Below are 144,179 nucleotides of genomic sequence, written 5' to 3' on the forward strand. Positions count from 1 at the left end.
GACTCTTCCAGACCGCAGAAATTGCAGGCGGCCTGGGAGTCCATGAACCGGCTTAAAAATTTGTTGCACGGCACTGCTCCGTGCACCACCCTCCAGGCCAAGTCCCCGATGAATAGTGGGAGGACCCCTGCGTAGAGTGCCCTCCATCGGGGACCCCCGCCTCCTCCGGACGGCAAGATGGTACGCCATGGCGTGTCCGGACGGCCGGCGAGGATGGCAAAGTTGAGAGTATGCAGGAGCAGCCCGTACAGGAAACCCCTCCGCGCGGAACTGAAAGGCACGGAGGGGATTTCCCCGAGGCGGCTCAAGTTGTGAGGCTCTTGAGGCACTATGCTTTTGCCATGAAGATAACCATAGCCAGCCTCAACATCAACGGCGGCAGAGGGGCACGCCGTAGATTTGACAACTTTTCGCTCCTGCGGGAGGGGAAATATGCGGTGTGCTTCCTGAAAGAAACCCACACCGTTCCGGGAGACGAAGCCACGTGGCTCCTGGAATGGCAAGGAGAGGTCCGCATGAGGCACCTCACCGCCATTTCTAGTGGGGTCGAGGAGCCCGTGCCAGGCCGCTTGCTGCATGTAACGGTTCGCCTGGGGGACGTGCCGCTCCATCTCGTGAACGTGTACGCCCCTCAGCCCGGCCCGCAGCAAACGTGCTTCTTTGAAGAGGTGTCCGCTCTTCTTGGCTCCGTCGACGTCGGCGACTGCATTGTCCTCGGGGGGGATTTTAACTGCACCCTCGAGGCGAGGGACCGCTCCGGTGCCCCACAGTGCATGACGGCGATGGAGAAGTTGAGGGACCTGGTCGGGTCCTTCGACTTGGTGGACGTCTGGCGAAATCTCCACCCCGACTCCAGCGCCTTTACTTGGGTGAGGCCTGGAGTAGGATGGTCTAGAGTCGACCGCCTTTACGTGTCTCGGGCGTACGTTTCCTGCGTCCCGGCGGCCTCCATGCGGCCGGTGCCGTGTTCGGACCAGCACCTGGTGTAGGTGGAGCTCGCTTCGCTCCGCGCGAGGACGGGGTCCGCGTACTGGCACTTTAACAACCGGCTGCTGGAGGACGTGCGGTTCCAGGACTCGTTCCGTCGATTCTGGTCCGACTGGAGAAGGAAGCAGGGGGGCTTCCCCTCCTTGAGGCTATGGTGGGACGTGGGCAAGGCTCACGTCCGCGTCTTCTGTCAAGAGTACGCGAGGGGGTCGACCAAGAGGCGGGCGGCCAGAGTCGGGCGCCTAGAAAAAGAGGTGCTCGACCTGGAAGCCCGTCTCGGTCAAGTCGTCCAGGACCCAGCCCTGCGGACGGTGTACAAAGCGAAGAAGGCCGCGCTGAAGGACCTGCAGCTCGTCGGGTCCCGAGGCGCAGTCGTGAGGTCGCGGATCCGGTTCCTGCGGGATCTGGACCGCGGCTCCCCCTTCTTCTACTCGCTGGAAAAAAGGCAGAGTGTCCGTAAGCAGCTCTTGACGCTGCTGGCCGACGACGGCTCTCTTGTCTCGGATCCGGAGGGCGTCAACAACAGGGCCCGTGAATATTACGGGGCTCTGTTCTCTCCGGATCCGTCCAGCGAGGAAGCGCGTAGAGTTTTGTGGGAGGACCTGCCGAAGGTCAGCCCGGAGGGCGCCGAAAATCTGGAAGCTCCGCTAAGCCTGGCGGAGCTGACCGGTGCCCTCGACCGGCTCTCGAGGGGAAAATCCCCGGGGCTGGACGGGCTGACCGTGGAGTTCCACAGGGCGTTCTGGGACGTCCTGGGGAGCGACTATGCGCGGGTCCTGGGGGAAAGTCTGGCGACCGGGGAGATGCCCCTCTCTTGGCGCAGGGCAGTCATCGTCCTGCTGCCTAAGAAGGGCGATCTCCGCCTCCTTAAGAACTGGCGCCCGGTCTCCCTCCTCAGCATGGACTACAAAATCTTCTCCAGGGCGATGTCTGCTCGCCTTGGTGCCGTGCTGGACCACATGATCCACCCCGACCAGTCCTACACGGTCCCGGGCCGGACAATCCACGATAACATCCATCTGGTCCGGGACCTCATCCATTGTTCCCAGGAGGCTGGTCTGTCGGTCGCCTTCCTATCCCTCGACCAAGAGAAGGCGTTCGACAGGGTGGATCACGACTATCTGCTCGGAACTCTGCGCGCTTTCGGGTTCGGGACGCATTTCGTCGCCCGGATCCGACTTTTGTACGCCGCCGCGGTGTGTCTGATTAAGGTTAACGGGTCCTTGACGGCGCCCCTTCGCTTTAGGAGAGGGATGCGCCAGGGATGCCCCACGTCCGGCCAGTTATACGCCGTTTGCGTGGAGCCTTTCCTGCGCCTCTTGCGGACGAGGTTGACGGGACTGGCTCTGCAAGGGCCGGGCGTGGAGGTCGTCCTCTCGGCTTACGCCGATGACGTGCTCCTCGCAGTAGAGGATCCCGCTGACCTGCGGAGGATGCGTGAGTGCCAGGAGATTTACTCGGCCGTGTCCTCCGCCAGGATCAACTGGGAGAAATGTTCCGGACTCCTGGTGGGTCAGTGGCGGGTGGACTCCCTGCCGGAGGAGCTCAGGCCTTTTGCCTGGAGCACGACCCATCTCCTCTATCTGGGAGTCTACCTTAGCCCCGACGAGGGAGCCTGGCCGGCGAACTGGCAGGAGCTGGAGGCCAAGGTCGCCGCTCGCCTAGGGCGCTGGACAGGACTGCTCCGAGTGCTGTCCTACAGGGGTGGAGCGCTAGTCATAAACCAGCTGGTGGCCGCAATGTTGTGGTACCGGCTGGTCACTTTGACCCCTCCCCCTGCGTTTGTCGCCAAGATACAGAAGAAGCTGGTGGACTCTACCTTAACCTATTGTGGGGGAGGGAGCGGAGTCTTTTGTTGAACTCCGCTCCCTCCGCAGCCCAGCGAGGAGTCCCTCGAGCTCGCGCAGCTCAAGGTGTTGCGCCTTTGTCAAGGGCCCGCCCGCGGCCAAGGTTTTAGCGGCGGCGCGGACGGACCCCTTGATCAGCTCTGGCTCGGACCATTTTTCCAGGGCCAGTCGGGCTTGGTTGCAGCGACCCCGGCTCTGGGCCAAAAAGTCCCGGAGTTTCTTTGCAGGAATGAGGATGGTCTCGGCGGCGGCCGCGAGCAGATCCACCGCCTCGCTGGCGGTGGTCTCTAGATTTTCTCCCGCGTCCCCCGAGTCCCCGTCCTCCTCCGGGAGGTGGCCGCCAGCAGCCGGCCCATCGACCGCACAAGGTACGGCAAATGAACCGGCCGCTCCAACCGGCCCTGGCTCTGCCCCGATCCCATCCCCAGGATCGTCGGCAGAGGAGTCCCCACTGGGCTCTTTTAAAAATGGTGCTGGGTCGGGAAATGACAGCGGAAGGGGTTCCCCCTCCGCCCCAGGAACCGGGGAACAAGGAGAGACCCGGCCATAGGAAATCCCCAGGCTCCCCAAGTGCTCCAGCTCCAAAGTAAGGGGCGAGGGTGGGTATTCCTCCCCCTCCCCGCTGCCATCCCCCGGCCCAGCATGTACAGTATCATTAAAATCATTGATTTCATTTTCTGCCGGGTCGAGCGACTCCCGGGGGAAGTTGGATAATAGCTGGGCGGGCTCAGGTTCGGCCTTTTCGGACCCGCCCGCCTCAGTCCCCGGGACGCCCGGCCCGGCGGCAATGCATTCCTCCGCGGTCCCCACGCCCCCCACGACAGGCAGACCTTCCACGCCATCCCCGGGAGGCAGAGGCTGGGCAGCCTCGACTGTCTCACCCTCCCCGGGGACAGACTCCTCCCGCCTATGGCGCTGCTTGGGGGCGCTGGTGGGGGACGCGGGACACGCGGCGGGCACCGACTCCTCCGCGGAGGGATGTTGTTCCCCCTCCGCCTCATCGGAGCGGCGCCTCCTTTTGTTGCTGGGGGTGCGCTGAGGCAGGGAGACCTCCATGTCTGCCAAGGCCTCCCGCTCCGCCCCCCCCTTTTCCTTTTCTTGCCCTCGCCCGAGCCCCTCTGCGGTATTGCTCAAGGGCTCGGGCACGGGCTCAGGGCACCCCGTGCTCGCCGGTGACTGGGTTGGGCTGAGCGCGGTGGTCAATCTTTCCGGCGCACTGAGGGGACCCGCCTCTAGATGTTTCACCTTGTTCCGCGCCTTCTTTCCGGTTGGACGCTCTCCCTCCCCCCCGCCGGAGGCCGTGAAAACAAAGGCCCCCGACGATGCCCGCGCACCTACGGCTCCCGGCACGCGGACGCAACTAGGGGGAGGGGTGGCGGCGGCGCCAGCCTTGGCCGCCTTCGGTGGTTTGGCGGCCTTGGAGGCGGGGCAGTTCTTACGAACATGCCCCACCTCCCTACAGGCATGGCACCGCACGCCGTCCGACGTCCAGAAGACGCGGTAGGCAGTCCCCTCGTGCACCACATTAAATGATCCCTCCGTCGTGTCCTCCCGCGCCAGCCGGACAAAGAGCTGGCGGCGGAAGGACAACACATGGCGCAGGCTGTTCTCCCTGAGGCCGAGCGGTATGGGGTTGATCCTCGACCTTACCTCCCCCAGTTGATGTAGGTGAGGGAGGAGGAGCTCAGCGGGAACAAAGGGCGGGACGTTTGATACGATGACCCTCTGCGCAGTGGCCTCGAGAGGGTCCACCGGCAAGAACGTCCCGCCCACCGTGAGCCCCTTTTCGAGGGCCAGGGACACCGCCCGCTCTGACCCCAGGAAGAACACGGCCTTCCCAGACATCTTGGAGGCTGCGACAATGGCCGAGGGGCCGACTACCCCAGCCATCGCCCGCACGCACTCCTCGATGCTCATTGTGGGGTGAGTGTAGCTCTTGACCCCGTGTTTCTTTGTTATAAGTCTGAATGGTGGCAGGGCAGCGGGTGGCGTAGGAGGTGCCGTGGAAGCGGTTGCCACCTGCGCATATGTCTTCGCTGGCCCTGCCACCGGCGTGGATGGGGTCGCCATCACGGGGTCCCTTTAAGGGCTACACCCACCCCAAAGTCACAGGCCTTAATGGTCTTAATTAGGCCTCGTTTGATTAGACTGAGCAGAGGAGCTCTTAACGAGACACACCTCTCCCCTAGTTGCCAATTGGGGAGGGGCCTTGCTCCCTCTGCTCAGTTGTCTCAATTGTTTTATTTTTTTTTTTAATTAATTTGGGAGGAAGGGGTCTCAGAGAGAGAGGGGAGAAACAGAGTAACAGAGAAAGAGAGAGGGGGGTGGGAAGGGGGGGGGACTGCGAGGGCAGGTCTCCCCTCGCAGCTGTGGGTGGGTGCAATCCCCAGATGGTAAAACACAAAATAGTCTTTGGGATGGTCTTCGGGTGAGGGGAGAAGATATCTTCACCTGGGGCAGCTAGAGCCACCAGGCACACACTCCTAATGATGTTAAATAAGTGGTAAATAAAATCTTCAGCCTGGTAGCTCCAGCTATCCCAGGCTAGGCAATTGGGGGGGGGGGTTCAATTGTGTGTGGGGCCTAGTTGTAAGCAAGGCCCCCACACACACTTCCACACACACATACCTCCCGCGATGTTCCGGCCCTCAGTGGTCTTCTTTCCTCCCCCCACCAATATAACAAAGTCTTTTTGGGAAATGCACCCACACCCACCTGTAGAACGGTAGAGTCTTCCTCCTTCCACACTGGATGTTGTTTTGGTCTTTCCCCCTCTCTCCAACTCCTTGTAGAAATGGTAAAGTGAGTAAAAGTTTTCTGCTTCTTCCTCCGCTCCCTCTGGGTGAAAGTTGGTGGTGAAGCCCCTTCCTTCCTTCTCTTCCTGGGCTGTTCTCAGGGCTCTCCAGGCAAGAGCAAAAGTTGATAGCTGCTCCTCTCTCAGCAGCTCAGCTCCAACTGAGCAGGACACGCCTCCACTGCTCCACAATTGGCCCTTGTGCATGAAACTCTTGAGTTTACCTGAAAAAAAACAAACATTAAACCGTGCTACCTGCCTGGGTGACACAGCAGACATTTTCAAGGCCCCTTTTTTTTTTTTCCTTTTTTTGTGTTTTCTTTTTTCTTTTTTGGGGTTTTTTTTTTGGGCGCTAAGATCAAATTTTTCCAAGTGCCCCCTACAAAAGGGGAGGGGGACACTAAAAGCACCGGCAATTAAAACAAATTAAGCTTTAAAACGTAAAATCAAATTAAAATTTGGTTGCCGGGCATGATGATGCACTCCAGTCCCTCCGGTGCCCACCTCTCGCGGAAGGCCGCGAGCGTACCGGTGGACACTGCGTGCTCCATCTCCAAGGACACCCTGGACCGGATGTAAGAGCGGAAGAGAGGCAGGCAGTCAGGTTGAACGCCCTTGTGCATGAATCACAGAAGGATAGTTTGCAGGTGAAGCAAGTGATCAGGAAGGCGAATGGAATGTTGGCCTTCATTGCGAGAGGGATGGAGTACAAAAGCAGGGAGGTCCTTCTGCAACTGTGTAGGGTATTGGTGAGGCCCCACCTGGAGTACTGCGTGCAGTTTTGGTCACCTTACTTAAGGAAGGATATACTAGCTTTGGAGGGGGTACAGAGACGATTCACTAGGCTGATTCCGGAGATGAAGGGATTACCTTATGATGATAGATTGAGTCGACTGGGTCTTTACTCATTGGAGTTCAGAAGGATGAGGGGTGATCTTATAGAAACATTTAAAATAATGAAAGGAATAGACAAGATAGAGGCAGAGAGGTTGTTTCCACTGGTCGGGGAGACTAGGACTAGGGGGCACAACCTCAAAATACGGGGGAGCCAATTTAAAACCAAGTTGAGAAGGAGTTTCTTCTCCCAGAGAGTTGTGAATCTGTGGAATTCTATGCCCAAGGAAGCAGTTGAGGCTAGCTCATTGAACGTATTCAAGTCACAGATCGATAGATTTTTAACCAATAAGAGAATTAAGGGTTACGGAGAGCGGGCGGGTAAATGGAGCAGGCTCGAGGGGTTAGATGGCCTACTCCTGTTCCTAATTCTTATGTTCTTATATATCGGTAAAAGCTTTTACTATCTTTTTATGTTTTGTGCAAGTTTACTTTCGTGATCTATCTTTCCTTTCTTTATTGCTTTCTTAGTCATTCTTTGCTGTCATTTAAAATGTTCCCAATCTTCTAGTTTCCCACTAACCTTGGCCATCTTATACGCATTGCTTTTTAATTTGATACTCTCATTTATTTCCTTGGTTATCCACGGCTGGTTATCCCTTCTCTTACCGCACTTCTTTTTCACTGGAATATATTTTTGTTGAGCACTATAAAAGAGCTCCTTAAACGTCCTCCACTGTTCCTCAATTGTGCCACCATTTAGTCTATGTTCCTAGTCTACTTTATCCAACTCTGCCCTCATCCCACTGTAGCCCCCTTTGTTTAAGCATAGTGCGCTCATTTGAGACACTACTTCCTCACCCTCAATCTGTATTACAAATTCAACCATACTGTGATCACTTATTCCGAGAGGATCTTTTACTGGGAGATCGTTTATTATTCCTGTCTCATTACACAGGACCAGATCTAAGATAGCTTGCTCCCTTGTAGGTTCTGTAACATACTGTTCTAAGAAACAATCCCGTATGCATTCTATGAATTCCTCCTCCAGGCTACCCCGTGCGATTTGATTTGACCAATCGATATGTAGGTTAAAATCCGCCATGATTACTGCCGTTCCTTTTTCACATGCCTCAATTATTCCCTTGATTATTGTCCGCCCCACCGTGAAGTTATTATTTGGGGGCCTAAAAACTACGCCCACCAGTGACTTTTTCCCCTTACTATCTCTAATTTCCACCCACAATGATTCAACATTTTGTTCATTAGAGCCAATATCGTCTCTCACAACTGCCCTGATATCATCCTTTATTAACAGAGCTACCCCACCTCCTTTCCCTTCTTGTCTATCTTTCCGAATTGTCAGATACTCCTGTATATTTAATTCCCAGTCTTGGCCACCCTGCAACCATGTTTCTGTAATGGCCACCAAATCATACCCATTTGTAATGATTTGTGCCGTCAACTCATTTACTTTATTTCGAATGCTGCGTGCGTTTAGGTAAAGTGTTTTAATACTAGTTTTTAAACCATGATTTCTAGTTTTGACCCCTCCTGCAGCCCCTTTATATTCATACATATTGTTTCTTCCTATCACCTTGTGGTTTAATTATGATTATTTTAGGTTAGTTTTTTTTTACGTCATTGGGGCATAACCTGATGTCTGCGGCAGTTTTTCAGATTTATGCAATTTTGGCCAACTTACATTTTTTCTCGGGCGGTGTATGTGACCACTCCCAAAAAACCTGGGCACTTAAAAAAGTCAGCACAGAAAGGCGCCATTGTTCTTTTGCGAAGTTTTGGAGAGAGTCAAGAAGACTTTAAATATGCATCATGAAGCTTAACTTTTTCAAACTTAAAACAGAGAAGATGGAAATCTAATACAATTCTTTAATTTTGGATTTTTTTCAAAGTGCCATGCCACCACCGAGTGTCTCCTCACCAGGCTCAAGGGTCGGAAGGTCAGCCGGCCGAATCACTCCCTTGCCCGGACGCAGGCTTGGGGTTCGGCTTCAAAAGAAGCCCGGGGGCGGGGGAGGGGGCGGTGGTGGAAGCCAAACTGAAGGCATGAGAAGCCTTACAATAAGCAGCAGCTTCAAAAGAAGCCCAGTGGGGGTGTTTTCCGAGCCCCTGTCCGGGCAAGGGAGCAATTCTGTCGGCCGACTCTTGAGCCCGGTGAGGAGATATTCGGTCGATGGTGGGGTGGTACTTTGAAAAAAATCGAAATTTAAAGAATTGGATTCGACTTCATTGTTCCAAATGTCCTCATTGAATGCCTAACTTCTCTTTATAAGCAAGCCTATTGCACATGCGCAGACCAGGGTGTGGTCAATACTAGAGCGTCGACTGTGGGGAGAGAGAAACAGAAGAGAAGCTTTAACTCCTTGGCCTGCTGTTTTGAGCTTCTTGCAAAGACACAATTTAATTATGGGGGCAATATTGACAATGCCATACCTTGTGCAAACCTTGTACATGATGGTGGTGTGGAGGAGACGATTGATTCAACGTCATCGCATGGGGACCCTCAGAGCACGTAGGATGATGGGCGGGAGGCCTTACCCATGTCGGGAATATCGAAACAGGCGTTCATACCTGCACCTGAGTGATGCAGACTGCGTGAGAAGGCTGCGTTTCTGCAAAGAAGTTGTAACCGAGATCTGTGAGTTAGTAAAAGCAGACCTGCAACCTAGAAGCATCAGGAGGATTGCTTTGTCAGTTGACGTGAAGGTTGCTGCTGCACTTTCATTCTATGCATCTGGATCAATCCAGGCCACAACTGGGGATGTGTGAACCATTTCTCAACATGTAACACATGTCTGCTGCACTATATGCCCAGAGGAATGATTACATAAAGTACCCAATGATCGCCCAAGCAATGTGTAAAAGGGCTGTGGGCTTCTCCAAATGTACAGGACTACATTGATTGTACCCACATTGCCTTGTGAGCAACTTTGGAGGATTCTGAGATGTACAGAAACAGAAAGGGCTTCCACTCTGTTAATGTGCAGCTCTTGTGTGACGACATGCATCGCATCATATCAGTTAATGCGAGATACCCTGGGAGCACCCATGATGCATTCATCCTATGAGAGAGAACTATATCTGCCATGTTTCAGCAGCAGCCAGAAGGGAGACAAAGTGTATGGCCTCGCCACCTGGCTCATGATACCCCTATGCATAACCCGGACAGAAGCTGAACAGGAATACAACATGTCGCACATTGCGATGCGCAGCATAATAGAGAGGACCATTGGCATCTTGAAACAACGTTTCCGATGCCTGGATCATTCTGGAGACTACTTGCAATACTCCCCTGAGATTGTCGGTCACTTCACTGTTGTGTGCTGCATGCTGCATAACTTAGCCATCATGAGGCAGCAGCAGCTGGTAGTAGAAGACCCACCTGAGTTGAGAGTGGCTGATGATGAGAAGGAAGATGCAGATGATGAGGAGAAGGAGGATGAGGAAGCCATGAAACTATCTGAACCCAGAGCACGACGGTGGAGGAGGGTGGGCGGTTGTGCCCCTTTAACGATTGCTCGAGATTTGCACCAGCAGCTCATCCGTGAACGCTTTGCTGCCTGAAGGCTCAGCGGCAACTATTCCACATGGACCATATTTACTGTTTGGACCTGTTCCGTGATGTTGTGTTAATGTAACAAATAATGGAAATGATTCTTCTTTAGTTCAAAAAGTTGTGTTAATAATGGAAAATAATAATAATGGTTAATAATTTAAAATATATTTTATTCAAAAGTTTAACACTTGTTTGTACTTAACTTTAATAAAAATGTTCTTGTATTAAACTTTAAAGTTTTCAGTTAAGATCACTTAAAAACTTTAAGAGCACTTACAAACTTTAAAACTTGTAAATTTACATAACTTACAAAAAACTTTTAATTTGAGAACAGCTACGACAGTAACAACAATAATAACAACAATAACAACAGCATCAAAGAAAGGGTGCACACATTTCTCCTCCACCTTATTCTACGACCGCCTGCTGCGTTTGGTCTTGTTGATACCATCCGTGACCGCAGACAGTGGCGCAGCGTTTCTCGGGTTGGTACCAAGCATATTCTCTCCAATATCTTGGTTAATGTGCACTTCTTGATGGGGGAGGCAGACGGTAATGTGGAATGCCCAGCTTGGGCCTCTTCAGAGGCTGGTCTGGGGATTGGAATGGGAGTGGCAATTGATTCTGTCAATGGCCACGGGGTCTGGGCATGTTCCCTTATTGCAGCAGCTAACTCCGACATTCTCTCCCTCATGTGCCCTGACAGTGTCTCAACTACCTGTCAGATTTCCTCCCTCATGTTCACCAACATTGTATCAACTACCTGCAACATTCCCTCCCTCATGTGCCTGGACAGTGTTCCCATTTCAGGTGAGAGTGTTGTTACTTCTCCCGACAGTCCTGATATCTCATCACTCACCCCACTGATGATGTCCAGGTGTGATCGTGTAAGATCAATGCTCTCCGCACTCATTGCCATCATCTGAACCACATCTGTTAGATGCTGCACCTCAGGAGAGCACTGTAGAGCTCTCCTTCCCCTCCTCACCCTGGGGTGTGGCTCGCTGCATCCCACTGTAACCCGCAACCTCAGATTGTGTGAAACCATGGAATGTCCTAACACTCGTACCACTAAGGAAAGGGCCTGGCACCTCAATGGGTGGCACCTGCACCTCCTCCAGAGTGAGTACAAGAGTGGAGGCTTCATCCATCCCCTCCCCCTCACCCCCCAGGCTCTTGGTCTGAAGGTGGGATTGCAAGATGTCCTCTTCAGGCTCGTCTGCGTCTGAATCTTCTTCTGCATTGGCTTCAGTCTCGTCAGGGTTAGCCTCAAGTTCTGAAAAATATAACAGAACAGACAAATGGTTAGCAGCAGAGGAGGGGGCAGGGTGGTTTGAGTAGGCTCACACAGCGCAGGCAGCAGGCTGATTTGAAGGACCACGATGATAGCACATTGCATCAACCGAAGCGTAGGTGACGGAGACATCCCCATGAACCAAAGCATGGCTAGCCCATGCAGTATTTAACATTTAGCAAAACCAGACTGTGGAATTTGCAGGACTTACCCTCTCCCTCGAGTGTGGGCCCAGCTTGTGCAGTGGTGGTTGCTTTTCTCCAGGCAGGATCCATCAAAGCAGCGATCCTCTCTGCCAAGGGTGTCAGTGGGTGCAGATTTGCCGGGCCTCCTCCTGTTCAAGTTCTTTTCCTTTTGTTGTGTGCCACTTTCCTCTGCAAAGATGAAAATACAACTTTTTAGAGAGGGTGTCTTTCTGCTGGGTGGGACACATACAGATGATCACATTTACTGTTATGCCTTGAATAAAGAATCTGACCAGATACTGTAAGCTTGAAATAATGTGTGACTGTAGTCCTTTATTAAAGGTCTCCAGAGTGCCTCTCCAGCCTGTGAGGCCTCCCTATATATAGGTGCTCCCAAGGGATTGTGGGATCCCTTGGGACTCCTGGGGATGAGCCCTCTGGTGGTTAAACATGGTATTTACAGGTTTACATATATAACAACACTCTCCCCCCCCCCTCTCTCCCCCCCCCACCCCCCCAAAGTCAATAGTGTAACTATTTACAATGTGAGTCAATCTGGGGCCTTCCTTTCTCTGGTTGATTGTCTCAGTTCAAATGCTGGTTTTGATGAGTCGCTTGTTCGGCCCTCGCTGGGCTGTTGTGCAGCTGGCCTTGCATGGCTGCTGGGTGTGGTGAGTCCTGCTGGGCTGCTGCGGGTGATGGGTTCTGCTTCGTGGTCAATCGCTGGGTCGGTTGCCACTTGTGTAAGTGTGGGAGGGTTGAAAAAGGTAGGGTCTATTGTGCATTGTTCTGGATAGTCCGTGAATCTGAGTTTGGTTTGGTCCAAGTGTTTCCTGTAGGCAAGTCCATTTGAAAGTTGAACCTGAAACACCCTACTCCCCTCTTTGGCCACGACAGTACCGGGAAGCCACTTGGGACCTTGTCCATAGTTTAACACAAATACAGGATCATTAATCACGATTTCGCGTGACATATTTGCACGATCATGATATGTATTTTGTTGAAGTCGCCTGCTCTATACCTGTTCGTGTAGATCAGGATGGACTAATGAGAGCCTTGTCTTAAGTGCCATTATCATGAACAGTTCAGCAGGGGGAACCCCAGTGAGCGAGTGGGGTCTTATGCGGTAACTAAACAGGACTCAGGATAGGCAAGTCTGCAGTGAGCCTTCAGTTACCCACTTCAAGCTCTGCTTGATTGTTTGCACAGCTCACTCTGCCTGACCATTGGACACTGGTTTAAACAGGGCAGAAGTGACATGTTTGATCCCATTGCGGGTTATGAACTCTTTCAACTCGGCACTGGTGAAGCACGGCCCATTGTCACTCACAAGGACATCAGGCAGACCGTGCGTGGCAAACATGGCCTGGAGGCTTTCAACAGTGGCAGCGGACGTGCTTGCCGACATTATCTCACATTCAATCCATTTGGAGTATGCATCTACAACCACAAGGAACATTTTTCCCAAGAATGGGCCTGCATAGTCGACATGGATCCTGGACCATGGTTTGGAGGGCCAGAACCATAAACTTAGTGGCACCTCCCTGGGTGCATTGCTTAACTGTGAACATGTGTTACATTTGTGCAGGCAGAACTCTAAGTCTGCATCGATACTGGGCCACCACACGTGGGATCTGGCTATCGCTTTCATAGAAACATAGAAAATAGATGCAGGAGTAGGCCATTTGGCCCTTCGAGCCTGCACCGCCATTCAATGAGTTCATGGCTGAACATGCAACTTCAGTACCCCATTCCTGCTTTCTCGCCATACCCCTTAATCCCCCTAGTAGTAAGGACTACATCTAACTCCTTTTTGAATATATTTAATGAATTGGCCTCAACAACTTTCTGTGGTAGAGAATTCCACAGGTTCACCACTCTCTGGGTGAAGAAGTTTCTCCTCATCTCGGTCCTAAATGGCTCACCCCTTATCCTTAGACTGTGACCACTGGTTCTGGACTTCCCCAACATTGGGAACATTCTTCCTGCATCTAACCTGTCTAAATCCATCAGAATTTTAAACGTTTCTATGAGATCCCCTCTCATTCTTCTGAACTCCAGTGAACACAACCCAGTTGATCCAGTCTTTCTTGATATGTCAGTCCCGCCATCCCGGGAATCAGTCTGGTGAATCTTCGCTGCACTCCCTCAATAGCAAGAATGTCCTTCCTCAAGTTAGGAGGCCAAAACTGTACACAATACTCCAGGTGTGGCCTCACCAAGGCCCGTACAACTGTAGTAACACCTCCCTGCCCCCGTACTCAAATCCCCTCGCTATGAAGGCCAACATGCCATTTGCTTTCTTAACCGCCTGCTGTACCTGCATGCCAACCTTCATTATTACAATGCCTGGGTGGGTACTGTGAAGGTCACTAATGAAAGTGTCCCTGCCCTTTTTTGGTACCACTACCCGATTACCCCATAGGATTCAGTCTACCTGAATGGACATTTCATCTCTGCACCGCTGATACGGCTTTACTTCTTCCTGCATCTCTAATGGGACACTAGACCAACTCCCATGGAGCACATAGTTTTTTACTAAGGACAGTAAGGGGTCCTGGCTCATCAGGTTCTAATCTGTCAGTCGGTAACAGGTGATTGCTCACTCTCGAATGCTTCCATTACCATAACTAAATCTGTGGGCTGTGCCCATCTCCACCCCTGTGGTGGGCAATGGCAGCCTACTGAGAGCATCGGCATAGTTTTCAGTGCCTGGTCTGTGGCGGATGGCGTAGTTGTATGCGGACAACGTAAGCGCCCATCTCTGGATGGGGGCTGATACATTCGTATTTATCCCCTTACTTTCAGAAAAAAGAATATAAGAGGCTTATGGTCGGTTTCCAATTCAAATTTGAGCTCAAACATGTTATGTAATGATGTGTGTATCGTCCCAGTACCTTAAATGTAATGTAAGCACTATGCCACACCACAGAGGGCGCTGTGGTGGGAAACCCTGGTAGTACCTGCAACAGGTGTTATATAAGGCTGACCACCACGCCTGAGAGGCACTCTGGAACTGAACAATAAAGGACGAAGGTCACAGCAGTTAGGCTTACACCAGACCGTGTGGAGTCAGTGATTTGTGTGCTACATACACCACATTGGCAACGAGGAAGCGGACGAACTCCACGCAACCATGGCTACTCTGGGCTCGCTGAAGGATTTTACCGTGGGCAATGATTGGGAGGCCTTTACGGAAAGGTTCGAGTACTACTTCACAGCAATGAGAGATAAGCGTAAGGCGATATTGCTCTCCAGTTGTGGAGATGAGATTTACTGTCTCGTCAGGGATTTGCTGGCACCCGGGAGCGCCAGAGACAAGTCATACGAGGAGCTGACTGAACTCATTCGTGACCAGTTGAAACCGAAGGAGAGCATCCTCACGGCCAGATACAAATTTTACCATCACTGCAGACCTGAGGGCCAGGATGTCACCAAATATGCTGCGGACCTCAGGAGACTCGTGGCGCTGTGTGATTTTGGCGCACACCTTGACGAGGCTTTGCGGGACGTTTTCGTTATGGGGATTGGCCACGAGGGCCTCCTTCACAAGCTGCTAGCCATGGAACCCACAGTCACTCTGACAAAGGCCATCACCATCAGCCGGGCATATATGACCTCGACTTGCAGCACCAAGCAAATAATCCACACGGTCTCGAACCCGGCAGGCACTGTCCACAGGATAGCACCCACCACGGACAAAACTGCAGAATGTGGCTCTGCCCGGGGCAGAGAGCACGGACCTCGGCATCCTGGAACTCAGAGTCCGCTGAGGGGGCCAATCAAGCAGCACCATGCTGGCATTGTGGAGGAAGCCATGGGGCTCACCGGTGCAGGTTTGCGGAATACACGTGCAATACCTGCCACCTGAAAGGCCACCTTCAGCGTATGTGTAAAAGAAATCAGACTCACCATGTGGCTGAGGAGATGGGGGGGTGATCCACTGTTCAGCGAGGAGCAGGTAGAAGATGATGAGGTGTTGGGACTGTATACGTGTACTGACGATTCGCCCCCAGTTATAAGGGAAGTAAAAATCAACGGAGTCCCTGTGAGCATGGAAGTGGACACGGGCTCGGGTCCGTCGTTGATGAGTCGGAGAACTTTTGATAAACTGTGGATTAACCCAGCTGCACGACCCAAGCTGGTCCCGGTCACGGTGAAGCTGCGTACCTACACCAGGGAACTGATACCTGTTCTTGGCAGAGCGATGGTGCAGGTATCCCAAGGGGACGAGACGCACGCTTTACCTCTGTGGGTCGTTGCAGGCGATGGCCGACACTCCTCGGCCGGAGGTGGATGGGGACGGTCCGTAAGAGATGGGAAGACTTCATCACCCCACAGGCTGCTGCTCCCCGGGGTGCTGCCATGCCCCGTGTACCCAGAGAGCAGCGCCGACCGAGCTGGAGCTGCAGCCTCAATCCCCCCACAGGCAAGTCCCAGGCCTGGACCTCACACCGAGATCCTGCAGCCCCAGCCCCCACAGGCAAGTCCCAGCCCCGGACCTCACACACAGATCCCGCAGCCTCAGCCCCCACAGGCAAGCAGCCCTGCACAGAGGGGCCTAGTGGGGGGGTAGTGAGCCGGCGGGGTGCGAGGGATCCAGGATGACCGGCGGTTCGGAAGAGCCCCGCCGAGGAGCTGTTAGCGTCGGGCGGCGGCAGCAGCTGGAGGTCGGCAGCTACGGAGGCCGCAGGGGACGCGGCAAGTCAGGTGGCAGCGGAGGAGAGCGGAGGCTGCGACGGCGGAGGGCAACCGGAGCGGCGGAGAAGAAGATGGCGACGGCATCGTGTCGGAGCAGCAGAGCATCAAAGATGGCGGCGCCCAAGGAGAAGCCTCGTGGAATCCTCCTGCATCAAAGATGGCGCCTTAAAAAGGAAATGCACCCGGGAGTCTTAAAAGGGCCTTACCAAGAGGTGGTCCCCACAAAGGACTTCTGTAAGGCAGAGCGAGTCTAAAATGAGCTATGTTAATGTGAGATAGTGAATTTATAATAAGAATTACTTTTTTAATGCTGAATGGCCACTGTATTTGTGTAAAATAATGGATGAAGTACAATTAATGATAACGGCTAACAAGGAAATCAAGGATCCGTTACCAGTCAATAACCAGTTAATGTACCAGATAATATGTACCATACTAACGCACTGTCTATGCCCACCTGCCTTCCGTTGGACAAGTGTGATGTTATGTAATGATGTGTGTATCATTGTCCTGCGTCCTGGTGGGCGGGGGGAAGGTGATGTTATGTAATGATGTGTGTATCGTCCCAGTACCTTAAATCTAATGTAAGCACTATGCCACACCACAGAGGCCGCCGTGATGGGAAACCCTGGTAGTACCTGCAACAGGTGCTATATAAGGCTGACCACCACACCTGAGAGGCACTCTGGAGCTGAACAATAAAGGACGAAGGTCACAGCAGTTAGGCTTACACCAGACCGTGTGGAGTCAGTGATTTGTGTGCTACATACACCACAAAACAGATATTGATGCATTTTCTTTACCTCATAAACACACGCTAACGCTTCTTTTTCTATCATGTTGTAAGCCCTCTCAGCCTTAGATAGACTTCTGGATGCATAAACAACCAGTTGCAATTTCTCAGATTCATTAGCTTGTTGCAATACACACCCAACATCATATGATGACGCATCACATGCTAATACCAAACGCTTACATGGATCATACAACACAAGCAATTTGTTTAAGCATAACAGTTTCCTAGCTTTCTCAAAGGCATTTTTTTGGCTTTTACCCCATACCCATTCATCTATTTTACGCAGTAAAGAGTGCAGTGGTTCTAACAGTGTGCTACGACCCAGTAAGAAGTTACGAAAATAGTTCAGGAGTCCTAGAAACGACTGCAGCTCCGTCACGTTCTGTGGTCTCGGTGCATTCGTGATTGCCTCCGTCTTCGAATCGGTGGGCCTGATGCTGTCCGCCGCGATTCTTCTCCCCAGGAACTCCACTTCATGCACCAGGAAAATGCACTTTGAACGTTTTAACCTGAGCTGCCCACAAGATTAAGGCAACTAAGAACCTCCTCCAGGTTCTGCAGATGCTCGACGGTGTCTCAACCTGTAAACAAGATGTCGTCCTGGAAGACCACAGTGCACGGGACCGACTTCAGCAAGCTTTCCACATTCCTCTGGAATATCGCCACGGCTGATCGAATCCCAAATGGACATCTGTTGTGAATGAAGAGACCTTTGTGCGTGTTGATGCAGGTGAGGCCCTTCGATGATTCCTCCAGCTCCTGCGTCATGTAGGCCAAGGTTAAGTCCAGCTTCGTGAACTAGCCTTGAGACCTTGCTGCACCACAATTTATCAAAGTCTTTTTGCTCATTATGGACTGGCTCGCGCCCATGTCTAGCTCCATTGACACCGGGAATCCATTTAATTCAACCTTCAGCATAATCGGGGAACACTTTGTGATAAATGTGTGCACTCCATATACCTCTGCCTCCTCAGTCTGAGGCTCTGCTTCATCGTGATCCACCTTGGATCTGTCCTCCTCTGCAACATGGTGGTTTGCAGGATTAGCAGGGTTTGCAGCTTGCCTGCACATACATTGGCGGTGTCCCATTGTTCCACAACCCTTGCAAACATATCCTTTGAAGCAGCATGAATGGAACTGATGATCACCTCCACAGCGCCAACAAGGTGTTAATGGCCTTGCATTCACCACCCTTGATGTTGGACTCAGACATTTGCAGACGTGCAGCTGCAGGCATGTGAGTCCTGCCCTGTACGTTACGATTTGAAAACAACATTATTTTGGTCACAGTACTTGCAGCAGCATTCATGTGCTGAGAGATTTGTTTGGTATTGTCACTGGTAGTGATGAACGTCTGGGCTATCGCTATGGCTTTACTCAAGGTTGGGGTCTTTACAATCAAAAGTTTGCAAAGTATTACTTCATGGCCAATGCCAAGTAAAAAGAAGTCCCTGAACATGTGCTCCAAGTGTCCTGCAAGGCGACGTAGCTCGTCACTTCCTGGCCTTCAGACCTCTTGTACTTGTAGAACCGATACCTCACCATCAGAACGCTTTCCTTTGGGTTTAGATGCTCCCGGACCAGTGTGCACAAATCATCGTACAACTTCTCTGTGGCTTTCGCTGGAGCGAGCAGATTTTTCATGAGGCCATACGTTGGTGCCCCGCAAACGGTGAGGAGGATCACCCATTGTTTGGCAGCGTTCGCTTCTCCTTCCAGCTCGTTGGTCACAAAGTATTGGTTGAATTGCTCCACGAAGATTTCCCAATCATCTCCCTCCAAAAATTTCTCCAGGATGTCCACGGTTCTCTGCATTGTTGTGGTGGGGTTCGTTATCTGTATCTCGCCGCCAGTTGTTATGTCTTGAATAAAGAATCGACCAGATACTGTAAGCTTGAAGTAATGTATGACCGTAGACCTTTATTACAGGTCTCCAGAGTGCCTCTCCAGCCTGTGAGGCCTCTTTATGTACAGGTGCTCCCAAGAGATTGTGGGATCCCTTGGGACTCTAGGGGTTGAGCCCTCTGGTGGTTAAACACGGTTCTCTGCATTGTTGTGGTGGGGTTCGTTATCTGTATCTCGTCGCCTGTTGTTATGTCTTGAATAAAGAATCGACCAGATACTGTAAGCTTGAAGTAATGTATGACCGTAGACCTTTATTACAGGTCTCCAGAGTGCCTCTCCAGCCTGTGAGGCCTCTTTATGTACAGGTGCTCCCAAGAGATTGTGGGATCCCTTGGGACTCTAGGGGATGAGCCCTCTGGTGGTTAAACATGGTATTTACAGGTTTACATATATAACATTTACAATTGCAATTCCAATGAATAAATGAAAATATTACTTGCACTAACTACTTGCCCATAGTCCTGCCGTTTCTTTTTGCACTGGCCTCCAGACCTCCGGGTGGTCATCATTGCACAGTAATTTTCTGAAAGTTGGTTCCAGTGTTGCTTCATTTCTTTTGGTGAAACTTTTATGTGACCACTGCTGGTGTCCAGCTCATGCCATCTTCCCTCAATTACAGTAACTAGTGCCTCCACTTCATCCTGTGAGAAATTCTTGGTCCTTGAACCGAGTTGCATATTATATTGCAGATCCGATTTTTCCACTGAGAATTAAAGTTTTCACACACAACTGGCTCTTTTAAAATAGCTGAACGCAGACCAGGAGGTGTACTGGTCATGTGCGCCCATAGCAGTCCCGTAAAGAACTTAATTTTTTTCATGCATGCGCAGAACTAGTGGAGGGGGCGGAGGGGGGCATAATTTTTTCGGCACAGACATTAGGTTCCACCCCACGAAGCTAAAGGACAGGCTGCGCAGCGGCAATTAAAAAAATTAGAACGGGGAAACTTGGTCGTTATTTTTTTGGCGTAGTCGGGGCCAAAAAAAAAGGAAGGAACTCTTGCAATACGCCAAAAAACGGCATTGCAGAAAATTGAGCCCTCTCTCTTTACAGTGAGTGTAGAACAAATTAGGCTCTGAGTGCCCATTTTTTTTTGGACGCTACGCGCCTCCTAACTCGAAAATGGGGTCCGAGATGGCCGTGTACCTTTCCGACGGGAAGTGCATGGATGCCATCTTTGTAAAGGGGATTGTGGGCACACGCCTAATGACCACCAGCAGTCTGCAGAGGAGGCAGATTATGACATCAGTCAGTGTGCAATGCTGATTTGATGCCAGCACTGCCATTTTCAAACTCCACATCCCAACCTACACCCTGTCTTAACCTTGCACAGATCCCCACCAACGCTATTTAAAGCGTTCATGAACTACTTACAGGTTAGTTGTTGAATTATTCCTTCTGATTGTTGGTGCAATTGCATGTGTTTTTGGAGCTTTCCTGTACTTGTTTAGTTTGAAGAGTCTACAGGGACTAGTCTTTTTGTTGATTTAAATATCTGTGCTGAAACAAATTGCTTCCAGATATGGCTGGCTTGGTCGGGCTTTCTCTGAGAATTGAGCATGGTTTGGAGAATGAAGAGAGGCCACACAGGAAAGCTGCTAGAAGTGGGAGGGGGGAGGGGCAGCGGGTCACCGCCCTGATATCACATGAGCGGAATTTTAATAATGGCGGTCATTACACGAAAAACCAGCGGCCATTGCACTCCGCAGCTTGGCCACCGATTTCCGGCGGTAACAGGCCTTAAGGAACGGGGCAATTTTGGCCCCAATATTTCTTACCTCAACTTCAGTGAGGACCAGTGCTGGAGACATCTTCGCTCATTAAAGAGGTTGTGACTGAAATCTGCCAACTGCTGCAGTCTAAGGATAAGGGGTAAGCCATTTAGGACCGAGATGAGGAGAAACTTCTTCACTCAAAGAGTTATTAAGCTGTGCAATTCTCTACTGCAGAGAGTTGTTGATGCCAGTTCATTAGATATATTCAAGAGGGAGTTAGATATGGCCCCTACGGCTGAAGGGATCAAGGGGTATGGAGAGAAAGCAGGAAAGAGGTACTGAGGTGAATGATCAGCCATGATCTCATTGAATAGTGGTGCAGGCTTGAAGAGCCGAATGGCCTATTCCTGCACCTAAAGCAAGGTGAGGACAGCATTGCCTGTGGCGTTGAGCTCCTTCCAGGCTGCTGCTGGAGATATAAGCAATATGTCACAGTTTGCAGTGCACTGCTGCATAAGGGAGATCAGTGAGGCTCTCTATATACAGAGAGACAGCTTCATCTCATTCCCTCTTTCCAGAGACAAGCAGTCGAAGTGAGCACGAGAGTTTGCACACATTTGAGTCTTCCCCATGGTGCAGGACGCCATTGACTACACGCATGGAAACAAAGAAAATAGGTGCAGGAGTAGGCCATTCGGCCCTTCAAGCCTGCACCACTATTCAATGAGATCATGGCTGATCATTCCTTCAGTACCCCTTTCCTGCTTTCTCTCCATACCCCTTCATCCCTTTAGCCGTAGAGGCCATATCTAACTCCCTCTTGAATATATCCAATTAACTGATATCAACAACTCTGCAGTAGAGAATTGCACAGATTAATAACTTGCTGAGTGAAAAAAGTTTATCCTCATCTCAGTCCTAAATCGCTTACCCCTTATCCTTAGACTGTGAGCCCTGGTTCTAGACTCCCCCAACATTGGGAACATTCTTCCTGCATCTAATGTCCAGTCCCGTCAGAATTTTATATGTTTTTATGAGATCCCCTCCCATTCTTCTAAACTCCAGTAAATACAGGCCCAGTCGATCCAGTCCCTCGTCATATATCAGTCCTGCCATCCTGGGAATCAGTCTGGTGAACCTTCGCTGCACTCCCTCAATAGCAAGAACATCCTTCCTCAGATTAGGAGACCAAAACTGAACACAATATTCCAGGTGATGCCTCACCAAGACCCTGTACAACTGCAGTAATACCTCCGTGATCCTCTACTCAAATCTCCTAACTATGAAGGCCAACATGCCATTTGCCCTCTTCACCGCCTGCTGTACCTGCATGCCAACCTTCAATGACTGATGTACCATGACACCCAGGTCTCACTGCACCTCCCCTTTTCCTAATTTTCAGCCATTCAGATAATATTCTGCCTTCCTGTTTTTGCCACCAAAGTGGATAACCTCACATTTATCCACATTATACTTCATCTGCCATGCATTTGCCCACTCACCTAACCTGTCCAAGTCACCCTGCACCTCTTAGCATCCTCCTCACAGCTCACACCGCCACCCAGCTTTGTGTCATCTGCAAACTTGGAGATATTGCTCTCAATAACTTCATCTAAATCATTGACGTATATTGTAAATAGCTGGGGTCCCAGCACTGAACCCTGTGGCACCCCACTAGTCACTATCTGCCATTCTGAAAAGGACCCGTTTATCCCGACTCTCTGTCTCCTGTCTGTCAACCAGTTCTCTATCCACGTCAATATATTACCCCCAATACCATGTGCTTTAATTTTGCACATCAATCTCTTGTGTGGGACCATGTCAAAAGCCTTTTGAAAGTCCAAATACACCACATCCACTGGTTCTCCCTTGTCCACTCTCCTAGTGATATCCTCAAAAAATTCTAGAAGATTTGTCAAGCATGATTTCCCTTTCATAAATCCATGCTGACTTGGACCAATCCGATCACTGCTTTCCAAATGCGCTGCTATTTCATCTTTAATAATTGATTCCAACATTTTCCCCACTACTGATGTCAGACTAACCGGTCTATAATTAGCCGTTTTCTCGCTCCCTCCTTTTTTTTATAAAAAGTGGTGTTACATTAGCTACCCTTCAGTCCATAGGAACTGAGAGAGACTCGATAGACTCTTGGAAAATGATCACCAATGCATCCACTTTTCTAGGACCACTTCCTTAAGTACTCTGGGATGCAGACTATCAGGCCCTGGGGATTTATCCACCTTCAACCCCATCAATTTCCCTAACACAATTTCCTGACTAATAAGGATTTCCTTCAGTACCTCCTTCTCGCTAGACCCTCGGAAGGTTATTTTTGTCTTCCTTTAGATAGGCGTGTCTGCGGCCGCAACCGAGACTCCAGGATGGTATGTTGCCTCCCTGGTGCAAGGGTCAAGGATGTCTCTGGGCGGGTGCAGGACATTCTGAAAAGGGAGGGTGAACAGCCAGTTGTCGTGGTGCACATTGGTACCAACGATATAGGTAAAAAAAGGGATGAGGTCCTATGAGACAAATTTAAGGAGCTAGGAGCTAAATTAAAAAGTAGGACTTCAAAAGTAATAATCTCGGGATTGCTACCAGTGCCACGTGCTAGTCAGAGTAGGAATCGCAGGTTAGCTCAGAAGAAAACGTGGCTTGAGCAGTGGTGCAGCAGGGAGGGATTCAAATTCCTGGGGCATTGGAACCGGTTCTGGGGGAGGTGGGACCAGTACAAACCGGACGGTCTGCACCTAGGCAGGACCGGAACCAATGTCCAAGGGGGAGTGTTTGCTAGTGCTGTTGGGGGGGGGAGTTAAACCAATATGGCAGGGGGATGGGAACCAATGCAGGGAGACAGAGGGAAACAAAATGGAGACAGAAGCAAAAGACAGAAAGGAGATGAGTAAAAGTGGAGGGCAGAGAAACCCAAGGCAAAAAACAAAAAGGGCCACAGTACAGCAAAATTCTAAACAGTCTAAGTATAATAAAAAGGCAAGCCTGAAAGCTCGATGCGACAATGCGAGGAGTATTCGGAACCCAGGAGAGGGCTCTGAGATAGTTAGAGTGGGTGAGAGCTCAGATGAACAGGACTCCAAGAAAGAATGCAAAAGGCAGGAGGCAACAGAGCAGCGTAACACTGGGGTAAGTGTAAACCACAAGGTGATAGGAAGGGACAATATGTATGAATATAAAGGGGCTGCAGGAGGGGTCAAAACTAAAAATCATGGTTTAAAAACTAGTATTAAAACACTCTACCTAAACGCATGCAGCATTCGAAATAAAGTAAATGAGTTGACAGCACAAATCATTACAAATGGGTATGATTTGGTGGCCATTACAGAAACGTGGTTGCAGGATGGCCAAGACTGGGAATTAGCTCTGTTAATAAAGGAAGATATCAGGGCAGTTGTGAGAGATGATATTGGCTCTAATGAACAAAATGTTGAATCATTGTGGGTGGAGATTAGAGATAGTAAGGGGAAAAAGTCATTGGTGGGCCCCCAAATAATAACTTTATAGTGGGGCGGACAATAATCAAGGGAATAAGGAGGCATGTGAAAAAGGAATGGCAGTAATCATGGGGGATTTTAACCTACATATCGATTGGTCAAATCAAATCGCACGGGGTAACCTTGAGGAGGAATTCATAGAATGCATATGGGATTGTTCCTTCGAACAGTATGTTGCAGAACCTACAAGGGAGCAAGCTATCTTAGATCTGGTCCTGTGTAATGCGACAGGAATAATAAACGATCTCCTAGTAAAATATCCTCTCGTAATGAGTGATCACAGTATGGTTGAATTTGTAATATAGATTGAGGGTGAGGAAGTAGTGTCTCAAATGAGCGTACTATGCTTAAACAAAGGGCAGAGTTGGCTAAAGTCGACTGGGAACACAGACTAAACGGTGGCACAATTGAGGAACAGTGGAAGACTTTTAAGGAGCTCTTTCATAATGCTCAACAAAAATATATTCCAGTGAAAAAGAAGGGCGGTAAGAGAAGGGATAACCAGCCGTGGATTACCAAGGAAATAAAGGAGAGTATCAAATTAAAAACCAATGCGTATAAGGTGGCCAAGGTTAGTGGGAAACTAGAAGATTGGGAAAATTTTAAACGACAGCAAAGAATGACTAAGAAAGCAATAAAGAAAGGAAAGATTGATTACGAAAGTAAACTTGCGCAAAACATAAAAACAGATAATAAAAGTTTTTACCGATATATAAAACGGAAAAGAGTGACTAAAGTAAATGTTGGTCCCTTAGAAGATGAGAAGGGGGATTTAATAATGGAAAATGTGGAAATGGCTGAGACCTTAAACAATTATTTTGCTTCGGTCTTCACAGTGGAAGACACAAAAACCATGCCAAAAATAGCTGGTCACGGGTATGTGGGAAGGGAGGACCTTGAGATAATCACTATCACTAGGGGGGTAGTGCTGGACAGGCTAATGGGACTCAAGATAGACAAGTCCCCTGGTCCTGATGAAATGCAACCCAGGGTATTAAAAGGGACGGGAAGTTATAGCAGATGCATTGGTTATAATCTACCAAAATTCTCTGGACTCTGGGGAGGTACCATCGTATTGGAAAGCAGCTAATGTAACGCCTCTGTTTAAAAAAGGGAGCAGACAAAAGGCAGGTAACTATAGGCTGGTTAGTTTAACATCTGTAGTGGGGAAAATGCTTGAAGCTATCATTAAAGAAGAAATAGCGGGACATCTAGATAGGAATAGTGCAATCAAGCAGACGCAACATGGATTCATGAAGGGGAAATCATGTTTAACTAATTTACTGGAATTCTTTGACGATATAACGAGCATGGTTAATAGAGGTGTACCGTAGGATGTGGTGTATTTAGATTTCCAAAAGGCATTCGATAAGATGCCACATAAAAGGTTATTGCAGAAGATAAAGGTACGCGGAGTCAGAGGAAATGTATTAGCATGGATCGAGAATTGACTGGCTAACAGAAAGCAGAGAGTCGGGATGAATGGGTCCTTTTCGGGTTGGAGATCGGTGGTTAGTGGTGTGCCACAGGGATCGGTGCTGGGAACACAACTGTTTACAATATACATAGATGACCTGAAAGAGGGGACAGAGTGTAGTGTAACAAAATTTGCAGATGACACAAAGATTAGTGGGAAAGCGGGTTGTGTAGAGGACACAGAGAGGCTGCAAAGAGATTTAGATAGGTTAAGCGAATGGGCTAAGGTTTGGCAGATGGAATACAATGTCGTAAAATGTGAGGTCATCCACCTTGGAAAAAAACAGTAAAAGGGAATATTATTTGAATGGGGAGAAATTACAACATGCTGCGGTGCAGAGGGACCTGGGGGTCCTTGTGCATGAACCCCAAAAAGTTAGTTTGCAGGTGCAGCAGGTAATCAGGAAGGCGAATGGAATGTTGGCCTTCATTGCGAGAGGGGTGGAGTACAAAAGCAGGGAGGTCCTGCTGCAACTGTACAGGGTGTTGGTGAGGCCGCACATGGAGTACTGTGTGCAGTTTTGGTCACCTTACTTAAGGAAGGATATACTAGCTTTGGAGGAGGTACAGAGATGATTCACTCGGCTGATTCCGGAGATGAGGGGGTTACCTTATGATGATAAATTGAGTAGACTGGGTCTTTACTCGTTGGAGTTCAGAAGGATGAGGGGTGATCTTATAGAAACATTTAAAATAATGTAAGCGATAGACAAGATAGAGGCAGAGAGGTTGTTTCCACTGGTCGGGGAGACTAGAACTAGGGGGCACAGCCTCAAAATACGGGGGAGCCAATTTAAGACCGAGTTGAGAAGGAATTTCTTCTCCCAAAGTGTTGTAATCTGTGGAATTCTCTGCCCAAGGAAGCAGTTGAGGATAGCTCATTGAATGTATTCAAATCACAGATAGATAGATTTTTAACCAATAAGGGAATTAAGGGTTACGGGAGCGGGCAGGTAAGTGGAGCTGAGTCCACGGCCAGATCAGCCATGATCTTGTTGAATGGCGGAGCAGGCTCGAGGGGCTAGATGGCCTACTCCTGTTCCTAATTCTTATGTTCTTATGTTCTTAAGACAGAACCAAAGTATTTGTTCAATTGGTCTGCCATTTCTTTGTTCCCCATTATAAATTCACCTGATTCTGACAGCAAAGGGACCTACGTTTGCCTTCACTTATCTTTTTCTCTTCACATATCTGTAGAAGCTTTTGCAGTCACTTTTTATGTTCCCAACAAGCTTCCTCTCCTGCTCTACTTTTCCCCTCCTAATTAAACCCTTTGTCCTCCTCTGCTGTAATCTAAATTCCTCCCATTCCTCAGGTTTGCTACTTTTTCTGGCCAATTTATATGCCTCTTCCTTGGATTTAACACCATCCCTAATTTCCCTTCTTAGCCACGGTTGAGCCACCTTCCCCGTTTTATTTTTACTCCAGACAGGGATGTACAATTGTTGAAGTTCATCCATGTGATCTTTTAATGTTTGCCATTGCCTATCCACCGTCAACCCTTTAAGTTTCATTTGCCAGTCTAGTCTAGCCAATTCACGTCTCATACTATCGAAATTACCTTTCCTTAAGTTCAGGACCCTCGTCTCTGAATTAACTATGTCGATCTCCATCTTAGTAAAGAATTCTACCATATTAAGGTCACTCTTCCCCAAGGGGCCTCGCACAACAAGATTGCTAATTAGTCCTTTCTCGTTACTCTCACCCAGTCTAGGATGGCCAGCCCTCTAGTTGGTTCTTCGACTTATTGGTCTAGAAAACCTTCCCTAATACACTCCAGGAAATTCTCCTCCACCGTACTGCTACCAGTTTGGTTAGCCCAATCTATATGTAGATTAAAGTCGCCCATGATAACTGCTGTACCTTTATTGCACGCATCCCTAATTTCTTGTTTGATGCTGTCCCCAACCTCACTACTACTGTTTGGTGGTCTGTACACAACTCCCACTAGCGTTTTCTGCCCTTTGGTGTTCCGCAGCTCTACCCACACAGATTCCACATCATCCAAGCTAATGTCCTATTGTGTTAATTTCCTCTTTAATCAGCAACATTACTCCACCTCCTTTTCCTTTCTGTCTATCCTTCCTAAATGTTGAATACCCCTGGATGTTGAGTTCCAAGTCTTGGTCACCCTGGAGCCATGTCTCCGTAATCCCAATTATATCATATTTGTTAATAGCTACCTGTGCAGTTAATTCGTCCACCTTATTATGAATATTCCTCGCATTGAGGCACAGAGCCTTTTTAACACACTTTGTCCCTTTTGACTTTTGCTGTAATGTGGCCCTTTTTGATTTTTGCCTTGGGTTTCTCTGCCCTCCACTTTTACTTTTCTTCTTTCTATATTTTGCTTCTGCCCCTATTTTACTTCACTCTGTTTCCCTGTATAGGTTCCCATCCCCCTGCCTTAATTGGTTTAACCCCTCTCCAAGTGCACTAGCAAACACTCCCCCTAGGACATTGGTTTCGGTCCTGCCCAGGTGCAGACTGTCCAGTTTGTACTGGTCCCACCTCCTCCAGAATCAGTTCCAATGTCCCAGGAATTTGAATCCCTCCCTCCAGCACCACTTCTCAAGCTACATATTCATCTTAGCTATTCTGCAAATCCTACTCTGACTAGCACGTGGCACTGGTAGCAATCCTGAGATTACTACCTTTGAGGTCCTGCTTTTTAATTTAACTCCTAGCTCCCTAAATTCAGTTATAGGACCTCATCCCGTTTTTTTACCTATATCGTTGGTACCTATATGCACCACGAGAACTGGCTGTTCATCCTCCCCCTCCAAAATGTCCGAGACATCCTTGACCCTTGCAACATACCATCCTGGAGTCTCGATTGTGGCCGCAGAAACGCCTATCTATTCCCCTTACAATCGAATCCCCTATCAATATAGCTCTCCCACTCTTTTTCCTGCCCTCCTGTGCAGCAGAGCCATCCACAGTGCCATAAACTTGGCTGCTGCTGCCCTCCCCTGATGAGTCATCCCCCCAACAGCACCCAAGGTGGTGTATCTGTTTTGGAGGGGGATGACCATAGGGGACCCCTGCACTACCTTCGTTCCACTGCTCTGCCTGATGGTCACCCATTCCTTAACTGCCTGAGTAACCTTTACCTGCGGTGTGACCAATTCACTAAACATGCTATTTACGACATCCTCAGCATCGCGGATGCTCCAGAGTGAATCCATGCGCAGCTCCAGTGCCGCAATGCGCTCTGTCAGGAGCTGCAGCAGGATGCACTTCCTGCTCATGTAGTCATCAGGGACACTGGAAGAATCCCTGGCTTCCCACATAGCACAGGAGGAGCATGACACAGGTCTGGGCTCCTCTGCCATGACTTAACCCTTAGATTAACTTAATTTGGCAACAATGTCAAAGGTTACCGACTGATAAGGAAATAAAAAAAGAAAAAAGATTAAATACTCACCAATCCACCAGCCAATCACTTACCCGCTTGGCTGTAACGTCACCCTTCAATTTCTTTCTATTTCTTTGTTTTACCTTCGGCCCCTGCACCTGCACCAGCTAGCTTCCAACATTTTGCCGCTGCTCCCAGTCGCTGCCACCGCTCTGTGTACTCCCACACTGCTCCTCTCGTGATGCTAGCCTCCGACATTCGGCCGCTGCTCCCAGTCACTGCCGCTGCCCTGTGTACTCCCGCGCCGCTCCTCTCCGACGTTCTGCCACTGTTCCCAGTCGCTGTCTTGTGTGCGCCTCATGTGAACTTGCCCATTTTCACGAGCCGAAAGGGATTCCACTCCCTCAATGTGCTGCTGGTGTGCGGCCACAGGCAGTGCATTATGCAGGTGAATGCCCGTTATCCTGGCAGCAGTCACGATTCCTTCATTCGGTGGAAGTTCTCTGTGCCCTCTGTATTTGACTCACCACGGCAAGTCAAAGGCTAGCTATTGGGCGACATGTGTTATCCACTCATGACATAGCTCATGGCTTAAGCCACAGCAGGCCCACAATGAGAGCCATGCTGCCACAAGGAACATTAGTGAGCACACCATCAGCATCCTTAAGCAACACTTCCGCTGCCTGGACTGCTCTGAAGGAGCACTGCAGAACTCAGCTGAGCGAATTTCAAGAATTGTGGTAGTATGCTGCATGCTGCACAACCTGGCTAGTATGAGGGAACAGCCCTTACCAGCATCTATCAGGGGAGAAGCAGGAGCATGAGGAAGAGGAGGAGAGGAAGTGGGGGAGGAGGAAGTGGAGGAGGAGGAAGTGGAGGAGGAGGAAGTGGAGGAGGAGGATATGCAACAGGAAGTGGAGAAACATGAAGAGGAAGGGAGTTTATAATATTGGCAACCCCTTACTGCCTGGGCTCTACATGTTCAAATAATTCATGAGTGATACCAAACAACAGCTCGCATTAATTTAGTGCCTTTAATGTAGTAAAACACTGCAAGGCACTTCACAGGAGCGTTATCAAACTAAATTTGACACCTGTCATGTATTCAACCAGCATTGTAACCCATGTATAATCTGACCTATGTTGTACACTGTGAAAACAATGACCACTAGGTGGGAGACACTCCTAACCTGGGCCTTCAGGTACAAAAAGGGAAGCTCCACCCACCTTCATCACTTTGAGTGCTAAGGAATAAAGGATAGGTCACAGACTGACCTTCTCTCAAGCATGGGCCTCGTGTGCATTTATACTGTATAGTAAGGATCTATCAATGGCAACGAGAAACTGGGATTTAAACCACGTGAGCATGGCCATGAGCAGAACAGATGAGAGGTACTGTGTTAAGGAATGGTTGGGATAGAGATTCAACATTGTTAAAGCAGCACACAGTTCTCCAGGCAGACAGGGGCAATCGGGCATGCCCCAACCTGTAGTCGAACCCAGAGGGGGAGTTCGACAGAGACAATGGCAAGTTGAACGGCGATTCATGCCATTGCAAGGGACAATGCGGCCAGTAATGGGGCCATCAACACCTGTTCATGGCGCACTCAAGGACAATAACAGGGGCAGTCAGGGACGATCGACTGGCAAGGGACCTTTTGTTTCAAACAGCAGCTCATGTTGGAGGCGTGGAGGCACACACTCAGCCAGAGATTGCAGAGATGAGCAAAATACCTGCAGAAATTACAGAAATGAACGCTGGGGGAAATCGCTGGAAGCTGAAGTTCAGCGAGTTCATGTAGAGCACGTATACAGTTCATACACCAGGACGCCACCGATAATGATGAAAGTGCTCCTCAATGGCATCCCAGTATCAATGGAGCTAGACACGGGGGCCAGCCAGTCCCTGATGGGTATCAAACAGTTCGAAAAGTTGTGGGCGTCCAAGGCCAGGAGGCCAAAATTATTGCCGATTGACGCACAGCTACGGACTTACACAAAGCAGATCATTCCGGTGCTAGGCAGCGCCACGGTAGTCATGACCCACAAAGATTCGGAGAACAGGTTGCCACTCTGGATTGTCCCAGGGGATGGTCCCGCACTACTGGGGAGGGGTTGGCTTGCTGTCATGAACTGGAAATGGGGCGATGTCAATGCAATCTCCTCTGTGGAGCAAGTATCATGCTCACAGATCCTGGACAAATTTGACTCATTATTTCAACCCGGCATTGGTACTTTCATGGGGGCCAAGGTAGTGATTCACATAAACACGGACGCCAGGCCAGTACACCACAAGGCCAGAGCAGTGCCGTACATGATGCGGGAAAAGATAGAAGGCGAATTGGACCGCCTGCTGAGGGAAGGCATCATCTCGCCAGTTGAATTCAGTGACTGGGCGAGCCCGATTTTGCCAGTGCTCAAGGCGGATGGGTTGGTCAGGATATGTGGTGATTACAAGGCCACCATCAATCGGGTGTCACTCCAAGGCCAGTACCCGCTACCGAGAGTGGAGGACCTCTTTGCGACGCTATCCGGTGGCAAACTTTTTTCAAAATTGGACCTGACCACAACTTACATGACCCAGGAGCTGGCAAGTGAGTCAAAGAAGCTGACCACCATCACGACACACAAGGAGTTGTTTGAGTACAACAGATGTCCGTTCGGGATTCGCTCGGCCGCCGCGATCTTCCAACGAAATATGGAAAGCCTCCTCAAGTCGATTCCAGGGACGGTGGTTTTTCAGGACGACATCCTCATCACGGGTTACGATACTGAAGAACACCTCCACAACCTGGAGGAGGTGCTACACAGACTGGACCGGGTAGGGCTGCGACTGAAAAAGGCGAAGTGCGTCTTCCTAGCTCCAGAGGTAGAATTCCTGGGGATGAGGGTAGCAGCAGATGGGATCAGCCCTACTGCGTCCAAGATGGAAGCGATCCAGAGAGCACCCAGACCCCGTAACACGATGGAGCTGTGTTCGTTCCTGGGGCTCCTGAACTATTTTGGTAACTTTCTTCCCAAATTGAGCACGCTGCTAGAGCCGCTACACGTGCTCCTACGCAAAGGTCGCGAATGGGTCTGGGGGGACTGCCAGGAAAAGGCTTTTAATAAAGCACGCAATTTGTTATGTTCTAACACTCTGTTAACACTGTACGACCCATGTAAGAAACTTGTGTTAACATGCGATGCGTCGTCCTATGGTGTCGGGTGTGTGTTGCAGCATGTCAATGTCAAGGGTCAGTTACAGCCGGTAGCTTATGCCTCCAGGAGTCTGTCCCAGGCAGAAAGGGGTTACGGGATGGTAGAAAAGGAGGCGCTCGGATGTGTATATGCGGTAAAGAAAATGCACCAGTACCTGTTTGGCAGGAAATTTGAGCTGGAGACAGATCACAAACCCCTAACGTCGCTTTTGGCCGACAATAAGGCCATAAATGCAAACGCATCGGCCCGCATACAGAAGTGGGCACTCACGTTAGCCACCTATGACTATACAATTTGGCACAGACCGGGCACCGAAAACTGCGCCGATGCACTCAGCAGGCTCCCACTAGCCACCACTGAAGGGGCTACCGAGCATGCTGCTGAGATGGCCATGACTGTTGAAGCTTTCGGAAACGAAGGCTCACCCGTGACAGCCCGTCAGATTAAAGTCTGGACAAATAGAGACGTGCTATTGTCTCTAGTCAAGAAATATGTCCTGAATGGGGACTGGGCAGCTACATACAGGGCATACCCTGAGAAATTTAAACCATTTCACAGGCGCAGCGATTCAGGCCGATTGCCTACTGTGGGGAAACCGCGTAGTCATGCCCCAGATGGGCAGAGCGGTAATCATCAGAGAACTCCACAATGAGCACCCGGGCATTGTCACCATGAAGGCAATTGCCAGGTCACACGTTTGGTGGCCAGGGATAGACGCAGATCTGGAACTTTGTGTTCGCAGGTGCAACAGCTGGGCAATGCGCCCAGGGAAGCCCCCCTTAGCCCCTGGCCCTGGCCCGCCAAGCCTTGGTCACGCATCCATGTGGACTACACAGGTCCTTTCATGGGAAAATGTTTTTGGTTGTAGTCGACACCTACTCCAAATGGATCGAGTGTGACATTTTAAATTCAAGCACATCCTCTGCCACTGTAGAAAGTCTACGGGCAATGTTCGCCGCCCACGGTCTACCGGACGTCTTGGTCAGCGACAATGGCCCGTGCTTCACAAGCACTGAATTCCAGGACTTCATGGCAGGCAATGGAATTAACCATGTCAGAACGGCACCGTTCAAGCCGGCCTCAAACGGCCAGGCAGAACGAGTAGTGCAGTGCAGATAATCAAACAGGGGATTGCTCAGAATCCAAGGGGGTTCCCTACAAAGACGCTTTTTACGCCTCCTGTTGGCCTATAGATCCCGACCACACTCGCTCACAGGGGTTCCACCCGCAGAGCTGCTAATCAAAAGGACGCTCAAAACCTGGCTATCCCTTATACACCCCACCATGAAAGAAATTGTCGAGAGCAGGCACCAGCCACAATATGACAACCATGACAGGAATGCGAGGGCGCGATGTATTGATGTAAATGATCCTGCTTTTGTCCTCAACTACGCTGCAGGGCCCAAATGGCTCGCAGGCACTGTGATTGCCAAAGAGGGAAATAGGATTCTGGTAGTTAAACTTATCAATGGACAAATCTACCGCAAACACGTGGATCAAACAAAAAGGAGGTTCAGCAACCCCATAGAAAAAGCAGAGGAAGGACACGATGTAGAGTTCACTCCACCACAGGTGACCGAACACCGGAACCAAAGGGAGGAGAGCCCAATCACTGTGGGCAGTCTGGATAGGCCTGAGGCACCGCAAACAGCAGACACTCAGGCCAGCGCCCAACAACCGGAGCCCGAACTCAGGTGCTCTACAAGAGAGCGTAAACCACCAGAGAGACTCAACCTGTGATCCCAATAAGACTTTGGGGGGGAGGTGATGTAATGTATTCAACCAGCATTGTAACCCATGTATAATCTGACCTAAGTTGTACACTGTGAGAACAATGACCACTAGGTGGGAGAAACTCCTAGCCTGGGCCTTCAGGTATAAAAGGGGAAGCTCCACCCACCTTCATCACTTTTAGTGCTAAGGAATAAAGGACAGGTCACAGACTGACTTCTCTCAAGAATGGGCCTCGTGTGCATTTATACTGTATAGTAAGGATCTATCAACACCGAACTACATAAGGAAATATTAGGACAGATGACCAAAAGCTTTATCCAAGAGGTAAGTTTTAAGGAGTGTCTTAAAAGAGGAGAGAATGGTATAGAGGCGGAGAGGTTTGGGGAGGGAATTCTGCAGCTTAGGGCCCAGGCAGCTGAAAGCATGACCATCAATGGTGGAGCGATTAAAATCGGGGATGTTCAAAAGACCAGAACTGGAGGAGCGCTGAGATCTCGGAGGGTTGTAGCACTCGAGGAGATTACAGAGATAGGGAGGGGTGAGGCCATGGAGGGATTTGTAGGCAAGGATGAGAATTTTCAGACCGGGAGCCAGTGTAGGTCAGCGAGCACAGGGGTGATGGGTGAACGGAACTTGGTGCGAGTTGGGATATAGACACCAGTAACCTCAACCACACCTCCCCATCCACCAAATGTCCCACGCTCCTACATCTCACATCATTTCTTTCTGACAAAACAAAGATAATTACCACCAGAAAATGCACATTCTAATCCAAATTTATAAATTTAAACCCCAGTAGCTGCAGCGTGGCTGATGCAAGGCTGCTGACTTTCAATTGAGAAGACTGCAGATGGGTGACCTCGAGCAGCTCTGGGCCTAGAAGGCCCGGCTTCAGACTGTATCACCTCGGCCTGGGCAGCAGTCTGGGCTGGCTGGCTGCCAGGCAACAGCAAGGGCACTGGCAGAGGTGGGAGCAGGAATGCTGTCATCCTTAGAGAGGACAGTAGGTTGGAGCCACTGCCACTCCCCCGGTGCGCGCTTCAGTAATCCTATCTATCTATTGGAGAACAGATTGATCGAGTGCTGTGATGTTCTGGAATCCCTTTTGAAAAGTGGTATCCAGAGCCATGATGGTAGCAGTCTGAGCTTCCACTGCAGTACACAGACCTTTGATTGAAGCCCTGTGTGCTGCAATAGAAGCTGCGACTCCGGCCATCAGATGCTGCATCATGATGGGCTCCACAGGTGTGCTGATGGAGGTGAGCACCTGTTCTATGTTGGAAAGGATGGGTACAAGGTCTGCGCAAAGCCCTGTGCCCCCTTAGTGCTGGACTCCTCCATGCTCCTTGACATTGAGCGCAGGCTTTCCAGTGCACCAAGCATTACATTGTGCTTTCACATCAGCCTTCCTTTGCAGGTTGGCCCATCAAAGTCCTCATCTGACTCCTCTGCAGCAGAACTAGTGTACCTCCTCGCCCTCCAGTGAGCTGGCATCTGCACTACCCTTGACCCCTGCCCTGGCTCCTGTGCACGCGTGTCCGGGGTCTCACCATGTGCACATCCTTCCTCTATCATAGCCTCTAAAATAGGCACAGTGTCAGCCACTGAGTTGCTGGCTGCGAGTGTAAGATCGAGCGACGGTGTCTCTTCATCTTCACTGTCTTTGTCCTCTTCCTCCACTGACTGGGAAGGCTCCAGTTCTTGGGTCTCTGAAATGAAAAGCAACAAGGGTTGGGGTGTGGTGAGGTGAGAGGAGAAAGTAAGAAGTGCGTAGTTACACCATCTGTAGCTTGTGAGTCAGAAGAGATTGTGGGACGAGGGAGAAGTGTGATGAGAGGAGGAGTAGGTATGCAGATACAACCAGCATTGAGCCCTCCATTCCCGCCAGTTGCCACTGCCTCAGTGATGCCCCTTTCCATGCTGGCCAGCACCTTCTCCTCCATGGGGGTTAAAATGTGCAGGCGCAATTGTCCTCCCCCAGTTCTTTCCTGCTGCTTCCTGTTATGTTCCACCTTCTCCTGCAAGAAAGAGGGAAGTGTGTCAGTGAGTGGCCTGCAATATGTTTGGGTGATGTGGCTGTCATGGTTTAATAACTGCCAGTATGTGTGAGCTGTGACTTGTGGGTGCGAGGCTTGCAACAGTGCTAAGCATTTGAGGGTGAAGGAATGCAAAATTCACAAGAAACCCCCCCTGTGTTTGGGCTCATTCGAAAAGAAAATTTTATTTGGGACTATCTACCGAAAAGTTTGGAACTCTAAAGTGCTTATGGAAGAAACTACGAACTTTAATAGAATTTTGGATTTTAAAAGACAAACTCAAGGCTGTGGGCGGACCTATGGAACTAGCCAGAGACAGTCTAATTAAGTAAAGCTACCTGGGTGTGAGAACTGAGTTCACCTGTCTGGAAGAATGAGTATTCGAAAATCCTTCCCCCATAAGAGACATTAACATCACAAAATCACCCAGAAGTAGCTACCCATCAACATGGGTGTGTACAACCATTTCAGCATATACATCACAAAGAGGCCCAATCCAGCCTGTATGTGAAAGACTAAGCACAAAAGGACATTGCAATTACAAAACTAATATTTCTATCAGGAAACAGTTTTCGAACATCAACCCACCCAAGACATATCAACTTTTAACGAGCCCGACAAAATATTACAAAGAAGAACCAAGCCCGCCAAAATTATACAAAGGATTTTGAACAGATTTGGCAGCAAGATTAGAACACTGAAATCGTATAACTGACCCCTGTTTTCAACAGAGGTTAGGTGGTTGCTAGGTAGCTACAAGGCTGCTACCACCTCAGATTGACTGTCACTTTGACTGACAGGCTAGCACCACACTGCGCTGTGTCATCAAGACAAGGAGAGAAACCAACGCGACAGTTGTAAACTAACTTCTCCAGCCACGAAGTCCTGAAGTCCTGGAGGAAGGAAGAACATCACCATTGCAGCAGCGACTGACCACAGTCAACGTGGTATCAAGGGAAAACAACTGCGATCTACCATTAACTATCAAAAGAGTTGGTAAGCATAGTCCATGCATGCCCTGCTGTCTAACCTAGCTAGAATTAGGTATTGGAAGGTGGGAGGTATAATTTACTGTGATCCCCTTTGAATGTGTAATGCATGCTTCTTTATTAGAGTGATTATAAGTTTGACCTTGTACCTTTCCTTGTATTGTTCTTTATTAGAGTGATTGTAAGTTTGGCCTTGTATTTTCTTATTAGAGTAATAAGCCTGTATTACCCTGACTGTAATAAACACAAAGTTCTTTGCATCAAACCAGTGTTCTTTGCACTTTTGTCAGGCAATGGCGCTGCTGCAATGGTGATGTTCTTCCTTCCTTCAGGACTTCAGGACTTCGAGGCTGGAGAAGTTAGTTTACAACTGTCGCGTTGGTTTCTCTCCTTGTCTTGATGACACATGCGTAGTGTGGTGCTAGCCTGTCAGCCCCCCAAATAAATCCAGAGTACAGAACCCAAGGGAGTGGGAGCAATTCGAACCACTCAAGTTGGTCAGAAAGGAACCTGACCCCCTCATAGAGACCACACAAACACCCCCCTTACAAAATGGTGACCGCGGCGGGACTCTGGTACAAGGGGTGTGATGTGGAGAGTGCTGGTTTGGGGCAACGAATTAAAATGGAAGAGAGGATTTCCTCCTATGTGTATAAGAAAGTGAATGTCACAAAAAAATGGGTGCTTAGTCTATTGCGCGCTGAGCGTCCAGCTGACGCTGTAGCCCAGTGGACAGCAAGCAAAGTTCACAAAGAAGCAGTAGAGAAGGCAATCTGGTTGGTCTGTCTACAGCGACAGGTCCAACTCCTAGATAGGATGAATGAAACATTACAGGCAGAGTTATGGGAATGCGCAGAGAACTATCAGGAAAGGGTTATGTCAGAAGAAAGATTATCAGGAGAACTCTGTAAGCTAAAACAGGAAAGGACTCAAATAATGGAAAGGTTTAAAAACAGTCGGGACTATTTTCAATGTCAGGTTACCGAGGCCAAAAGTAATGAAAAGTCACTGAGGGAGGAAAGCACTCACCTCACCCTACAAGTAAAAGAGCTCCTGGAAAGATTAAAAGATGTGTAAGCAGCGTATAAAGTAGCTAGCACTAATGGGTTTGAATTGGGAGACCACGGTCCCTGCCAGCAACAAATGAAAAGTTTAAACCTTGCTCTGTCCAAAGCAAAAGGCATGGTATGCCTAATAAGCCCAGGTATGCCCCAAGTAAACCTAGAAGAGAAGGAAGAAACTACCTGGCCACTACCTGTGGCACCAGTGACTACACTGGTGCAGCATCAGGAGGGGCAAATCAGTTGCAGGGCGGACAGGGATAGTTAAGCACCGAGTTTCAGCTTGGCTTGGCTGCAGGGAGGAGAGGGATGCGAACCAGAACAGGGAGAGCCAGAACCAGGGCCAATGTGCCCGGTCCGGCAACAGAAGTTTGGCCTCCCATACCTTAACGGGGTCCAGGACCCCTGGAAAGTCAGTTTGTGGTCCTCCACAATACCCACCAGCTTAGGGCTATGATAAGCCACCTGGGAAAGCTAACTCCAAAGGGAGACCACTCGGTTCACTTTGTGGAAGTGAAACAGGCAGGGGATATTAATGGGTGCGATGATGCAGAAATGGCAAAGCTGCTTCTCCTATCTCTAGACAGAAAACTGTACTAGTCCCTTTCTACTGAGAGCAAAAGAGGACGGAAAATACTTGCTGCCGTCCAGAAAGACATTTTAGAAGCTATGAGCTGCAATGACGGGAGTCCCTTCTCTAGAGTAGAGAAAATGGTGCAGCTCACAGGAGAAACCCCACAGGCTTTCGCAGACCGACTGTGGCCGGTGTACAAAAGCGCCTGTAGTGGGGACATAGACAGAGATCACTTGATCCTAGCTTACAGAAACGGCAGAGGGACAGAAGAGCACCCACAAAAGGGAAGGGTTCAAGAAATCCGACCTAGCCAAGATAAGAGGGAATGGCGCCATGAGGGGTTCAACCTCTCTGATATAAAACGTATCTGCTTCGGGTGCGGCAAGAGTGGGCACTGGAGAAGGGATTGTAAAAATCCTTGGAAGAATAGCACAGGAAAGAATTCTCCAGCCCCTGCCCAAAGGATCGAGACAGATAAGCCAGTCCCCCCACACTTGTTTGAGACCTTTTTAACTGCACTCCGAGCCATATTACATGGCCCTGGGAAGGTAGCCACCGCCACCAGTACTGAAGTCCCCTCTGCCCCCTCCCAACCAAAACGGTGACTAGGACAGGCACAACCTGTCCACCTGTGTGCCCTCGAGTATGATGCGTGGGGGAGACCGACCATACAGATGGAAGTGGAAAAGGTGAAAGGGACTTACCTGCTGGATACTGTTGCCTCAAGCACCCTTGTCTATGCAGCTAACCTCGCCACCTCACCTCTGTCTAACGGGGTCCCCAATAGCTTGGTGGATTTCACAGGCACTGAACAGACTGGCTCATTCTCCGTTCCGCTCTCCATTCATTTAGGTACACGCCACACTAAGGAGCAGGAAGGAAGAGGGATCCTGGGGGCTGACTTCATCCTAGGCCACGGGATCCTAGTGGATTTAAGAAACCACTGTCTTTGGGGGTCAGTCTGTACGGGACAGGTGATGGTTATCCCGGGAAAACAGGGAAAAGGGACGGTGTGCACCATGAAACCAAAGGAGGGTTACGACTTTGAATCACTGGTCAGTAACACCCCTGTAGAATATCAAGAATATGGGTGAAAAACCTTGCAGCCTTTGCCACTCACAAACATGACTGTGGGAGAATAAATGGAGTCGAGGTTAGCATTGATGGGGACACCATGACCCGACCACAGAAACAGTACAACTTCCCCAGGGAGGCGGAGGCAGACATGGACCTACGGGTAAAGGGTCTCTGAGAGCCAAGACTCGCAGCCAACATGATTTATCCAGGGACAGCCCACTGGTGTTCCATAGAAGGGATATGGGAAATTAACATAGGCTTTTGGGCTGGGTTACACCTCACCGGCTGAGAGATCTATGTGAACGGTACAAGCACGGTCGCTGCAGGCGAACGACTCACAGGCTGCGGAGTTTATGACCCTGAGGCAGGCATTGCTCTGGCGATTAAACCCCCCAGCACTATGAGTGCCCAGCACGCTGAACTGTCTGCAGTGGTGTATGTAGTCACACACCCCGAAGAATTCCTTACCCCATACACGATTGGCTCGGACAGTATGTTCACATGCAATTCATGTACGGAGTACCTGGCTATTTGGTCCCGCCGCGGATGCACACGGGGAACCCCTGGCAATTAAGCCCCTACTGGAAAAGATCGTGAAAGCCGTAGGGGAGGAAGGGAATATCTACATACATAAGGTGAAGGCACATTCCACCACAGTTTGGAACTCTAAAGTGCTTATGGAAGAAACTACGAACTTTAATAGAATTTTGGACTTTAAAAGACAAACTCAAGGCTGTGGGCGGACCTACGGAATTAGCCAGAGACAATCTAATTAAGTGAAGCTGACAGGGTGTGAGACCTGAGTTAACCTGTCTGGAAGTATGAGTATTCGAAAATCCTTCCCCCACAAGAGACATTAACATCACAAAATCATCCAGAGGTAGCTACCCATCAACAATGGTCTGGACAACCATTTCAGCATATACATCACAAAGAGGCCCAATCCAGCCTGTTTGCGAAAGACTAAGCACAAAAGGACATTGCAATTACCAAACTAACATTTCCATCAGGAAACAGTTTTCGAACATCAACCCACCCAAGACATATCAACTTTTAACGAGCCCGACAAAATATTACAAAGAAGAGCCAAGCTCGCCAAAATTATACAAAGGATTTTGAACAGATTTGGCGGCAAGATTAGAACACTGAAATCGTATAACTGGCCCCTGTTTTCAACAGAGATTAGGTGGTTGCTAGGTAGCTACAAGGCTGCTACCACCTCAGATGACACTTTGACTGACAGGCTAGCACCACACTACGCTGTGTCATCAAGACAAGGAGAGAAACCAACGCGACAGTTGTAAACTAACTTCTTCAGCCTCGAAGTCCTGAAGTCCTGAAGGAAGGAAGAACATCACCATCGCAGCAGCAACCGACCACAGTCAACGTGGTATTAAGGGAAAACTACTGCGATCTACCGTTAACTATCAAAAGGATTGGTAAGCATAGTCCCTGTATGCCCTGCTGTCTAACCTAGCTAGAATTAGGTATTGGGAGGTGGGAGGTATAATTTACTATGACCCCCTTTGAATGTGTAATGCATGCTTCTTTATTAGAGTGATTATAAGTTTGACCTTGTACCTTTCCTTGTATTGTTCTTTATTAGAGTGATTGTAAGTTTGGCCTTGTATTTTCTTACTAGAGTAATAAGCTTGTATTACCCTGACTGTAATAAACACAAAGTTCTTTGCATCAAACTAGTGTCCTTTGCACTTTTGTCACACCTCCCAAATAAATCCAGAGTACAGAACCCAAGGGAGTGGGAGCGATTCGAACCGCTCAAGTTGGTCAGAAGGGAACCTGACCCCCTCATAGATACCACACAACCACACCCCTTACAGGGTGAGGTAAAGCATATGAATTTTAGAGTTGAATACTGATTGTTGGTAAGTGGGTGATGGGGGTGTAAAGAATTAAGCAGTGGCTGCTGCTATTGGTGCAGTTGGTAAGATATACCATTTGAAGATAAACTCACCCACCTTGACAACTCATGTCAGATCGTTATAAACTTCTTCCTGCACTGCATCTGTGTTCTTGGAGCAATACCCCTGGCATTGACCTCTGTTGTTATTTGTTCCCACTGCCTCCTGAGCATATGTTGAGAGGGCTTCCTGCCCCCTGAGGATAGAGAATATCTATCCTTCTTTCCACATCTTACACCAAGACCTGCAGTGTATTGTCTGAAAACCTTGGTGCTCGCTCTCTCACATTTTCAGCCATTGCTCAAGGAATCAAAGTCCAGATTGACTTTTGAAAAGATTCTCACCACTTCTTGCAGCCACAATGCACCTCCCCTTTAAGAGGTACAGGCTACCTTTAAGTAGCTAAGGCCACCCGTGATATCGGAGCCGCTGCTGGTGTGTGCAGCCAATGACCAGCATGAATAGTGCTGGCTGCATGCAGCAATCATTCAAAAAAGTAGGCAGTGCAAATTTAACATGGTGCTTGCAACGCAAAGAACGGTTGCTGGTTAATCGGCTACAGTGATCTCCATGCCCATTTTTGGGGGTTAGCCTATTTCTCCCCCAACCTCTCTCAAAAAGGTTAAATGATAACCATCTTTGGGGCTGCTGTAATATCCTGATGGATAAACAGACTGTTTATTGTATTAATGAGCCATAGAGAACAGGAAAATATGAAGTCTGATTGGGGCTTGTTGTGAGTTAACTGTTCTCAGATTGTGTTGTGGTTGCTGCAATTAGACATAGTCTGAATTAGGGAGTGGAAGCAGTAATGGTCCACCCTCCTAATTGCTATCTCATGAAACCCGCTACAAAATGTGTGTGAGAGAGAAGTGAGAGATTGGCAATGAAGGCCTCCATAGCTAAACAGTCTGCCTTCATTCACTTTCCAAACTTACAAAGGAAGGGGTGATCTTGATGGGGAGGCAAGTAATAAGAAGCCTGTTATTTTTAAAAGCCAGCAGAGAATGACTAAAAAATGATTAAGAGAGGGAAGATAGTTTATGAAAATAAACGAGCACGAAATATAAACACAGATAGTAAGAGTTTCTACAGATACATAACAAGGAAAAGAGTGGCTAAAGTAAATGTTGGTCTCCCAGAGGTTGAGACTGGGGAATTAATAATGGGGAACAGGGAAATGACAGAGATGTTAAACAAATATTTTGTATCGGTCTTCACAGTAGAAAACATTAAAAATATCCCAGTAATGGATACTCAAGGGGCTATAGGTAGGGAAGAACTTAATACAATCACTATCACTATGAAATATTATTAGGTAAAATAATGGGACTAAAGGCAGATATGTCTTCTGGACCTGATGCCTTACATCATAGGGTCTTAAAAGAAGTGGCTGCAGAGATAGTGGATGCATTGGTTGTAATCTACCAAAATTCTCTGGATTCTGGGGAGGTCCCAGCAGATTGGAAAACAGCAAATGTAACACCCCTATTTAAAAAAGGAGGAAGACAAAAAACAGGAAACTATAGACCAGTTAGTCTAATATCTGTCGTTGGGAAAATGCTGGAGTCCATTATTAAGGAAGCAGTAGTGGGACATTTGGAAAAGCATAATTTAATCAAGCAGAGTCAGCATGGTTTTATGAAAGGGAAATTATGGTTGACAAATTTGTTGCAGTTCTTTGAGGATGTAACGAGCAGGATGGATAAGGGGGAACCAGTGAATGAGGTGTATTTGGCTTTGCAGAAGACATTCGATAAAGTGCCACAAAAGAGGTTACCGCACAAGATAAAAGCTCACGGGTTTGGGGGTAATATATTAGCATGGATAAAGGATTAGCTAACTAACAGAAAACTGAGAGTCGGGATAAATGGATCATTTTCCAGTTGGCAAACAGTTGGTGCTGTGTCCTCAACTATTCACAATCTATATTAATGACTTGGATGAAGGGACTGAATGTAATGTAGCCAAGTTTGCTGATGATATAAAGATGGGTGGGAAAGCAAATTGTGAGGAGGACACAAAAAAATCTGCAAAGAGATATAGACAGGTTAAGTGAGTGAGCCAAAATTTGGCAGATGGAGTGTAATGTGGGAAAATGTGAGGTTATCCACTTTGGCAGAAATAATAGAAAAGCAAATTATAATTTAAATGGAGAAAAATTGCAAAGTGCTGCAGTACAGAGAGACCTGGGGGTCCTTGTGCATGAAACACAAAAAGCTAGTATGCAGGTACAGCAAGTAATGGTGATGCCACACCTGGAATACTGCGTATAGTTTTGGTCTCCGTATTTAATGAAGGATATACTTGCATTGGAGGCTGTTCAGAGAAGGTTCACTAAGTTGATTCCGGAGATGAGAGGGTTGACTTATGAAGAAAGGTTGAGCAGGTTGGGCTTATACTCGTTGGAGTTCAGAAGAATGAGAGGTGATCTTATTGAAACTTAAAAAATAATGATGGGGCTCGACAAGGTGGATGCAGAGAGGATATTTCCACTCATAGGGGAAACTAAAACTAGGGGACATAGGGCTGGAACCTCTACTTTTGTGGTTATCGCCCAAAATGGGCATTATTTCCAGTGTGGGCGGTAAATAAAGAGTTTCTGATCGACGGCCTCTCGCCCATTCTCAAACCACCTAGTCTCCAGTTTTGAAAATGGGAGTTACCGCGAGTGAGATAAAATGGGCGGTAGTGTTAAATTTTTTTGACCTTCTGCCGTAAAGTGTGGCTGTGGAGATTGTCACTGGAGGGAGCAGTGAGGTGAGAGAGGAGCGCATTGGAGGCCGCAAAAGAGCCAGGAGGTTCTCGGACGAGGAAAATGCCTCCCTCCTGCAGGTGGTCGAGTTACGCTGGGGTGATTTGACACCGGGAGGGCGTGGGAAGCCCACCCCAAAGGCTTCCCAGAGGATATGGACTGAGATAGCAGAGGTGGTCTCGTTGGCGACCAACGAGGTGCATGAGGGCAACCAATGCCGCAAACGATGGAACGGCCTTCTGGGATCCACAAGAGTAAGTATTACATTGATTTACATGTATTTACATGTATTTATATGTATTTATATGTATTTATATAATTTGATTTGTAACAGTCATGAGTGATTATCAGCAGATGTGAGGTCTTGCACTTTAACCGGGAATGTTTTACTCAAAGCCTGTGGTCACGATATAGGTCTTTAGGTAAAGAATAATAATAATCATAATAATCATGATTACATCTGTCAGCTCTGTGTTGTGACAGTAGCTAGCAATGATATCACGCAATGATCTCATGCCATGTCGTCCTGTCACCTTTTACAGAAGAAGCTAGCGACGATGAGGTCCGTGTAGAGGCGAACGGGTGGGGGACCGCCAGTCCCCAGCGACATCACTGAGATGGAGGAGCGAAAGCTTGCGCTCCTGGGTAAGCACCCCCGGACAGCCACGGATGCATCTGCAGACCCTGAAGTGATGCCAAGTGAGTAAAGCTTACATCATTGCGTCATGTGAAGTCGATAAATGCCACACCCATTCATATGGGCAGCATGGAGGTTCCAACTTGCAAGGGAATATCAGCAGCAGGCCGGGGCCATAAAAGGAGCGGTGAGTGGCGGCCATAGGCAGCGTGGAGGCATGCCACTACAAGGTACAGCGCGAGCTGGTGCAGGAGGGCGATGGCTGTGAAGAGTGACATCATCAAGATCCAGGTCAGTGATTGGAGCGTGGGCAGATACAGCAGGAGCAGCGAGAGACTGTGGAGGGATGTGATCGGGGCCCATGGAGATGCGAGTTCGGGGCCAGGGGCCCAGGGGCAGCACGGACCAGCCCACCCTGCAATACATGTGCGCATTAGGTCCGTGCAGCAGAGCTGGTCTCCAGTTGTCTTGGGTAATCCTTGCCACTGGACCAAGACCTAGCTCTGTCAAGCCCATGTGGTGGCTGGTCTGCAACGGCCACCCCATGTTAAAAAAATGCATGCACAGGCACCTTCTTGCTTCAGGATGTAGTTCGGATCCTTCTTATTTCAAGGGACCGCCTATGATGATGATGATCCAAACAATCATAGTCTGCATCCCAGAGTACTTAAGGAAGTGGCCTGAGAAATAATGGATGTATTGGTGATCATTTTCCAACAGTCTATCAACTCTGGATCAGTTCCTATGGACTGGAGGGTAGCTAATGTAACAGCACTTTTAAGAAAGGAGGGAGAGAGAAAATGGAGAATTATAGACCAGTTAGCCTGACATCAGTAGTGGGGAAAATGTTGGAATCAATTATTAAAGATGAAATACCAGCACATTTGGAAAGCAGTGACAGGATCGGTCCAAGTCAGCATGGACGTATGAAAGGGAAATCATGCTTGACAAATCTTCTAGAATTTTTTGAGGATGTAACTGGTAGAGTGGACAAGGGAGAACCAGTGGATGTGGTATATTTGGACTTTCAAAAGGCTTTTGACAAGGTCCCACATGAGAGATTGGTGTGCAAAATTAAAGCACATGGTATTGGGGGTACTGTACTGAGGTGGATAGAGAACTCATTGGTAGACAGGTAGCAGAGAGTCGAGATAAACGGGTCCTTTTCAGAATGGCAGGCAGTGACTAGTGGGGTACCGCAGGGCTCAGTGCTGGGATTCCAGCTATTTACAATATACATTAATGATTTAAATGAAGGAATTGAGTGTAATATCTCCAAGTTTGCAGATAACACTAAGCTGAGTGGCAGTGTGAGCTGTGAGGAGGACGCTAAGAGGCTGCAGGGTGACTTGGACAGGTTAGGTGAGTGGGCAAATGCATGGCAGATGCAGTATAATGTGAATAAAAGTGAGGTTATCCACTTTGGTGGCAAAAGCACGAAGGCAGAATATTATCTGAATGGCAGCAGATTAGGAAAAGGGGAGGTGCAACGAGACCTGGGTGTCATGGTACATCAGTCATTGAAGGTTGGCATGCAGGTACAGAAGGCGGTGAAGAAGGCAAATGGTATGTTGGCCTTCAAAGCTAGAGGATTTGAGTATAGGAGCAGGGAGGTCTTACTGCAGTTGTACAGGGCCTTAGTGAGGCCTCACCTGGAATATTGTCTTCAGTTTTGGTCTCCTAATCTGAGGAAGGACGTTCCTGCTATTGAGGGAGTGCAGCGAAGGTTCACCAGACTGATTCCTGGGATGGCAGGACTGACATATGCACAGAGACTGGATCGACTGGGCCTGTATTCACTGGAGGATAGAAGGATGAGAGGGGATCTCATAGATACATATAAAATTCTGACGGGACTGGACAGGTTAAATGCAGCAAGAATGTTCCTGATGTTGGGGAAGTCCAGAACCAGGGGACATAGTCTAAGGATAAGGGGTAAGCCATTTAGGACTGAGATGAGGAGAAACTTCTTCACAGAGAGTTGTTAACCTGTGGAATTCCTTACCGCAGAGCGTTGTTGATGCCAGTTCATTGGTTATATTCAAGAGGGAGTTAGATATGGCCCTTACGGCTAAAGGGATGAAGGGGTATGGAGAGAAAGCAGGAAAGGGGTACTGAGGTGAATGATCAGTCATGATCTTATTGAATGGTGGTGCAGGCTCAAAGGGCCGAATGGCCTACTCCTGCACCTATTTTCTATGTTTCTATTTTTCTGTATGATAGATGATTTCTAAAAGTGTCATAGAAATAATGCTGGCCTAATGAAAATCATTGCAATGCACAATGTGTTGATGGTCATGAAATGTGATGTCTCTGATGATTTTGATAGCGGTGGTGCTTTTGTCGTGCATATGCTGTGTGTAGCGTTGGACTCACCTTGTTAACCTAGCAGCCCCTTCTCCTATAATAACCTCAATTGTGTTTTGCAGCTCAGCCAGCAGCGCGGCCCCAGGCAAGACCACAGAGGCCAGAAGCTGGGGGCGCGGGGCAGGAGTCGGCGGACAATCCTACTTTTTCTGGTGCTGAGGAGCTCCGATTTTGTTCTCAACGGATGAGAGCGCGGACTTCAAAGAACCTGCATCGCCACGCTCCAGAAGCCATTCTACCCCAAGGTTATCGCGTGGTCCTCTGGTCATTCCTGCCTCCACTCTGGAGGTACCGGCCCCAAGCACTTCTCTACAGGGCACCCCATTTGTCCCCAGGACAATGCTGGCCCCACGAACAGACCTCGTGGACGCGGCAGGTCTGTTCCACGAGCGCGACATGACAGCAGAGAGATGGTGCAGTTGTCCAGGAGGACTGTAGACATTGGTGATCAGCTCATCGAAGCATTGGGGGGCATATCCCGACAGCTGGCCAGCATGACCGAGTACATTCCACGCATGACGGAGTCCCTGGATGTGATAGCATGGAACACTGCTGCCACAGGCCCCCAGTGGTCCCCGATCACGGCACTCCACCCCAAGGACCAAGATCCTGCTTCTGCATCAGAGAATGTTGTCCCCTCGGCACCCCCCGCTCCTGTACCCATGCAACGACTGCATCTGCCTTCATCCCCCCTCCCAATGAGACACCGCCTAAGGAGCTCCTCGGCCAGGCACCATGGAGCGAGGATGGGAAGGGGTAGAGTGGGGAGAAGGAGGAGAGGGGGGAAGGAAAATGAGGTGCATGTGTGCAGGTGATGGCTGTGTTTTATCTCTATCTGGGTGTATGCAATTTGTTGCAATGTGTGGGGGCTGGAGACCACGCACCTGCTTTGTCTTTGTATTCTGTGTTGCTGGACATGTTGAACATGTGATTTATGTCAATGGTGGAAAAAGTGGGGTATGGGCGAAGTTTGGGTGTTATTGGGTGTTATGATTTCAGACCAATGTTGGTATTAACTTTTGGTATTGAACATAACCTTGTTGGGCATTGTCTCAGATAGTTGGACTGTTACACACTGATGATTCCTTACCATGAAAGGGTTAAATACAACTTAACATCAATCAACGTAAACTTTAACTGGCACCAAGTTGATGAGCGCCATTGATGTCCGAGCTCACACACATAGCAGTGTGTCAGCGTTGTCACTCACATCAGTGCTCTTTCAGGCAAATCTTTCAGATATCAGCTCCTCACGTAAGAGTGAGATTTAACAAATGCCAGCCACACTGCTGGCGTTCGTTCCGGTTAGTTCCACTTTTTGTGGGCCGTTTTTTGAGCGAGCGATATTGTTGCCGATATGTGTACAAGGTGGTGAAATTGACAATGGGCGATCTCCATGACTGCTAGTTTGGGTAAATATGCTCTTTATGACAAAAAACAGTGGGCGGGCGTTAATATTGAAGCTTGGCATTAATTCCATGCGAAAAGTAATGCTGGGCGATGTTATGGGCATTGATTTCGCCCATTCTGCTGATTGCCCCCAAAAAAAGTGGGCAGGCAGTAATATTTTTTCCCGGCGTTAAGCACATGGGGAAAGTAACGCTCAGCGATAAGTCTCCTAAAAATGCCCGTCAATTTCCATTTTGTGCCAAAATGGGCGATATATGGGCGTTATATGTTACTTCAGCAGTAAAATAGGTGTTAAGTGGGCGTTAAGCATGCAAAAAAAGTGGAGGTTCTAGCCATAGTCTTAGAATAAGGGCCGCCCATTTAAAACTGAGATGAGGAGGAATTTCTTCTCTCAGAGGGTTGTACATCTATGGAATTCTCTTCCCCACAGAACTGTGGAGGCTGGGTCATTGAATATATTTAAGGCGGAGATAGACAGATTTTTGAGCGATAAGGGAGTAAAGAGTTATGGGGAGCGGGCAGGGAAGTGTGTCCATGATCAGATCAGCCATGATCTTATTGAATGGCGGAGCAGGCTCGAGGGGTCAAATGGCCTACTCCTACTCCTATTTCTTATGTTCTTATACACCATACCCAATTCTCCTATCCATTCGCTTATTTACTCTTGAACACCTAGATACATGAGTAAGAAAGAGATTTCCAAAAAGATGACATGCATTGACAGAGATACAGAAGTAGTGGAAAGTGGGTAAGAGCTACAATCCAATCATAGGTAAATGAATGAGGCAGCTTGGTGGTGAATCTTTTTATCTTCACCCACACATCTGTTAGTTTATCTTTTTCTGCATGGACTGAAATGTTTGAAAGTGCTGGAATCTATCACAGTAGAATATATTTACTGATTACATTAGAAGTAAAGTAAAGCACTTTTAAAAATAATGCAGATTCCTCAGATTCAGAGATGTCATTTTGGCAGATTTTTAACAACATTCTGATTTTGTTTCAAGAAATTTATAATTGATGTTGCAGGAAGAAAAATAGCTTTTCAATTCATAATTCAATTCTTAACTGATTGATTTCAAAAGAAATGCAGAGTGAAGAGGTTGAAGAACAGCTGAAGAACTACCAGCTGGTAAAGCCTCAGGTTTGGATGTATTTTCAATAGATTCTAATCAATGTTTCAGAGGAATATTAACAACATTCATCTGTGAACTGAACGAGTTTTGGGCCCCAAGTGCTACTAAAGAATAAGGTCCAAGTTTTGCATTGCGATCTCAATTGTAACATTTTGGCTACAACGTAAAAAAAATCCTTTCCAATATAACACATGAGGAACTTGTGGGAAAGGACCATCTGTCAGTGTGGAGATATACAGTTGTTAACTTAACAGAAACCAGTTGATTATACGAGTTTCCAGATAATGATGTAAGGTTTTCCTCACTCCATGGGCGAGAAATTCGGTTGCGCCTCTGTTGTGGCAGTACTTTTAGCGTCTTGAAAAAGTTTGCACCTGCCACTCAAAAATTCGTCAGAATCAGTTGAAGAGCTGACAGGTGTGCTAAATCAGCCGTTGCACACCAGGGCTGGGGGGTCGCTAACGAAAATGCCGGCACTAAATTTAACCGAGTCATTGTGCAAGCGCCGAGCTCCGATTCAGATCCCGGGAATAGCCGAGTTTTAAAGGTACGGCAAAATAATGCACCCATTAAAGTTTTCGAAATCACTTTTTCTCAAGCTGAACGCTTATTTCTGTCTGCTGCTGTAAACTCGGAGGCTGACGCACCATGCTGTGTGTAATTGTTGCACTGACTGTGACCTCCGAGGAAAGCGCTTCCTCATCCCTTTAAGTAGCCACTAGTTACCAACTCTGCAAACCTGTACTGACTGTTTTTCCAGATGTTGTTCTTGGTGGCCGCATCTAATTTACTGACTAGGGCGCAAGCGTGAGCGTTGTACCAGGACTGACGTCAAGATCGCACCGATTGTCAGCAGCCAGGTGCTACTGGTTTGCGCCCCCAGTGAGCCTCTGATGAATTTTTGGTCGGGCACTAAAAGCTGCGCTCCCAGTTGGTAACCGCTTACACTCCCATAAACGCCCCCTCTGGCTGCTAACTGAAGCGTTTGACAACCAAAAATCCAGCCCTCTATATCCTTGCTTTATAGATTGTTTGAATGAGTGGGCAGCGATGCCTACCACAGTATTTGCAGAGGGACCACCACGGAACAAAAATGAGGCCATTGCCTGAGAAAGGAAGAGTGAATCAAAAAGAATTGACTTCCGTTGCTCATGTCCCTCTCCCATTAGTTAAATACAGAGAAGCTTAAAGAAGGCTTAGAATGCATGTTGTTAATTTGGAGACACATGGGTTCAGCACATAGGGGACTTAACTTGAGGGAAGTAAATAATAGAAAACCTTTTGCCATTGGCCCAGCGGGAAAGTCAGCACCATTTAGTACAAAGTTATACAGGACCTTCATGACAGCAGGTAAGAACATTGGAAAAACATAAATGAAAGGTTAGTATTAAACTAGGTCTTAGATTAACAGAGGAACAACTCTGCTATGAATCAATTTGCATAGGAAAGATCAAATAAAATGAAATTCCAGGAATTAGTTGCAAAATTAATTAAATATAACATTTTGGCCGTATTTACTCAGAGACATGTTGGGAGCGGGGGTCAGCACATTTGTCTGTGGCTTTTTAGTGCAGCCATTATCATTATCATTTGACTTCTGGCCTTTCCGTCCAGTCTGCAGCAGCAGGTGTGATGAGGACCCTCATGACGTGATCTCAACTCCAGTGTTTAAAGGGCCAATCCAAATATAGAACTTGGAGGAGCTTGGAGTTGGAATCAACATAAGAATGGAATCAGGATGCTTAAAGGTTGCAGCATTTTCACGATGCCTGCCTTGATGGTCTGCTGGGAACAGTGAGGAGTCGGAGAGAGATACTATTCCCAAGCAACAGGCATAAGTAACCGACTGCTGAGATCAAGTAGGCATGGCTGGAGGTGGCCGAGGAAGTCAGCAGCAGCAGCATTGTGCCAAGCTCATGCATTCAGTGCAGGAAGCTCTTTCATGACCTAACCAGGTAATGAAAAGGCGAGTACATTTGCACATTCACCAACATCCCATTGTGCGCATCACCTCAACCCCTCACTCTGCCTTGTCAAATCTACTCCATCACATAACTCTTCACACCCACTTACCTTGCATATCCACCCATCCTTCCCTTTCTATGCACTTCCTCACCTCCCCATCTATCCATCCACCACTACCACTCACCCTCATCCTTATGCAATTTCATGCCTGTACTTGATAGTCACCCTCAGCAAATGCACTCCATCCATCAGGTGAACACATACTGTTATTTCTGCCTTTGCAGGAGAGAGTACAGAACATGAGGGAGAGAGAGAAAGCCAGAGGTGGCCCTCCACACATTTCCCAGCTCACAAGTACAGAGGCAAAGATGTTGGAGATCATTGAGTGACCATTGCATGTGCAAATGACATGGATCCATTGGTGCAACCTAAGTGAACCTTGTAAGCAGCTGGTGGTGCATTGCCCTCATCACTTTCCTCTTCCTCGTCTTCCTCCTCCTCCTCTACCCTCCCTCCTCCTCCGCATCATCCAAGGTGTATCTGAACTGTTTGCTTTGTTCTTCCTGCAGGTTCAAACCTTGCTGTGTGCAATGTTGTGCAGAGCGCAGCACACCATGACTATTCTGGCTTGTGCCGACTGAAGGATGCCTCCTGATCTGTCTAGGCACTTGAAGCGCATCTTCAGCATGCTAATGGCTTATTTGATCACACATCTGGTGGCGATATGGCATTCATTGTAATGCTGTTGTGCTTCATTGGTCGTTGTCATCAGCCAAGTTTGAAGTGGGTATCCCTTGTCTCCTAAGCCACTGCTTATATCTGCTTTCAGGTCTGAAGACATCAGGGAGTTTGGGCTGTCGCAGGACGAAAGCATCATGGCAGCTCCCCAGGAATCTTGCACACACCTGCAGAAATATCTTTTTGTGGTTGCACTCTAGATGCACATTGATGGAGTGCAGCCCTTGTGATCGCTGAATACTCTTGGGTGATCTAAGAGTGCCCGGATTGCCATGTATGCATTCGATGAAACCCTGCACCTGTGGGACGCCAGCCAGAAAAGCAAATCCAAGCGCCCACTCATTCTGACTGGCATCATCGCAGGCGAAGTTGACATAATTGCTGGCCCTGGCAAAGAAGCAATCAGTCACCTGCATTATGCATTTGTGGATGGCCTGGGAGATCCTGGATCTGTTTCCAGCACAGCCCTGGAAGGATCGGGATGCAAAACAGTTGAGGATGGTGGTCATTTTGGCAGCCACTGGTAATGCATGGCAACCGAATCAAGCAGGGAGCAGGTCTTCTTCTCGGAGATTGCAGATGTCTGCCACCACCTGACGCGACCTGAGCCTCCTGAGACTCTTCTACTTAGACATATCAGTCTCTGCCTGTATACCCTGTATCGGGGGTAGTGCCTTCTGCAGCTGCACCCCTCTCTGCTGCTCCGCACTCTGCTGCTCCCCACTCTGCTGTTCCCCCCTCTCTGCTGCTCCCCACTCTGCTGTTCCCCCCTCTCTGCTGCTCCCCACTCTGCTGCTCCGCACTCTCTGCTGCTCCCCACTCTGTTGTTCCCCCCTCTCTGCTGCTCCGCACTCTCTGCTGCTCCCCACTCTGCTGTTCCCCCCTCTCTGCTGCTCCCCACTCTGCTGTTCTCCCCTCTCTGCTGCTCCCCACTCTGCTGCTCCGCACTCTCTGCTGCTCCCCACTCTGTTGTTCCCCCCTCTCTGCTGCTCTGCACTCTGCTGCTCCCCTCTCTCCGCTGCTCCCCACTCTGCTGCTCCCCACTCTCTGCTGCTCCACTCTCTGCTGCTCCCCACTCTCTGCTGCTCCCCACACTCTGCTGTTCCCCCCTCTGCTGCTCCCCTCTCTCCGCTGCTCCCCACTCTGCTGCTCCCCACTCTCTGCTGCTCCACTCTCTGCTGCTCCCCACTCTCTGCTGCTCCCCACACTCTGCTGTTCCCCCCTCTGCTGCTCCCCTCTCTGCTGCTCCCCACTCTCTGCTGCTCCCCACTCTCTGCTGCTCCCCTCTCTGCTGCTCCCCTCTCTCCGCTGATCCCCACTCTGCTGCTCCCCACTCTCTGCTGCTCCCCTCTCTCCGCTGCTCCCCTCTCTGCTGCTCCCCACTCTGCTGCTCCCCTCTCTGCTGCTCCCCTCTCTGCTGTTCCCCCCTCTGCTGCTCCCCTCTCTGCTGCTCCCCACTCTCTGCTGCTCCCCACTCTGCTGCTCCCCTCTCTGCAGCTCTCCTCTCCGCTGCTCCCCACTCTCCGCTGCTCCCCACTCTCCGCTGCTCCCCACTCTCCGCTGCTCCACTCTCCGCTGTTCCCCACTCTCCGCTGCTCCCCTCTCTGCTGCTCCCCTCTCTGCTGCTCCCCACTCTCCGCTGCTCCCCTCTCTGCTGCTCCCCACTCTCTACTGCTCCCCACTCTGCTACTCCCCACTCTACTGCTCCCCACTCTCTGCTACTCCCCACTCTGCTGCACCCACTCTCTGCTGCTCCCCACTCTGCTACTCCCCACTCTCTATTGCTCCCTTCTCTCTGCTGCTCCCCACTCTCTGCTACTCCCCACTCTCTGCTACTCCCCTCTCTGCTACCCCCCACTCTCTATTGCTCCCTTCTCTCTGCTGCTCCTCACTCTGCTGCTCCCCTCTCTCTGCTACTCCTCGCTCTGCTGCTCCCCACTCTGCTGCTCCCCACTCTCTGCTGCTCCCCACTCTGCTACTCCCCACTCTCTATTGCTCCCTTCTCTCAACTACTCCTCACTCTGCTGCTCCCCTCTCTCTGCTGCTCCCCACTCTGCTGCTGTCCAGCTACAGATCTTTGAGCAGCAGTGTGCTACTGGTGCTGCTCATATTGATCCTCGTCAGAGATCCAATCTAAGGCAGCCATAGGCAGCCATAGTGCCACTCATCCTGATGAGATTGAGAAAACCTCCAAAGTGTGGAAAGTGATCTCTCAGCAAAAGTATTGTGAACAAACCCTTTCCCACTAGCAGGTAAGAAAGCAGCTGTGAAAACGGAGTATTTATTGCAGTGTTTTCATGAGTTTGAATCAGCCCCCTGAATTGTCGCTGTGCTCTCACCTTGCTTTCACTGGCAACTTTCAGGAAGCCCGGGAAACCCATGGATGCGTCGTTAAGATTGAAAGTTAGTTGAAATATCACTAACTGAACGATGAACATATGTGAATAGCTTATCCGCCTCTCCCAAGCGGTTTGCGCGCAAGCAGCCTAATGCATTCAAGTTAAATTGGAAGTCAGCGGGTTGGAGCTGGCTTCCAAACACGCTGACATTTTGCCAGTTTTAACCCCCTACCTGCACCCAAACACACGCACTGCTTCAGGTTAAAATTCCCCTCTATATATCAAACTTTCTTCGAACTGTAAGACACTAATATTAAAAGAATTAATGATTTTTCAAATTTGAAATTGTCATTAAATTCACTACATTAAGGTAATCAGTGTTCATTATTCAAAGCAAAATTGAAACACAATAGTGCATGCATATTAGAACACAAATGACTAATCATTACCCTTCCAGCTAAAGTATTCTACTGAGACCAAAGTTCTGACAAAAATATCTGGTAAACTAATTAACATTTAGCCTTTAAGGTATATGCTGCTATTCAGCTAAAACATTTAATAAAGCAACACTATATTGGCATACATCACGGTTTCAAATAATTACCATTCTGAAATTAGTAATTATTCAATTTATTTAAAGGCAGCACTGCAATTTAAAAAAGGAATTATTCTTACCTGATTATTTGTAAGCATTTTAATGATGGTATAAGCATGTTTAAAATGGAAAATTATTGCAGTACAGTAGCTTCACCTCTAACATCTAGTATACTTCCATTGCCTAGCTTTGCCACAAGACTGGTGCAGCTTTTGAGAGTGCCGAACCCTCTCGATGAGAGTGCAGATTGGAGAATCGGGCACAAAGATCAATCCGCTCTATTTGCAGCAATCACAATCTTCCTGTAAATGTTTTGAAGGCTTCGTGGAGAGAGCCAGAGTTTGTTATTCAGTGAAAATCCATCCAAAATTGTGGTAAAGAGGACCGTGTGCCTCTTAGTCTGCAAATTTTTAACACATCTGTTTGAAATTCCTCTATCCACTATTTTAATGGAGACATTATCATATTTATTTAAAATTCAAGAGAAATACATTTTAAACAAAAGCATTCATTGTTGTTGTTATGTATGTAAATATGTAATACTTGCCACCAGAGGGCGCGACTGTTTGGAGTCCGAATGGTCACCTGCACACACGTGCAGAGCCAGTATAAAAGGTTGGCTGCCATGTTGTTTGGGCACTCTGGAGTTGTAATAAAGAAGACTAAGGTCACTCTAAGTTTAGCTCACAGTACTCAGCCTCGTGGAGTTCTTCTATACACAACAATTGGCGACGAGTAACAGAATACAAACCTTCACGCAACCATGGCTGCCATTGGAATATTGGAGAGATTCGTAGAGGGTGATGATTGGGAAGCCTTCGTCAAGCGTCTCGACCAGTACTTCGTGGCCAATGAGCTGGAAGGAGACACTAACGGAGCCAAGCGCCAGGTGGTTCTCCGCACCGTCTGTGGGCCTAAAATATATGGCCTCATCAAGAACCTGCTCGCACCGACAAAACCAATGGAGAAGGAATATACAGAGTGGTGCATGCTGGTTTTGGACCACCTCAAGCTGAAGGAGAGTATCCTCATGGCCAGATATCATTTTTACACACACCATCACTCCGGGGGCCAGGATGTGGCGGATTATGTCGCCGACCTGAGACACCTCGCGGGACATTGCAATTTTGGAGCTGCGTTGGAGGAATTGCTGCGGGACTTTTTCGTGCTGGGCATCAGCCACAAGTTCATTCTTTGAAAGTTGCTGGCTGCCGAAACCCTAGACCCGAGCAATCCATCACGATCACCCAGGCATGCATGGCCATGGATGATAACACCATTCAGATATCTTCTCAACATCGAAGCTCACCGGCAGGTACTGTACATAAAATGACGTCGATAGCAGGCCTATGGCAGGGCCTATACGTCTGCGGCTGCAAGACCTGGGATGACTCAGAGTCCACCATCAGGGGTGAATGTGAATTCATCAGCACCGTGTTGGCGCTGCGGGGGTAATCATCGGGCCCATCAATGTCAATTCAAGCACTACGTGTGCAAAGACTGCGCAACGATGGGGCACCTCCAGCGAATGTGCAAACGTGCTGCGACATACCACGTGGCGGAGGATGATCGATCCGGCACGGATCATGCAGCACAGGCAACGCAACCCGAGGAAGAAGTGTATGGGGTACATACCTTCACCACCAAGAGCCCTCCTATAATGCTGAAAGTCAAATTAAATGGAGTTCCAGTATCCATGGAGTTGGACACGGGTGCGAATCAGTCAATAATGGCTTTCGAGAAACTGTGGGGCAATAAAGTACAAACGCCCAAACTGTGCCCGATTAATGCAAAGCTGCGTACCTATACCAAAGAGCTCATACCAGTCATTGGAAGTGCGGCAGTGAAGATATCATATGATGGTATGATGGAGCTGTGCATGACCTATCATTGTGGATTGTTTCAGACAATGGCTCAACGCTGTTCAGCAGAAGCTGGCTAGGAAAGATTAGATGGAATTGGAACGACATCAAAGCACTATCTTCAATGGATGACGCCTCGTATGCTCAAGTGCTGAGCAAGTTTCCCTCGCTATTCAAACCAGGCATTGACAACTTCACAAGCGCCAAGATACAGATCCATCTAGGCCCCGATGCACAGCCCGTCCATCACAAGGCTCGGGTGGTTCTGTACATGAACAAGGAGAAAGTCGAGATTGAACTGGACAGACTCCAACGCGAAGGAATCATATTGCCAGTCAAGTTCAACGAGTGGGCCAGTCCAATTGTTCCGCTGTTGAAAAGCGATGGCACAGTCAGAATCTGCGGAGACTACAAGGTAACGATTAACCGAGTCTCACTACAGGACCAGTACCCGCTGCCCAAGGCGGATGACCTGTTTGCAATGTTAGCGGGGGGAGGGAAAGTCATTCACCAAGTTGGACCTAGCCTCCGCCTACATGACACAGTAGCTGACTGAATCTTCAAAAAGACTGACGTGCATCAACACACACAAAGAGCTGTTTATATACCACAGGTGCCCTTTTCGGATTCGCTCGGCTGCAGCCATTTTCCAGAGAAACTGGAGAGTTTTCTGAAATCTGTTCCGCACACCGTTGTGTTTCAAGATGACATCCTGATCACTGGTCGTGACACCATCGAACATCCACACAAGCTGGAAGAGATTCTAAGTCACCTAGACAGAGTGAGACTCAGGCTGAAAAGCTCCAAGTTTGTTTTCCTGGCACCAGAAGTTGAATTTTTGGAGAGAAAGATTGCAGCAGACGGCATCAGGCCCATGGACTCAAAGACAGAGGCCATCAAGAATGCACCCAGACCATAGAATATGACGGAGCTGCGTTCGTTCCTGGGACTCCTCAGCTATTTTGGTAACTTTCTACCCAGGTTGAGCACATTGTTAGAGCCTTTGCACATGTTGCTACGTAAGGTGACGACTGGGTTAGGGGCAAATCTTAAGACACAGCCTTTGAGAAGGCCAGGAACTTGCTATATTCAAATAAGTTACTTGTACACTATGACCCATGTAAACGTTTTGTGCTAGCTTGTGACGCCTCATCGTACGGGGTCGGCTGTGTGTTACAGCAAGCCAATGTATCTGGCAACCTCCAACCGGTTGCATACGCATCTAGAAGTCTGTCTAAGGCTGAGAGAGCCTATAGTATGGTCGAGAAAGAGGCATTAGCATGTGCATATGGCATTAAGAAAATGCACCAATACCTATTTGGATTTCGGTTTGAGCTTGAAACTGACCACAAGCCACTCATTTTGCTGTTTTCAGAGAGCAAAGGCATAAATACCAAAGCTTCATCCCGCATCCAAAGATGGGCACTAACATTATCCGCTTATGACTATGTTAACCACCACAGACCAGGCACTGAAAACTATGCCGATGCTCTCAGCGGCTACCATTACCCACCACTGGGGTTGAAATGGTGCAGCCCGCAGACTTGCTACTGGTCATGGACGCTTTTGAGAACGAGGGGGTCACACATCACAGCTCGCCAGATCAGGACCTGGACCAGCCAGGATCCTGTGCTATCATTAATAAAGAATTGCATCCTAAATGGGAACTGGTCGGCCGTTCCCAGGGAAATGCAAGATAAAATTAAATCGTTTCACCGACGCAAAGATGAAATGTCCATCCAGTCGGATTGTCTCTTATCGGGTAATCGAGTGGTTTTGCCAAAAAAAGGCAGGGAAACGTTTATACGCGACCTACACAGTACCCACCCAGGCATTGTCATGATGAAGGCAATTGCCAGGTTGCCTATTTGGTGGCCCGACATTGATTCGGACTTGGAGTCATGCGTGCATCAGTGCAACACTTGCTCGCAACTGAGCAACGCACCAAGGGAGGCTCCACTGAGTCTGTGATCATGGCCCTCCAACTGTGGTCCAGGATCCACATAGATTTTGCCGGCCCCTTTCTAGGAAAGATGTTTTTAGTAGCTGTGGATGCTTACTCCAAATGGATTGAATGCGTAATCATGTCATCCAGCACGTCCACAGCTACCATTGAAAGCCTCCGGGCCATGTTCACCACCCATGGCTTGCCCGACGTTCTTGTCAGCGACAATGGACCGTGTTTCACCAGCTCAGAATTCAATGAGTTTCTGACCTGCAATGGCATCAAACATGTCAGGTCTGCTCCGTTTAAGCCCGCGTCTAACAGATAAGTGGAGCGGGCAGTCCAAACAATCAAGCAGAGCATGAAACTCGTGGCTCTCTGCAAACCCGCTTGTCTGGCATTCTGCTCAGTTACCAGACGCGACCCCACTCGCTCACCAGGGTTCCCCTGGCAGAATTGTTAATGAAGAGAGCCCTCAAAACCAGGCTCTCCCTATTTCACCCGGATCTTAACGATCACGTGGAAACCCGGCAACACCGGCAGAACATGTACCACGATCGCGCGGCTGTTTCACGTGACATTGATGTTATCGACCCTGTGTTTGTCCTGAATTACGGTCATGGTCCCAAGTGGGTTGCTGGCACTGTGTTGGCCAAGCAAGGGAATAGGGTGTTTATAATCAAACTGTTAAATGGCCAAAGATGCAGAAAGCATTTAGATCAGACCAAATTGCAATTTACTGACAACCAGGAACGATTTGAAGAGGAATCACCATCGACGATCCACCAACACACACCCAACCAGCAATCGACCTCACTGTCAATCATGAGGATGAAACCACCGTTCCTGACAGTTCGGTCAGACCAGCCGTGGTGCAGTGCAGCAATGGTCCGGCCAACTTACACACGCCTGGGTTTGAACTTAGACGATCAACCAGGGAACAAAGGGCTCCGGATCGCCTCAACTTGTAAATAACTTGTACCGAAGACTTTGGGGGTGGCGGAGGGGAGTATGTAACTATGTAATACTTGCCACCAGAGGGAGTCCTAATGGTCACCTGCACACACGCGCAAGGCCAGTATAAAAGATTGGCTGCCATGTTGTTTAGGCACTCTAGAGTTGTAATAAAGAAGACTGAGGTCACACTAAGTTTAGCTCACAGTACTCAGCCTCATGGAGTTCTTCTATACACAGCAGTTGTTATGGTAATATTTGCACAGCATCATTTCAAGACTTATGATTTTTGAGTTGCATGTTTTATTTCCTTGTTCTCTTTTACTTCAGTTTCATTAAGTTGAACTATTGTCATACATCTCAGATGATAGCAGATATACATTGGAAGGTGATTGGAATTGTACAACTGAACAATACTGTTAACATCTTGGGTATATTTGGCAGCAAAAGTAACCTTCTTGTTAGTAATTTGCGATTGAAAACTGTATATTTTAATTCAAAAATCAAATGCTCAGTTTCTAAATAAATTCATACAATGTTGCCTGGTGGCACAGCAGATTGAGGTACTGAAAGGCTCATTTACGGAATGGTAGAGCACAGCTTCGTGCTTGTAGCTGACCACACGGTGCGATCTCAATCTAGATACAGCCAGGAGGAGGATGTGCAGAACAGAGACGGAAACATATACCAATGTTGCACACTTCTCAATAGCCAGTCATGTATTTGACAGTTATCTGGATGAAAGGAGGGAACAGTTTTCCTTTGCTTTGTGTAAGATTATCATGGATTAGTTGTTTTTTAGAATACTTGCTTTACTATTTTGTAACCATTAATATCTTATAATAATCAGTAATAGATCTATAATCGTGTGTAAGGATTAAATATAAAAGTTTGTAATCACCAACTGTATGCAATGGTAACCTGAATTATATATGACAAGTCACTCGTTTGCTTATAATTAAAAGCCTGTGAGTGAGCTGCAAGCAGACAGCCTGGGGTGAGAAAGAGGATTGCTATCGTCGAATAGTGAGGCTGTCGGTGAAAGTTGGATATTAGCCAACAGTAAGGATGAGACATACAGCTAGCCTGGCAATCAAGATTAGCGACAGTTATCATTGTGCTGGAATGTTACAACATCCGCAGTGAATTATAAAAACAAAGCCCAGCAGCTGAGGCTGTATTTTAACCTGTGGAGACATATTCCTTTTGTATTTCCATAACTACCCCAGATATGAGTCTTGATTGTCAAAAACAGATGATGTAAGAGTGCCAACAGAATGATAAGCACAGCTTTGTGCTTGTGGCTGACCACATGGTGCGATCGCAATCTTGACACAGCCAGGAGGAGGATGTGCAAAACAGAGACAGAAACCTATACCAATGTTGTCCACCTTCCAATTGCCAGTTGTGCATTTGACAGTTATCTGGATGAAAGGAGGGAGAAGTTTTCCTCTGCTTTGTACCTAAAGGATGCTCACTTCCATGACGCAAAGCTGAGGAAAAAGGGAGGCGGACCTGTTGTAAAAAGTTCCAATTGCAGAAGATGGTGTCACAGATCAACCGAAAACAGTCACAAACTGGAGGAGGTCCGCCAAGTAGGCTGCAATTAACAGCCGTGGAGCAGAGGATAGCGTCAATGATTAAATGTCACAGGAGAAGACCAATAATCAAAGCAGAAGCTGGGCCCAGTTTTCCATTAGAGGGTAAGCCCTGCAAATTGCATAGTCTGAGTTGGCTAAATCTTATGTCATGCGTGTGCTTCCTACGCTTCTCCTTCCTCAGTGCTGCTAACCAAGCATCTATCTTTTGTTTCACAGAGGTTGAGCATCAGGAGGAGACAGAAGTTGCACCTGAAGTTGAAGGAGAGAATGTTCAAGAAAACGGCATGCCAGATATTCTAACACAGGACAATGATGGGCAGCAAGAAGTCATAGACGACGAGGTGGTTACTCTGGATTTGGAGGTGCTGAACCCCTCGAGGATTCCAAGCCCCTTCATGAGCGAATCAATCTAGATGTGACATCAGAGGCTGCAGGTACAAGTGTGTTGCAGCAAGCCACACCTGCGAGCTGTCGTAGGAGGGCAAACTCCAGACCTGATCCAGAAACACTGGACTCTGAGAACATAGGACATCTTGTGGGGATGAGCAGGGAGAACATCCAACAATCCCAATTGCTCCTGAAAGCCTTTGATGGAATGAGGGCAGAGTTGGGGGGACTGTCATTCCAGGTTGAAAGACTTTCGGGACGGTTGAACAAGGAAGTATCGGCAATAGGGGGGCTCACCCAGGCTGTCCTTAATACGAGGAGCGCTTTCCACTCTGCATCAAATTCAAGGGTTGATCCTCAGGATGAGGTTGACTACGAAGAGGTACCCAGGCATTCCACTATGACACATTTTGGCTCTGTCCCTGTTGTAGCCCAGCATCACGAAATGTCACACCGAAAAAGACACAGATTACACCTGGGGGTACGGGGGGCAAGGAAGCAGAAGTCTGCAACTACGGGCGTGCGCAGGGGTAGTGGCATCTACTGGGGCAGGATTGGCGCACAACGCTAAGGAAGAAGATAGATGACTTGTTTGTTTTTTGGTTGCATTCATTGATTGTTCTTTGTCAATTTTGCCATGGCTTTGAATAACGTTTTTAAAGTTATGAAGGTTTAAAGATAAGTAAAGTCCTACTAATTACATCTGTGCTGTACAAATGTTCAATAAACATTTTAATTTTGCTCTTCTAACCTGACTCCTGCACTTCATATTTTAATGCTGCACTAATAAATATTACAGGATAACCAAACTGAAAATGTAAAATGGCCTCACCCCTTGCAACCTATTGGTTTTAATGATACAGGGGCAGGTTCCAGTACTAAGGATCCTGTCTTGTTCTGCGTCACGGATACATGCAACGAAGGACCATGGGGCATGTAACACCCAGTCTGGATCCATGAACAACTTAGTATTATTGTCCACCTAAGCATTCCAACACTCCTAAACTTCATTAAAACATATAAGATTTCTGGTAGGAATATTTAATAGATATAATGTAATGTCCAACTGAGCACGCCAACATTCCTTTGAAACATAAAAGATTTGTGGTGGTAACATTTCATATAAATTATATATTTTCCATTTAAGCACTCCAACACTCCATAAAAACATAAAAGATTTGTGGAGGGATTATTATTTTTTTTCAATGTAATGTTCCACCTTTAATAAAGATCACTGCTGCTTGCCTTCAAGCCTGGAGTATCTTGCACTGTTTTTCGGCCTGGGTTAGCAGCGGGCCATGTGGGTGGAGGACCTTCAGGTCGGGGCTAGCAGCGGCTGCATTCGAGGTCCAGGAGAGTGGGGAGAAAACTGTTCTGTATCCCAGGGGAAGAAGAGGATTGGTATGCTGATTCTTCATTTTTGGAACTTTAGAATGTTTTCACTTAACTATTTGGAGTATTTTGGGCCATGAGGACATCGATGGAAAAAGGAAAGCTTTTATTATTTTTTATTTTTTTGCCATCATTCTTTTTTCACCACCGGAGCATCAGTATGGGTAAGTTTATATTTATTTTTTATTTTATACCTGCTTATAGTTAAAATCTGGTTTTTAAATTGCCTTAAAGTTTAATTGTAAGCGAAATGGAAGTCCCTTCGGCCAGGGATAGCAGCGGGCCAGCGTAGATTCTCTAACTTCAGGTAAGGGTTTTTCCGAGGGTGTTTCTAGAGTCTCTGTGCTGGTTTAAAAAAATTAATTGGGGCAAGTTTTCCTTATGTAAAGAAATGGCGCGGAACCTTCTGGTACACCAGCGCCAGAATAAGAACTAAGAAATAGGAGCAGAAGTAAGCCATTCAGCCCCTCGAACCTGCTCTGCCATTTAATATGATCAAGGCTGATCTGATCATGGATTCAGCTCCACTTCCCTGCCCTCTCCCCATAACCCTTGATTTCCTTATCGTTCAAAAATCGGTCTATCTCCGCCTTAAATATATTCAATGTCCCAGCTTCCACAGCTCTCTAGGGCAGAGAATTCCATAGATTTACAACCCTCTGAGAGAAGAAATTTCTCCTCATCTCAGTTTTATATGGGCGGTCTCTTATTCGAAGACTATGGCCCCTAGTTTTTGTTTGCCCTATGAGTGGAAATATCCTCTCTGCATCCACCTTGTCGAGCTCCCTCATTATCTTATGTTTCAATAAGATAACCTCTGATTCTTCTGAACTCCAATGTGTAGAGGCCCAACCTACTCAACCTATGCTCATGTCAATCCCCTCATCTCCAGAATCAACCTAGTGAACCTTCTCTGAACAGCTTCCAATGCAAGTATATCCTTTCTTAAATACGGAGACCAAAACTGTACTCAGTACTCCAGGTGTGGCCTCACCAATATCCTGGTGCTGGTAGTAGACACTGGGGAATCTTTGGACTGAGCCTTGGCACCAAAAAATTCACTGGGTGCCGAAAAAACGGCACCCAGTGATGGGCAAAATTGGGGCCCTTGTTTCCACCCCCTTTCAATATTTCCTGCGGTGGGGTTAGAATGATTGTGTTTCAAGAATTCGCAGCCATTTAAGTGTGGTGACAGGGGGCGTAACAGTTCACAAGTTTGAAGGGCCACTTCAGAAAAAATGTGCAAATGGAGTGAGAAAAAAGTTAAGTACTTTTTCTTTACAGATACACTATCTTCAAGTGTTTTTGTACAGTAGCCAGAAGGCCCCCTCAGTTGCCAGTCGTTATTACTACTTCAGGCTTGAGAGATCTACTGAGGGTGGGGCTCTACTGGGGGAATGTTTCGCCTAGGCTAATGATCTCAACCTGTAAATACAGACAAGTTCGGATCATGGCAGGCAGAGCATGCTTTGGGTGGTGGTGGGGGAGTAAGATCAGCTCGGGTGTCTACTACTCTTTGTGGTCAAAAGATGATGTGTTAATAAAAAATGGGATATAAACAAATCATGTCTTCATAAATTTAAAAACAGTGCGGTTACTTTCAACTTCGTCTGGGGCATAAAATTATCAGTATCGGATTGGCCAACTGTTATTGAAGTCAATGGAAAAGTAAACTAGTGGTGGCCAATGCGATAATGCCAGTTTGCTGGCCCTGTTGCAGTTGAAAGTTATCCCCAATAGCAATTTGCAACTACCATAAAAACACATCCCAAGGTGCTTCACAGAGACATCTGGAAAAAAAAACAGTTGTCAAGCCTTTGAAGGAGAAATTAGTAAGGATGACCAAAAGCTTGGTCAATGAGATGGGTTTTAAGGAGGGGCTTAAAGGAGGAAAGGAAGGTGAAGACAAAGGAAATTCCAGGCGGCTGAAGGCACGGCCACCAATGGTGAGGTGAAGAAAGAGGGAGTGCACAAGAGGCCAGAGGAATGAAGAGTTTGAAGGCGAGAGGAAGTTACAGAGATCGGGCGGAGAAATGCAGTGGAGGGAGTTAGACACAAGAACGAGAAAAAGTTTTAAAAAACAGATAAATCTATATAAATTAGTAAATTAATGAATGCAGAAGTGAATATAACAGCAGCATGCTGGCACATCACAGAGTATTAGATAGTGAGTATGATCTTTTGCATCTCTTATGCTTTTAGTCACAGCATTCTGTTTTGGTAAGGCACAAAGGAGAGGCCTGATCAGATGAAGAGGATCACTGCAGATGTTGGAGAGTAGGTAGTGTACTGAGCTACAGTTTATGCATTTCTCAGGTAGACCAATGGGTCCAAGGTGAAAATCAAGGAATTTAAGCATTCCCCCAAATATTTACAAATTAATTTACCAAATGATTAATGACCAGAGCTGACAAACTGTAGCTGTAAGTATTTTCCAAGCTGTCCAAGCCATTTCATTGCATTGAGATCATATCCAGCAGTCACAGAAAGATGTTACACCAGTTATCTGAATGAATTTGGACTGGATCCCAGAAGTAAAAAGAAATCATTTTGAAAAAGAAACAAATTCAAAGTTATATCATGCATGAAAAAAAAATCATCAATAACTTTCTGAGCTAACTTCCAAATTTGTGAATTGTTTGTTAAATTGATCTTTGAATTAATATACACATTTAAAAGTCAGCCTTGGTCAGATGGTATCACTCTTGGTATCACTCTCACCTCCAAGTCAGAGACTGCAGGTTCAAGCTCCACTCCAGGACTTGAACATACAATTTAGCCTGACATTCAGGTGGAAGTAAAATCCCAAGACACTTCAAAGAAGAGCAGAGAGTTCTCCTGGTGTCCAGGCCAACAGTAATCCCTCAAATACTGCCGGAAGGATTATCTGGTCATTTATCTCAATTGTGGTTCGTGGAACCTTTCTGTGTGCATATTGGCTTCTGTGATTGTTTCCATAACAACACTGCCTATATTTCAAAAATAATTCATTGGCTGTGAAGTGCGTTGGGATGTCCTGAGGATAAGCCACTTTATCTTTATTAACTAATTTTAAATGTATTCAAATTTAAATCTGTACTTTAGGCATAAATAATAAATAAAACCTACAATTTATTAGAAAAAAATCACACTAACTTGAATTATGAAATCTTCATGGAATTATTCTTCAAGCTAACAAAATAATAGAATTTTAATGCTTATCAATCACAGATAGAAAAATTATGACACAGGAGGAGGCCGTTCAATAAAGAGCTACCCAACCTAATCCTACCTTCCAGCACTAGGTCTGTAGCACTGTAGGTCACAGCTCTTTAAGTGCACATCTAAGTACTTTTTAAATGTGATGAGGGTTTCTGCCACTCGCAGGCTAGAGTTCCAGACTCTCACCAACCTCTGGGTGAAGAAATGTTTCCTCATCTCCCCTCTAATCCTGCTGTCAACTATCTTAAATCTATGCTCCCTGGTTATTGGCCCCTCTGCTAAGGAAAATAGGTCCTTCCTATCCACTCTATCGAGACCCCTCATAATTTTATACACCTCAATTAAATCTCCCCTCTGCCTCCTCTGGTCCAAGGAAAACAACCCCAACCTATCCAACCTTTCCTCATAGCTAAAGTTTTCCAGTCCTAGCAACATCCTCGTAAATCTGCTCTGCGCCCTTTCTAGTGCAATCACATCCTTCCTGTAATGCACACAGTACTCAAGCTGTGGCCTGATTAATATTATATACAATTCTAGCATAACTTCTCTGCTCTTGTATTCTATGCCTTGGCTAATAAAGGAAAGAATTCCATATACCTTTTTAACTATCTTATTGACCTGTCCTGCTACCTGTAAGGATCTGTGGACATATACTCCAAGGTCCCTCTGTTCCTCCACACCGCTCAGTATCCTCCCATTTTTTGTGTATTCCCTTGCCTTATTGCCCCACCCCAAATGCATTACCTCACACTTTTCCAGATTGAATTTCATTTGCCACTTTGCTCAACTGACCAGTTCATCAATATCTTCCCGCAGTCTAGAGCTTTCTTCCTCACAGTCAACCACACAGCCAATGTTTGTATCATCTGTAAATGTATTATCATGCCCCCTACATTTAAGTCTAAATCATTAATATATACTACAAAAAGTAAGGGACCAAGTACTGAGTCCTGTGGAATCCCACTGGAAACAGCCTTCCAGTCACAAAAACTCCCCTCCCCTTAACATCTGTGGTTGGGAAAATGTTGGAGTCCATTATTAAAGAAGCAGTAGCAGGACATTTGGATGAACAAAATTAGGTCAGGCAGAGTCAGTATGGATTTATGAAGGGGAAGTCATGTTTGCTGGAGTTTTTTGAGGATGGAACAAACAGGGTGGCTAAAGGGGAACCAGTGGATGTGGTATATTTGAACTTCCAGAAGGCATTTGACAAGGTGCCACATAAAAGGTTACTGCACAAGATAAAAGTTCACGGGGTTAGGGATAATATTTTAGCATGGATAGAGGATTGGCTAACTAACAGAAAACAGAGAGTCGGGAAAAATGGTTCATTCTCTGGTTGGCAATCAGTAACTAGTGGGGTGCTGCAGGGATCAGTGCTGGGACCCCAACTATTTACAATCTATATTAATGACTTGGAAGAAGGGATTGAGTGTAATGTAGCCAAGTTTGCTGACGATACAAAGATGAGAGGAAAAGCAATGTGTGAGGAGGACACAAAAAATCTGCAAAAGGACATACGGTAGATAGGCTAAGTGAGTGGGCAAAAATTTGGCAGATGGAGTATAATGTTGGAAAGTATGAGGTCATGCACTTTGGCAGAAAAAAATCAACGAGCAAGTTATTATTTAAATAGAGAAAGATTGCAAAGTGCCGCAGTACAGCGGGACCTGGGGGTATTTGTGCATGAAACACAAAAGGATAGTATGCAGGTACAGCAAGTGAACAGGAAGGCCAATGGTATCTTGGCCTTTATTGCAAAGAGGATGGAGTATAAAAGCAGGGAAGTCTTGCTACAACTATACAAAGGTATTGGTGAGGCCACACCTGGAATACTGCGTGCAGTTTTGGTTTCCATATTTACGAAAGCATATACTTGCTTTGGAGGCAGTTCAGAGAAGGTTCAGGAGGTTGATTCCAGGGATGAGGGGGTTGACTTATGAGGAAAGGTTGAGTAGTTTGGGCCTCTACTCAATGGAGCTCAGAAGAATGAGCAGTGATCTTATCGAAACATATAAGATTATGAGGGGGCTGGACAAGGTGGATGCAGAGAGGATGTTTCCACTGATGGGGGAGACTAGAACTAGAGGACATGATCTTAGAATAAGGGGCCGCCCATTTAAAACAGAGATGAGGAGGAATTTATTTTCTCAGAGGGTTGTAAATCTGTGGAATTTGCTGCCTTGGAGAGCTGTGGAAGCTGGGACATTGAATAAATTTAAGACAGAAATAGACAGTTTCTTGAGTGATAAGGGGATAAGGGGTTATGGGGAGCGGGCATGGAAGTGGAGCTGAGTCCATGATCAGATCAGCCATGATCTTATTGAATGGTGGAGCAGGCTCGAGGGGCCATATGGCCTACTCCTGTTCCTATTTCTTATGTTCTTATGTTCTTATGTTCTTATCTTTCTGTCACTGAGCCAATTTTGGATCCCCCCCAACTCTCACTTGGATCCCATGGTTTTTACTTTTTTGATCAACCTACCATGTAGGACCTTGTCAAATGACTTGCTAAAATCCATGTAAACTACATCAAATGCACTGCCCTCATCGACTCTCCTTGTTACCTCCTCAAATAACTGAATCAAGTTAGTCAGACATGACATTCCCTTACCAAATCCATGCTGACTGTCCTTGGTTAATCTGTGTCTTTCTAAATGAAGGTTGATACTGTCCCTCAGAATTGATTCCAGTAATTTGCCCACCACTGAGGTTAAACTAACTAGCCTGTAATTGCTCAGTTTATCCTCCCTTCCTCTCTTTTTGAACAATGGTACAGCGTTAGCAGTTCTCCAATCCTCTGGCACAACTCCTGTAGCCAAGGAGGATTGAAAAATGATGGTCAGAGCCTCCGCAATTTCCTCCCTTGCTTCTTTTAATAGCCTTGAATACATTTCATCCGGTCCTGGCAATTTATCTTATTTTAAGGATGCTAAACCCCTTAATACTTCCTCTCTTACTATGTTTATCTCATCCAATATTTCACTATCTTCCTCCTGAACTTCAAAGTCAGCATTGTCCCCCTCAATATATCCAAAGTATTGTGTCCTTTCATTGTGAGGCAGGAATGTTCTTCCTGGCTCCATAAAAATACTGTGGGCTGCTGTGGGCCCCTTCCTGACCTCCTCCAGGATCAGCTTTCCCCCCTCCGCCTGCCCCCCACCCACCAGGCCCAACCTGCTTCGGGTGGGTGGCACTGCAGCTCCGTTAACTTCACGGCTGAGTTAAATGGCAGTCTAAATTTGCCCCTCCCAGTATGTCTTCTCATCCTCTAATCTTTAATCTTATAGGCTCAACCTCTCTCTTTTCCTCTTACCATTGTTTCTCTCTTCTGTAATATCTTTACGTTCCTTGAAATCTTGTCTCTCTGATTTTGATGATTGTCTCTTTGATGTCCAGTTGCCATGGTCCACGTAGGTACCAATGACATAGGTAGGACAAACAAAGAGGTTCTGCTGAGGGAGCATGAGCAGCTAGGGACTAAATTAAAAAGCAGAACCACAAGGGTAATAATCTCTGAATTATTACCTGAGCCAAGAGCAAATTTGCATAGGGCAAATAGGATCAGAGAAATGAACACGTGGCTCAAAGATTGTTGTGGGAGGAATGGGCTTCAATTCATGAGGCACTGGCACCAGTACTGGGATAGGAGGGAGCTGTTCCGTCAGGACAGACTTCACTTGAACCAGGCTGGGGCCAGTGTCCGAGCGAATTGAATAACTAGAGCTGTAGATAGGGCTTTAAACTAAATTGTGTGGGGGAGGGATCCCGTGAGCGGAAATTTAAAAAGTCAAAGGGAAAGGAGAAGGCAAAAGTGCAGGGTAGCGATAGGGGTTATGATAAACAGAGTGTGACAAGTAGGGACAGAGCAATAATAAGGGAAATAAGTCACTGGTGGGAATGGTCTACAGCTCCCCAAACAGTAGCCACAATGTAGCACAGAGGCATACAATGTTGCCTAGAACAGTTGAAGGCCAGAGGTTTGAGACATTTTTAGAAACCAGCGACTAAAAAAATGATAAAGGCAGAGAAGCTAGCATATGAGAGTAAACTAGCACGAAATATAAAAATAGATAGTAAGAGCTTCTACAGCTATAGAAAAAGGAAGCGAGTAGCTAAAGTAAACTTTGGTCCCTTAGAGGATGAGACTGAGAAATTAATAATGGGTAACAGGGCAATGGCGGAGACTTTGAACAAATATTTTGTATAGTGTCTTCATGGTAGAAGGCACTAAAAGCATCCCAATAACTGATAATCAAGGAGCTGGTGGTGGTGAGGGGGGTTCTTAACACAATCACTATCACTTGAGATGAAGTACTAGGAAAACTAATGGGACTAAAGCCCCAATTTTGCCCATCACTGGGCGCCGTTTTTTCGGCACCGAAGCTCAGTCCAAAGATTCCCCAGTGTTTGTGGCCAGTGTCTACTACCAGCTGGTGTACCTGGAAAAGAATATTGTGCGCCATTTCGGTTCATAAGGCAAAACAAAATTTTTTAAACCGGCGCAGAGACAGCATCGTAGGAAAAACCCTTACCTGCAGTTAGAGAATCCGCACTGGCCCGCTGCTAACCCTGGCCGAAGGGACTCCCTGTCTCTTACAAATGAACTTTAAGGTCATTTAAATATCAAATACTAACTACATGTAGGTATAAAATTAAAAATAAATATAAACTTACCAATACTGATGCTCTTGCGATGAAAAATGAAAGATGGCAAAGAAAGAAAAAATCTTTATCTTTTTCCATCGATGTTCTCACTGCCCAAAATACTCCTAATAGTTAAGGGAAACCTTTTGAAACCTTCAATAGTGAAAAATCAGCATACCAATTGAAGTCGTCTTCTTCTGGCATCCAGTGCAGCCTTCTCCCCACTCTCCTCGACGTCGAATGCAGCCGCTGCTAGCCCCTGGCTGAAGGTCCTCCACCCACGCAGCCCACTGCTAGCCCAGGCCAAAGGTCTGCACACAAAAGACAGTGCAAGACACTCCAGACTCAAAGGGAAGCAGCAGTGATCTCTAATAAAGGTGGAACAGTATACTGAATAAAATAAATATTCCCACCACAAATCTTGTATGTTTTGGAGTGTTGGAATGCTTAGGTGGACAATAATACTAAGTTGTTCATGGATCCAGACTGGGTGAGGGTCACTGATACATGCCCCATGGTCCTTCATTGCATGTATTAGTGACCCAGAACAAGACAGGATCCTTAGTACTGGAACCCTGTATCATTTAAACCAATAGGTTGCAAGGGATGAGGCCATTTTACATTTTCAGTCTGGTTATCCTGTAATATTTATTAGTGCAGCATTAAAAAATGAAGTGCAGGAGTTAGGTTAAAAGTCCAAAATTAAAATGTTTATTAAACATTTGTATAGCACAGATGTAATTAGCAGGACTTTACTTATCTTTAAACCTTCATAACTTTAAAAACTTTATTCAAAACCATGTCAAAATTGACAAAGAACAATCAACTAATGCAACCAAAAAACAAACAAGGCATCTATCCGCTTCCTTAGCTTTGTGCGCCAATCCTGCCCCAGTAAATGCCGCTACCCCTGCACATGCCCGTAGTTGCAGACTTCTGCTTCCTTGCTCCCTGTTTCTTTTCCACCGCGGCGTTTCTTGATGCTGGGCTACAACAGGGACAGAGCCAAAGTGTGTCATAGTGGAATGCCTGGGTTCCTCTTTGTAGTCAACTTCAGTCTCAGGATCAACCCTTGAATTTGGTGCAGAGAGGAAAGCGCTCATCATATTAAGGAAAGCCTGGGTGAGCCCCACTATTGCCGATATTACCTCGTTCAACCTTCCCGAAAGTCTTTCAACCTGTAATGACAGTCCCCCCCCCAACTCTGCCCTCACCCCACCAAAGGCTTCCAGGAGCAATCGAGATTGTTGGATGTTCTTCCCGCTCATCCCCACAAGATGTCCTATGTTCTCAGACTCCAGTGTTTCTGCATCAGGTCTAGAATTCGCACCCCGATGACGTCTCGCAGGTGTGGCTTGCTGCAACACACTTGTACCCGCAGCCTCAGACGTCACACCTAGAAAAGTCCTCTCGCTTGATACACTCATGAAAGGGCTTGGAATCCTCGAGGGGTTCAGCACCTCCAAATGCAGGGTAACCATCTCATCATCTCATCATCTATGACTTCTTGCTGCCCATCATTCTCCTGAGTTGGAATATCTGGTGCGGTGTGGCGTTTTCTTGAACATTCCCTCCTTCAACTTCAGGTGCATCTCTGTCTCCTCCTGATGCTCAACCTCTGTGAAACAAAAGATAGAGGCTTGGTTAGCAGCATTGAGGAAGGAGAAGTGTAGGAAGCACATGCAGTACATAAGATTTAGCCAACTCAGACTATGCAATTTGCAGGGCTTACTCTCTAATGGAAAACTGGGCCCAGTTTCCGCATTGATTGTTGGTCTTCTCCTGTGACATTTAATCATTGACGCTATCCTCTGCTCCACGGCTGTTAATTGCAGCCTACTTGGCGGACCTCCTCCTTCTGCAAAGATGAAAATGGAACTTTTTAAAGAGAGGGTCCTTCTGAACACACGCACACACGGATCACATTTACAGATGTTATTGCAGTGCATAAATATACATATATTTAAAAGCCCAAATAAATGTAAGTTTAACGTATTACTTACAGTCATTGCTTGTCCGAGGTCCGAGGTCCCGACACTTCTTTTTCAGCTGCACACCGGTTCTCGAGGTCATGGATATTCCATTAAACTCAACTGCGACCTAGTCCCAAACTTTTGCGCGTGCAGATGGTTTAAGCTTATTTTCACCGAAGCTCCCCTTGTCCTCAAGAACTTCCCATCTATTCTCAATCTATCAGGGGCTGAATTTCTTCCACGAGAAAACTCTTCACCCTTCCAGTTTCCCCTTCTCCGTCCCTGGCCCTTTCACCTTCTCTGCGTCCCTTCTATTGCGGCCCATCACATGATCGAAGCTTTTTTCCTACGTGCGAATCTACCTCTGCCACCAATGGATTCTCAATGGTGATCCACACAGTCCCCTCACGAGCTGTTTATTTAATACTTTCTACTGTGCATGTGCAAATGGGTATTTTTTTTTTCTTGTGCGCATGCGCAACATGCACAGTAGATTTAAAAAATAGATGATTTTTTTTGAGTTCGATGCGCATGCGCGATTTGGTGCCCAGTTTATTTTTCAGCGTATGCTCTGTGCGGTTTCAACGCACATTGGAGGCTCCCTCTGCAGATTCAGATCTTGGCACGCTGGTGCCAGAATGTGGTAAGAAAACGCTGCATTTTTATTTTCAGCACTGAAGGTAAGTGAATGCCATTTTTCTTCTTTGGGGAAACTTGGGCCCATAAGGTGGACAAGTCCCCAGGACCTGATTGCCTGCATCCGAGGGCCTTAAAAGAAGTGGCTGCAGAGATAGTGGATGCATTGGTTGTAATCTGTCAATTTTCCCTGGATTCTGGAGAGGTACCAACGGACTGGAAAACCGCAAAACTAACACCCCTATTTACCAAAGGAGGGAGACAGAAAGCAGGAAACTACAGACCAGTAAGCCTAACATCTGTCACTGGGAAAATGCTGGAGTCCATCCTTAAGGAAGTAATAGTTGGACATTTAGAAAATCAAAATGCAGTCAAGCAGAGTCAGCATGGTTTTATGAAGTGGAAATCATGTCTGACAAATATGCTGGAGTTCATGGAGGATATAATGAGCAGGGTTGGTAAAGGGGAACCAGTAGATGTCATGCGATTCCTACTCTGACTAGCACGTGGCACTGGTAGCAATCCTGAGATTACTACTTTTGAGGTCCTACTTTTTACTTTAACTCCTAGCTCCCTAAATTCGTCTCGAAAGACCTCATCCGTTTTTTTACCTATATTGTTGGTACCTATATGCATCACGACAACTGGCTGTTCACCCTTCCTTTTCAGAATGTCCTGCACCTGCTCCGAGACATCCTTGACCCTTGCACCAGGGAGGCAACATACCGTCCTGGAGACTCCGTTGCGGCCACAGAAATGCCTATATATTCCACTTACAATTGAATGTACTAGGGGACAGTAGGTCTAGCGAGAATGAGGAACTGAAAGATATCCTTATTAGGCGGGAAATTGTGTTAGGGAAATTTGTGGGATTAAAGGCCGATAAATCCCCGGGTCCTGATCGTTTGCATCCCAGAGTACTTAAGGAAGTGGCCCTAGAAATAGTGGATGCATTGGTGATCTTTTTCCAACAATCTATCGACTCTGGATCAGTTCTTATGGACTGGAGGGTAGCTAATGTAACGCTACTTTTTAAAAAAGGAGGGAGCGAGAAAGCGGGTAATTATAGACCGGTTAGCCTGACATCAGTAGTGGGAAAATGTTGGAATCAATCATTAAGGATGAAATAGCAGCACATTTGGAAAGCAATGACAGGATCCGACCGAGTCAGCGTGGATTTATGAAAGGGAAACCATGCTTCACGAATCTTCTGGAATTTTGAGGATGTAACTAGTAGAGTGGACAAGGGAGAACCAGTGGATGTGGTGTATTTGGACTTTCAAAAGGCTTTTGACAAGGTCCCGCACAAGAGATAGGTGTACAAAATCAAAGCACATGGTATTGGGGGTAATGTACTGATGTGGATAGAGAACTGGTTGGTAGACAGGAAGCAGAGAGTCGGGATAAATTGGTTCTTTTCAGAATGGCAGACAGTTACGAGTGGGGTGCCGCAGGGCTCAGTGCTGGGACCCCAACTCTTTACAATACACATTAACGATTTGGATGAAGGAATAGAGTGTAATATCTCCAAGTTTGCAGATGACACTAAACTGGGTGGCGGTGTGAGCTGTGAGGAGGACAGCTAAGAGGCTGCAGGGTGACTTGTACAGGTTAGGTGAGTGGGCAAATACATGGCAGATGCAGTATAATGTGGATAAATGTGAGGTTATCCATTTTGGGGGCAAAAACACGAAGACAGAATATTATCTGAATGGCGGCAGACTAGAAAAAGGGGAGGTGCAACGAGACCTGGGTGTCATGGTTCATCAGTCACTGAAAGCGGGCACGCAAGTACAGCAGGCGGTAAAGAAAGCAAATGGTATGTTGGCCTTCATAGCTAGAGGATTTGAATATAGGAGCAGGGAGGTCTTACTGCAGTTGTACAGGGCCTTAATGAGGCCTCACCTGGAATATTGTCTGCAGTTTTGGTCTCCTAGTCTGAGGAAGGACGTTCTTGCTGTTGAGGGAGTGCAGTCAAGGTTCACCAGACTGATTCCAGGGATGGCTGGGCTATCATATGAGGAGAGACTGGATCAACTGGGCCTTTATTTACTGGCGTTTAGAAGGATGAAGGGGATCTCATAGAAACATATAAGATTCTGACGGGACTGGACAGGTTAGATGCGGGAAGAATGTTCTCGATGTTGGGGAAGTCCAGAACCAGGGGACATAGTCTTAGAATAAGGGGTAGGCCATTTAGGACTGAGATGAGGAGAAACTTCGTCACTCAAAGTTGTTGACCTGTGGAATTCTCTGCCGCAGAGAGTTGTTGATGCCAGTTCATTGGATATATTCAAGAGGGAGTTAGATATGGCCCTTACGGTTAAGGGGATCAAGGGGTATGGAGAGAATGCAGGAAAGAGGTACTGAAGGAATGATCAGCCATGATCTTATTGAATGGTGGTGCAGGCTCGAAGGGCCAAATGGCCTACTCCTGCATCTATTTTCTATGTTTCTATGTATTTGGATTTCCAGAAAGCATTCGATAAGGTGCCACATAAAAGGTTATTGCACAAGATAAGATCTCACGCAGTTGGGGGCAATATGTTAGTGTGGATAGAGGATTGGCTAACTAACAGAAAACAGAGAATCGGGATAAATGGGTCCTTTTCAGGTTGGAAAACTGTAACAAATGGGTGCCACAGGAATCAGTGCTGGAGCCTCAACTGTTTATAATTTATATTAATGACTTGGATGAAGGGACCGAGTGTAACATAGCCAAATTTGTTTGTGATATTCAACATTTTCCAGTCCTCTTTGGATCTGGGCATAGTGCAGGAGGATTGGAGGACTGCTAATGTAGTACCCTTGTTTAAGAAGGGAAAAAGGGATAGGCCGAATAATTACAGGCCTGTCAGCCTAACCTCAGTGCTGTGAAAATTACTGGAAAAAATCCTGAAAGACAGGATATATCTGCATTTGGAATGGCAAGGATTAATTAGGGACAGTCAGCATGGATTTGTTAAGGGGTGATCGTGTTTGACTAACATGATTGAATTTTTTGAGGAGGTAACCAAGAGGGTCGATGAGGGTAGTGCATACGATGTGGTGTATATGGACTTTAGCAATGCTTTTGATAAGGTCCCACATGGCAGACTGGTCATGAAGGTAAAAGCCCATGAGATCCAGGGCAAAGTGGCAAGTTGGATCCAAAATTGGCTTGGAGGTAGGAAGCAAAGGGTAATGATTGATGGATGTTTTTGTGACTGGAAGGATGTTTCCAGTGGGGTTCTGCACGGCTCAGTACTGGGTCCCTTTTATTTTGTGGTATATATCAACGATTTAGATTTGAATATAGAGAGTATGATTAAGAAGTTTGCAGACAACACTAAAATTGGACTGTGTGGTTGATAATGAAGAGGAAAATCATGGGCTGCAGGAGGATATCATTCTACTGGTAAGGTGGGCAGAGCAGTGGCAAATGGAATTTAATTCAGAGAAGTGTGAGGTGATACACTTTGGTAGGCCTAATAAGGAAAGGGTATACATATTAGACGGTCGGCCACTTAATAGTGTCGATGAACAAAGGGACCTTGGAGTGCTTGTCCACAGATTGCTGAAAGTAGCAGGTCAGGTGGATAAGATTATTAAGAAGGCATGCGGAATCCTTGCCTTTATTGGCCGAGGCATAGAATATAAGAGCAGGGAGGTTATGCTTGAATTGTATAATACTTTGATTAGGCCACAGCTGGAGTTCTGCATGCAGTTCTGGTTGCCGTATTATAGGAAGGACGTGATTGCACTAGAGAGGGTGCAGAGGAGATTTATTCGGATGCTGCCTGGAATAGAGAATCTTAGTTATGAGGACAGATTGGATAGGCTGGGTTTGTTCTCATTGGAACAGAGGAGGTTGAGAGGAGACCTTTTTGAGGTGTACAAAATATTGAGGGGCCTGGATATAGTGGATAGTAAGGGTCTATTTTCATTGGTGGAGGGGTCTATTACAAAGGGCATAGTTTTAAGGTGGTTGGTGGAAGGCTTAGAGGGGATTTGAGGGGGGGGGTGCTTCTTTATGCAGAGGGTAGTGGGGATCTGGAACTTGCTGCCTGGAAGAGTGGTGGATGCAGAGACCCTCATCACTTTTAAGAGATGGTTGGATGGACACTAGAAGTGCAGTAACCTGCAGGGTTATGGACCTGGAGCTGGTAATTGGGATTAGACTGGATAACCTATTGTTGGATGGCACAGATATAATGATAAACATAGAAAACATAGAAAATAGGTGCAGGAGTAGGCCATTCGGCCCTTCGAGCCTGCACCACCATTCAATAAGATCATGGCTGATCATTCACCTCAGTACCCCTTTCCTGCATTCTCTCCATACCCCTTGATCCCTTTAGCCATGAGGGCCATATCCAACTCCCTCTTGAATATATCTAATGAACCGGCATCAACAACTCTCTGCGGAAGAGAGTTCCACAGGTTAACAACTCTCTGAGTGAAGAGGTTTCTCCTCATCTCGGTCCTAAATGGCTTACCCCTTATCCTTAGACTGTGACCCCTGGTTCTGGACTCCCCCAACATCGGGAATATTCTTCCTGCATCTAACCTGTCCAGTCCCGTCAGAATTTTATATGTTTCTATGAGATCCCCTCTCATTCTTATAAACTCCAGTGAAAACAGGCCCAGTCGATCCAGTCTCTCCTCAAATGTATGTTCAGCCGTCCCTGGAATCAGTCTGGTGAACCTTGGCTGCACTCTCCCTCAATAGCAAGAACGTCCTTCCTCAGATTAGGAGACCAAAACTGAACACAATATTCCAGGTGAGGCCTCACCAAGGCTGCAGCAAGACCTCCCTGCTCCTATACTCAACTCTCCTAGCTATGAAGGCCAACATGCCATTTGCATCCTTCACCGCCTGCTGCACCTGCATGCCAACCTTCAATGACTGATGTACCATAACACCCAGGTGTCGGTGCACCTCCCCTTTTCCTAATCTGCCGCCATTCAGAAAATATTCTGCCTTCATGTTTGTGCCACCATAGTGTATAATCTCACATTTATACACAGTATACTGGATCTGCCATGCATTTGCCCACTCACCTAACCTGTACAAGTTACCCTGCAGTCTCTTAGCATCCTCCTCACAGCTCACCCCGCCACCCAGCTTAGTGTCATCTGCAAACTAGGAGATATTACTCTCAATTTCTTCATCTTAATCAATAATGTATATTGTAAATAGCTGGGGTCCCAGCACTGAGCTCTGCAGCACCCCACCAGTCACTGCCTGCCATTCTGAAAAGGAAGCTGAAGGATTAATAGCGTTAGTGCGAAATTGCTGTGCTTTAGAAAATGTACTGAATGACAGGATGAGATAAGCAATTGCGAAAAGGTCACAAGACGCTGAGCAACATAGAAACCAACCACACACCAGGCGCTGGCCGAAGATAAGGAAGTGAGCCGGTCAAACACGACTGTAGAAATTGTTGTGCAGGTGCTTTTTGAAATGCCAGAAGATCAGGTCATGTAGAAGCAGTGACATGTGACCTTTGCGGTTTACGACTTTAAATGCTCATTTTGTGTAACCCCAAATTGAGTTGTTGGCTGGTTGAGGGACCTACATACAACTCCCCTGATACCTTGTATTAATAAACTGTGTGTGTTTTCAACTCTATAAAGTAGTCTCGGAGTAGATTTATTTCTACCTCGGGGTTTTCCCCCAACAGTTTTGGCGCTGTGAGCAGGGTGTAAGCCCTCCTGACCGAGACTCGAACGTACGGGGATAAGGTCGGAATTCACGACATCCCAGAAATTGGAACGTTGAACCAGCAGGGGTGAGGCTGCCGGACACCCAGCGAAAAAGTGAGACTCGGGGAGGTTTGATAACAGACACAGTGAGTAGAAATTAAGATAAAGTAGAATATAAGTAAGATAATTGGTGTGTAAGAGAAACGAGTGCCCCCATCACTTCAATTGTTACAAACTATCTCAATCACCTAACTTGAGCTGGAATTAAGAGGGCAAATGCTCCACATGATGGCCAAGGATTAAGGTCGAAGGGAACACCGAGAGGACAAAGTGACAGTGGAAACCTATGAGTGACTGTGTGATACGCATGAACTGGTGTGAGAGTTGAGGGATAATCCCATCACAATAAATAAGTGATGGAGTAGAAGTAGGCCCGTGTGAAGAGACTCATTCGCAGAGGAAGCGAGGGAAGGTCAGATCACATAATGGCATCGGGGGAAGACCTTAAATGGGGGCCGGGAGGGTGTCTAAGTAGGTTCTATGCAGACGACCAGAAGGGCTTAATAGATAAAATGATTAAAGATGGGTGGGATCCCTCGGCTGTCCCTAAGGAGCAAAAGAATTGGTGCGAGAAACAAAAACAGAAAAAGGCAAAGAAACCCGGAGTACTTTTACTATATCAGTTATGTGTGTTACAAAGTAAAACCTAACAATTAGTAGAGAAAAATAAGGAGACAGAAGCCGAGAATAAGAAATGGAGAGAGCGGTATGAACGAACCGGCAAGTGGGGGAGGATCAGATTATGACCTCCCTCCGACTTATGTTGCCCCAGTAGCGGCCTCGGCTCCTCCCTTTGATGAGGGGACTGAGATGGAAGGGTCCAATGACGATTCAGTAAATACAGAAAGGGCAGCCCCTCTTAGGGTAACCCAGGGTGTGCAGGGAGGGAACCCCCGATATCAATACTACACTTTCACTCCCACAGAAAAATAAATGATGAATCAGGATTTGGGGAGTCTACAACCACGGAAGAGAAATGTAGAATTTTGGCAAAAGTTAGAAGAATTGTATGAGACCCACGATATGCATGAGCGAGATGTCCACCAAATAGTTCGGGCTAAGTGTCTAAAGGACCGGTGGGCAGGGCTAGCACCCCCTCACAGTGACGGCACATGGATACCTGCCTTAGGTGCCACAAGGGCACAACGGGACGCTGCCAGAACGGGGTTTGTCCAGGCTGTACAGGCCTTAATGGGAGCATCCACTCCAAATTGGGGATTGATAATGCAGACCCTCCAGAAAAAGGGAGAAATGCCAATGACTACGGAGAGAGGTTATAGTTCCAATAACAAGAATCTTCGGGACAGGCGGCCCCGAACAGAGACGACCCAGTCTTCGTGAAAATGTTTAAAGACGGCCTTTCGGACGACCATCAAAAGATCTTAAAAATGTGGGTGGTAGTCGCGGACACCGATGATCAAGCTGTCCAGAAGGCATGCCACATTAACTCATAAAACAAGAAGTGGCCGCGGCTAAGAGTAGTAAGAGTGCAGGCCAAGGGGAATGCTACAACTGTGGCAAGACGGGTTATTTTGCCGCCGACTGTAGGGGCCCCAAAAGACCAACCATCCGATGTGACAATTGTGGGAAAAAGGGACATGCCACTGATAAATGTTGGGCGCCCAAGGAGAAAAGAAATAGTCAGTCAGGTCTTAGAGTAGAGGAGATGAACCGACAGCAGCTAATCACAGTGCTGAGGGACTTAAGAAGAGACTGAAGGCCAGCGGCCCCCGTGGGCAGGGAGAGGATCCGCGTATTCACATAACAGCGATGTTAGGGGGCCGGCAGTGTGATATGTTAGTGGATACTGGAGCATCGGTATCTATGACAGATATTCCCTTACCCACAACTAAACATGCAGTCCATATAATTGGCGTGGGAGGATCTGCCACCAAAGCCCACCAGAGTGAAGTAATTCTATGGAGATAGCCGGTATTCTGATCCTGGCACAATTTTACGTATGCCCAAATGCAGAAGGGACCATATTATAAGAACATAGAACATAAAAATTAGGAGCAGGAGTAGGCCATCTAGCCCCTCGAGCCTGCTCCGCCATTCAACAAGATCATGGCTGATCTGGCCGTGGACCCAGCTCCACTTACCCGCCCACTCCCCATAACCCTTAATTCCCTTATTGGTTAAAATTCTATCTATCTGTGATTTGAATACATTCAATGAACTAGCCTCAACTGCTTCCTTGGGCAGAGAATTCCACAGATTCACAACCCTCTGGGAGAGGAAATTCCTTCTCAACTCAGTTTTAAATTGGCTCCCCCGTATTTTGAGGCTGTGCACCCTAGTTCTAGTCTCCCCTACCAGTGGAAACAACCTCTCTGCCTCTATCTTGTCTATCCCTTTCATTATTTTAAATGATTCTATAAGATCACCCCTCATCCTTCTAAACTCCAACGATTAAGACCCAGTCTACTCAATCTATCATCATAAGGTAACCCCCTCACCTCCGGAATCAGCCTAGTGAATCGTCTCTGTTCCCCCTCCAAAGCTAGTATATCCTTCATTAAGTAAGGTGACCAAAACTGCACACAGTACTCCAGGTGCGGCCTCACCAATACCCTGTACAGTTGCAGCAGGACCTCCCTGCTTTTGTACTCCATTCCTCTCGCATTGAAAGCCAACATTCCATTCGCCTTCCGGATTACCTGCTGCACCTGCAAACTAACTTTTTGGGATTCATGCACAAGGACCCTCGGGTCCCTCTGCACCGCAGCATGTTGTAATTTCTCCCCATTCAAATAATATTCCCTTTTACTGTTTTTTTTCCCCAAGGTGGATGATCTCACATTTTCCAACATTGTATTCAATCTGCCAAACCTTAGCCCATTTGCTTAACCTATCTAAATCTCTTTGCAGCCTCTCTGTGTCCTCTACACAACCCGCTTTCCCACTAATCTTTGTGCCATCTGCAAATTTTGTTACACTACACTCTGTCCCCTCTTCCAGGTCATCTATGTATATTGTAAACAGTTGTGGTCCCAGCACCGATCCCTGTGGCACACCACTAACCACCAATTTCCAACCCGAAAAGGACCCATTTATCCTGACTCTCTGCTTTCTGTTAGCCAGCCAATTCTCGATCCATGCTAATACATTTCCTCTGACTCCGCTACCTTTATCTTCTGCTGTAACCTTTTGTGTGGCACCTTATCGAATGCCTTTTGGCAATCTAAATGCACCACATCCTTCGATACACCTCGATCCACCATGCTCTTTATACCCTCAAAGAATTACTGTAAATTAGTTAAACATGATTTCTCCTTCATGAATCCATGTTGCGTCTGCTTGATTGCACTATTCCTATTTAGATGTCCTGCTATTTCTTCCTTAATGATAGCTTCAAGCATTTTCCCCACTACAGATATTAAGCTAACCAGCCTATAGTTACCTGCCTTTTGTCTGCCCCCCTTTTTTTAAAAAAGAGGCGTTACATTAACTGCTTTCCAATCCGCTGATACCTCCCCAGAGTCCAGAAAATTTTGGTAGATTATAACGAATGCATCTTCTGTAACTTCCGCCATCTCTTTTAATACCCTGGGATGCATTTCATCAGGACCAGGGGACTTGTCTACCTTGAGTCCCATTAGCCTGTCCAGCACTACCCCCCTAGTGATAGTGATTATCTCGAGGTCCTCCCTTCCCACATTCCCGTGACCAGCAATTTTTGGCATGGTTTTTGTGTCTTCCACTGTGAAGACCGAAGCAAAATAATTGTTTAAGGTCTCAGCCATTTCCACATTTCCCATTATTAAATCCCCCTTCTCATCTTCTAAGGGACAAACATTTACTTTAGTCACTCTCTTCCGTTTTATATATCGGTAAAAGCTTTTACTATCTGTTTTTATGTTTTGCGCAAGTTTACTTTCATAATCTATCTTTCCTTTCTTTATTGCTTTCTTAGTCATTTTTTATTGTCGTTTAAAATTTTCCCAATCTTCTAGTTTCCCACTAACCTTGGCCACCTTATACACATTGGTTTTTAATTTGATACTCTCCTTTATTTCCTTGGTTATCCACGGCTGGTTATCCCTTCACTTACCGCCCTTCTTTTTCACTGGAATATATTTTTGTTGAGCACTATGAAAGAGCTCCTTAAAAGTCCTCCACTGTTCCTCAATTGTGCCACCGTTTAGTCTGTGTTCCCAGTATAATTTAGTCAACTCTGCCCTCATCCCACTGTAGTCCCCTTTGTTTAAGCATAATACGCTCGTTTGAGACACTACTTCCTCACCCTCAATCTGTATTACAAATTCAACCATACTGTGATCACTCATTCCGAGAGGATCTTTTATGAGGAGATCATTTATTATTCCTGTCTCATTACACAGGACCAGATCTAAGATAGCTTGCTCCCGTGTAGGTTCTGTAACATACTGTTCTAAGAAACAATCCCGTATGCATTCTATGAATTCCTCCTCAAGGCTACCCCATGTGATTTGATTTGACCAATCGATATGTAGGTTAAAATCCCCCATGATTACTGCCGTTCCTTTTTCACATGCCTCCATTATTCCCTTGATTATTGTCCGCCCCACCGTGAAGTTATTATTTGGGGGCCTATAAACTACGCCCACCAGTGACTTTTTACTCTTACTATCTCTAATCTCCACCCACAATGATTCAATATTTTGTTCATTAGAGCCAATATCATCTCTCCCAACTGCCCTGATATCATCCTTTATTAACAGAGCTACCCCACCTCCTTTCCCTTCTTGTCTATCTTTCCGAATTGTCAGATAACCCAGTATGTTTAATTCCCAGTCTTGACAACCCTGCAACCACGTTTCTGTAATGGCCACCAAATCATACCCATTTGTAATGATTTTTGCCATCAACTCATTTACTTTATTTCGAATGCTGCGTGCGTTTAGGTAGAGTGTTTTAATACTAGTTTTTAAACCATGATTTTTAGTTTTGACCCCTCCTGCAGCCCCTTTATATTCATACATATTGTCCCTTCCTATCACCTTGTGGTTTACACTTACCCCAGTGCTACTCTGCTCTGTTGCATCCTGCCTTTTGCATTCTTTCTTGGGGTCCTGTTCATCTGAGCTCTCACCCACTCTAACTAGCTCAGAGCCCTCACCTGGTTTCCGAATGCTCCTCGCATTGAGGCACCGAGCTTTTAGGCTTGCCTTTCTATTACACCTGGACCCTTTAGAATTTTGCTGTACAGCGGCCCTTTTTGTATTTTGCCTTGGGTTTCTCTGCCCTCCACTTTTACTCATCTCCTTTCTGTCTTTTGCTTCTGTCTCCATTTTGTTTCTCTCTGTCTCCCTGCATTGGTTCCCATCCACCTGCCATATTAGTTTAACTCCTCCCCAACAGCACTAGCAAACACTCCCCCTAGGACATTGGTTCCAGTCCTGCCTAGGTGCAGATCGTCCGGTTTGTACTGGTCCCACCTCCCCCAGAACCGGTTCCAATGCCCCAGGAATTTGAATCCCTCCCTGCTGCACCACTGCTCAAGCCACGTATTCATCTGAGCTATCCTGTGATTCCTACTCTGACTAGCTCATGGCACTGGTAGCAATCCCGAGATTACTACTTTTGAGGTCCTACTTTTTAATTTAGCTCCTCGCTCTTTAAATTCGTCTCGTTGGACCTCATCCCTTTTTTTACCTATATCGTTGGTACCAATGTGCACCACGACAACTGGCTGTTCACCCTACCTTTTCAGAATGTCCTGCACCCGCTCCGAGACATCCTTGACCCTTGCACCAGGGAGGCAACATACTATCCTGGAGTCTCGGTTGCGGCCGCAGAAATGCCTATCTATTCCCCTTACAATTGAATCCCCTATCACTATCGCTCTCCCACTCTTTTTCCTGCCCTCCTGTGCAGCAGAGCCAGCCACGGTGCCATGAACTTGGCTGCTGCTGCCCTCCCCTGATGAGTCATCCCTCCCAACAGTACTTAAAGCGGTGTATCTGTTTTGCAGGGGGATGACTGCAGGGGACCCGTACACTACCTTCCTTACACTGCTCTTCCTGCTGGTCTTCCATTCCCTATCTGGCTGTGGACATTTTACCTGCGGTAAGACCAACTCACTACACGTGCTACTCACATCATTCTCAGCATCATGGATACTCCAGAGTGAATCCACCCTCAGCTTCAATTCCACAACGCGGTCCGTCAGGAGCTGGAGTTGGATACACTTCTCGCACACGTAGTCGTCAGGGACACCGGAAGAGTCCCTTAGTTCCCACATAATACAGGAGGAGCATATCACGTGACCGAGCTCTCTTGCCATGACTTAACCCTTAGATACACGTAATTTGGCAACAACACTGTTAATAGGTTACTTACTGATATGTAAAAGAAAAAGAAAAGCTACTCACCAATCACCAGCCAATCACTTACCCCTTTGGCTGTGACATCACCTTTTGATTTTTTTCTATTTCTTTTTTGTTTTTTCTCCCGGCTGGAGCTGCACAAGCTGGGCCTTTTGTAGGCCTCACCAATGCCACGAACTCCTGCCTCTGACTGCTGCCGCCTCTATTGGGGATCGACCTCCTGGAACAGTTAGGGGCACTAATAGACCCACAGAATAAGAGAATAGTTTGGAGAAATAAGGGAGGACGCAAAATCACAATGTACGGGGAACAGACTAATTTGCACAATCATGCAAAGGTCGGAAGTGTGCAACTTCTCACCCGAGATTGGGATACAGCAGGAGACTATGGCCCATTATGCGAACAAATGAAGGAAGTGTGGGCTCAATCAAAGCAGGATTGTGAGCTGGTAAAGACCAAGCCAGTGGTCATTCCTGGGCCTGAACACACTCCTCATAAGCAATACCTCATTAAATTTGAAGCCCAAGAGGCCGTAAAACAAATAGTGCAGGACCTCTTGTGGAGCGGTGTCCTTCGGGAAGCCGAAATCACTACGAACTCACCAATCTGGCCCATAAAGAAACCAGATGGGTCATACCGATTGACCATAGACTATATGACGATAAATAAAGTAACTCACCACCAGCACCCCATCGTAGCAAACCCAGTGACCATATTTAATGGACTGAAACCAGAACATAAAATATTCGCGGTCTTAGATATTTCACCGAATTATGAGTCGAGCCTTGGAGACCATAGATTTAGCCCCCTACCAAAATACCATCCTCCAATATGTGGATGATCTTTTGATTGCCTCAGAGGATGAGAGAGGACATATGGGGGCTCTAATAGAAACCCTAGAAGCCTTAAAGAAAGCGGGATTTAAGGTAAACCCCAAGAAAGCCCAGATCGAATTGAAGGAGGTACAGTACTTGGGACACCAACAATTGCAGGGGACAAAAACAATGTCCCACGACAGAAAGGAAGCAATTCGCATTATGCCCCAAGCAAGAACAGTCCGAGGAGTGCATAAAGTATTAGAACTCTTTAACTACTGTAGGAACTTTATAGCCAACTTCGCGGCAATCACGGAACCCATACAGAGATTAGTTAAGGGAGGAAAACCATCTCTAGAAAGTGTGGAGTAAGGCCCGGAACAAGAAACAGCGTACGGCCAGATAAAGGAAGCCCTGATGTCGGCACCAGGCCTAGGACTGCCAAATATGAACGCACCGTTTCACATTCATTGTGAAAACGAGGGCGGGTTTTACGGAGTAGTAGTTACTCAAATGCATGGAGACCAAGCCCGCCCAGTAGCATACTATTCCACCCAACAGTCGCCCGTGGCAGGAGGTCTGTCAGGATGTGTAGCAGCCTTGGACAGTGCAACGTGGGTGGTGAAAGTTAGTGAGCCAGTAGTAATGACAGGGGAGGTTTTACTACATACCAAGCATACCTTGGTGGAAATGCTCTCAACACCGGGAAATTGCACTCCGTGTCCAACGTCCACCGGGCCAAATGGGAAGCAGTATTACTTCCCTTAGATGGGTCAGTAAAAATTGTACGAGACACGGGGGAGAACCCGGCAGAGGGCCTCTTATCCATGGGTTAGCTTCATGAGTGCTAGGCACGAGAATGGGAGGAATCACCGGGACACATAAGTGAGATTCCCCTTGAAAACCCCGAGCTGATCCTGTACATGGATGGGTCCCAGAAATATATTCAGGGGAGCCCGCATACAGGATGGGCGGTGGTAGACGAAGCACTAAACACTGTCCAAAAGGGAAGGTTAGACAGAGGACTGTCGGCCCAAGTAACTGAACTCACTGCCCTGACTGAAGCCCTCCAACTGGCCGGAGGCTGGCGGGCAAATATATATACGGATAGCCGTTATGCCTTCGGGGTAGTCCATGACTACATGATTGCTTGGGCCAGGAGAGGGTTCGTCACCATGGGTGGGGTGGCTATCAAACACGAGGGCCGAATCAGACTACTATTAGACGCCGCCAGTAAACCCGCAGAGGCAGCAGTGATCAAGGTTAAGGCTCACCAGAAAGTAGTAAACAATGTCTAACGGGACAATGAAGCAGCGGATAAAGCGACACAGGAAGCAGGTATAACCTTAGAAGTACAGGAAGAAGTTGTATGTAGTATCATTACCAAGGAAGATATAGACATTGTGAGATTACATGCCGATGTAAGTGATGAAGAAAAGAAAGATTGGGTCACAAAAGGAGGGAGCCAGCGTGACGACTTCGTATGGAGGAAAGATGGGAAGGTGATAGCCCCGGCTTGTATTAGACAAATGCTCATGGAACTACACCATGGCATCAGTCATGTCGGATGGAACGTTATGATAGCAAACATAACTGGGGATTGGTGGTGGCCAGGAATGGAACGGAACGTAGCTAAGTACTGTCAGCAATGTGTCACGTGTGCCCAGCACAACCCAGGAAAGGCCGTTAAGGTTAGAATGGCTCACCAACCACGACCAAGGGGGCCGTGGGAGTGTATACAGATAGACTTCACGGGACCTTTACCATCCTCAAGGGGCAAGAAATAGTCTAGTAATAATAGATCAGTTTACACGGTGGGTAGAAGCGTTCGCCACGCGAAACTGCACCGCAATCACGGTGGCCCGAATATTGGCAGGGGAAGAAATCCCACGTTGGGGCATCCCTATCCAAATCGATTCCGACCAGGGAACCCATTTTACCGGACAAATAATGAAGGAGGTGTGTGCTATGTTGGGTATTCGACAGAAGTTTCATATCCCCTACCACCCGCAAAGCTCTGGGCTGGTAGAACGTATGAACAGGACACTTAAAACAGCCCTAGCAAAGGCCATCCAAGAGACGGGACAAGCTTGGGCGGATTTACTACCACAATCTTGATGAGACAAAGGGCAATTCCTAACCGAGTGACGAGATTAACTCCATATGAGTTGATGACAAGCAGGGCGATGCGCCTGCCGGAAGGAATCATAACTGGGGAATCCGACGTAGGAGCCCTGAAAGATTGGATTAGAAAGTACATCTTGGAACTGAGTAAACAACTTAAGGAATTGAGGAAGGAAGTAAGGGAACGGCAAGCAAGCAGGGACAAACAGAAGGAATTGGAGGACCAGGGAGAGGTCCCACAGGCAGGCGCAAAGGTAATGGTAAAATGTCTGCCAGGGCGAACGGGGTTTGCTCCCCGTTGGTCTGGCCCATTTGAATTCCTAATTAGAGGAGATACATGCGCCTGCATAGATATGGGTGGGGTTGGCCAATGGAAACATTGGTCTCAGCTCAAAGAATATGAATCCAACGACCCCAGCACAAGCAAACAAAACAAATAACCCTGCCTTCATACACATTCTAGGAAACTGAAGGCGGACGCATCAGCGGAAAACGCCGGAAGAAATAAAGATGATCCGAGATGAATGTGTTACGCGATATTACATGCAGTTTGCTTTTTTGTGTAATTGTAATATGTAGCTTAGGGAGGACTCAGGCCAGAATACCCCCACGGACCAAGAGAGAGTTAAATGTGAACACCTTTTTATACATGTCATACACCTATGCCAAGAAAACCAACGTTGCCAGCTGTTGGGTCTGTGCCCATGTCCCCACACACTCGGAGGAAGGAATCCCCTACAATCAATCCCATAACAAAACTTAAAAGTCATGGGTATAATCCAGAACAGTGTAGTGGGTGGAGACGGTCAACCTATAATGATTCCTATCTACCACCATTCCTGAGAACAAGGTGTAAGAAGGGACAGGGCGGGGGGCTATGTCTCACAAGGCAGGGATGATCAGAAGATCCTATTGTGGGGTACAATAAATGCACATATAGCCTTACCTAATCTGCCGACGGGGGTAGGGTGACACTCCCGTCATTAAACGGAAACGGTGACTTTTCGGTCCAATGGGACCCCCCAGCGATAAATAAGTATACGCCCTACAACGGGATTCATTTTGTGTGCGGTCACAGGACCTACTGGTTGCCCCGAGAATGGACGGGTTCTTGTTATCTGGCTTATATCGTACCCTACATGTATCACCTGGGTTCTCTGAAGGACCTCCACTGGAGAGCCAGACGAGCCATCATGGAGACTGAAAGATTCTGGGCCATTGCGTTTCCCTGGTATGGAGCGGGTAAATTGGCAAGGGAATCCATTAACATGGCTTCCGTCCTGGGACGGGTAGCCAACGATACAGCTGAAGCCCGAGTTAAGGTTAATGCAGAGATGGTAGCCCTCCGCACAGTAGCTCTGCAAAATCGGATGGCCCTTGACTATGTGTTGGCAGAAAAAGGGGGAACCTGTGCCCTCATCAGGGCCGAATGTTGTACATACATCCCGATAGCTCGGAAGAAATTACCAATCTGGCAGAGCATATCCAAGAAGAGGTTAAAAGCTTAAGCAACCACCAGCCTCCATGTTGTGGGGCTGGTTCTCAGGGTGGTTAGGATCGATGGGAACATCACTAATCCAAGGTCTGGTTACCTTTGTGGTGGTGGTAATAATGCTGTATTGCCTATGTATGTTACTTAAATGTTGTATAAGCAAAGCACTGTCATCTTTACTATCGAGCAGACCTGTAACCCAACCACCCTCAAATTACAAGAACCTAGCGGTGTCTCAGAAGGTGGCGTACACACGCCCAAAACACCAATATGATGAGGTTTTACAAGCAGCAGAATGAGGTGCAACAGGAGATGGGAACCTGGACCCCAGAGTGGAGACCCCGGGGCTCAGGAACCGGCACATCACATCACCAATTTCTGCATAAAGACCAGGTATACGTTGGCCTAGAATTATGTATATGAAAAATTTCAGCCAAATGAGGGATTGAAGGGTTAATAGCGTTAGTACGAAATTGCTGCGCTTTAGAAAATGTACTGAATGACAAGATGAGATAAGCAATTGCGAAAAGGTCACAAGACGCTGAGCAACATAGAAACCAACCACATACCAGACGCTGGCCGAAGATAAGGAAGTGAGCTGGTCAAACACGACTGTAGAAATTGTTGTGTAGACGTTTTTTGAAATGCCAGAAGATCAAGTCATGTAGAAGCAGAGACATGTGACCTTTGTGGTTTACGACTTTAAATACTCATTTTGTGTAACCCCAAATTGAGTTGTTGCCTGGTTGAGGGACCTTCATACAACTCCCCTGGTACCTTGTATTAATAAACTGTGTGCGTTTTCAACTCTCTAACGTAGTCTCGGAGTAGATTTATTTCTACCTCCGTGTTTTCCCCCAACAGACCCATTTATCCCGACTCTCTGCTTCCTGTCCACCAACCAGTTCTCTATCCACGTCAATACATTACCCCTAATACCACGTGCTTTAATTTTGCACACCAATCTCTTGTGTGGGACCTTGTCAAAAGTCTTGAAGACCAATACCTCAAATCCAGCAGCAAGCTCATGGTCTACAGAACAGCAATGATAACCACCCTCCTATATGGCTCAGAGACTTGGACTATGTGCAGCAGGCACCTCAAGACACTGAAGAAGTACTGCCAATGCTGCCTCCTCAAAATCCTGCAAATCCATTGGCAGGATAGACGTACCAATGTCAGTGTTCTTTCTCAGGCCATCACCCCCAGCATCGAAGCATTGATTACACTCTGATGGACAGGCCACATTGTCCGCATGCCTGATACAAGACTCACACTCTACTCCGAGCTCCCAGGATGGTACTTAGATGTTCTAGTAATGACTCCATGAGGCAATGTGTTGGACTTGAACTGTAGTGACCTTAGTCCTTTTATTAGTTAAGTCCAGAGTGAGGATCACACTTGGTGGCCTGCCTGCCTTTTATACTAGGCCAGGCACACCTGTACAGGTAGCCTACAAGTTTCCCACTGCTGTACCCTCTGGTGGCACACCTTGTGATAGTACCAACAGTAGCCATGTAGGATACATGACAGGCAGAGAAAATGCTTCAAGGACATCCTCAAAACCTGCTTGAAAAAAGGTAACATCCTCATCGACTCTTGGGAACCTCTGGCCAAGAATGTTCAAATTGGAAGAGAAGCATTCGAGAATGCGCCGAACATTTTGTGTCTCTTCAGCGGGAGCATGTGGAATGCAAGTACAAACAGCAGAAGGAGCGTCCGATAAACCAAGCACCCCTCCCACCCCTCAACCATCACCTGCTCCACATGGCAGAGTCTGTAGACCCTGCATAGGACTCATTAGTCACCTTAGAACCCATAATATTGGTGTGGAAGCAAGTCATCCGCGACTCCGGGGGACTGCCTAAGAAGAGGAAGGAGAAGGCATTAGTTTCCATTCCACCAATGCATTGAATGTAAAATCCTCATCCTAATCTTCAAAATTATTCAATTGCCCACTCGTCCACTATGTCTTCAATCTTTGTATATATCCCACTTTTCACTTGTCCAAATCTGTCCGTTGTACATCTCTTCTCTCTTCACCTCAAACTTGATGGCACAGCTTTCAGCCAGCTGCGCCTTATTCTATGGAGTTTCCCCATACTAGTTTGCCTCTCTATTGGCCCAAAATTGCCCAGGAGTTGCTACGTTTTTTTTTGAGCTACTTGATTTTTCTGGTGTATCTTAAAAATCCCCATTTTGCACATTCAATTTGCGCCAATGTAAGTGAGTTAGTTAGAATTTTTTTTAGTTTAGTTTAATTTTTTTCAAAAGGGGGAGTTACCAGCCACCTATACCAGTTTTGGCCATTTAAGCCACTTTGGACAGCTAATAGTTGCTCTAAACTAACTTAGGCCAGCGTATATGGCCACTTGTGGCTGCACAGAAAACCCTTGCGGACAGTTAAGAAATCAGCGCAGGTAGCCAGAGATAGGGGCGGGAATGGAGGTAGAGAGGACCTTACAAAGCACTAAACAAAGCACAACATTCAAGAAGCATAAAAACCATCAAGAAGAAATAAAAAATAAAACTTAAGTCCTACTTTCCTAACTCGGACCCGGGAAGTCAGCGGGCAGGCCACTCGGCCGGGGATAGGTGTGAGTGGGACGACCGGGCAGGAGAGCACAGGGAACTGGCCACAGGTTCGCAGAACACACAGGCAGGCTGGGCTGGGCTCCCAGAACACACAGGCAGGCTGGGCTGGGCTCCCAGAAGATATGGGCTGCTGGCTGCAGTAATCAATGGACAGCGGGCCAGCCGGTCGGTGTGGGAGGCCATTTGGCTGGGGATAGGTGCGGGTGGGACGACCAGGAAGGAGAGCACAGGGAACTGGCCAAAGGCTCACAGAACACACAGGCAGGCTGGGGGCTCCGAGAAGATGCAGGCTGCTGGCTGCAGGACTCAACAGACAGCGAGCCGGCCGGCTGGCCGGTGCGGGAAGCCACTCGGTCGGGGATAGGTACAGGCGGGAGAGCACAGGGAACTGGCCGATTGCCAATGTTATTTGCTACTGCGCATGTGCGAACGCTCCAATGCGCATGCGCCGCGCTGCCGGCACTCTTTCATGCACAGGGCCCTACCTCCGCCCCCCAATGGAATCGCCACGCCGCGCCAAGCCCCGGGAGAGTCAACAGAGTGGCCAGAATCCGGGGACATCTATTTGTTGTCGTTTTGAGCCTAGGAAGTCGGTGCATCTCACATGAGTGCACCGAAAAAACGGGTGGGCCAAATTTGGACCCTTGATTTCTCTCTTCCTTTAAAACCCTAAAGTTTTTGTCACTTCTCTCAGTCTCTCTCTGTGAATTAGCATCTGTTCTTTTATGCTTTTTAACTAATTTATTTTTTTCTCTCTGACACCATAAAATATCTTGGAATATTTTCTACATTGAAGGCTTTATATAAAGGGAAGTTGCTGTAGACTAGTGTCACAAAACACCCAAGTTGCAAACAACATTCTCTCTGGGTTGTTAATCACTGAATTAAAAATACCCCTTCCCGTTCAATTATAGTTTTTTTAAGTTGACTAATTCTTCATCAAAAGTTTCTGTAACATATAACAAACCATCTATGAGCAGTCATTTCAGTTTTCAATGCAGCACTTGAAATCTATTTTAGAACGGAAGACTCTTTTAATATATATATACTTAACAGGTTGACAATGTTATACTTGTCACAGATATAAATCAGAAAGTGAGGCCAAATTAGATTTTTAAAAGCTTGATTGTAGTAAAGAAATTGAAGATTAGAACAGAGCTTTAAAAAAATAATTTGTCCTCATTCAACCCTGATACACAAAAACCTCTGATATAACATGCCGGGTTAATGGTCTTCAGACTTACCTGCATTACAAATGGTCATTATTATTCAGTGAACATTGTGAAAATTATGGTATGAATGAGAAAGAAGCCATCTTGCTAGAAATGATGATCATGATTTAAGGTGTAAAGAAATATAAAATAGGTACTATGCACTTCAGCAAGACAATGCACCAAGGAAACATGAACAGTGCTGCAAATTGCATCATTAAAATCAAGAACATAGGGTTGTAATGCAAAATGCTTCAGCCTGTGTGACCCAATTAGAGATTCTTATGGATTCTGTAATGATGCATATTCCTGTTTTCTTCTCATTCTACTTGCTGCTTTCAACACTTCTATATCCCTCTCTATCTTGCTTCTTTATCTCGACCCTTTTCATTTTGCTTTTTTATTCTGTTTCTAGTTTTCATAGGGCTGGAATTTGCTGAAAAAGTAATGGCGTGTGAACAATGCACACCATTATTAATGTGCAAATTATCCAGAAACTTGTGGTGAGGAAGAGAATTGTGAATCGTCATAACTTGTTGGACGAGTTGTGCCACTCCACCGTTAACTTTGCGAAAGTAGCATCTTGCCCTTAACCTCCCCATGAGTTTCATGAAGTTGCTGTATTTACTGATTAATTGCCCATTAAACTCACCAAAGAATGGTAAGTCTAGTAATTCATAGCTTAAATAATCTTTTTAAAACATGATAATTGTTAATGACCGTCAATCAACTACTCTGGCCCATAAAATGAACAATTAAAAGTGTGGAGTCTCATTCCTTCAAGTAGTGAATTATTGTTGGAGATTTTAAAAATGTCAAATTGAATCATAGAACGGTTATAGCACGGAAAAAGGCCATTGGCCCGTTGAACCCATGCCGACTCTCAGCCAGTTCCACTCCCCCGCCCTTTCCCCGTAGCCCTGCAAATTGTTTTCCCCCAGATACTTAGCCAATTCCCTTTTGAAAGATCAAATTGAGTCTACCTCCACCATTCTTTCTGGCAGATCATTCCAGATCGTAACCACTCGCTGTGTAAAAAAGTTTTTTCTTACGTCGCCTTTGGTTCTTTTGCCAATCAACTTTTTTCTTACTTTTCCGATTTGTCTTTTTCCTTTCTCTCGCAATCAATTTTGTTCCCTCTTTTTATTACTCTTCCTGTACCTGATTTGATATTGAATTTACTCACTCTAATTCAGCCTCCTTCTCCGTCCTTCCTCAGTTTATTTTTCAATCTTTAAATTTCACTGCTTAAGGATCCCATTATTCACCAAGGTCCCAGATGCCCTGTTGCCCTTGCCATGCCTTTATCAGCTCGCATTCCAGCAACTTACAGGGAGAAACAATTTTGTGCTGAAGGATGCACTAACCAGGCACGTGACGAGATGCCCCGCGCAAGGAAATTTTGGCCCATTGAATATTTAAATTTACCGACAAGTATGAAATCATGAAGATTTCATTTGACAAGAAGAAGAATTGATTTATCAGGGATTCTAAAATGCTCATCATTAAACTGATGATAACCTGACATGCAGTGTAAAGAGCATTGAATAAAAGTGAAGTGATCCTAATTCATAAAACAACTGAAAATTGACAGGTTATTTAACTAAGGGCTAATGGCATATAATGCATTAAGGTAGAACTTTTCCTGCTTAAACAGTTATTTCATCTAATTGACAGGGAAGGGGAAAGGGGAAAGGGGAAGGGAAGGAAGGAATATATCATTATATAGGGTGGAACAACTGGTGATGACATCACATGCAAGTAACACAATAATGTTTTTGTGAACCCAGTGGCATGTTTCAATGTGATTTGTCATATTTGGAAAGTTTTGTTGAACACCTTTTGTAAAGGAGTGTCTCTTTAAGAGGAAATGTAGGACAACTCAAAAACACACTGATTGGATGATATTCACAAGTATTGTGCACTGAATAAAAAAATGAACAAAGGTACTGATCTTTAAAAAAACCTTCAAAATTATGGAATAATTATGAATAAGCAATTGTTCAGACATTATGAATACATTGTAAAGCATTAAGTTGGACAGCATGGTGAGTTTGAAGTTATTAGTGCACTTAGAGTACCCTAATACATATGTATTATGCTTTAGCCAACTAAAAAATTATATTGTTGCTTCAATCAACTTCACATTTATTTATGTGCTATGCTTCACTTTTATGCTTGCCTATTTATGGCCTTTATTGAAGGACTTTGGAGACACGATCTACTCTTACTGGAGAGTCTCAAATAACTGCATACTAATTACATGACATTCTGAAGGGGCACTTGAACAAATAAGTATCATTGGATATGCAGGAATAGTTGATGGGATTGTACTTTAATTACATTGTAATTACTGTCATTGTTCCTTTTTGTGAGCGATTCTGAGCTGATGTGGTCTGATCAAATTACCAGTTGTTAATCTTTAGGAGTCTAGTTCACCATAAAAAGACATATTGGGGTCATTTAACTGAGGCTAATGTCTAAGAATTAGGATATTGGGCTGCGATGACTCACTAAACCAATTCATAAAATGAAGCACTTGAATTCTGACTATTTGGTGATTATTCGCAAAAAATTGAATTTAGCCCAAATTGAAATCTTTTCAGGTAGTGCATCAACTGTCCAGTTAACATCTGGATGGTGTACAACTGTGCAAGCAACAAAGTCCCATTGTAAGTTTTCTGCAATTAATATGGCTGGTGGGCCATAGAATCAAATAAAAGTATTATAATACCAGAGATGGTGTAGTTTTTAAATGTTCATTCTTTTTCTTGATCTAGTGGGAGGATGGAGGTGTAATCATAGGGATATGTAACTGCGTCCCAAAAATACACTGGTAAAAATATGTCTGATACAGACATCGGATACACGTTGATCTTTCTTTCATTGGGAATGTGTCTTATGCACGATTGCCTGGAATGAGGAGTTGTTTCCATTGTTTCTGTCAAAGGTTTGGTTACTTGTTACACAAAGGCTTCAGTTTTTGAATATGTATAATTTCAGGCCAACTTTGTCACATCTGACTCCTCCCCCTCCATTCATTCCCATTACAGAATGGTGAAAATTAAAACTATCAAAACAAACCATCTTATTCAATAACAGAGTCCTCTCTGTCTCTACTTACTGCATACAGGTTTGTTTTAGATAAAGTAGTGTACAACCTTACAGCTTATTACATATATACAATGGGATAGAATTTCCATGAGGATTTCCAGATCTGCAAAAGAATAAACATCTGTTGATGCAATACAGTCCTTAAAAAATATCAATTGGATGATGCCACTGAATATTTCTGATTCAAAATCCTGCTTTCTGAACCAAATGGCTAAGCAGATTGCAATCAAGTGCTCTGGGCAGTATGGTCCTTTAAAGAAGTACTCAGAAGATAAATTAATCTGTCAAGATCTACATCTACATTTTAGAAGATACAAAACTATCTACATTGAGAAAAGTGGCAAATAATTTGTTGCAGGTGGAAATAAAAGTGCCAAATGTGCACTGCTAGTTTTTTTGCAGGAGCTGATATCAGTCACTTGATCTATAATAAAGATCAATCCCCTGAAATAGATTGCTCATTTATGTGTCAGCTGTGGCTCGATGGGTAGCACTCTCACCGCGGAGGCAGAAGGTTGTGGGTTTAAGTCCCACTCCAGAGACTTGAGCATAAAGATTTAGGCTGACACTACTGTACAGTACTGAGGGAGTGCTGTGCTGTTGGAGGTGCCATCTATCAAGTGCGACTTTAAACTGAAGCCTCATCTGCCCTCTGACATGGATTAAAAAAATCCCATGGCACTATTTCAAAGAAGAACAATCCCCAGTATCCTGTTAATATTTATCCCTCAATCAACAACGCTAAGACAGATTACCTGGACATTGCTATTTCTGGGTTCTTGTTGTGCACAAATTGGCTGCATTACAACTGTGACTAGACTTCAAAAGTATTTCATTGGCTGAAAAGCATTTTCGGACATCCTGAGGTCATGAAAGGCACTATATAAATGTAAGTCTTTTTTTCTTTAAGAAAATATTAAAAAAACAGTCTCTCAAAGCATATGATTCCAACAGCTATTACGATAGTAACTGTGGGACGCAAAGCCTGTATTTCTCAAAAACCTCGCTTTTGTCGCAGTCTGAGATGACACATGCTGAGTTAAAAGTTCGAGCAGCTTTTCTGATGAGCATGGATTGTAAATTGAAGTTTGCATCAAAGCAGAGGATGGCTCCACAGAAAGAAGATGCTGGAAGATGTGAGAGACATTCAGCAATTTGAATGTGTCAATTTGGTCACCTGTGTGTTATAGTAATAACATTCATGGCAGGAGTCGATTGTGGCAATAAACAGACTTCAAAGGTTTGGTGGCTGGTTGTTTCGTTTACATTGTCAGTCTGCCAGTATTTGTAGAGACATGGACCATATACAGTAGACACCTCAAGTCGCTGGACAAATACCACCAACAATGTCTCCGCAAGATCCTGCAAATCTCCTTTGAGGACAGATGCACCGATGTTAGCGTCCTCAACCAGGCCAACATCCCCAGCATTGAAGCACTGACCACACTCAATCAGCTCCGCTGGGCAGAGCACATCGTTCGCATGCCTGACACGGGACTCCCAAAGCAAGCGCTCTACTCGGAACTTCTTCACGGCAAACAAGCCAAAGGTGGGCAGAGGAAACATTTAAAGGACACCCTCAAAGCCTCCCTGATAAAGTGCAACATCCCCACTGACACCTGAGAGTCCCTGGCCAAAAACTGCCCTAAGTGGAGGAAGTGCATCCGGGAGGGCGCTGAGCACCTTGAGTCTCATCGCCGAGAGCATGCAGAAACCAAGCGCAGGCAGTGGAAAGAGTGTGCGGCAAACCAGTCCCATCCACCCTTTCCCTGAACGACTACCTGTGACAGGGACTGTAGTTCTCGTATTGGACTGTTCAGTCACCTGGGAACTCATTTTTGGAGTGGAAGCAAGTCTTCCTCGATTCTGAGGGATTGCCTATGATGATGTACTTTTGGATGTACCATCATTTATTGATAGTATGTATGGAATATAGAGTTCAAAGACCCGATTTTGTATAAGAGTTGTGAGTCTCGAGAGCAGACAGAGACACTAGAATTGGAGTATGTTGGAGTAAGTGTCTCAAGCAGAGACTTTGGAAAATGGAATGTGTATGTCTTGAAAGCAGGGAGCATGCACTGGTTTTGTGAAGTGCGTCAGTAACCTTCATACTGTTTTTTCTGTCGTATGAAGTTTAAATAAAGACCTGATCCTGCCATTACTACAACTGAGTGTGTGTGATCGTACGTTTAAAGCAACAAAACGAAAAAGAGCAAGAAAGCAGTCCAACACTAACAATCTTCTGTTGTTATGTGAATTAAACTTTTTATTTCAGTAGATGGGAAACTTTATAAAGTAGACACTTCAAAAGTATCTAAATCCTTTTGCTGCACAAGACGAGTACCATTGTGAATATCTTTCAGCTCCTTCAATACTTACCTGACTTATAGAAACATAGAAACATAGAAAATAGGTGCAGGAGTAGGACATTCGGCCCTTCGAGCCTGCACCACCATTCAATAAGATCATGGCTGATCGTTCACCTCAGTATCCCTTTCCTGCTTTCTCTCCATACCCTTGAGCCCTTTAGCCATAAGGGCCTTATCTAACTCCCCTTTGAATATATCCAATGAACTGGCATCAACAACTCTCTGCGGTAGGGAATTCCACAGGTTAACGATTCTCTGAGTGAAGAAGTTTCTCCTCATCTCAGTCCTAAATGCCTTAGCCCTTATCCTTAGACTATGTCCCCTGGTTCCCAACATCGGGAACATTTTTCGTGCATCTAACCTGTCCAGTCCCGTCAGAATTTTATATGTTTCTATGTGATCCCCTCTCATTTTTCTAAACTCCACTGAATACAGGCCCAGTCGATCCAGTCTCTCCTCATATGTTAGTCCTGCCATCCCAGGAATCAGTCTGGTGAACCGTCGCTGCACTCCCTAATAGCAAAAACGTCCTTCCTCAGATTAGGAGACCAAACCTGAACACAATATTCCAGGTGAGGCCTCAGGTGAGGTACAACTGCAGTAAGACCTCTCTGCTCCTATACTCAAATTCCCTAGCTATGAAATATGTATGCATATTTAACATAGTAAAATAATTAACTTTGTAAAGAGCCTTGAGATATTTTATAAAATACTATGAGCCTGAAATTGGTGACCTTACCGCCCATTGCCCCCGGCTGCTGACGGGTTTTTTCACCGCTCTCCCCTCGGTGATAGATTCCTCCAGGTCTGTAGCCGACGGGAGGGGAGTACCGCTGGGAACCGCCCACTGACAGCCGCTGGTGGCCAAGTCGTGTAAGTGACCTCCCGCCTGCCGAGCTGCCATATTGGTGCGGGCGGGAGTAGGCAGGAGTTAGTGGTAACAGGGGGAAGGACCGTTGCGTGGAGGCAGGTCTAACCTCGATGGTAAGAAAGAAGACCTGCAAAAAAAGATTAGTGAACATTTTTTTAATTTTTCCCCCAGCGATTCATCTGTATGGGGTCCCCTGAAGGTGGTCCAGTGTTTTTTTTTAAAAAGATTTTTATTTTTAGGTCTCCCCCAGCCCCCGCCAATTCCTGGGCCTGACTCAATCCTCGGCGGTACTTTGGTGAGGATGGCATTCGCCGCCGAGATTTGGAGCTCCTGCCTGCTGCCGCCTAGATTGATGGCATAAGCTGTTATTTTGCCATCGGGCAGTACTGCCATCTCTTTCAGAGAAATCTTCCTGGCAAAGTATCGGCCGGTCTCTCAGCGGCCATCGGTGGTCCTTTGGGCGGCACTTGGGCGGGCCTTGGCTTTGACCAAGTTCAGGCCCAATATAACTAGCAGGGATATGCAAACCATTTGCGGTCAAATTAGTATCTATATTGCAACAGTACTTGTTTAGACTGTTAACATCTTCTTCGTCTATCAACGTTGATGTCCTCCTCGCTCTCTCATTCCCCTCTTTCTCACCCTCCCTCTCTCCCTCCCCACCCTCTCTCACTCTCCCTCCCTCTCGCCCCCTCCCCTCTCTCTCTCTCCCTGCCCCACTCCCTCCCTCCCTCCCTCTCCCACTCTCTCACTCTCCCTCCCCTCCCACTCTCCCTCTTCCTCCCACTCTCCCTCTTCCTCCCACCCTTTCTCTCCCTCTCAACCTCTCTCTCACTCCCAACATCTCTCCGACCCTCCATCCCACCCTCTCTCTCCCTCCACCTTGTTCCCTCCCACCCTCTCTCTCCCATCCACTCCCTCCCTCGTACCCTCTTTCTCCCTCTATCTACCTCCCTCTCTTTCTCCCTCCCATCCTCTCCCTCCCCCACTCCCTCTCTCTCTCCCCCTCCCCCATTCCCAACTCCCGCTCTCCCCCTCTCTTCTTCCTTCTCTCTCCCTCCCTTTCAACAAAATCTATTCCAATGAGAAGGAAAGACTGCAAGAGAAGGGATAACCATCCATGGCTAACTAAGGAAATAAGGGATGGTACCAAATTGAAAACAAGGGCATACAAAGTGGCAAAGACTAGTGGGATGCCAGAGGATTGTGAAACTTTTAAAAGCCAGCAAAGAACGACTAAAAAAATAATAAAGAGAGGGAAGATAGATTATGAAAGCAAACTAGCACGAAATATAAAAACAGATAGTAAGAGTTTCTACAAATACATAAAAAGGAAAAGAGTGGCGAAAGTAAATGTTGGTCCCTTAGAGGATGAGACTGGAGAATTAATAATGGGGAACAGGGAAATGACAGATGTTGAACAAATATTTTGTATTGGTCTTCACGGTAGAAGACACTAAACACATCCTAAGAGTGAATAATCAAGGGGCTATAGAGGGGGAGGAACTTAATACAATCACTAAAGAAATAGTACTCGGTAAAATAATGGGACTAAAGGCGGACAAGTTCCCTGGACCTAATGACTTGCATCCTAGGGTCTTAAAGGAAGTGGCTGCAGAGATAGTGGATGCATTCGTTGTAATCTACAAAAATTCACTGGATTCAAGAAGGTTCCAGCGGATTAGAAAACCGCAAATGTAATGTCTCTATTTAAAAAAGGAGGCAGATAGAAAGCAGGAAACTATAGACCGGTTAGCCTAACATCTGTTGTTGGGAAAATGTTGGAGTCCATTATTAAGGAAGCAGTAGCAGGACATTTGGAAAATCATGATTCAATTAAGCAGAGTCAACATGGTTTTATGAAAGGGAAATCATATTGAACAAGTTTGCTGGAGATCTTTGAGGATGTAACGAGCAGGATGGATAATGGGAAACCAGTGGATGCGGTGTATTTGGATTTTCAGAAGGCATTCGATAAGATGCCACATAAAAGGTTACTGCATAGGATAAAAGTTCACGGGGTTGGGGGTAATATATTAGCATGGATAGAGGATTGGTTAACTAACAGAAAACAGAGAGTTGGGATAAATGGGTCATTTTCCGGTTGGCAAACAGTAACTAGTGGGGTGCCACAGAGATTGGTGCTGGGGCCTCTACTATTTACAATCTATATTAATGACTTGGATGAAGGGACCGAATATAATGTAGCCAAGTTTTCTGATGATACAACGATGGGTGGGAGAGCAAATTGTGAGGAGGACACAATAAATCTGCAAAGTGATATAGACAGGCTAAATGAGTGGACAAAATTTGGCACATGGAGTATCACATGGGAAAATGTGAGGTTATCCACTTTGGCAGAAAAAAATAGAAAAGCATATTATAATTTAAACGGAGAAAAATTGCAAAGTGCTGCAGTACAGAGGGACCTGGGGGTCCTTGTGCATGAAACTCTTTTTGAGTTTATCTGTAAAACAAAAAACATTAAACCGTGCCACTCGCCCTGGATGACACAGCAGACATTTACAAGGCCCTTTTTTTTTTTCCTTTTTTGTGTTTATTTTTGTGTTTTTCTTTTTTTTTGGTTTTTTTTTGGGGCGCTAAAATCACATTTTTCCAAGTGCCCCCTATAAAAGAGGAGGGGGACACTAAAAGCACCGGCAATTAAAACAAATTAAACTTTAAAACGTAAAATCAAATTAAAATTTGGTTGTCGGGCGTGATGATGCACTCCAGTCCCTCCAGTGCCCACCTCTCGCGGAAGGCCGCGAGCGTACCGGTGGACACCGCGTGCTCCATCTCCAAGGACACCCTGGACTGGATGTAAGAGCGGAAGAGAGGCAGGCAGTCAGGTTGAACGACCCCCTCGACCGCCCGCTGCCTGGATCGGCTGATGGCACCCTTGGCCGTGCCCAGGAGCAGTCCTACGAGGAGGCCTTCGGACCTACCCGCTCTCCTCCGCACAGGGTGCCCAAAGATCAGGAGAGTGGGACTGAAGTGCAGCCAGAATTTCAGGAGCAACCCCTTCAAATAATGGAACAGGGGCTGCAACCTCGTGCACTCACTAAAAATATGGAACACGGACTCCTCCAGACCGCAGAAATTGCAGGCGGCCTGGGAGTCCGTGAACCGGCTTAAAAATTTATTGCACGGCACTGCTCCGTGCACCACCCTCCAGGCCAAGTCCCCGATGAATAGTGGGAGGACCCCTGCGTAGAGTGCCCTCCATCGGGGACCCCCGCCTCCTCCGGACGGCAGGATGGTACGCCATGGCGTGTCCGGACGGCAGGCGAGGATGGCAAAGTTGAGAGTGTACAGGAGCAGCCCGTACAGGAAACCCCTCCGCGCGGAACCGAAAGGCACGGAGGGGATTTCCCCGAGGCGGCTCAAGTTGTGAGGCGCCGGCCCCCGAGGGAGGTTCCAGGGTTTGGCGCCGATGAGGAATTCTCCTTGTGCATGAAACACAAAAAGTTAGTTTGCAGGTGCAGCAAGTAATCAGGAAGGCAAATTGTAAGGGGAATGGAGTATAAAAGCAGAGAAGTCCTGCTACAACTGTACAGGGTATTGATGAGGCCACACCTAGAGTACTGCGAACAGTTTTGGTCTCCGTATTTAAGGAAGGATATACGTGCATCGGAGGCTGTTCAGAGGAGGTTCACGAGGTTAATTCCGGAGATGAGGGGGCTGACTTATGAAGATAGGTTGAGCCTATACTCATTGGAGTTCAGAAGAATGAGAGGTGATCTTATCGAAACATATAGGATAATGAGGGGGCTCGACAAGGTAGATGCGGAGAGGATATTTCCATTCATAGGGGAAACTAAAACTTGGGGGCATAGTCTCAGAATAAGGGGCCGCCCATTTAAAACTGAGATGAGGAGGAATTTCTTCTCTTAGAGGATTGTAAATCTGTGGAATTCTCTGCCCCAGAAAGCTGTGGAGGCTGGGTTATTGAATATAGTTAAGGTGGTGATAAACCGATTTTTAAGCAATAAAGGAATGATGGGTTATGGGGAGCGGGCAGGGAAGTGGAGCTGAGTCCATGATCAGATCAGCCATGATCTTATTAAATGGCGGAGCAGGCTCGAGGGGCTAAATGACCTACTCCTGCTCTTATTTCTTATGTTCTTATGTATCTATTGCAACAGTACTTGTTTAGACTGTTATCATCTTCTTAGTCGACAGAAACAACGCTGATATCTTCCCTCCCTTCTCCCTCCCCTCTCTGTCTCCCCTCTCTTGCTCTCGCTCACTCTTCCTCTCTCCCTGTCCCTTCTCCCTTTCCATTCCTCTCTTCCTTCCCCTCACTCTCCCAACCTCTCATTTCCACCCTCTCCCACCTACCCTCTCCCTCAGTCTCTCCATCGCTCTCCTTTGCCCTCTCTTCCACTCCCTCTCTCCCTCCCTCCCTCTCTTCCCTCTACATCTGCCCCTCTCTACCCTTCAACCTCTGCTCATCCCTCTCTCAATCTCTACGCTTCTGTCCCTCTGTCCCTCCTCTGTTCCTCCCCTTTCTCCTCTTTTTCAGCCGCCACTGCTGCCACGAGCTCCTCACGGCTCCGCAGCAATGCCCGAGGAGACCTCCCCCCAACCCTGTGCCTGTGCCCATTGGCCCCACAGCATCCATTGCCACCTCCTAACATAAGACCATAAGAAATAGTAACAGGAGTAGGCCATACGGCCCCTCGAGCCTGCTCCACCATTCAATAAGATCATGGCTGATCTGATCATGGACACAGCTCCACTTCCCGGTTAAGAAACTGTCTATTTCTGTCTTAAATTTATTCAATGTCCCAGCTTTCACAGCTCTCTGAGGCAGCGAATTCCACAGATCCACAACCCTCTGAGAGAAGAAATTTCTCCTCATCTCTGTTTTAAATGGGCGGCCCCTTACTCTAAGATCATGCCCTCTGTTCTAGTCTCCCCCATCCTCTCTGCATCGACCTTGTCAAGATCCCTCATAATCTTATACGTTTCGATAAGATCACCTCTCATTTTTCTGAATTCCAGTGAGTAGAGACCCAACCTACTCAAACTTTCCTCATAAGTCAACCCCGTCATTCCCAGAATCATCCTAGTGAACCTTCTCTGAACTGCCTTTCGTAAATATGGAAACCAAAACTGCACGCAGTATTCCAGGTGTGGCCTCACCAATATCTTGTATAGCTGCAGCAAGACTTCTCTACTTTTATACTCCATCCTCTTTGCAATAAAGGCCAAGATACCATTGGCTTTCCTGATCACTTGCTGTACCTACATACTATCCTTTTGTGTTTCATGCACAAATACCCCCAGGTCTCGCTGTACTGCAGCACTTTGCAATCTTTCTCCATTTAAATAATAACTTGCTCTTTGATTTTTTTCTGCTAAGGTGCATGACCACACACTTTCCAACAGTTTACTCTATCTGACAAATTTTTGCCCACTCACTTAGCCTGTCTATATCCTTTTGCAGATTTTTTGTGTTCTCCTCACACATTGCTTTTCCTCCCATCTTTGTATCATCAGCAAACTTGGCTATGTCACACTCAGTCCCTTCCTCCAAGTCATTAATATAGATTGTAAATAGTTGGGGTCCCAGCACTGATCCCTGCGGCTCCTCTTTGGAGCAGACCCATCATTCCCCCCCCGATGGGTTGTGATGCCAGGCAGGATCTGATCGCCCATTGGTCGGTGCAACTGTCACTCAGTCCAGACTTCATGCTCCGAGCCCATGTCCCCACTCACGCCCCCACTCCAGGACTGACAAAAAACAGACAAAAACTGATTATTCCAGAAGATTGCGAGCGTTATTTCTATTTTTATTAATTGTGTCTATTGTACCAGCATGACTATTTTTTTGCATTTCCCATACCTTGGCCGGAATTTTGCTGGCATTCAAAGGGTGGGTTCAGTTTCAAAATCTAAGATTGACAGCGGATCGACAGCCCGATGTCAACCCGCCTCCGTGTCAGTTTCCCAAGTGCCAGCTCTGCCTACGCTTTACGGACCCGACACTAAGCGGCGGGTGAGCCAATTGAAAGACTTAAGAGGGTGTTTAAAGGTAGTTGAACAGCATTTTACCATTTAGTTTTTCACGAGTTTCATGTCGCATGGGGATTACGTCAGATAAGTAAGTCAGGTTTTCAACAACTCTTCATTGCTTTGAATAGGTGAGAGCTGCAAAATGGTATTAAAGCTACCTTTTCACAGCTGTTCACTTTCCAATGTTCGAAGCTAGAGCCTTCAGGATGTAAAATACACATTTCAGCTTTAGGAAGGTTGGAAGTGTTTGGATTAAACTCTTTTTCCAGTGTTACATCCTTCGAACATCCTCTCTCACCATTGACAGATCGCTTCTGTCATCTCAACTTCAGCTGCCATCTATTCCCTTGAAAAAAATCTCACCTTGGTCATCAGAATCCCGCCACGATCAGCCCCAACATCAACATCACCAGGCACACCAGCAACACCAACAACAACACCAATCTTCTCCGCAATCCCCTGATGCTGCACAGCATACAGTGCATCAGTGCCCAAACACATTGCTGCCCTGGGAGGCCAGGGATGGCCTCACCATGGCCAGATTTACTTCACTTCACGCTGTACACCCTGGTTGCCATAAGATGCGCCAGGTTGGCACCACCCCACACCAGCACCATAAAGCATCCCTGCACTGCCCAAGCCATTCCTTTCATACTCATCCCAATTGCAGGGGGGATACTGTTTTGTCATACCATTCACTGCAACTCACTTAACCACTTCTAAAGATGCCACACAAATCTGTCCAAGAAGGTAAAGTGTTGAAAATAAAGATTTCAATGTTTGGCAACACATCAACAGAAACTTTACATAAACATTGGCTAAAAGACCAAGGGCTAGAACCTCCACTTGTTTTGCATGCTTAACACCCACTTAACGCCCATTTTACTGCTGAAATTACGTTTAACACCCATATATCGCCCATTTTGGCACAAAATGGAAACTGACGGGCATTGTTAGGAAACTTATCGTCGAGCGTTACTTTCCCCATGTGCTTAACGCAGGGAAAAAATATTACTGCCCGCCCACTTTTTTGTGGCATAATCAGCAGAATGGGCGAAATCAACGCCCATAATTTCGCCCAATGTTAATTTACGCGCTGATTTAACACCGAGATTCAATAATACCGCCCGCCCACTTTGCTTTGTCGTAAAGAGTGTATTTACTGAAACTAGTGGCCATGAGATTGCCCAGCATCAATTTTACCAACTCGCACACATATCGGCAACAATATCGCTTGCCCAAAAAACTGCACAGAAAAAGTGGAACTAACCGGAACTAATCACAACATTATGGACATCATGTTCTAGATCACATGTTGCATCCTTTAAAAGGCTGCTGTGCTTCAACCTTGGTGGAGTTCGGATGTACTCTGCAGGTCGTTGGAGTTGATGTGAACATCTCTACAAACATCTTGACCACACTGTGACCAATTGGAATTGAATAGGTGTCCTCATCGGGACATTCCTTGTTTGTGACCAATCGGTAGAAAACAGAGAGCTACTGCAATGGTACCTGTCCTTTCTCTCCCTCTAGTAGTGACCAATTACATGCAGCAGACTCGAGATGGCCGAAGGTTCGCTCCACAGCATTATGAGCCCAATGTAAGACATGATAGACTGATGAGGAGGACCAGACGTTACATCGCCCGCAAGTACAAGGAGAAACATGGAAACATAGAAACATCGAAAATAGGTGCAGGAGTAGGCCATTTGGCCCTTGGAGCCTGCACCACCATTCAATAAGATCATGGCTGATCATTCATCTCAGTACCCCTTTCCTGCTTTCCCTCCATACCCCTTGATCCCTTTAGCTGTAAGGACCACATCTAACTCCCTCTTGAATACATCCAATGAACAGGCATCAACAACTCTCTGCAGTAGGGAATTCCACAGGTTAACAACTCTCTGAATGAAGAAGTTTCTCCTCATCTCAGTCCTAAATGGCTTACCCGTTATCCTTAGACTATGTCCCCTGGTTCTGGACTTCCCCAACATCGGGAACATTCTTCCTGCATCTAATCTGTCCAGTCCCGTCAGAATTTTATATGTTTCTATGAGATCCCCTCTCATCCTTCTAAACTCCAGTGAATACAGGCCCAGTCGATCCAGTCTCTCCTCATATGTTAGTCCTGCCATCCCGGGAATCAGTCTGGTGAACATTCACTGCACTCCCTCAATAGCAAGAATGTCCTTCCTCAGATTAGAGACCAAAACTGAACACAATATTCCAGGTGAGGCCTCACTAAGGCCCTGTACAACTGCAGTAAGACCTCCCTGCTCCTATACTCAAATCTCCTAACTATGAAGGCCAACATACCATTTGCCTTCTTCACCGCTTGCTGAACCAACATAGCAACTTTCAATGACTGATGTACCATGACACCCAGGTCTTGCTGCACCTCCCCTTTTCCTAATCTGCCGCCATTCAGATAATATTCTGCCTTCGTGTTTTTGCCACCAAAGTGGATAACCTCACATTTATCCATATTATACTGCATCTGCCACGTATTTACCCATTCGCCTAACCTGCCCAACTCACCCTGCAGCCTTTTAGCGTCCTCCTCACAGCTCACACCGCCACCCAGCTTAGTGTCATCTGCAAACTTGGAGTTATTACACTCAATTCCCTCATCCAAATAATATATGTATATTGTAAATAGCTGGGTCCCAGCAATGAGCCCTGCGGCACCCCACTCGTCACTGCCTGCCATTCTGAAAAGGACCCGTTTATCTTGACTCTCTGCTTCCTGTCTGCCAACCAGTTCTCTATCCACATCAGTACATTACCCCTAATACTATAGCTTTGATTTTGCACACCAATCTCTTGTGTGGGACCTTGTCAAATGCCTTTTGAAAGTCCAAATACACCACATCCACTGATTCTCCCTTGTCCACTCTACCAGTTACACCAATGCATCCACTATTTCTCGGGCTACTTCCTTCAGTACTCTGGGATGCAGACCATCAGGCCCTGGGAATTTATTGGCCTTCAATCCCATCAATTTCCCATCAATTTCCCGCCTAATAAGGATTTCCTTGAGTTCCTCCTTCTCACTAGACCCTCGGTCCCCTAGTATTTCCGGAAGGTTATTTGTGTCTTTCTTCGTGAAGACATAACCAAAGTATTTGTTTAACTGGTCCGCTATTTCTTTGTTCTCCATTATAAATTCACCAGAATTTGACTGCAAGGGACCCATGTTTGTTTTCACTAATCTTTTTCTCGTCACATATCTATAGAAGCTTTTGCAGTCAGTTTTTACATTCCCAGCAAGCTACCTCTCATACTCTATTTTCCCCCTCCTAATTAAACCCTTTGTCCTCCTCTGCTGTATTACAAAATTCTCCCAGTCCTCAGGTTTGCTGCTTTTTCTGACCAATTTATATGCCTCTTCGTTGGATTTAACACTATCCTTAATTTCCCTTGTTAGCCACGGTTGAGCCACCTTCCCCGTTTTATTTTTATTCCAGACAGGGATGTACAATTGTTGATGTTCATCCATGTGATCTATAAATGTTTGCCATTGCCTATCCACCATCAACCCTTTAAGTATCACTCGCCAGTCTATTCTAGCCAATTCACGTCTCATACCATCGAAGTTACCTTTCCTTAAGTTCAAGACCCTAGTCTCTGAATTAACTGTGTCACTCTCCATCTTAATAAAGAATTCCATCATATTATGGTCACTCTTCCCCAAGGGGCCTCGCACAACAAGATTGCTAATTAGTCCTTTCTCATTACACATCACCCAATCTAGGATGACCAGCTCTCTAGTTGGTTCCTCGACATACTGATCTAGAATTTCATCCCTAATACACTCCAGGAAATCCTCCTCCATATTGCTACCAGTTTGGTTAGCCCAATCAATATGTAGATTAAAGTCACCCATGGTAACTGCTGTACCTTTATTGCACACATCCCTAATTTCCTGTTTGATGCTGTCCCCAACCTCACTACTACTGTTTGGTGGTCTGTACACAACTCCCACGAGCGTTTTCTGCCCTTTGGTATTCCATAGCTCCACCCATACCGATTCCATATCATCCAAGCTAATGTCCTTCCTTACTATTGCATTACTTTCCTCTTTAACCAGCAATGCCACCCCACCTCCTTTTCCTTTCTGTCTATCCTTCCTAAATGTTGAATACCCCTGGATGTTGAGCTCCCAGCCTTGGTCACCCTGGAACCATGTCTCCGTGATGCCAATTACATCATATCCGTTAACTTCTATCTGCGCAGTTAATTCGTCCACCTTATTCCGAATACTCCACGCATTGAGGCACAGAGCCTTCAGGCTTGTCTTTTTAACATACTTTGCCCTTTTAGAATTTTGCTGTAATGTGGCCCTTTTTGCTTTTTGCCTTGGATTTCTCTGCCCTCCACTTTTACTTTTCTTCTTTCTATCTTTTGCTTCTGCCCCCATTCTACTTCCCTCTGTCTCCCTGCATAGGTTCCTATCCCCCTGCCATGTTAGTTTAACTCCTCCCCAACAGCATTAGCAAACACTCCCCCGAGGACATTGGTTCCAGTCCTGCCCAGGTGCAGACCATCCGGTCTGTACTGGTCCCACCTCCCCCAGAACCGGTTCCAATGTCCCAGGAGTTTGACCTCCCAGCGCTGCTCCTCGACGTTGGGCCTCTTGTAGGTCTCCTCGATCTCCCCGCTCCGCCTCTCCGATGACGACTCCCGACGTTGCTCCCCAACGTTGGGCCGCTTGTAGGCCTCCTCGATCTATCCGATGATGAGAAAGAAGAGTGATGGGGATGTGATGAATGGCACAGCAGGATGAGGTTGTGTGATTTTGCAGTAATGTTTTATGATCTACTGAGATCATTGAAAAGTTTGCGCCACTGCAGCCTGGTCCTACTGACGACATCCCTGTTTGTGCACTCCTCTGCAATGTGCAGCCAGGCTGCGTTGTTGTCCTGGGGAAGTCTCTACCGCCCATTGGAAGGGAAGAGAAACCTCTCCGCGTGCTGTGACTCCCTCCATAAGTTTATGGAGGGAGTCATAGAAGAGCCAGGGTGCAGCCGTGTACTTTTGTGTACCTCTGTCAGTGTTTGCAGCACCTCAATGCTGTAGAACACTGTCAAAATGAATGTGGACATGGTAACCTTTAAGGAAACTGGCTGATGACGCGTCATCAAATGATGTCATCAGACCCGCTTCCTTTTATTTGGCCGGGAACCTCGCAGGGCGAGCTTAACAAGCCCCATCAACGGAAAATTCTTCTCAGAGTGAGATGGAGCCGGGAGCAGTGTCTCAACCAGCTACCTAGCTCGTCCGCATGGTACCCGCCTCGGTAGGTGAAATCGCCGTCCCATTGATTTTCACATGCTCCTTATCTGATAGTGCCAGTTAATACCAAACTGTGGGCAGCTTTGTGCTATACGTCTGAACTAATATGTCCTTACTATACAGTACAAATGCACACGAAGCCCATACTAGAGAGAAGGTCACTTTGTGACCAGTAACCTTTATTTGCCAGCACTGAAGTGGAGAAGGTGGGTGGAGCTTCCCCTTTTATACCTGAGCGTCCAGGTTGGGAGTGTCTCCCACAAGTTCACCACTTAGTGGTCAGTGTTCTCATGGTGTACAACTTAGGTCAATTTATACATGGATTACAATGACAGTTGAATACATGACATCACCTCCCCCAAAATCTTATTGGGATCACAGGCTAAGTCTCTCTGGTCGTTTACGTTCCGGTTTTTGGGCGCTGGCCTGAGTGTCTGCTGTTTGCGGTGCCTCAGGCCTGTCCAGACTGCCCACAGTGACTGGGCTCTCCTCCACTTGGTTCCGGTGTTTGGTCACCTGTGGTTGAGTGAACTCTACCTCTGCTTCTTCTATGGGGTTGCTGAACCACCTTTTTGTTTGATCCACGTGTTTGCGGCAGATTTGTCCATTGGTAAGTTTAACTACCAGAATCCTATTCCCCTCTTTGGCAATCACAGTGCCTGCGAGCCATTTGGGCCCCGCAGCGTAGTTGAGGACAAAGACAGGGTCATTGACATCAATACATCGCGCCCTCGCATTCCCATCATGGTAGTCGCATTGTGACCGGCGCCTGCTCTCAACAATTTCTTTCATGGTGGGGTGTATAAGGGATAACCTGGTTTTGAGCATCCTTTTCATTAGCAGCTCTGCGGGTGGAATCCCTGTGAGTGAGTGTGGTCGGGATCCATTGGCCAACAGGAGACTTGATAAGCGGCTTTGTAGGGAACCCCCTTGGATTCTGAGCATCCCCTGTTTAATTATCTGCACTGCTCGTTCCGCCTGGCCGTTTGTGGCCGTCTTGAATGGTGCCATTCTGACATGGTTGGTACCATTTCCTGCCATGAAGTCCTGGAATTCAATGCTTGTAAAGCACGGGCCATTGTCGCTGACCAAGACATCCGGTAGACCATCGGCGGCGAACATTGCCCGTAGACTTTCTACCGTGGCAGAGGATGTGCTTGAATTGAGAATGTCACACTCGATCCATTTGGAGTAGGCGTCTACTACAACCAAAAACATTTTTCCCATGAAAGGACCTGTGTAGTCCACATGGCTGCGTGACCATGGCTTGGCGGGCCAGGACCAGGGGCTAAGGGGGGCTTCCCTGGGTGCATTGCCCAGCTGGGCACACGTGTTGCACCTGGGAACACAACGTTCCAGGTCTGCATCTATCCCTGGCCACCAAACGTGTGACCTGCCAATTGCCTTCATCATGACAATGCCCGGGTGCTCATTGTGGAGTTCTCGGATGAATGCCTCTCTGCCCATCTGGGGCATGACTACGCGGTTTCCCCATAGTGGCCAGAATCGAGAGTTCATCCTTGCGCCTGTGAAATGGTTTAAATTCAGCAAGGCATGCCCCGTGCGTGGCTGCCCAGTCCCCATTCAGGGGTATGATTCTCGCTTAGGGATTTTCAAAATTGAAGCGCGAGAGGTCCCGGGTTCAGATCCCGGATGAGGCTCCAGCCCTAGAAATAGTGGATGCATCGGTGATCATTTTCCAACAGTCTATCGATTCTGGATCAGTTCCAATGGACTGGAGGGTTGCTAATGTAACACCACTTTTTTAAAAAGGAGGGAGAGAGAAAACAGGTAATGATAGACCGGTTAGCCTGACATCAGTAGTGGGGAAAATGTTGGAATCAATTATTAAGGATGAAATAGCAGCGCATTTGGAAAGCAGTGATAGGATTGATCCAAGTCAGCATGGACTTATGAAGTGGAAATCATGCTTGACAAATCTTCTGGAATTTTTTGAGGATATAACTAGTAGAGTAGACAGAGGAGAACCAGTGGATGTGGTGTATTTGGACTTTCAAAAGGCTTTTGACAAGGTCCCACACAAGAGATTGGTGTGCAAAATCAAAGCACATGGTATTGGAAGTAATGTACTGACGTGGATAGTGAACTGGTTGGCAGACAGGCAGCAGAGAGCCAGGATTAACAGGTCCTTTTCAGAATGGCAGGCAGTGATTAGTGGAGTGCTGCAGGGCTCAGTGCTGGGACCCCAGCTCTTTACAATATATATTAATGATTTAGATGATCGAATTGAGTGTAATATCTCCAAGTTTGCAGATGACACTAAACTGGGTGGCGGTGTGAAACATAGAAACATAGAAACATAGAAACATAGAAAATAGGTGCAGGAGTAGGCCATTCGGCCCTTCTAGCCTGCACCGCCATTCAATGAGTTCATGGCTGAACATGCAACTTCAGTACCCCATTCCTGCTTTCTCACCATACCCCTTGATTCCCCTAGTAGTAAGGACTTCATCTAACTCCTTTTTGAATATATTTAGTGAATTGGCCTCAACAACTTTCTGTGGTAGAGAATTCCACAGGTTCACCACTCTCTGGGTGAAGAAATTCCTCCTCATCTCAGTCCTAAATGGCTTCCCCCTTATCCTTAGACTGTGTCCCCTGGTTCTGGACTTCCCCAACATTGGACTGTGAGGAGGACGCTTAAGAGGCTGCAGGGTGATTTGGACAGGTTAGGAGAGTGGGCAAATACATGGCAGATGCAGTATAATGTGGATAAATGTGAGGTTATCCACTTTGGGGGCAAAAACAGGAAGGCAGAATATTATCTGAATGGCGTCAGATTAGGAAAAGGGGAGGTGCAGCGAGACCTGAGTGTCATGGTTCATCAGTCATTGAAGGTTGGCATGCAGGTACAGCAAGTGGTGAAGAAGGCAAATGGTATGTTGGCCTTCATAGGAAGGAGATTTGAGTATAGGAGCAGGGAAGTCTTATTGCAGTTGTACAGGGCCTTGGTGAGGCCCCACCTGGAATATTGTGTTCAGTTTTGGTCTCCTAATCTGAGGAAGGACGTTCTTGCTATTGATGGAGTGCAGCAAAGGTTCATCAGACTGATTACAGGGATGGCTGGACTGACAAATGAGGAGAAACTGGATCAACTGGGCCTTTATATACTGGAGTTTAGAAGGATGAGAGGGGATATCATAGAAACATATAAAAGATTCTGACTGGACTGGACAGGTTAGATGCGGGAAGAATGCTTCCGATGTTCGGGAAGTCCAGAACCAGGGGACAAGGAATTAGGATAAGGGACAGGCCATTTAGGACTGAGATGAGGAGAAACTTCTTCACTCAGAGAGTTGTTAACCTGTGGAATTCCCTGAATGATCAGCCATGATCTTATTGAATGGTTGTGCAGGTTCGAAGGGCCAGATGGCCTATTCCTGCATCTATTTTCTATGTTTCTATGTTTCTATGACACATTTCTTGACTAAAGACAGTAGCGTGTCTCTATTTGTCCAGACTTTGATCTGACGGGCTGTCACGGGTGAGCCTTTGCTTTCGAAAGCTTCAACAGCCATGACTCTCTCAGCAGCATGCTCGATAGCCCCCTTGGTGGTGGCCAGTGGGAGCCTGCTGAGTGCATCGGCGCAGTTTTCGGTACCCGGCCTGTGCCGAATTGTATAGTCATAGGTGGCTAACGTGAGTGCCCACCTCTGTATGCGGGCCGACGCATTTGCATTTATGGCCTTGTTGTCAGCCAAAAGGGAGGTTAGGGGTTTGTGATTTGTCTCCAGCTCAAATTCCCTGCTAAACAGGTACTGGTGCATTTTCTTTACCGCATATACACATGCGAGCGCCTCCTTTTCTACCATCCCGTAACCCCTTTCTGCCTGGGGCAGACTCCTGGAGGCATAAGCTACCGGCTGTAACTGACCCTTGACATTGACATGCTGCAACACACACCCGACACCATAGGACGACGCATCGCACGTTAACACAAGTTTCTTACATGGGTCGTATAGTGTTAACAGAGTGTTGGAACATAACAAATTGCGTGCTCTATTAAAAGCCCTTTCCTGGCTGTCCCCCCAGACCTATTCATGACCTTTGCGTAGGAGCACGTGTAGCGGCTCTAGCAGCGTGCTCAATTTGGGAAGAAAGTTACCAAAATAGTTCAGGAGCCCCAGGAACGAACGCAGCTCCGTCGTGTTACGGGGTCTGGGTGCTCTCTGGATCGCCTCTGTTTTGGATGCAGTAGGGCTGATCCCGTCTGCTGCTAACCTCATCCCCAGGAATTCTACCTCTGGAGCTAGGAAGACGCACTTCGCCTTTTTCAGTCGCATAGCACCTCCTCCAGGTTGTGGAGGTGTTCTTCAGTATCGCAACCCATGATGAGGATGTCGTCTTGAAAAACCACCGTCCTTGGAATCGACTTGAGAAGACTTTCCATGTTTCGTTGAAAGATCGCGGCAGCCGAGTGAATCCCGAACGGACATCTGTTGTACTCAAGCAGCCCCTTGTGTGTCATGATGGTGGTCAGCTTCTTTGACTCACTCGCTACCTCCTGGGTCATGTAAGCTGAGGTCAGGTCCAATTTTAAAAACAGTTTGCCACCGGATAGCGTCGCAAAGAGGTCCTCCGCTCTCGGTAGCGGGTACTGGTCTTGGAGTGAAACCCGATTGATGATGGCTTTGTAATCACCACATATCCTGACCGACCCATCCACCTTGAGCACTGGCACAATCGGGCTCGCCCAGTCACTGAATTCGACTGGCGAGATAATGCCTTCCCTCAGCAGGCGGTCCAATTCGCCTTTTATCATTTCCCGCATCACGTACGGCACCGCTCTGGCCTTGTGGTGTTCTGGCCAGGTATCCGGGTTTATGTGAAACACTACCTTGGTCCCCATGAAAGTGCCAATGCCGGGTTGAAATAGTGAGTCAAATTTGTCCAGGACCTGTGAGCATGATATTCGCTCCACAGAAGAAATTGCATTGACATCGCCCCATTTCCAGTTCATGACAGCAAGCCAACGCCTCCCCAGCAGTGCGGAACCGTCCCCCGGGACAATACAGTGTGCTAACCTGTTCTCCGAATCTTTGTGGGTCACGACTACCATGGCGCTGCCTAGCACCGGAATGATCTCCTTTGTATATGTCCGTAGCTGTGCGTCAATCGGCAATAATTTTGGCCTCCTGGCCTTGGACACCCACAACCTTTCGAACTGTTTGATACTCATCAGGGACTGGCTGGCCCCCGTGCCTAGCTCCATTGATACTGGGATGCCATTGAGGAGCACTTTCATCATTATCAGTGGCGTCCTGGTGTATGAACTGTATATGTGCTCCACATGAAATCGCTGAACTTCAGCTTCCAGCGATTTCCACAAGTGTCCATTTGACCTTGTAGGGCTTACATCGGGCCCGTCCTCCTCGTATATCAACCTGGCTGCAGGCTTCCTGCACATACGTGCCAAGTGACCGCTGACATTGCAATTTCTGCAGGTATATTGCTGATACCTGCAAGCTCTGGCTGTGTGTTTGCCTCCACACCTCCAACATAAGCCGTTGTTGGAAACAAAAGGTCCATTACCAGTCGATCGTCTCTGACTGTCTATCTAACTGTCCTTAAACGCACCATTGACAGGTGTTAATGGCCCCATTACTGGCCGCATTGTCCCTTGCGATGGCATGAATCGCCGTTCAGCTAGCAATTGTCTCTATTGAATTTCCCCTTTAGGTTCGACTACATGCTCGGGCATGTCCGATTGCCCCTGTCTGCCTGGAGAACTGTGTGCCACATTAACAATGTTGACTCCCTGTCCATTTGCTGCATTTAAACCAAGATTTTTGTCAAACATCATTCTGGTCTCTTCCTCCCCTGAGATAAATGTTTGGGCCATCAAAGCCGCTGTTTCCAGGGTCAAGTCTTTGGTCTCAATCAGTTTCCTGAAAACCCCAGCGTGCCCGATGCCTTCAATAAAAAAGTCTCGCAGTAACTCCACTCTGCATGCATCTGGGAACTTATATAGGCTCGTCAGTCGCCGGAGGTCTGCCACGAAGTCTGGAACGCTTTGCCCTTCTTGCCGCCGGTGCATGTAAAACTGGTGTCTCGCCATGTGCATGCTGCTCGCCGGTTTAAAGTGTTCCCCGATCAACTTGCTGAGCTCTTCAAAAGTCTTCTCCGCCGGCTTCTCTGGCGCTAGAAGGTCCTTCATCAGGGAGTAGGTTCTGGATCCACAAACCATCAGGAGATGAGCCCTGCGTTTGTCGGCCAAATCCTGTCCCAGCCATTCCTTAGTGACGAAACTTTGCTGTAGTCTCTCAATAAAATCGCCCCAATCATCACCAACACAGTACCTCTCGTGTACTGCTAGTGGCCGTGCTCGCGTGGTTTAAATCCCAGTTTATCGTCGCCAATAATATGTCCTTACTATACAGTACAAATGCACACAAGGCCCATACTTGAGAGAAGGTCATTCTATGACCAGTAACCTTTATTCGCCAGCACTGAAGTGGAAAAGATGGGTGGAACTTCCCCTTTTATGTCTGAGAGTCCAGGTTAGGAGTGTCTCCCACAAGTTCACCACCTAGTGGTCAGTGTTCTCACGGTGTACAACTTAGGTCATAGAAACATAGAAACATAGAAAATAGGTGCAGGAGTAGTCCATTCGGCCCTTCGAAATTGCACCGCTATTCAATGAGTTCATGGCTGAACATGCAACTTCAGTATCCCATTCCTGCTTTCTCGCCATACCCCTTGATCCCCCTAGTAGTAAGGACTACATCTAACTCCTTTTTGAATATATTTAGTGAATTGGCCTCAACAACTTTCTGTAGTAGAGAATTCCACAGGTTCACCACTCTCTGGGTGAAGAAGTTTCTCCTCATCTCGGTCCTAAATGGCTTACCCCTTATCCTTAGACTGTGACCCCTGGTTCTGGACTTCCCCAACATTGGGAACATTCTTCCTGCATCTAACCTGTCTCAACCCGTCAGAATTTTAAATGTTTCTATGAGATCCCCTCTCATTCTTCTGAACTCCAGTGAATACAAGCCCAGTTGATCCAGTCTTTCTTGATATGTCAGTCCTGCCATCCCGGGAATCAGTCTGGTGAACCTTCACTGCACTCCCTCAATAGCAAGAATGTCCTTCCTCAAGTTAGGAGACCAAAACTGTACACAATACTCCAGGTGTGGCCTCACCAATGCCCTGTACAACTGTAGTAACACTTCCCTGCCCCTGTACTCAAATCCCCTCGCTATGAAGGCCAACATGCCATTTGCTTTCTTAACCGCCTGCTGTACCTGCTTGCCAACCTTCAATGACTGATGTACCATGACACCCAGGTCTCGTTGCACTTGCCCTTTTCCTAATCTGTCACCATTCAGATAATAGTCTGTCTCTCTGTTTTTACCACCAAAGTGGATAACCTCACATTTATCCACATTATACTTCATCTGCCATGCATTTGCCCACTCACCTAACCTATCCAAGTCACTCTGCAGCCTCGTTGCATCCTCCTCGCAGCTCACACTGCCACTCATCTTAGTGTCATCCGCAAATTTGGAGATACTACATTTAATCCCCTCATCTAAATCATTAATGTACAATGTAAACAGCTAGGGCCCCAGCACAGAACCTTGCGGTACCCCACTAGTCATTGCCTGCCATTCTGAAAAGTACCCATTTACTCCTACTCTTTGCTTCCTGTCTGCCAACCAGTTCTCAATCCACGTCAGTACACTACCACCAATCCCATGTGCTTTAACTTTGCACATTAATCTCTTGTGTGGGACCTTGTCGAAAGCCTTCTGAAAGTCCAAATACACCACCTCAATTGGTTCTCCCTTGTCCACTCTACTGGAAACATCCTCAAAAAATTCCAGAAGATTGGTCAAGCATGATTTTCCTTTCACAAATCCATGCAGTCAGTTTATACATGGATTACAGTTGAATACATGACATCAACTTAATTAATTGAACCCATGTTACAGAAGTAAAAAGACAGTGTACTGATCCACTGTACCATAAAGTTCTCTACTGCAACTGAAACTTGAAAAAAGGAAATCATGAATTTTACTATCCACAATGGGCACTGTCCTCAGCAGCCCGTTTCCCTAAAAACATTAGGCCAGAATTTACGGTGGGCATTATGGCGGACTCTCAGAGTATGCCGTCATACCGTCTTTGAAATGGACAGCAAGTTCGAGATCGAATTTGCAACCTATCAAGTTCCAACTTGACAGATGATCGGGGGGCGATGGAGAAATCCTAATTGCAGCCGCAGATTTGGGTTAACTGCACACCAATTGCCCAGCAATTATGCGTGAAAATTTTATGGTTGATGCAGACAGATGCAGTGCCTTTTCCACAGCATAAGGAGATACCTACTGACAAATCCAAGTAAAGTTTAAAAAAAAAACTTATGATGCCGAAAATGGAAGCATTTTAGAATTTTGTCCCTGGAACGTATTTATTTTTAGTCGATGAAAAGTCTGGAGGAAGCGGTTGCTACGTTGAGGGTTATTTTGTTTTTGCATCTATATAGAGCATAAGCTTTAAAAATATCCATTCTGAAAGTACAAATGTTTATGCACATTAAATCCCAGAAGGCTCTAATAATGAGGGTTTATAATTTCCTTCCTTTCCGAAGATCATAACTGAATGAGAGACCTGCTGTTTCCGGATTGGATCATGTTTCCGCAAATGCTGCTCCCCTGGGATCTGTGGGCCATTCCGCTGCCCTCTACTGCACAGCGTCAAACAGCAAGTTCGCAAAGGAGAGTCCCCATCAGGTACGTTTGCAATCTATAGTTCCACTGTCTACCGCAAAATTCAGGCCATTGACTATTAATCTATTTCTGCTGAAATCCAACACTGGTGGAGGTGGGAAATTATTTTGAAATTGCAGGATATACTGTTTTGAAATTTGGTACAAGTGCATCATCGAGATAGTATTTTCATCACCAACTATTCATTTACTATTTATACCTCAATACATCTCTGTGGTTTTATGAGCGAAAAAATACTGAATTTTTGTAATTTAAAATCAATAATTCTAAGTCTCAGTAATGTAGCCATAATAATATTTAAAAATTGATTATTGTATACTGGATAACTCCAGTCATCATTTATCTACTAATCTCCTTACACAATGCTTGCTCAGAGCTGGTGGACTGGGAACAACTTTCTCTTAATCATAACTGCAACAAACCCATAATAGTTATGAGACTATAAAAATACAAACAAAAGTTTTGTTTGTACAGTTATCACCTGAACAATCATTTAGCACTAGTCTGTAACTATTAAATCTTCGTTCACCTCCAAGCTCTAAGAATTTTCCACCTGCATAAGAGAATCACCAGATGATATTAAGGCTGAGTGCGTTTGGCAAAAAGAAATATTGACAAACTGACAAGTTCTTTGTGTCAAATCCTGTCATTACTTGTTGAAGTTCCTATTGCTGTTAGCTGTCTTGATGGAACTGTCAAATGTAACATGACAGAATTGATTCCAAAATGTTGCTGAGACACAAATACATGATTGACTTTATTAACCTTTACTCGCAAGATTTAGAAGGTAATTTTCAACTTTGCTACCTGCATGTAATCTGGCATAGCAGGTTGTCTGGCTGTTATAAAACCCACCGATTATTATTCCACTGATATTTTTTTACCATTTGCTGTCAGTGCAGGAAGAAGCAATTTACATGTAAAATCCTACATCACATCATATTTCAAAACATCTGTCCCTGGTTTCATGTTCACTCAGTACTTGTGGAAAATTAATGTATTTTTCAGGCAATGCAATAAATAGAGAGCAATAACTTCCACAAATTTAGATGAACCCTCTTATCCTTAGGTTTTAGTGAAGAAAAAGCTGCAATCACACATATATGAGCTAATGCACAATGCTGCACTATGTCATTTTATATCAATTATGTACACTCCATCTGCCTAATTATCACTTCTCTAGCAACATTATTTATTCATACATTTAACCTTTACTAAACCATAGAACTGCTGAACTATATAAAATAATGAATAATAACTATTTCCCTCTGCAGCCTACCACTACATAATTTTTATAATGGATTTATTTTAGGTGTACTTGTACAACAGACATAATAATAGAATTATAATAACTTACCTGGTCTCCTGAATAATGTCATTCATTCACAAGCAGTCCTATTTTTTGTATCTTTACCAAATTACTCAGCATCTTTTGTTACAGGAATATATTTATAACTATATTATATTATGACTGTGCATCATAGAAACTAAAGTTAATAAAATGCTGTAAAATCAAAAATAAAATCTATACAATAAAAAAACTACACTTAGCATATTTTAGAAACTTTCAGGAATACTGCCCAGAACTGTAAGAGTCACGACACATTATAGGATAAAAAGTTCAAATATTACAGTTCACATGCAAACATTTAATATGTTTTGCTGCATTCCTGTGTGTGAACTTTGTCAATCAGATATTCCCTCCTTACACTGCAAAACTTGTCAATCTGTTGAAATTTTTGGAGGAAGTAAATTGCTTGGATTTTCAAAAGGCATCTATTAAAAGTTCTTTGTATGACGTCTTTAAAGCAGATAAGAGCTTATGGAATTAATGGATAACTAGCTAGCTGCATTGAAAGTTGGCTTAGCAATAGAATGCAGAGGTTGATGATAAAAGGAAAAATATTTATTTGAGGCAGTGCTGGAAAGGCTGTTTTGAATGCCATACTCTGCATTTTTCTGAATGTATAAGTACTTCCAGTGATATTAGAAATAGACACCAAGGGTTGTAGCCAGATGATGAATGTTGATAATGTAACATTGATAGTATACAACATGATCAATGAAGCAGATACACTAAGAAATGTTAGATGGCTTTGAAGTTGAATGCAAGATAATACACATGGAATAGAAACATTAATGATATCCACAAAATAAATGGGTCCTATTTTAATTATGACAATAAAAAATGTTGGACCAGGTAAACCTAGCCCCACAGGGCCATAAACAAGTGTCTCCCCTTACATCTTTGTGGAAGGTCTGTCCTACCCAAAACTCATGACCAGAGAAAAGAGTGTCAATTAGCAAAAATGGTCAAGGAAAAGCTTCTCATGTGATTATTGACCATTCACTGTTTTTAACTAGATTAATCAAGTATTGGAACACACCTCAAAGGCTTAGGTTTAGAGTAGAGTGAAAGGATTGATCCTGGGACTTAGAACTCGAACTTATGAAGTGAGATTCACACAGCTCAGCTTGTTTTTGCTGTAGGAAGAAGGTTCAGAGGGTAACAATCATGGACCTTACAAGAATGAGTTTTTCCACAGATTAATGAATGTGTAGAATATGGAACAGACCCCAGCAACAGCAGATAATGTCAATAAGTGTAGACAGCAATGATCAAATATAACAAATACCTGTCGCACAATTGCATGTGCTGTTGTGATCAAACATAAGTCATCTGTGGTAACCAAACGAGTATTGTTGAATAACTCGGGTTATATGTTTAAAGTAATATTCCAGAGTTGCAATCAATTATTTTTGGGGAAGAGTGAGGAATGTTTCTGAAATAAATTTAGGTTAGATAATCTCTGATTTAACTTTGTTAAAAGAGGTAAATTGCACCTAGTCTCTAGAAGGAGCAGCTCTGATGGGCTGAGCAGGTTTTGGCTTTCCACACTTTCTTCTGTTCTTACCTGCAAGTACATTGATATTGTTTTTAATCTATTTTTAAAAGCTTAAAAACAAATCAGGCAGAGGAATATTCCAAACTGAAGAACAAAAGGCACAATGCTTAAACTGAAAAGGAAAGGATAGTGAAAACACTCATCATAGTTTCTAAATTTTCTCTTATGATTAACCGCTATGTTCACAGATAGAAGCAGTCCATGGAGAAAGAGTCAGCTGTTTTCAATTGTACCATTACTCTGGATATATGAGAAAGAGCTGATAACCACTACTCTATGGCAATTATCTGGTCCCAGAGATGTTTCCTGCATTAAATGAGAACATGTTCTATGCAAGTCTGCTTCTGAAGAAAACTCCGATGACTATATCCTGTAAACCTGCTCTGGATAAACAAAACATTTCAAAATCATAATGGAAACATGTCTTCTCTTTTATGGAGATGTTCATGTTCTTTTTTTCTCCACCAGAATAGCTCATGTTCTTATAGATCTGCAGTGTGGTGGTAGTCGGCTGAAATCCCTACGTTTTGTGTGCAAGCTTTTACAATTTCTTAGTTAGGCATCTTGCTAGGGAAAACTGATAGGCAAGTCACTATGCATTATTTTAAATGCTCCTGTTAGTAAGGAAAGTTTAGTAAAAAAAAAGGTTAAATAATGACTCAGAAATTCCGATGTCCCGGGACCGGCTGGAGCTTGACAAATGATCCGCAGATCGAGAGCGAGGATATTTGTACGTGGAAGTTTGGGCTATTTACCCATATCTTGCATGGCAAATGTCCTCAAAACTTTTGCGCCTGAAAAAGCAGGCGCATAGCCTACTTTTACAGGCGTAAGAGTTTAAAAACATAGAAAAAACATGACTACGATAAAAAATGTTGAAAACATATTTATGTTAAAACCCTGCCCACTCAGATAATATTATTTTAAACCCTAACCCTAACTTTTTTTAAAAATTGGGTATTTTCTTTTCTTCAAAAAACATGTGTAACATTTTTAATTTCTATTAGTTTACTTTGTGAGGTGTTTTTTAAATGTTTTATGTAGTGTTTGTGTGTTTTGGGGGTTTTCTCATTCATAATAATAGGAAATTCATAACTTACGAATCTCCTATTAGTATGAATGAGAAAATACTTACCTGTGATTGGGTGTCCAGGCCCACGTGACTCCTGCGGACGTCCTGACGTGCACGCGCTGCGCATCGCAGGGAGAGGAGGCCTGTGGATCGGGAGTTCCAGTGGGCGTAGCAGCTTCTGGTAGTGCGCATTTTATTTCTATTTTTTCTTGATTTACCCGTGGGAAGTCCTCCTCAGAATTTCTGCCCCAATAGATTGGCCCTGAATTTGCGATTGGAGGCTTCCCACAGGGAATTTCCTCCGATCTGCAAATAAAATGCCCACGTACCTGGTGGTCCATGAGGTACGGAGATTTGCGGCCCTGGGACTCCGCGAATGGGAGGGCAAAGGCCTATGTATCCCAGGGGCGCCCCTGGGATCACGTGGGCTGGCCCAACGAATGACAGAAGGGAATCCCCATTCATAATTATGGAGATTTTGTATGTATGGAAAAGCTATAAGTATGAATGGGAATACCCCCAAAAATACATCTAGACATCAAATATATTTTTTAATAAACCATCACATATTTAAAATTAATTGAAATGGCATTTAATTAAATATTTAAAACAAAAATTTAATTTTATGAAAAATAAATTAACATGTTTTAAAGGGGCTAAAAATAAACTTACCTCATTTCACAGGTTTATAAATGTACAAATTATTGATAAAATTTTATTTTTCTGTTTTTTAAAATTTTTATGCTGGTAAAAGCCTGGGCATAAGAATTTCACAGGCATTCACTGGGCAGAAGTTGGGCAAATAGGCCAACTCTCCGCCGGCGAAAGCCCTTTTCCAGGAGTTGCAGATGATCTGTCAAAAGACTTCTTGACAGATCGTAAGTTCCTAAACATAAATGCCTGAACCCAGAACTTGCGCGACCACTACGGGCTCGTGCGCATCTTGTACACGACTGTAGGGGCTGCAAATTACCACCCATTATTTTTTTTAATGCTCAGTAATAAGAATAGTTTAGTATTTCAGGAATACAGTGTTTCTAATTAATATACTTTGGCCAACAATGATTCTGTGACGAAGGGCACACTTAACTTTCAAGGGCGCATAGGCATATATGAACAGGAAAAAGCTAATTCCCCTTCCAGTTGCTCACAATCCTGACTTGGAAATATATCGCTGTTCCTTCATCGTCGCTGGGTCAAAATCCTGGAACTCCCTCATAACAGCACTGTGGGAGCATCTTCATCACACGGACTGCAGCGGTTCAAGATGGCAGCTCACCACCACCTTCTCAAGGCAATTAGGGATGGACAATAAATGCTGGCCTTGCTAGCAATGCCCACATCCTATGAACAAATAAATTATTTTTTAGCCCTTCAATGAAATCATGGCTGATCTGTGACCGAACTCCATATGCCTGCCTTTGCCCCATATCCTTTCATATCTTTGGTTAACCAAATTCTACCAATCTCAGATTTAAAATGATCAATTGTTCTATCATCAATTTCCATTTGCTGAAGAGAATTCCAAACTTCTACCAACCTTTGTGTGTAGAATTGTTTCCAAACTTCAATCCTGAAAGTCTGGCTCTAATTTTTAGATTATGCCTCCTAGTCCTAGACTTCCCAACCAGCGGAAAAAGATTCTGGGAGCACTGTTAGTTCTATGTCACATTAAGAATATGCACATGCAATTCAAATCTGCATTCAAACAGAGACATATCCTGACCTTCAATACATGGACTTCAGAGAAACTCTCTTTGTCTAGCTGCTAGAGAGAGATGAATCTGAGCAGTGGTATAACATCATTGAATTAATAATTCCAACAAGCTGTCTAATTGTCAATTTATAGAGGCCAGCATGCTTGCTAAGCTAATGATAATATGCAATTCACTAAAATGACAATATAATAATAGAACGATCTGTCTTGTTAACAACGTAGTAGCTTTTTTTTGGATCATCATTCTTAAAGTGAAATCAACATCGGTTCAACAAACCTGTTCCTTTTCAAACTAGTTAAAATTAAGCAACTAAAGCTTCTGATACTTGCTTGTCCAGTTGAATGACACTGTGAGAAATAATCCATGTGATAGAATTGATCATCTTGGTTGATGCCTGATGGTTATGTCCCCTTCAGTGGGACTTTCTTAGTACAAAATAAAGGTATTTATGGTCATGCTGTACCTAGCAATATCAGAATGGCAGCACTACGTGTTGCCCTCTTGCAGGATGTTAGCATGTCTGCTCCTTTGTCATCCCCTCAACTAATACCCTCCTTGGTACCAGGAAATCAGCCAGGCCAGGTTGACCCTGCAGCAGTCTGTAACCGGACCCTCACAGGCTCGAACACCCAGAGATTTCTGGCTACGAGTATCTCAATGGTCCCAATTTGAGCAACTTAAGCCGCTAGGGGAGCACATCGTAGGAGCAGTAAACTTCAGAAGCTTTCTTATAATAAAGGAACAGTGGGTTGGCATTTGGATGGGAAAGGAAGGAAATTATTGTGTTTGGTATTAAATTCGTCACCTTTATCACATATGGCACTTTGGTCTGCAGTGTGATTTTATAGTAGCTTCACAATCTGCATTGTTAGTATGTCATTGAGTGGCTGAATGGTTTTAATGCTTTTTCATTCAGGAAGAAGGTGTGGTAGAGGTAACATGGACTATTAATGCAGAGCAACTTTGTGTAACTATTTTGGGGGAGGGGAATGAGCAGGTCACTGTAATCACAAAGCAATCAACTCATCCCTCACATATCTTGCTTCTTCACTAACATATTTGCTTCATGGGTTCTTTGCTTAAGAATTCGTAGCAACACATTGCTATTAAGAACTAATTGGTTTATTAACAAAGGTTTAACAATCAAGCTGCACATTACCAGTTCATCCACTAAGCTCACAACTGCATACCTCATTGTGGAAGGTCTAGACTCAACTGGTTGGGGTTTTATTGAGTCTTATGAACATCACGTGACTAAGCCACTCACAATGGAACGGTTCTACAAACCTGTGAGCATACACCCAGGTATATACATTGCACTGATTCCCTTTTTTTTAGAAGCAAGGTATTTATACAATATTTCAAAAGATTACTTACCAGGATTACAATTTTACAAATTTGACTGCTGAGCCAAGTTTCTTCTTGTAATTTTTTAGCTTCCTCCTGCTTCGACCTCCATTTATCTGAAATTTTTGGGCTATGCCCATTTTCTATATTCCTATTTGACTCAGGAGAGCGTCTTGAGGAATTTCTGTTTTCAGGGAATGTTGCCCAGGATTCCTGACCTCTATCTTCCTGTGTCCTCTTGAGTTTTCTTGAAACCCTTACATCAGTCCTAGTGTTAGCTATCTTGCGAAGATCTTGATATTCCCAGTTATCAATATCCTGTCTATCCTGATTTGTGTTTTCTCATTGACTTTCTCAACTGAACCCCCCCTGCACCCCCCTTGGAAGATAGAGAGTCTCTGGGAGATTGTCCTATACCCGCAGAACTGTCTTCAGTCGGCTGTATCTGAGTTGGTGGGGATATGGACATTGTGGTCATTGTGTTCGTTGAAGTACTTGGACCTGCCAACTCATTCTGATTATCATCCAAGTCAGACTCATAATCATCTACTCGTGGTACTGAAGGTGCATCATTCGCTAGAAACATTTGATCCACATGAACATTTCTGATGTATTCACCAATTTTGACCAAATACTGCTTGGTGCCACACAACCGAATAATTGTAACAATATCTCTTTTGTGTGGACTTGCCCTTTTCGATGGACTGATCAACCTTCTGAAAGCACCATTCTTTAATACCGGAATGATAATGACGATTCTGCACCGATTGTTCCTTCTCTACCTTATCAGACAAATTCGGTTGCAATAAACTGAGACGTGTCCTCAGCCTACATCAATAATTCAGCAGGTGTGTACCCTCAGAAATACCACCAACGATGTCTCCGCAAGATCCTGCAAATCCCCTGGGAGGACCAACGTTAGTGTCCTCTAACAGGCCAACATCGCCAGCATCAAAGCACTGACCACACTCGACCAGCTCCATTGGGCGGGCTACATTGTTCGCATGCCTGACACAAGACTCCCAAAGCAAACGCTCTACTCGGAACTCCTACATGGCAAGTGAGCCCCAAGTGGGCAGAGGAAACGTTTCAAGGACACCCTCAAAGTTTCCTTGATAAAATGCAACATTTCCACCGACACGTGAGAGTCCCTGGCCAAAGACCGCCCTAAATGGAGGAAGAGCATCCGGGAGGGCACTGAGCATCTCGAACCTCGTTGGCGAGAGCATGCAGAAACCAAGTGCAGGCAGCAGAAGGAGCGTGCAGCAAGCCAGACTCCCCACCCATCCTTTCCTTCAACTACTGTCTGTCCCACTTGTGACAGAGACTGTAATTCCCGTATTGGACTGTTCAGTCACCTAAGAACTCAATTTTAGAGTGGAAGCAGTCTTTCTCGATTTCGAGGGACTGCCGATGATGATGATGAGAATGGGGTGTAGTTCTGTATTTGAAAAGAAAATCCGCTAACCTATGCTTCATGCTCACCGATGGTCCAGTCTGTAGAACTTGTTTCTGCAAAGCCTCCTTGGCAATCCTGACCGACCTTTCAGCTGTATCTTTCAAAGCAGGATGATATGGAGCTACGAATGTTGTGTCTGGCAAAATTCGCAAATTGCGTAGACCGAAATTGCAGCCCATCATCTGCCACCATTTCTTCGGGCAGGCTATGCCATGCAGAAATATCCCATAATTCATCCAATGTGCGCTCTGTAGTTGTAGATAATCCTGTATGCCGTACTTCCAGCCATTTCAAATGGCTGTCGACTGGAATCAAAAAATTATCACTGCCCCTCTCACAAAAATCAATATGTATTCTTTGGAATGGTCTCAATAGGCCAAGTTCATGCGAATCCCAGCGAATTTTGAGCCCTAAATATTTATCCAATCGAGGCCAATAAACAAAACTTCGGGTCACCACTTTCATGCCCGCGATACCAATATGCTCACCGTGAAGTTCCGTCAGGACTTTGGGCCATAGTGCACTGGGAATGACTACACAGGCCCCATTTTAGACATCCCTGATCACATGATAACTCATGCCGACGATGATAAAAGAGCTTTATCCCCTCGTTTAAATGCATCTGATCTTCAGACCACCCTTGCAGGGTGTGCTCAGAGGCCCGCTGTAACGTGGCATCTTTCTGTGTGTGCTCTGAAATAACAGAGGCGGTGACTGGAACGTCCTTATTAACAACATCAAAATAATGCAGGCCAAGATCCTTATCAACGGATCCATTACCGACCCAATCCACGTCCGGACCAGGGATGTAAAGTCCTTACTCTACAGTATGAAACCACATGAGGCACATTCTGGGGACAAGGTCACTCTGTGACCTTAACTCTTTATTCACAGGACTCCAAAGACGATGACCCTGCGTGGGACTTCCCTTTTTATACCTGTGTGATCAGGTAAGGAGTGTCTCCCACAAGTTCACCCTTTGTGGTCAAAGTGTGCATCTAGGTTGAGTGTATACAGTAATACAGTGGTGTTACATTGTGGTTACATACATGACATGACCTCCCCCCGCACGCCCCCCCGCCCCCCCAAAGTCTTATTGGGATCATAGGTTTAGTCTTTCAGGTGGTCTACGCTCCCTCATGGAGCGCCGCAGTTGGGGCTCTGGTTGTTGGACACTGACGTAAGTGTCTATCACCTGTGGTGATTCCGGCCTGTCCGGGCTGACCGCAGGGACTGTGCATTCTTCTGATTGCTCTTGTTGCTCGTTCACTGGTGGTGTTGTGAGCTCCATCTCATGGTCTTCTTCAGGTTCCTCTGTGTCGATGTTAAACCTTTTTTTTACTTTGTCCAGATGCTTACGGCATATCTGGCCATTGTTGAGTTTTACCACGATGACCCTATTCCCCTCTTTGTCAATTAAAGTGCCCTCAAGCCATTTGGGCCCCATGGCGTGATTGAGGATGAATACAGGATCATTTATTTCTATACATCTCCCCCTCAAATTACGGTCATGGTACTCGTTTTGTGACTTTTGCTTGCCCTCAACTATGTCGGTCAGGACTGGGTGAATGAGGGACAACCGAGTTTTCAGTGTCCATTTCATTAGTAGCTCTGCGGGTGGGACCCCCGTGAGCAAGTGCAGTCGGGATCTATAGGCCAGCAGGAGACGCGATAGGCAGCATTGTAGGGAGGGTCCTTGAATCCTGAGCATACCTTGCTTAATGATTTGGACCGCACGTTCCGCTTGGCCATTGGAGGCCGGCTTGAACGGTGCAGTCCTGGCGTGGTTGATGCCATTGCCCGACATAAACTCTCGGAATTCGTAGCTTGTGAAACATGGGCCGTTATCACTAACCAGAATGTCCAGCTAGCCATAGGTTGCAAAGATCACACGTAATCTTTTCACGGTGGTGGATGACATGCATGAATTCAGAATGATGCACTCGATCCATTTCGAGTACGCATCTACCACAACAAGGAACATCTTACCCATGAACGGGCCCGTGTAGTCAACATGAATGCGTGACCATGGCCTAGTGGGCCCGGGCCACAGGCTGAGCGGGGTCTCCCTGGGGGCATTACCCAGCTGGGCACACGTCGTGCACCTGCAAACACAGTGTTCCAGGTCTGAATTAATTCCAGGCCACCAAACGTGTGACCGGGCAATGGCCTTCATCAGCACAATGCCTGGGGCTCGCCCAGTCGCTGAATTCAACAGGCGAGATGATGCCCTCTCTCAACAGCCGGTCCAATTCTCTCTCGATCTTTTCCCGCATCACATACGGCACCACTCTGGCTTTGTGGTGCACTGGCCTGGCGTCCGGGGTGATGTGTATCACTACTTTAGTGCCTTTGAAAGTCCCGATGCCAGGTTGGAATAGTGAATCGAATAGTTGCAGAACTTGTAAGCATGAACTTCGCTCCACAGATGACATTGCATGAACATCCCCCCATTTCCAGTTCATCTCGGCTAACCAGCTGCTCCCAAACAATGCGGGACCATTGCCCGGGACAATCCAGAGCGGCAGCCAATTCACTAACCCATTGTGTGTGGCAGCCAACATTGCACTGCCTAGCACCGGAATGATTTCTTTAGTGTGAGTCCGTACTTGTGTCTCAATACATGCTAATTTGGGTCTACTGGCTTTAAGTGGCCATAGCTTCTCAAATTGCTGAACGCCCATGAGTGACTGGCTGGCCCCAGTGTCCAGCTCCATGCGTACTGGGATACCGTTTAATAAAACCCTCATCATCATTGGTGGCGTTTTGGTGTATGAACTGTGAATATTCGCCACATGGACCCGCTGAACCTCGGCGTCCATCGGTTTGCCTCAAAGAACCCTCTTCTGGTCAATCCGCCTCATATATTACTCTGGTTGCAGACTTCCTGCACATTCGAGCTAAGTGACCACTGAGATTGCAGTTCCTGCAGACAAACTGTTGAAATCTGCAAGATCTAACTGAGTGTTTTCCCCCACACCTCCAGCATGAGTTAAAGTTTCCATTGTTGGAAAGAAAGGGACTATGGCCAGGCATTCCGTGCTGACTGTCTCTTTGACTGCTCTTAAGTACCCTATTGGTGGGTGTCAATGGCCCCATCCTGGGCCGCATTGTCCACTGTGATGGCGTGAATGTCCGTTCAGCCTGCCATTGTCTCTGTTGAAATCCTACTCTGGGGTCTATTACTGCCTGGGGAGTGTCGGACAGCCCCTGCCTGCCTGCAGGGCTCTGAGTCGCATTGATGATGTTGACTCCCTGATCCATCGCTGCGTTAGAGGCAGAATTGCACGCATATAATATTTTCGTCTCTTCCTACCCCGCCATGAAAGTTTGAGATATCCACGTCACCGCTTCCAAGGTCAAATCCTTGGTCTCAATTAATTTGCGGAAAATTCCTGCACGACCGATGCCCTCGATAAAGAAGTCCCTTAGCATCTCCCCCCTGCAGACGTCTGTGAACTTACAGAGGCTGGCCATATGCCGGAGGTCCGCTTCGAAGTCCGGTATGCTCTGTCCTTCACGACGTCGGTGGGTGTAGAATCTGTGTCGGGCCATATGTATGCTACTCACCAGTTTGAGGTGCTCCCCAATCAATTTGCTGAGTTTTTCAAAGGTTTTGTCCGCCGGCTTTTCGGGTGCTAGTAAGTCCTTCATGAACGTGTAAGTCTTTGGTCCGCAGCTGGTCAAAAGATGAGCCCTTCGCTTGTCGGCCGCTGCATCCCCCAGCCATTCTTTCATAACGAAGCTTTGCTGAAGCCTCTCGCCAAAATCGTCCCAGTTTTCCCCAACACAGTACCGTTCCTCTGTGCTACCGGTGGCCATTCTCGTGAGTCATGAATTCCCATTTCTCGTCGCCAATGTAAAGTCCTTACTCTACAGTATGAAACCACATGAGGCACATTCTGGGGACAAGGTCACTCTGTGACCTTAACTCTTTATTCACAGGACTCCAAAGACGATGACCCTTCGTGGGACCTCCCTTTTTATACCTGTGTGATCAGGTAAGGAGTGTCTCCCACAAGTTCACCCCTTGTGGTCAAGGTATGCATCTAGGTTGAGTGTATACAGTAATAGTGGTGTTACATTGTGGTTACATACATGACAGGGGTCAAACAGGGTTGCAACATCGCTCCAACCCTCTTCTCAATCTTTCTCGCTGCCATGCTCCACCTCACAGTAAAACAAGCTCCCCGCTGGAGTGGAACTAAACTACAGAACCAGTGGGAAGCTGTTTAAAATTCGCCACCTCCAGGCCAAGTCCAAGATCACTCCAACCTCTGTCGTTGAGCTACAGTACCCGGACGACGCCTGCGTCTGCGCACATTCTGAGGCTGAACTCCTGGATATAGCAGACGTATTTACTGAGGCATATGAAAACATGGGCCTTATGCTAAACATTTGTAAGACAAAGATGCTCCACCAGCCTGTCCTCACCGCTCAGTCATCAAGATGCACGGCACGGCCATCGACAACGTGGACCATTTCCCATACCTCAGGAGCCTCTTGTCAACAAAAGCAGACATTGATGACGAGATTCAACACCGCCTCCAGTGCGCCAGTGCAGCCTTCGGCCACCTGAGGAAAAGAGTTTTCGAAGACCAGGCCCTCAAATCTACTACCAAACTTATGGTCTACAGGGCTGTAGTAATACCCGCCCTCCTGTATGGCTCAGAGGCATGGACCATGTGCAGTAGACACCTCAAATCGCTGGAGATATATCACCAACGATGTCCCCGCAAGATCCTACAAATCCCCTGGGAGGACAGTTGCACCAATATCAGCGCCTTTGTCCAGGCTAACATCCCCAGCATTGAAGCACTGACCACACTCGATCAGCTCCGCTGGGCAGGCTACATAGTTCGCATGCCAAACACGAGACTCCCAAAGCAAGTGCTTTATGCAGAGCTCCCTCACGGCAAACGAGCCAAAGGTGGGCAGCGGAAACGTTACAAGGACACCCTCAAGGCCTCCCTGATAAAGTGCGACATCTGACACCTGGGAGCCCCTGGCCAAAGACCGCCCTAAGTAGAGAAAGTACATCCGGGAGAGCGCTGAGCACTTTCTCAACAACGACAATGCTCAGAAATCAAGCGCAGGCAGCGGAAAGAGCATGCGGCAAACCGGTCTCAACTACCCCTTCCCTCAACGACTATCTCTCCCACCTGTGACAGAGTCTGTGGCTCTCATATTGGACTGTTCAGCCACCAAAGAACTCACTTCAGGAGTGGAAGCAAGTCTTCCTCAATTCCGAGGGAATGCTTATTATGATGAAAGTAAAGATTGACTGTTCGCGGGCAATTTCAGAATCTTCATGAGGCAATCTTGAAAGGGCATCCGCCACTGCATTCTGCTTCGATGTATGATACTCGATTCTGTAATCGTACTGAAACAATAAAATAGCCCATCATTGTACTCTGGAAGCTGCCGTAGATGGAATTGCTGCCTTTGGGCCTAGGATAGCTAGTAATGGTTTGTGATCAGTTACTAGCGTGAATTGGTGTCCCAAAATAAACTGGTGAAACATTTTAATACTAAATATAATTTTCAAATCCTTTTTCTCAATCTGGGCATTATTTTGTTCGCTTTTGTTGAACGCCGTTTTTTCCTGCCCATCACTGATGGCTGATCACTGTTCCCACACCATAACCAGAGGCAGCACTCGCTAGTCTTAGTTCATGAGTCAGATTAAAATGGACGAGAAGAGCACTATTGCTCAAGCATTGCTTGCATGTGTTATATGCATTCGATTGCTCTTTGTCCCATATCCAACGCACACCTTTCTTTAATAAATAATTGAGTGGTGCGAGCAGCATTGCTATTCCAGGACGGAAATGAGCATAATATTGGACCATGCCTAAAAAGGATCATAATTCAGTAATATTTTTCGGTTCCGGAGCCCTCATGATGGCTTGCACTTTCTCCTTAACTGGTTGGAGACCTTTTTCATCAACCCGCAATCCTAGATAAACCACCTCACGCTGTATGAATGCACATTTATTCCTCGTAAGCTTCAGATTATGGTCATTGAACCGTCTGAGTACTTCTTCTAAGATTGCCAGGTTTTCCTTCTCTGTGCCAGTGGCTATCAACACATCATCTTGTTTGCACAAACAGTGATTCATTTCCTGTAAGATCTGATCCATGGTAGCCTGAAATATCTTTGGTAAGGACTTGATACAATAGGGCAACTTAGTCTATGTATATAAACCTTTGTGTGTGTTGACTGTCAGATAATGCTGACTATCCTGGTCAACATAGAGTTGAGCATAGGCATGGGAGAGATCCAGTTTTGTGAAGACTTTGGCTCCCGCCAGTTCTGCATACATGTCCTGTGATGTTGGTAAAGGATACTGTTCATCATCAACTGCTCGATTCAGGGTAATTTTATAATTGCCACAGAGTCATACCATTTTGTCTGCCTTCGAAACTACAACTAACTAGTGGCCCAGTCCCTCTGATCAGTCTTCACTAAAACGCAGCTTTTTTTCTAACTTATCAACCTCTTGCTCAATCTGTGATTTTAATGCATATGGTACTGGCCTTGGTCTACAAAAAATATTTTTGACATCCGATTTAAAGCGAATATGTGCATTGTATCCCTTGATGCCCTCGTATGAGTTCTCAAGCACGCTAGCATATTTCTCCAGCAGAGTATCTAGCCAAGACTTAAGCATTTCTGTATTACAGATACTGTACCAATCCAAACAAAGCACGCTTAGCCAATCTTTGCCCATAAGTGTCCAGCTGATTGACGTCTTTCGCTATAATAATAGGTAATCTTGCTTGTTGCCCCTTGTACTGTACTATACACTCCATTTGTCCAAACGTCTGCAGTTTTCCCCCTGAATATATTTTCAGCTTTGCTGAGCTCGCCTTTAGTGGTATGCCCCTGAAATTCTTGTAATACACATCCTGAGTCATTATTGAGCAATCAGCCATTGTATCTATTATCATATTAATCCATTGATTATTAATCAATACTAACATTCTGAAATCCTGACATAAGGAATATATTGCATTGCCCTTCATTGCATATACACCAAAACCTACACTATTCTGATCAGTTTTCACCCAGTGAAGTCCTTGATTATTGTTGGGCCTGACCTTGGATTTATATGCAGCTGCAACGTGTCCCCTTACTTGGCACCGGTAGCATCTTGCCCACTTGAACTGACACTGTTGTGCAGTATGGTTGCCATTACACCTACAACATCTATTCTTCATGGTATCATAACCCCCCTGCTCCAGTCGACATTCTGTCATGTCCCTGGATAGGTTGAACATTGAGGGGGACAGTTGAGTACTGTAGATTAAAGCATTGTGATGGCTGCCTGAGAAAATCTTGCACAAACTTGCATAATCCTGTTTCTGTGATCGGAGGCGAGCTGCACATTAATTGAGTGGCAACCTTTCTGTTTCACGAAGGCTAATGGCTGGTGTCGTGGTTCCTATATGGCAACATGTGTGCAGTTTAGGGTGCCCTAGATGTAAGGGAAGCCAGTTACCATTGTTCTGTGATCGAAGGCGATATTTTATGTGATGAATTGTCTGTCAATTGCGACATAGCAGTACTTCATACTAAGAACGTCATCCATTCCTAATGTACCGCATGGTTATGGAAAGGATGAGGGGAATTAAATTTTAACGGTCCTCAAGGGGCTGCCCAAGTCAAATTTCATCCCGTAGTCCTCTATCTCTTCAATGAATTTATCTTTAGAACTGGTGAGGAGTGTTTGATTTTCACTTTCTTTATTTAGCTCGCTCAGCCTATGCAATTCATTCTACTCAAAATGTCAGCAATGTACATAACTTTTCCTTGCATATACATCACTTTCATAGTGTACTCATTACAACAGTGAGTACACTCCAAATGTACTTCATTGGCTGCAAAGCACTTTGAGACATCCAGTGGTCATGAAAGGTGTTATATAAATGCAAGTCTTTCTTTTTTTTCTTTTGTACTCCTGCAAAAGTAACGGCACTCTTTGTTATTGTTTGATTGCATATAGAAGAGGTTTCCTAAAAGTACACTTCAACAGCTTATGATCAAGCTCAGTCATAATTACAATCACATCTACTTCTAGAATATCTTGAAGTGTTTCATACAATTGGCATTCCTTGGGAGCCAATACGATAACATGAACACAGCTTTGATTCTTATGGGGTAATTTTAACCCTACTTGCCCAGTGGGAAAGGGGCGAGCAGTTAAAATTGCTACAGGCTAGTTATTGCTTTGCATTTCTGCTAACTGCCATTTTAAGACACAATTGATTTATCCAGCTGAGGTGCAACCAGAAATGGGTGGGGAGCTCATAATGCATGAAAATTGGGTCCCATCATATCAGAGGACCCTGACACAATGTTATCTTGAAATCACAGAAGTTCCATCCAGCACCCAGCCAGCCAGTAAAAACAGAACTGCACATAATTGGATCATTCTCCCTGTGTGCCATTATACTATTTTGATTGCCAAGAAAATTTTCAGCTTCAGCCTTCTTTCTGAACTTTTTGCCTCACTTACCCTCACTAAACTCTATCTACTTATCATGGTTGACATTGTTGCCAGAGCAAGAGGAGCAGCAGCTGGGCCTATTAGAAGACAGGGGGCTGAATGTCGAAGGTCAAACCCAGCATACAGGGTCTATGGTCCAAGAGTTAGTTTCTTGGATCAAATGAAGACCAGTGAATCAGGAGACTGCTCTTCTTCAGGCAGGCAGTCGCAGCCTGAATGCCTGCTGAAACAAGGGGTCATGCTTTGCCAGTGGTTCTAAAAGTCACTGCAGCCTTTAACTTCTTTGCCACTGGCTCTGTCCAGGCTGCTACAGGGGACATTTCCCAGCCTGCATGCTACATCAAGCAGGTCAATAATGTCCTATTCACTAGGGTTAACCAGTACATCACTCTTCCCCTTAATGTTGGCAGTCAACGGGTTAGAGCTCAGGGATTTTTAGTGGTAACTGGCTTCCCTCATGTCCAGGGCACCCTAAACTGCACACATGTTGCCATATAGGAACCACTACACCAGCCATTAGCCTTCGTGAATCAGAAAGGTTGCCACGCGATTAATGTGCAGCTCGCCTCTGATCACAGAAACAGGATTATGCAAGTTTGTGCAAGATTTTCTCAGGCAGCCATCACAATGCTTTAATCTACAGTACTCAACTGTCCCCCTCAATATTCAACCTATCCAGGGACATGACAGAATGTCTACTGGAGCAGGGGGGTTATGAAACCAGGAAGAATAGATGTTGTAGGTGTAATGGCAACCATACCGCACAACAGTATCAGTTCAAGAGGGCAAGATGCTACCGGTGCCAAGTAAGGGGACACATTGCAGCTGCATATAAATTCAAGGACAGGCCCAATGATAATCAAAGAATTTACTGGAAACTGATCAGAATAGTGTAGGTTTTGGTGTATATGCAATGAAGGGCAAGGCAAAACATTCCTTAAATCAGGATTTCAGAACATTGGTATTGATTAATGATCAATGGATAATTTGACAATAGATACAGTGGCTGATTGCTCAGGAATCAGGATGTGTATTACAAGAATTTCAGGGGCATACCACTAAAAGCGAGCTCGGGGGAAAAACTGCAGACGCTTGGACAAATGGAGTGTATAATATAATACCAGGGGCAACAAGCAAGATTACCTATTATTATAGCGAAATACGTCAATCAGCTGACACTATGACCAAAGATTGGCTAAGCGTGCTTTGTTTGGATTGGTACAGTATCTGTAATACAGAAATGGTTAAGTCTCGGCTAGATACTCTGCTGGAGAAATATGCTAGCATGCTTGAGAACTCATACGAGGGCATCAAGGGATACAATGCACATATTCAGATTAAATCGGACATCAAACCTATTTATTGTAGACCAAGGCCGGTACCATATGCATTAAAATCACAGGTTGAGCAAGAAAGTTAGAAAGAAAGCTGAGTTTTAGTGAGGACTGATCGGAGTGACTGGGCCACCCCGTTAGTTGTAGTTTCAAAGGCAGACAAAATGGTACGACTCCGTGGTGATTATAAATATGGCATATTGGATGCCTGCTATCACTTCCACCAGGAAATCCTGCAAAATAGCGATCAGTGATGAGAAACCGACAGAACGGTTTGCTTTCCCACACTGGAGTTAAGCCAGGGAGTCAGCATGATTCCAGAGAAAAAGAATCTGCAGTAGAGTGTCGATCAGCCATATAGAACACTGGCGTTTTCTTTAGTCCTGTATCTTCCTAATGTATTTATCTTGAGGGACTGGACTAAAGGGCGGTTAATTTTTTACTCTGCCCACCCCTGCTAAAGAGAACAGGGAAGCTGGGTATATAAGGCAAAATGCAGATTGTTCTGTAAGGGAGATTGCGATAGAGAAAGAGCTCGCCAGAGCTGGAAGGTCAAATTCTGTTGCATTTCTTGACTTGTACTATTGTTAACAGTTATTATTAAATACGCAACTATCTGTTTAGAGCTTTGTCTGGAGGAAGTTGAAAGCACTGTTATCCAGTGCTTATGTGAGTCGTCACACTATTATCCTTGGCTGTCAAAATTTCCTCGGTTGGCCATGCTCAGAATTGCCAACACAAAATACTTGTCATTCTGTGGAAACAAAAGCTGCAGAAAAGCTCTTAGCTCTACAGTCACAGCAACACTCAATGATAGTAGAACAATGCCTCTCATCAAAAAACTCACCACTATTTCAAATAGAAGAAAAGAGGTCATTAAGGGACACTGATCAAACTCCTATTCAACTTGAAAAATCATATTATGTGAAATTTGGTTTACATTACATAAGTGACTATTAAAGGACTATAAAATAAATATCTGAAAGATCGTTTAAAGGTTTAAAACAGACAGAATAGTTAAAATCACACATACTGATTCTATCCTCCACGCTCCTAGCTCCATTGATTCTCATCAAAGGCAGTCCCTCGAAATCGAGGAAGACTTGCTTCCAATCTAAAAGTGAGTTTTTAGGTGACCGAACAGTCCAATACGGGAATTACAGTCTCTATCACAGGTGGAACAGGTCATCGGAGGAAAGGGTAGGTAGGGAGTCTAGTTTGCTGCACGCTCCTTCCGCTGCCTGTGCTTGTTTTCTGCATGCTCTTGGCGACGAGACTCGAGGTGCTCAGCGCCCTCCCGGATGCTCTTCCTCCACTTAGGATGGTCTTTGGCCAGGAATTCCCAGGTGTTGGTGGGGATGTTGCACTTTATCAAGAAAGCTTTGAGGGTGTCCTTGAAATGTTTCCTCTGTCCACCTGGGACTCACTGGCCGTGTAGTCATCGTCAACATCTTCACCAAGGCGTACGAAAGTATGGGCCTTACACTAAAAATCCGCAAGACAAAGATCCGCCACCAATCTGACCCCGCCACACAGCATTGCCCCCCGGTCATCAAAATCCACAGTGCGGCCTTGGACAACGTGGACCACTTTCCATACCTCGAGAACCTATTATCAGTAAGGGCAGACATCAACGACGAGGTTCAACACCACTTCCAGTGCGCCAGCGCAGCCTTCGGTCGCCTGAGGAAGAGTGTTCGAAAATCAGGCCCACAAATCTGGCGCCAAGCTTATGGTCTACAGGGCTGTAGTGATACCCGCCCTCCTGTATGGCTCAGAGATGTGGACCATATATAGTAGACACCTCAAATCGCTGGAGAAATACCAGCAATGATATCTCCGCAAGATCCTGAAAATCCCCTCGGAGGACAGATGCACCAATGTCAGTGTTCTCGATCAGGCCAACATCCCCAGCATCGAAGTACTGACCACACTTGACCAGCTCCGTTGGGCGGGCCATGTTGTCCGCATGCTGGACACAAGCCTCCCAAAGCAAGCGCTCTACTCGGAACTCCATTGATTCTAATGGATGCAAAACAGCAGGCTGCTTACCCATGATTTCCCACCATGTACTCCCTGAAAGTGCGGCTGCCCACAAAGAGCACTCCCACAATGTTGACTTTTGCTATATTTTTCTTTTGAAGGAAAGAAGATGTAATGATATTGGCTTAATTTGCAGACAGACAGGCACCTGGGGATCATTATGCACTGTTGCAGCTGCTGCAGTTAAAATCAGTCACATCATATAATTAAGTTGTGCTGTGAATAAGACACATTACAGGAATGTTTCATGGTACTCGTTATTATTTTGGTCACATGCATTCTAACTAATAAAGACTGTGGTTTAAAAACAAAATAAATATAATTGTTAACAAGAGCCTTACATTTTTTGGTATTATGTCAAAGAGTATCTGATTCCTCACAGCAGAAATAGGCACACCAATATTTTGCTTGGATTGAACTATCCAATTGAACTAGTAACAGATAGAAATGTGCCCGAACTTTATTAATGCTATAAGTACCTGATCACTCACGTTTTATTACATCTTTTAATATATCGTAATGGAAAATCTTACTTTTCAATTGATTTATTGATGGTAGGTTGTAGTCTCCATGGAAACATTCTGGAAAGTAGTTTTAGGGACATATGTACAATTCTATAATGTGTGAGTTATATTGTGACTGATAAACAGTAATATTATAGTTTTTGCTGTACTTACTGATTTTTTTATTAGTTTGCATTTTTGAACTACCTGAGATAATTGAAGAATACCTGCCAATTTAATTTTACAAAGTATGTTCTTATACCTCTCCTTGTACTGCCATAGCAATGATGAGTTAATGAATTAATATCATTTAAAGTTTGTTTCATTTTAGATCATGTTTGACAGCTTTCCCTACTCTATGCCAGTCAGTTACATCAACAGCAACAACTTGCATTTATATAGCACCCTTAAAGTAGTAAAATGTTCCAAGGCGCTTGCTTCACAGGAGCATTATTAAACAAAATTGGACACCATCATAGAATCATAGCACAGTACAGCACAGAAGGAAGCCATTCCACCCATCGAGTCTGCGGCAGCTCTTTCGAGGAGCAGTCCAGTTAGCCCCACCCCCGCCCCTCCCCCGCTCTTTTCCCATATTCTTGCAATTTTTTTCTCCTTCAAGTATTTATCCAATTCCCCTTTGAATGCTGTTATTGAATCTGTTTCCACAACCCTATCAGGCAATGCATTCCAAATCCTAACCACTCGTTGCATTAAAAAGGTTCTCCTCATGTTGCCTTTGGTTCTTTTGCCAATCACTTTAACCCTGTGCCCTCTGGTTATGGACCCTTCTGCAATTGGAACCAGTTTTTCATTATTTACTCAATCTAAACCCTTCATGATTTTAAACACTTCTATCAAATCTCCTCTGAGCTTTCTCTGCCCTTTCTCAGCTTCTCCAGTCAATCCACATAACTGTAATCCCTCATTCCAGTAAATCCCTTCTGTACCCTTTCCAAAGCCTTGACGTCCTTCTTAAACTGTGGTGCCCAAAATTGGACACAATACTCCAGCAGTGTTTTATATAGGTTTAGCATAACTTGCTGGTTTTTGTACACTATGGGGTCAAAATTGCCCCCGCCGGAAATGTGGTGCACCTACTGTGTTTCAACTGTTTTTACCACAGCGGTCGTTATATGTAGTGGCCTCTTGCGTGAAATTCCACTCTTTGGCTTTTTTTTTTCCGAGTGGCCCAGAATTCGGTCACAATGGGGGCGGAAATGCGGCAGTGAGCAGAAGTTCAGTATGTAGAGGGGCGGAAGGGGGCCAAGCGGAGTGTCTGTCACTCATCAGCGTAGCGCTAATGACATCATCATGCTGGCATCTCACCATGTCTCCCCCTTCACTTAAAGGGGAGGGCCTCTGTGATTCTTTAAGTTAGGTTCACTGGGCCACCAGGGAGGGTTTTGGCTGGGACAGCGGCCTGGTCCCCAAGAGGGGGGTCGAACGCGGGGGCATAATTGTTGGCCTGAAATAGCAGTCGGCCGACAAAAAAAAAATAAGATGCCAGCCCCGGCAGTAGGAGCTCCCCCTTAATGGCAGCTGCACTGCCATTTTACAAACACTGCAAGCACAGTGCACTGAGAGAAAAAGCTGATGGTGGCACCGAGCGGCGGCAGCAACATTTTCAGCACAGAATTTCGCGTTCGGGGAGGAGGCACATCGATGGTACTTGCTCTGATGACAACATGCCATTTGTCTTCTTCACCACCTGCTGCACCTGCATGCCAATCTTCAATGACTGATGTACCATGACACCCAGGTCTCGTTGCACCTCCCCCTTTACCAATCTGTCACCATTCAGATAATAATCAGCCCTCCTGTTTTTGCCACCAAAGTGGATAACCTCACATTTATCCACATTATACTGCATCTGCCATGTATTTGCCCACTCACCTAACCTGCCCAAGTCACCCTGCAGCCTCTTAGCATCCTCCTCACAGCTCACACTGCCACCCAGCTTAGTGTCATCTGCAAACTTGGAGATATTACATTCAATTCCTTTGTCTAAATCATGAATGTATATTGTAAATAGCTGGGGTTCCAGCACTGAACCCTGCGGTACCCCACTAGTCACTGCCTGCCATTCTGAAAAGGTCCCATTTATTCCTACTCCCTGCTTCCTGCCTGCCAACCAGTTCTTTATCCACCTCAGTACATTACCCCCAATACAATGTGCTTTAATTTTGCACACTAATCTCTTATGTGGGACCTTGTCAAAAGCCTTTTGAAAGTCTAATTACACCACATTCACTGGTTCCCTCTTGTCCACTCTACGAGTTACATCCTCAAAAAATTCTAGAAGATTTGTCAAACAGGATTTCCCTTTCATAAATCCATGCAGACTTGCACTGATCCTGTCACTGCTTTTCATATGCGCTGCTATTACATCTTTAATAATTGATTCCAACATTTTCCCCACCACCGATGTCAGGCTGACCGGTCTA

This window comes from Pristiophorus japonicus, chromosome 12 (assembly GCF_044704955.1).
Source record: "Pristiophorus japonicus isolate sPriJap1 chromosome 12, sPriJap1.hap1, whole genome shotgun sequence".
NCBI lineage: Eukaryota > Metazoa > Chordata > Chondrichthyes > Pristiophoridae > Pristiophorus > Pristiophorus japonicus.